Source organism: Macrosteles quadrilineatus, unplaced genomic scaffold (genome assembly GCF_028750875.1).
Source record: "Macrosteles quadrilineatus isolate MER2022 unplaced genomic scaffold, UCM_ALF_1.0 Scaffold_18__1_contigs__length_3160703, whole genome shotgun sequence".
In the NCBI taxonomy this organism is placed as follows: Eukaryota; Metazoa; Arthropoda; class Insecta; order Hemiptera; family Cicadellidae; genus Macrosteles; species Macrosteles quadrilineatus.
This window is the reverse complement of record NW_026542611.1, coordinates 698489-842667: the sequence shown is the minus strand read 5'-3', so window position 1 is coordinate 842667 and position 144179 is coordinate 698489. Positions and strand designations below refer to the sequence as shown.

Genomic DNA, 144179 nt, shown 5'->3' with positions numbered 1-144179 from the left:
AGCAAGCATCTTATTTGTGTGAACCATTGACTTTGGATACTGCAAGTAGACATTTAATATATAAAAACCAGATGAAACATAGACTTTTGGTTCCTGTAAGTAGACAATTCATTTACGTGAACCAGACTTATAATTTACTCTGAATACTGCTAATAAATAGATTATTGACATTGGATACTGCAAGTATTTAATCTCATTTACGAGAAACATATGTACCGTTGACTTTAGAAACGTATTGGATTAATATGGAAGCAGACAGCTGCATTGTACTCCTTGTATTAAAAATTATATACAAGGAAAAAACTATCCTTGCATGATGACAGCTGGCTACCAGCTGGTAACGTTCAAGGTTGTTAGCCGAAAGGGGAATTAATTATTTCAGCAAGTATTTAATCTCATTTACGAGAAAACATATGTACCGTTGACTTTAGAAAAGTATTGGATTAATATGCAAGCAGACAGCTGCATTATACTCCTTGTATTAAAAATTATATACAAGGAAAAACGATCCTTGCATGATGACAGCTGGCTACCAGCTGGTAACGTTCAAGGTTGTTAGCCGAAAGGGGAATTAATTATTTCAGCTAGATAGCTAGATCTTTGTTCGAAAAAGGTTTCTTTTTTCCTTTTTCCGGTTTTAAGTATTCCTTATGTTAGTTGTCCTACGGTCAAACAATTAATTTAGTTGGGTCGGACGTAAGGCGTTAGGTTTGACGCATTTATGTTGGTAAAAACAGATTTTATAACTGTGGTTTAAATCATCAGTTAGTTTTAACCGAAGATAAACTAAACCATCGATAGCATGAATTTGGTCAAATCGGTTCTAAACAGTTACGTAAAATACCACCCAAATGTAGTTAAAAAGGAGGCCATGGAACCAGAAACAACTTTATAATGTATTCACATTTCACCATGTGCTTGCCAAAATCTCCACCTGTTGGCAAAAGTGTTATTCCAGGCCAGTGCTGTCAACTTATCTCGCACGCATAAATCTTAAGTAAACATATTTAAGTGGGTTGCTTACGAAAGTTAATAGGTTATAAGGCTGTGAGACCCTCTCAAATGTCAGGGTTTCCTCATAAGAAATACATAGAAAGAATTTGGCTGTTTATAAAAAGAATCTCATTACTCTTTTGGCTATTTCTGTGTTTAATATTAACATTAAAAGTTGCTTAGAAATAATGGTATTAATGGGAATTACCTTTGATTTTTGTAAGTTAAAAAAATACAAAACCAAGGGAGATTAATAATTTCGGCATTGATACTACATTAAGTGACAGGTTCTTTAAGCAAACCATTATGAGTATTTTTTTTTTTTTTTTAAGCTACATATAAATGTTTTGCACGATTGGGTAACATCGAGTTTCGAAGCATTCGTTTTGGCTTGAACTTGTCAGATACTGTATTGTAATTGCGAAGGTTTATATGTATTCCTATACAGTAATAGTTTTGCCAGCATTTTTTTTACGATAATACCCAGCCAGTCCCTGCCTGCCTGCCAGTAATTAGTGGTGGATATCTTTCCTTTTGTTTGGATCAATTAGCTACAAAAGTATATTTGTTCCGTTCGCTAACGAATAATTGTTACGTACGTTTATTTGAGTTAATTCGTCGTTTTAATACCTCAAATACTTATAATCTGAGTTCTAAACCCAGGTTTTTTTGACGGATGAAAGAACCAAGTCTTGAGAGTAGGCTGATTCAAACAATCAGCTACGAATATTAATATAAAGTTTGTTTTAAACCGTATCGCGATTAATTCTCCGTTCAAGTATATTAATTGGACCCCGACGACTGTAGGGATTTTACTTTAGTTTTTGTTCATTCAATCGTGGCACTTTTATTTATTTTAAGGTTTAATACGGATATCCATATCACATTGGGTTAAGATTGAATACTCGTCGACTCTCCAGAGTCATTCAAAAGTTAGGCAAAATGTTTCAAAACACTTTACTTTAAAACTAAAAACTACAAGTCACACTTCCATAAACCATTGGCTATACTAAATGTTCGTCATGACGAGAAAACTTGCGCATAAACTATCCATTATTATTTATAAAAAAAAAAAAAAAATGCCCTTTAAAGTCGTAATTCCTTTCTAAAGGGAACTTTCCATATAACTAATGTTGGGCTTACTCTACCAACATATAAAAAACAAAACAACATTTGTGGTACAAGCTGTTTGTTTAATTATTACAGGATTGAAATACAATAATGTTACGTCACCGATTAGAAACAGCCTTAGTTACCTTTTATCATTAGAGTATTTGATATATGTTAACTGTACTACCGTCAAGATTGGTGGCCTTTACAAAGGTCATTTTTTATACTCAACTGTAAAGTTCCAATTAAACCTTCTTTCAACTGTTTTTTAACATTCGATACATGAATTATAATTTGTTTTGCATTTGTTATGGAGTACAGCAAGTAGATATGTGTAAAATAAAATTAAAATATAATGTTTTTTGTGATTGGTAGGGATCGAACCCGCAAACCTCTTGGATCAAGAACTCCCACTACGATACGATACTATACCGAAAATCAACATATTACTTCAACTGTAAATTAAGCGTTTGGTGATTGGTAGGGATCGAACCCGCGAACCTCTAGTTCATACATAGCTTCATAAACTACCAACCGCTAGAAACAAACATCATTTAGATTACCCCTCATCCTAAGAGTACATAACACCTACGAAATGTAAATTTAACATCCAACATTGGTGGCCTTTACAAAGGCCATTTTTTATACTCAACTGTAAAGTTCCAATTAAGCCTTCTTTCATCTGTTTTAACATTCGATACATGAATTATAATTTGTTTTGCATTTGTTATGAACTACAGCAAGTAGTTTTATGTATAAAATAAAATAAAAATACAACGTTTTTTTTGTGATTGGTAGGGATCGAACCCGCAAACCTCTTAGATCAAGGACTCACGCTACTCCCACTACGATACAAGGAGGGAGAGAGCTTCTTTGAATGAATATTGTCTCCGTCATTGTATTTCCAGATCTCGGGTATTAAACAACTACCGCTTACAGAGCAGGATTAACCTACAGAATTAAAAGTAATACTAAACTGTGATCAAGGATGTTTAGAGTTGGAAATATTTCTTCATACAGTACTACATTACCGACTTGGATAGTTCAAGTTCCAAGTACAGTACTGCTTTACCAACACCGCCCGCAGGTGTGTGTGTGTCCATCAACAGAACGATTAATGCGGGTTCAAGTTTTTGCACATCCAACATTGGTGGCCTTTACAAAGGCCATTTTTTTATACTCAACTGTAAAGTTCCAATTAAGCCTTCTTTCAACTGTTTTTAACATTCGATATATGAATTATCATTTGTTTTGCATTTGTTATGAACTACAGCAAGTAGATATGTATAAAATAAAATAAAAATATAACGTTTTTTTGTGATTAGTAGGGATCGAACCCGCAAACCTCTTAGATGAAGGACTCACGCTACTCCCACTACGATACAAGGAGGGGGAGAGCTTCTTTGAATGAATATTGTCTCCGTCAGTGTATTTCCAGATCTCGGGTATTAAACAAACCGCTTACAGAGCAGGATTAACCTACAGAATTAAAAGTAATACTAAACTGTGATCAAGGATGTTTAGAGTTGGAAATATTTCTTCATACAGTACTACATTATCGACTTGGATAGTTCAAATACCATGTACTGCTTTACTGACACCGCCCGCAGGTGTGTGTGTGTCCACCAACAGAACTATTAATGCGGGTTCAAGTTTTTGCATTCAACAGTAGTGTACTGCTCTACTGAATACAACCTTTTTGTACATCATACAGGCAGGTGGTCAATTATACTCTGTACGGATCGTAGCAGATAAGCTAATGAGGGTAATTTCAACTGGGAAATTGTTTAAAAGTACCAAATTTTATATATAAACAACAATAAACACCAACGGTGGGGCTTCATAATATCGTAGTAAAAGTCATACATTCGTACTTTGCTCAAATCTAATATGGACATACCAATATAGATTGGTTTGTTTAAAATCAGGGGGGAAGAGGTTCAAACAGGTCTAGACCAAATAACCCTGTGCTATGGAGACCCCCCTTATGCAAATTACTTCAAGCTTAGTCTGTCGAAAGCGAGTGTTCTTCTTCCATCTCGACGAATTCTTCTTGTGGAATTTTTGAGTGTCCCAATGGTAAGGAACTTATCCCATTGGATGAGATGTATCTTTTATCATCATGAGTTGATAATGCAATCTTATTAAGCTCAATGGTTTGTTTAAAATCACTGTGGTTTTACTCATATGAATGCCTACTAAGTTTTCATTGTAAATGGTTCGGTCGATAAAGTTAGGCTTAGCAATAAATTTTGCAGCTATTTCCATTGTCAAAGTCCTAATGCCATCATTACAACTGTAGGCTAGCTTCCTTTTTTTATTTTGCATTCAACAGTAGTTTACTGCTCTACCGACTTGTTGCACAGTCAGTGAGCTCAGGTTTTCTTTCTAATTATCACACAGACTGAATACAACCGTTTGTACATCATACAGACAGATGGTCAAGTACTTCTCTGTACGGTACGTAGACACGTCAGTTAAGGGGGATAGTTTGAATTTGGAAATTGTTTAAAAGTACCAAATTTTAGATATAAACAACAATAAACCCCAACGGTGGGTGAATCAAATAAACTCGATGTAGATTGCTTTGTTGAATAGAAGTTTGGTCTTACTCATATGTACAGCTGCCAGTTGTTCTGTATAAAAAAGAAAAGATGACCTTCCCAAAATCTCATTGTACACTGTTCGATCTATAAAGTTTGGTTTGGCAATCAATTTTTCAGCTATTTCCAATCTTACACTCGAGTCTCTATTTCTGACTTATTCCATTTACACTCGAGTTTAGTCAAACTTAACCTCGATCTCCATATTTTAATTCTCAGGTGTTTTGTAATGCCATCATTACAAACGAATCTTTTGTCGTCATGAGCTGACAACGAAATCTTGTTGACTTCCACACTGTACAACTTACTCTCATTCCTTCTGTTTTCTATAAATAAAGAATAAACAAAAGAAAGAAGCTATCCTACACTATAAGTGTAAAGTAGTTTCCCATTCTTTTAAACACACACAAATTACCTCAACAACCTACGTCACTACCCACATACGTCACAAGTGACGTATCACCGGAAACACCCGCATAAAACCCAACTGCAGTTTTGACTTATAATCCCAATCCTACGTCATACCACATACGTCACCCTCTCATGACGTATTCCATCACCTATGACGTCACAAAGTGACGTAGCACCGGAAGCCACCATGCCCTTTAAACTCAATTAATTCACATCTGCGCTGACAGCTGACAGCTGTTCGCGATAGGTCCACCAGTTCACCACTACTAAGGTGATCCCCTAGTTGGAAGGAAAGCAAATGAGGAGAGTTTCTTAAAGCCGATAATTGAATTCGTTCTGTAAACAAATTTAAATCTTAGGGAAAATGTTCTGTGCGTATATATTTGGACCTACTCAAATCGTTATGTAATTGTTCCAAGCTTCTGTGTAGGATTACGAATAATTTATAAACCCTGGTTCAATTGTCAATATTTTAAACACTCAATTTAAATTTCCCAATACTTAATTTAGCAAATTTAAATGCAACACTAACCTGTTACCTTAAATTACCACTGTTTTCTTTGTATACAACTTGTTACTAAACAGTTATAAATAATGTAAACGGATTATTAGGAACATAATGTAGTACCATTTGAAACCATTGTCCATAGAATCAGCAAACGTCTAACACATAAATAACCTCTATCTTGTAAAAAGAGCTGAGAAGACATGCCAACACTATCTTATATTTACATCAGTTTTAAGGAGGCCAAAAAATGGTAATTTAACGAAGCTATAGTCTACTAAAGTTGTAATCTGAGCTGTACAAGGATAGCCATATTCACTAAACTGTTTTAATTTATTTTAAAGAGACTATACAATTAATTTGATATTGATCAGACAACATATGAATATATTTAAAAATAGTATTAAAAACAAAGAAATTGCTGTCACAAATCATTTTCAAACCAATATAATTTTTAATTGAAACTTCATGAGTCCAACTCTCTCCAACTCACTATAATCTATTTTTATAAAGTTTTAATTAATTATGTTCATGTTTTAGATCATTTCTAGAGCAAAAAAAAAAACTACCTGGCACAACCGAGGAACAAATCAACCCTCCAGCCTTAAATAGGGATTTGCTGAGATCATCTCCAGAGGAAATGGGAATTCCTGGCACGTCCAAGGAACAAGTCCAAGCCTTAATCGGGGATTTGCTGAGATCATCTCCAGAGGAAATGGGAATTCCTGGCACGTCCAAGGAGTTACGCTCGTCACTGTAAGCCTTGAGTTTCCCGCCTGGTAAGATATGACATTTTAATTAAATTATATTTTATATGTAAACAAAATTATTTTGTTTTTGACCACGCAATGGATTAAATTTGTTAACTCTAATTTCGAGACCGATAATCTTTGCTAATGACCACCCTGACCCACGACCTTTGTAGTCATCTTCTTCCTTGATCAGCTTTTGAAAAACATCGCTACAAAATGTCTGTAAGTTTGTAGATTCGTAAATTGGCTCATTTTTAGTTTTAAAACAAAGTTCTTTTCGTTCTTTTTCCGATTCTTCCTTCACTTCTTCCGCACGTTCTTTCACATAAATCGACTTAACAATTACATTACACTTTAACGTCTTGAATTGTGTGATTTTTTCTTGTAGTTTATCGATCATAAAAGGTTTACAATAATCGAAAAAGCTTAAATAATCCAAATGATTCTGTAAATTTTTCATGAAATATGTGTTAAGGCGATTCTTAGCTGCCGATTCAATTTTTTTAACAGTTTAACCACAAACATTTTTTAAATGTTTTGGATTTTTATCATGTCTATCTTGTTCCCTATAACATAATTGACAATGTTTACAAAACTTTAGTTTGATAGTGCTCAAATAATTTTGCATTTTCACGAATAAGTTAGTAACATACACTTCACTGATAATGTTATTTTATTTGAAATTCACTCACTATACTTTCCGCCTATACCCTACATGTTTTCACTAAGTTAACTAGTTCACTGGTTCACTAGTTACCATTTTTAGCCGCCACCTTGCGTTTCGCTCGCTCAGACGACGTGTTTGGTCGAAGCTGAGGTTGGCACCCGCACTTATGATGGTGAGTGCTGACTCGTACTCGCCAAATTTCCCTTTTATCCAGTTGAGCTTTGTGCAGTAAGGCAGCTTCAATCTGAAGGTGAAGTCATCCCTTTTCACTATCTGAACAAATAACAAACTGCATTAAAATTTAAATATACACAGTTAATATTTCATGTTTATTTGGTTTTTATTATACAATATTAAGTTGTCATTATTCTTCTCACCCATATTTAATACTAGCAAAAATATTATTTTGTTGGGCATTTAATAGACAAAAATATTTGTACAAAATGAAACAGGACCTATACACTTTTAACATTTCTAATTTCGTTAAACCATTTCAAATTTAAAAACCATATATAAAAAACTAAAGTTGAAAAATATGATTTTATTATTTTTAAACTACTATATATGATAAAGCAATATAATCCTTCAAATCAGTACCATTTATTAAATGATAATTATTCTGTTAGATATCAAATGGAAAAACACTCATCTATTTAATACACAGTTATAAGTCTGCATAATATAAAACTAGATATTTTGTTGCTTATTAATTTTAATATCCTAAGCCAACATGAATATAGTTAAAGCAAAAGCTAAATACCTTCACCACAGCAAACCTGTAGATTAAGATATAGTTAAAAGTAGTTATTATTTAAATCCCATTATCAGGTGTTAAATTTTTATAGACAAAAGTTACGTTAAAGTATCAAAGCATTCAACACAACATAAAAATAGCTCCAAATTAAATTAATTTAAAACCACTACATAAAATCAAAAAGCTACAAATTTTCAACAATTAAGTAGAGTTGTTAATTAATCAAAATTAAAAAATAAATAAATCTTTAGCAGCAGATTAAGTTAAAAAAAATTAATGTGAGATAAGTTAATTTAGTTTTATATTCAAAGTTAAGTTACTATTTACCTCGATATTCCCCTAAGGGAAGGTGCTCTTGATGACTATGAAGAGGTCCTCCGCAGACTCCAAACCACTATCCTGGATGAAACTGATGTCCCAGGAGCTGGGTGTGGTGAGTGCTGACGAAGACATGGTTGCCAGCCTGGTGGAAATCGGAGGTTGTATAGCCGAGCGAAAAGCGGGTGGGAGTAAGGTAATCGGCACTGTACAAAGTCCCTGCGGTCACAGTATCACCACGTGCGGACATCGACGTCAGCACAGATCTCCGGGTCACTACACTCTCTCCTTCCATTCACTCAATCTTTACTTCGTTAAACATAGATACCGTCAGCTATAGTAAATATGATATATACCTATTTCGTTATCAAGCTATACCATTGGTCTAATAATGAATCTTAGTACAGGTACCGATGCTAGGTAGACTTGTAGTACACACAGATGAATGATGGATCGATTTCATTCGGCCCCCTCCCCTGAGTCACCTCAAGTACGACTCATTCTTCATTGGGGCCCATAAGGTAGTTAGGGGATTCTTCATCCGAACTATCCCAATACTCACTGAGGAATTCCTCACCAATAGCCCTCAACGTACTGCTTGAAACTGACTCCCCAACACTGTCCTCAGTATATTCTTCTCGATCATCCCCAGCTTCGCTCCTTACCTCGGCACTCTCATCAATGCCATCCTGCCCCTGAACCATCAGGTCTGATGAAGTGTTTGGATCCCCATGCCCTCCACTTCTGGCAAGACTGTTCGGCACCTCGTCGTCTGCCTCATCCTCCGTGCCGTCAGGAGAATTTCCTGCCTCCATTTCCTGCCTATATGTGTCAGTTTCTACTACTTCACTAGACATCTTGCTTTATAAGTAATATAAGATTCAAATTTTATACCTATGTCCTCCTTAATCTAACAGTAATATGCCTTGCTTATACGAAACAAACACACAATTATTATTCTACAAAAATCATTTCCTACAATTCTTATCATATAAGTGATAACAATCATTCAAGCTCATCAAAGTTTGTAGTGAGCACGGCAACGGCGACCAGGATGGTGACGATGTTGCCAAAACGCCCCACGATCGTTGGACCCCTGCCTCGTCTCGTTGTTGGTAGAGAGGGTAGATAGATTCCAACTAGGATGTAGCGGCGAACATCTTCTATCTTCTCGCTTCTTTCTTCTCTCTTCTATCTTCTAACGAGCGGGTCGGCACAGATAAAAAATCAGTCTCTAGAGACGATAATGTCCGAACTATCCCGACGCTGCCGCCAATCGTACCGGTCGCGAGTAAAGTCCAAGGGTCTACAGGAGGTATCGCTGCCACCACTACTCTAATTAAGGGAGAGTAGGCCCTAATGACACAACGGAGATAAAAAGAGATGATAAATAATTACTCGGGATGATGAAAATAAAATAATAGTTTTGATGCTGAAAACTTGAACTTAAGGTTTATTCGAATATTATAGAACAATGTGTGTATAAATATATAGAGTGTGAGAAATGATTTGAACATTATGATGGGTGAAGCGCGATTACTACCTCGATGACCAGGTCTGCGTGCCCCCTCGCTATTTCAATACGTGGTCAACAAGTGAAAGTTGCTCGGTGATAAATGCAAGCGGGAGTTACACCGCCGTGTATAACGAGTCAAATTATATTGCATCGCCAGCATTGAATGCAAGCAGAAGAAAAAACACGGTGTACCACGGTGATAAATGCAAGCGAAAGTGACAACACTGACAACTGACATTATGCAACACTGCAACGGTGCAAGACGTCGCATGACAATCTATCTTACACAATACTATGAGTTATTTTTGAGTAGTTTTTTTTATTAGAAATCGCGTCAATCGGGATTGTGGTATTTTATTCAAATAATTGAAACCATGGATTAATTTATGATTCAATTTCGAACACCTTTGATTGAGATTAAAATTAATCCATCTTTGAATATCGAGCATTTTAATTCGTTTTTTTTATTTAAGACCGATTTTACGGTATTATAACCCATTCTACTAATTAACAGCTTTTATTCTATGTCAATTTAATGCCTAGTAATCGTGTAGTAAGTTTTAAAGCTCTCCCTACTAATTTTGAAATATTTAATCTCACGGGGTTTTATTTCAACCATGTATAGTTTAGACCTACTTATATCAGTATAACTAGTAAATCGTAGCTAGTGTCACCAACATGAACTAGACATGAAAGAAAAGAAGCTCCAACATTTTTATATCGGCATATTAAGGAAGTCTAATTTCAACTGCTGCTCAAAGGTATGTGAAATTGCCAAAGTAAATAGCACAAACTAATTCCTTGATACGCACCAGCTCACCTTGATTGCCGGTATTTGCAGTGATTGCCATGTGATGAAACATGTTCTTAAAATCTTTTATGTACTGCGTTATTAGTCGATCAGCAGCTGGTTTACAGACAGAACATTAATTCAAATATTCAATAATACTCTCAGAGTATGTCACCAACTTGTTCCATTCCTCTCGAGCCATTGTAATTTCCGGTCTAGGTTTTTCCTCAATAGAGTTGAATAGAGCATCTAAAACGGGGTCTTCCCAGTCCAATGACTGTGCGAGATGGTTTTTATAGCGTTGGATAGGAAGTGTTGGTTCAGGATTGCATGATAGTAGAATCTTTATGTTTTCTGTGTAGAGCGGGGAGAAACCGGACGGACTCATCAAGTATTTTTCGAAAATACATGATTGAGTTCAAACATTCTCATTCTGGGGCAATTTGTACCTGTATCTACAATTTATTGTCTACAATTTCTTGTCCAAAATGTACATTGTAGGATCAAAAGATTCTCCTTCATTCTCTAGTCTCTAGTTAAGAAAGAACTCGTCACAAAATTGATCCAAATCTGTTGATTCAAACACCGCCTCATTACGGGTTTTAAAAGTTAACTCTTTCCTATCTTTCAGGATACCATCTTTCACATAGACAGATTTTAAAATAAAATTACATTTCACTGCCTTACATGTAGCAAGCTTTTCCTTTAGTTTATCAATGATAAACGGTTTACAATGGTCAAAAAGCCGACATAGTATAAAATATCAAGTCCATTTTTTAGAAAAAATGTCTGTAGTCTGCATTTAGCAGCGCTTTCAGTTTCAACTATTGGGCAAAACCCATATAGCTTAGTAAAATGTTCAAGGCTTTTTAAATGTGCATCACTTTCGCGGTACCACAAATCACAAACCGTGCAACGTTTGCACTTTATAGTTGAAATGTATGACTGCATTTTTGAATTAGTCTTTTTTTCTTCTTACCTAACACTTTCAAGGGTAGAAAATACTAGTCTCATTTTCCACAATTAACTTTTATTAATTTTCACTTTAACTACAGTTCACTACTATTTACTAAGCAGTTTTCTGTGGTTGTAATGATTTAAGCCTTGGGTCTGATGTGTTGTAATGAAGTGCAGTGTTGTGTTTATTATTACAATGCTTACATCCTCTAGAATTGCAATGTTCTATGCGATGGAAACCATCCTGTGTATCAATGCAGCGAACTTATTAAGGCTTCTCATGAAGAACGATTAAGCAAATTGACAGCAGCAAAACTCTGTTTTAATTGCTTAAAACCGGGCCATCGCGTAGAACATTGCAATTCTAGAGGATGTAAGCATTGTAATAAGAAACACAACACTGCACTTCATTACAACACATCAGACCCAAGGCTTAAATCATTACAACCAAAGAAAACTGCTACATTTAACAAGAAGCAGGGAAGTAGTGATGACGCATTAAATACCAGTACTACTACAACAAGTCTAAGTACTAATTTCCAAGGTGGAGAGGTTTTATTATCTACAGCATTGGTGGATGTTATAAGTCCGAGTGGAATTAAATACACGTGCAGGGCATTCTTAGACAATGGCAGCCAATCTAACTTCATGACAGAAAATCTCTGCCAAAGGTTAAAACTAAAGAAAGAAAATTCAAATGTATTAGTAACAGGTATTACCGAAAGAACAACTAAAACTACAAACAAGGTACAAGCAACATTTCAGTCAAGAAATTCTAATTACAAAGCAACTGCAACATTTTTGGTTCTTCCTAAAATAACAGGGTTACTTCCAACACACACTGTTAATACAAGTCAATGGGATATCCCTGGAAATATCACTTTGGCAGATCCCACATTCTGCAAACCATCTAAAGTTGATATTTTGTTAGGACAAGAGTTTTTCTTTGATCTTTTGGAAGATGGAAGGATAAAGAATCAAAATTCACCAGTACTTCAGAACACAAAGCTCGGCTGGATAGTTGGAGGCAAAGTACATCATCAAAAGTCATCAACTAAAACGTCTTGTCATCTAACTACACTGGAAAGCCTTGATAAGAATATTCAAGCATTCTGGAAAATTGAAGAAGAACCTATAAAAAAGGCGACAATGACATCAGAAAATAAACTATGTGAAGAAATGTATGACAATTCAGTTCAAAGAGGCGATGATGGGCGCTACACTGTCAAAATGCCTCTGAAGCAAGATCCAAGTTCCCTAGGAGATTCCAAAGAATTAGCAATCAAACGATTTTATCAAGTTGAAAGACGATTAAAAAATAACAGTGAACTGCAAAAACAATACAAATCCTTCATGCATGAATATGAGGAACTTGGACACATGGAAAAGGTTACTGCAAATGATACTGACAAACCAGTGTATTATTTACCCCACCATCCAGTTATTAAGGAAGCCAGTTCAACAACTAAATTAAGGGGAGTTTTCGATGCTTCAGCAAAAACTACACAGGGATATCTCTGAATGACTCGCTTATGGTTGGTCCGACTCTTCAAGATGATTTATTTTCTATCCTATTGAGATTCAGGATTCACATTTACGTTCTGACAGCAGACATAGAGAAGATGTATCGACAAATCTGGATCCATCCAAGTCAACGAGACATGCTAAGAATCCTTTGGAGAGAAGACAACTCAAAACCTGTCCTCATTTACAGGCTCAATACAGTTACGTATGGAACAGCATGTGCTCCTTACTTAGCAATCAAAACTATTCAACAATTGGCTCAAGATGAAAGATCACAATATCCACAAGCTTCCAATGTAGTGATGAAAGACTTTTATGTGGATGATGTATTGACAGGAACAGACGACATTGATGAAGCAAGGGTATTAAGAGATCAACTGGTCGGTATGTTAAAGTGTGGTGGCTTCAATTTGCGAAAGTTTAACAGCAACAGTAACGCGCTTTTAGCAGATCTTCCAGATGATATGGTGGAAAGAAAAGCACATAAACTTCCCAACTCTAATGATAGCACAATCAAGACCTTAGGCATTTTTTGGGATGCAGAATCTGACAAAATAAAGTACAAGTACATGTTATCAACAGACAATAAGGCAGCTTCTACAAGTGTAACAAAGCGAACTGTGCTCTCAGACATAGCAAAACTGTTTGATCCTTTAGGAATCATTTCTCCAATTATAATAAATGCTAAAATACTCATGCAAGACCTGTGGAAACAAAATATGAAATGGGACGATGTACTCCCAGAACAATTACACAAGAGATGGCTACAATTCAAACAGGATTTAACTTTGCTCAGCAATTTTAATGTATCAAGATGTGTAAGAATGATCCAAACAGAGGGAACTTTTGAACTTCATGGTTTTTCAGATGCTTCTGAAAAGGCATATGGAGCAGCAATTTACTTGAGACACGAACTAAGCGATGGAACTGCTAAAACTACTCTTCTCTGTTCAAAATCTCGTGTAACACCACTGAAAACACAGTCACTTCCAAGATTGGAATTATGTGGAGCTCTACTCCTAACTGAGTTAATGTCAAATGTCAAAACCGCTCTTATCAACAAACATATTGAAAGGGTTACATACTGGACGGACTCTACAATTGTTTTATCCTGGTTAAATGCAGAAGCAGCATGCTGGAAAACATTCATTGCAAATCGTATTGCAAAGATCCAGGATCTAAGTGATTATAAAGATTGGAGACATGTGCCAAGTAAAGACAACCCCGCAGATCTCGTATCCAGAGGTTTAACAGTCGACGAAATCATAAGATCTGATTTGTGGAATTCAGGGCCATATTGGTTATCGTTAGAACCTTGCAACTGGCCAATTACTTCCATAACACCTTCAACTGACATTCCAGAAAGAAGAAAGTCCACAGTTTCTGCTGCAATAGTTCAATCAAATGAAAAACAAACAGATAATGACTATATACTGAAGAAGTTTTCCAAGTTACAGAAACTGATTCGTGTCACCGCATATTGTTTGAGATTTATACAAAATTGTAAAACTCAAGATTCAAAGATTGCAGGACCTCTAACACACGATGGATTGAACCACAGTCTTAAGCATTGGATAAAACATGAACAGAAACGTTTCTTTCCTCAAGAACTACAATCATTGTCAAACTCAAAACAAATTCACAAGAAAAGCAAACTAATAACACTTCATCCATTTAAGGATGATGAAGGAATCATTCGAGTAGGCGGTCGACTAGCCAACGCAAAGTTAGATCAAAGTCAAAAACACCAAATTGTATTGCCTGCTAAATCCTATTTCACTCATTTAATAATTGAAAATGAACATATTCGCAATCTCCATGTGGGTCCTCAAACACTTCTATACATCATAAGACAACAATATTGGCCACTAAATGCCAAGAACATTATAAGGAAAATCATCCATAAGTGCATACCATGTTTTAAAACAAAGCCGAAATGCACACAACCTGAAATGGGAAACTTACCTGCACATTGAACGAATCCATCACAGCCTTTTGAGATTACAGGAGTTGATTATTGCGGACCGATATATTTACGGTCAAACCGCCTTCGAAAGTTTTCATTAATTAAGGGCTACATTGCAGTCTTTGTTTGCTTTACCACAAAGGCTATTCATTTGGAATTAGTATCCAACTTAACAACTGACGGCTTTTTAGCAGCATTCAAGCGCTTTACATCTCGAAGAGGCTTATGTAACCACATATATTCCGATAACGGAACAAACTTTGTTGGAGCCAATAACGAAATAAAGGAACTTTACTCCCTTCTTAAAAGTAATGATCATCAAGAACAAATCATAAATGCTACATCTTTTCAAGGCATCAAATGGCATTTCTCGCCTCCAAATTCACCCCATTTTGGAGGGCTTTGTGAATCCGCAGTTAAGTCCGTAAAGCAGCATTTAAGGAAGGTTGTGGGAAACGCCAATCTCACATTTGAAGACATGTATACTGTGCTTACAATGATAGAGGCGTGCCTGAATTCAAGACCTCTAACTCCTCTGTCATATGATCCTAATGATCCCCTTCCTCTAACACCTGGTCACTTCTTAATTGGGAAAGCACTTACAAGTTTACCAGATCCAGATTATACATTTAAGCCAGAAAATCGTCTATCACAGTGGCAACGATTACAACAGCTTATGCAACACTTCTGGCGCCGTTGGTCCAAGGAATACCTCTCTCAATTACAACAAAGGCAAAAGTGGTTCACGACTGCCAATAATATCAAACCTGGTCAACTAGTCATAATCAAAGATGACAATCTACCACCTTTAAAATGGATTACTGCTATTGTTGAAGATGTTCATCCTGGACTTGATGGAAAAACTAGAGTTGCTACAGTGCGAACCTCTACAGGAACATTAAAGAGATCTGTAAATCGCCTGTGTGTATTACCAATTGAAAATTGAAAAGGCCAAACACAATGGATAAGACATTTTTTGTAAATAGTTTATTTTTTGTATTTTGTTGAAAGTGGTACTTTCAAGGTGGGCGGCATGTTCAATCTCCTAACAGACTGTTTGTAAATTAACATATGATTGAATTTATATTTGTAAAAACACAAACAAAAACAGTAGGAATTGTATTTTTTAAAGTTTTACAAGCAAGTCATAAGTTAAATAAAGTTTCATTTTTTATATGATTTCATGCAGTTTTCTAATACAAACAATGTTGGAACGCCAACCTCCTGGTCTGAGCCATCGTCAAATCCGCCCCGGAACACACCACGGTGACGGCCGCAGCGAACACTCCAAACTTGCAGATTATCGATGCATGTTTTGTACAGTAGGGGAGCTTGACCCGGTAGGTAATTTCATCCCGCTTAGTGATCTAGACAAAACTGAAAAAATAGCTTTATTACATTTAAAAAACAATAAAACAGCTCAATAAATAATATTTTGATCTGTACATAAACTTTTTTCATACAGTAATAAACTTGATCAAATCGTGAAAGCGGTTAGTAAAACAAATCATTCCCCATTTAAATTAATTGAAGTTTTTTTTACTATATTTAAACATAAATAAGTATCAAGTGGGCTATGTGTTTAATTAAACTTTTGAATATGGATAAATATTTGTCAAACATTAAAACAGTTTTAATAAATATTATTGTGATTTATGCATGAAGTAATAATGAACTTTATCAACTCATATTTTATATATATATTAAAAGAAAAGTCATTTTAAAATAGTATGTTTTAAAATATTAATAGTTAATACATTATGAAAACAGCTAGTAAAAGAATTCAATCTCCATTTAAATCAAATTAATTGAGGTTTGTTAACCATACCCGAACAGAAATAAACATCAAGTGGGTTATGTATACATTTTAACTTTTCAATATGGATAAATAAACATATGATTGATGAGTATACTCTCACGATTATATCTATATATAAAGTCAGAAGTATCTATGAACTTTTTGAGAAAACTATAAGTCGCACCCTCATAAACCATATACTTAAAATGTTCGTCATAACAAGAAACCTTACACAAAACTATATTATATCCATTATATCTTAAATTACCTTATAAGGTCGCAATTACTTTCTAAAGATAACTTTCCATATGCCTAGTATTAAAAATACCTCAGCTGTATTCATCTATATGTTTTTCTTTTAATTTATTTATTAAAATCAGGTCAGATTATATTTTGTTTATATTGTTATATTATGTTTTGCTTACTTCAGCTTAAATTAACAAATCAATAGTTTTATTAATACTTATGAAGTTAAATGGGGTAAAGCCCGTGAGTAGCAACTAGTTTATGTTAAAATCCTTTATCAGCTTCAATATGAGCAAACTAAAATCAATATATAATATTATTAGTAAATATTTTTAGTAAATAGAAAATTTAAATTATTAAAATAATATGTTTTAGTTTAATACAAAAAATGGTTTACAATTCATATTAAATGAGATGTAATATTAACTAATCCAAGTATGTACTTACATAATTGAATACCAAATAATATTATTAGGTGTAGAACTACTATTGTTATTTCACAGAGTTGGATTTCTTTCAAAAAAGCATTTACAAGTTAATAAAAAGATAATATAGGTAAAAAACAATTAATTGTTTAGTTTACAGACAAAAATCAGAACAGCTTAATAGTTTAGGGATAAAATCTTCTTATAAAACTCGGATATTAAAAATTTATTAGTTAAAAGTTCGAAACTAGGATATACTACACATACCTCGATATTTCCTTGGGGAAAAATACTCTTTAAGATTATGTAAAGGTCGTCAGCGCACTCGATCCCAGCTCCCTCAACGTAGCTGATGTCCCGGACTGAAGGAGTAGTCAACGCAGTTGAAGCCATCGTGGTGCTGTAGTGGGACTGATGGAGCCCGATAAGAATATCGAAGTATATATACCCGGACGCGGAGGTCGCACGAAGTCGTTGCTCGATGGACTGAACTAGCACATGCGGACGGTAGCTGACACGTGGGTATCAGCATCACCCAGTCACGTGGACGAGTGCGCAGAACAGTATCAGCCAAGATACGAGTGCACGTCCTCACTACATGAAATTTAGCAATCAAAAATTTCCATTAATCTAAATTTAAATGTGGAGTAGGACATTTTAAAAATAACAATACTATATATCTCAAACATATTTAATACGCGTTATTACCTTTAAAACTATCCTCTTAAAGAATAAAACCGGAATATGTATTACCATCTTAGCTCACATATTTAACTATCCTACACTAAATAATTTAATATTGGTATTTAGCAAATAAACTAACTTGTTATAAAACAATGGTTAATTTTATGTTAACCTTTGATTTATGATTTCCCATATAAAACAATAATAAACATTCTACCATAAGAATTAAATTATATTTACTCACAATGGTGTGTTAAAATTATTATGTTTACCTAATATACTTATTAAAAGCAGATGATAATACAACATTTTGTATACACTACTCAACAATAAAAATATATATAGCTATAACATTATATGTAGTTCATTACTTCTGTTTCATACATGATTCAGTTAAATAAAGCCTCTAATTTATAAATTCTTAAGTCAATAGTTTTCACATCAGTTTATAAAAAATAATAGTGAACATTATACTACTTTTTTACACATTACACATATAAAATAGTCCGACTAATAACTAATATGACTTAAACCTTAAACTATTAACAAAACTAGACATTCCATCTCCATGTTACCATAATGTTAAACATCTATCCTTATATTGACAGATCTACACCTAAACATATCGGTTTGCTCCAGTTAAAATATTAAAACGATTTATTTAAATAAAACAACTTATTTGGAAATTATTAAAAAGTCAACAGAAACATCAGCTATATAATATTACATCATGATTCAGGTCCACTATACAAACACACCTCAGTTATAGCATTACACGTGCCGTTCATCATAAAACCCCATTCCCACACTTGGGTCACATAACCATCAACATGTACCACTTCTACTCTATAATTACACACCCATCACAGCACCGTCAAAATGCGCCGCTTCTACTCTATAATCACACGCTCATCACAACATCCCATCCCTAGCTATTATAATAATAACATACTACCTTCTGATTATACCTCGCCCAACCCACACCTACCGTTCCGGACCGCCGCGCCACGCGCCTCTACACTCACCTACACATCTCGACTCCTTGACTCCTCATACTGCCCATCTAACATGCTAAAATAATATATTTGCACGTGCTGTTTTTAAACGCTCAGTTCCCCCCTACTAGAAGTTGATTGTTCTAGAAGTTGATGATATAAATCCACTTTGGACAGTGCGCCGTGCTTTTTCAAAAAAGGCTTGATTCTTTTCAGCAATTCTTTTGATGAAATTCCAGAATCACACATTAAAGGAAGCTTGTCCTGAGATAAATCATTTGGAAAAAAATTGAATACGTTTGCGAATAGGTGGTGCGAGACTTGCGTTAAAAGAAGTTGCAAATCTAATAGCTCAGGTTGAGAAAAAAAAAATTATCCATGGTCTTCAATTTTGGAATTACATTTTGCCAGAGCGTGATAGAATTTAGTCCAAGAAGTATTATGTTTTGTATGATTTGCAATAGACTTATCATCCCCGGTATTCATACATCGTGTTCATTTATGTGCTGGGTAGTGGCTGCGGTGCTCATTACTGTGAAATATAAATTTATATTAGAATCTCCCTATATTTGAATTGTGAAAGAGCATTTAAAAGAATGCTTTATCTGCCTGTGGATCCTATACCACCTACCTTTCTCTGTGTATTTTGGAGGTTGAAAATTTCCACTACACATAAATACATCATAACCTCACATATTAGCTGCGCAATTTTATCTCCTACCCTAACTGTATAATCGAGATCGGAATGGTTATACAAAATAACGCCTACATTCCCGGTATAATCCTGATCTACAACCCCACCCGCTACTTCAATAAAATTGTTATAAGCTAAGCCTGATCTCGATGCTATCCTGCCATAACGAGTTTGTGGCAATTGCACTGCCAAGTCTGTCAATAGTAGAGCTTTGCCATGTTTAGGTATGATGACTTGAGATCACGACCAGCTGAGTAAGGTGATCCCCTAGTTGGAAGGAAAGCAAATGAGGAGAGTTTCTTAAAGCCGATAATTGAATTCATTCTGTAAACAAATTTAAATCTTAGGGAAAATGTTCTGTGCGTATAAATTTGGACCTACTCAAATCGTTATGTAATTGTTCCAAGCTTCTGTGTAGGATTACGAATAATTTATAAACCCTGGTTCAATTGTCAATATTTTAAACACTCAATTTAAATTTCCTAATACTTAATTTAGCAAATTTAAATGCAACACTAACCTGTTACCTTAAATTACCACTGTTTTCTTTGTATACAACTTGTTACTAAACAGTTATAAATAATGTAAACGGATTATTAGGAACATAATGTAGTACCATTTGAAACAATTGTCCATAGAATCAGCAAACGTCTAACACATAAATAACCTCTATCTTGTAAAAAGAGCTGAGAAGACATGCCAACACTATCTTATATTTACATCAGTTTTAAGGAGGCCAAAAAATGGTAATTTAACGAAGCTATAGTCTACTAAAGTTGTAATCTGAGCTGTTCAAGGATAGCCATATTCACTAAACTGTTTTAATTTATTTTCAAGAGACTATACAATTAATTTGATATTGATCAGACAACATATGAATATATTTAAAAATAGTATTAAAAACAAAGAAATTGCTGTCACAAATCATTTTCAAACAAATATAATTTTTTATTGGAACATCATGAGTCCAACTCTCTCCAACTCACTAGTCACTATAATCTATTTTTATAAAGTTTTAATTAATTATGTTCATGTTTTAGATCATCTCCAGAGCAAAAAAAAAACTACCTGGCACAACCGAGGAACAAATCAACCCTCCAGCCTTAAATAGGGATTTGCTGAGATCATCTCCAGAGGAAATGGGAATTCCTGGCACGTCCAAGGAACAAGTCCAAGCCTTAATCGGGAATTTGCTGAGATCATCTCCAGAGGAAATGGGAATTCCTGGCACGTCCAAGGAACAAGTCCAAGCCTTAATCGGGGATTTGCTGAGATCATCTCCAGAGGAAATGGGAATTCCTGGCACGTCCAAGGAACAAGTCCAAGCCTTAATCGGGAATTTGCTGAGATCATCTCCAGAGGAAATGGGAATTCCTGGCAAGTACAAGGAGTTATGCTCTTCACTGTAAGTAGATATATAATCCTCCACCTTAACTACTACTACTATAGTTTGTTGTTGAGCGGTGTTTGGGCGTTGTCCGAGTTGGTGGCTATACTCGCTGTGCCTAGCGGTCTCTTTGGTTAATGTGATATTAGGATATTGCTGTGTGCTGTCGACCTTGTCTGGGTCGCTTGATCTCAGCGCTGTTGGAGATGGAAAGTAAGCGTTGTCAATATTGCCTTGGTATACCTTGAGAGATTTGGTTGGGAGTAAAAAATAAGACTAAAGTAAAAGAAAAAAACTTACTTTATTGTTAGTAGTAGAGTGATCACACAAATTAATGTTTAAAAGTATTTATAAAGCACATAGAATGATCATTGAGAGAACATTGGTTAACATGTTGTATTTTGAGTAAAAGCGATTGGTGTAAAACTGACTCAACTTGAAGAATCCTTTGTCTGAAACGATATCGGTCCAATAAGCTGGTACACCTCCGATCTTCGTAGTTGGAGAAGTAAAACGTAGTGTCAAGGGGATTCGAAAAGGTGAGTTCCTTTTTGTGAGACATGCTGCAAGAGAGCTAGAATAGGTCTGCTAATTGTGAATATGGGGTATTGTATTTAAAGACAAAAATTGAGTAAGAAACATATATTTTGGTCTTAAGCCCTACACATATTTAACAGATCTTGATGAGTTACTTCTGGAGATAAGATGTATCGACCAGTGACGTCTTGGTCTGGTGGAATATCTCCACGTTGTTGTTCGTCCTTTTCTGATCTCTGCTGATCTCTGAAGCGAAGGTATGCGCAAAACGGTGAGTTGTAGTTGTGATCGCCGATGGGATCGTCTCCTTCTTCCCATTTGCTTACTCCGCAATAGACACATTTGGTAGTATCCTTCAAACTGACCATTCTGATGAAGCCTCCTTCGGCAAGATGTTTGGCTGAAGGTGATTTGAGTTTCCAGTCAGTAAATGTTTTCTCCCTCACTGCAGGATCGTCTATGTCTATTAGTTTAGGGTTTTTTGAACACCAATCAGCGAGAATGTGAGCGTTGGACTGTGTGCAGTAGAAACCGGGTGCATACAAATGATGAAACAAACACTGATGTGCTTGTTGTTCATCAACGGGTGGGAGTATTAAAATGTCACTAGAAAGCGGTGGACATCCCAAAGTCTCGAGACTGATCACCGCTCGTTGGTGGTCCAGTATTTCTTCTAAAACTTTTGCCTTCTCATTTGAAGCAGCATAAAGTAGCTGTGTACTACAGCAAATGTCCTGCAGTGCAGGAAGTAGAGATTCATATTCGACACTCCCTGTGTCAAATCCGATGCCGTGATAGTGTTTGCTCAGCCACCTATTATGTCCTTCAAACGCCGAGGCGTACCATTCACCACAGTCAGGTTGAGGTCCAGTATATACTGATGTGCTTGTGTCCTTAGGTAATTTAAATATCCAGTGTTGAGCACATCTAGAAGCCAAGTCCAAAATTGTAAGCTCCTTGATTATAACCTTCTTGTTGTTTCCGACAAAAGCACTGAAATCTATTACTGCCTTAGCAATCATGATTGTGTTGCCCGCACCAACTGTAGGAAAACGTCTGAGTGAACTAACTGGAAGCTGTGGGATATATAGCCTTTCCCCCTCCACACTTACATTATTTTGCGAACCAAATTAGTGGAAGGATCGTATGTGAAAGACTTGTCGTGTATGATTAAACAGTATGCAGTAGTATTGGAGGGAAAAGCTTCACTGGCTTCAAACTCCAAACGAATATCGACCGGAGCAGACCTGAGGGATTCGTTCTGCTTCGAGCAATCAATTACAACTACAGGAGCGTGATTTATGAAACTGCTAACGTTCAAAAGTGGTTGTGAAGGAATATTGTAGTATGATTCCTGGAAACGAGTGTACATATCGTACAAGATTGCGTACCGGTTCTTACCGATATTCAGTTTTAAATCATCATAAGGATAATTTATGGAATTAAGATGAAGCTTAAGATTGGATATCTTACAGTGATCAAAACATGCTGCTGACTTCTTGATGTTGTTTTTGCGCCCTTGCTGGAACGCTACCATAACATGCCTAGGTTTTTCCAGTTGAGAAGCAGTCTTTACTGACCATGACTGTTTATCAGACAAAGGTAGGGAGGGATACTCATAGAGTTCCCAGCTTCTAAATTCTACAGGAATGCTTGTACCCCGTTCCAAATGGCGAAGCAAGGCGATCCTTTGTTTGTCACTCAGTGTAACGTATGGGACTCTCCAACACAGTTTTTCAAGTTTAACCTTAACGTCTTCAGGAGTTGTGTCAGTGGCACTGGCAGCAGTCCACAAAACTGCATTCTTATCGCCTGCGGATCTGATCAGAACCAGTTCATGGCGACAGTTGACAATTACTTTTCTGTAATCTTCTGCAAACCCTAAAAGTTTACTCAGTGGTATGCAAAAACTGAAATTTCCTTCGGAATCTACTACATGTGCTTCTAGTGTTGATGACAATCGGTCAACTGTAGATGGCCAGCCTGAATTCCCTAATCCCTTCAACGAAATCTCGTTTAATGAGGCGTAACCTTTAAGTGTAGATGTTATACCAGGATTTTTTACACGATCGATCTCTACACCATTGATTTCATACCGTATTTCATCGAACAAAAAGGCAAAAGCGTTTGTTGTAAATCCAGTGTTTGCAGGCTTAGCGTTGTCTTTAGTAAGAAGCTTCCCCTCGATGTACAAATAGCTCATTGAAGGGAGAACGCACAGATCTTGTTGTTGTATAGGTATTCTAATTTCATCGTTGTTCTCAAGTGTGCTAGAAGCATATGGGAAATGTGTGTGGTATTCTATGTGTGATATTGTATCATCAAATGGAACACTTCCCAAAATGTTTAATATATCCATTACTGAAGTACTTGAAATCCCAAAGAGCGTAAAAACCGTTGATTAGTACGTGTTAACCGCTTGGGTGGTTGACTAACACTGTTTACCTTTGGCCTGCGGGTGTCCAATAAATAGCCTTTGTTCTCTCTCTGCAGATTAGAAGCATACTTTGAAGGTGTGGGTGGGAAATAAACATAACCCATTGTGATGACTATTTCAATCCTGTGACTCTTCTAATATGTAAACAGGTTGTTATACGTTCACCTCTGAAATCCACCAGTCTTTCGTCCTGATCAACAATCTTAAGCGTAATGTTACTAATGACCTTAGTGGTGATCGGCAGGTAAATGACGGAGTTTGGAACTTCAACCAGCTTATATCCGGGAGGTACAGAGGGAAAAAAACTGATATATAGTGTGTGCCTGTCGATTATTTACGTAGGATCCACTCGATATATTGCACTCCAGTCTTATTGTGTTTATTTTAAAGATATCTACTACGTTCTTCGAGTAAATTTCATTCCCTGGCTCTGCAATTTCCTTTTGGAAACCCAAAAGAGATCCTACAGAGTTTGGTTGAGAGAAATCCACCTGTACAGTGCTCTTCATAGAGGTCTGTAAAGTATTATTGTTAGTCCCTAGGCGTATCCAATACTTCTTCTCAGACGACTGTGGTAATAGCTTAAACTTCTCCCTTATAAAGCTCTCAATATCCTGTACCTCATAAGTACCAGTAGGGATTTTAATCACTTTCCCATTGTCAAAATGAAACATATTATTGGTTTCATCAATATTAGGTATCGAGTTGTAAGTCTCAAAGCTGAGAAGACCAATCTCGTACTCACAATTCGGATCCAACTCAACCGGAGGGAAGTAGTCAACAGAGAGGGTAGAACTCCTACCCGAAAGCACAAACGTCAGAGACATGACTGGACGGGAAGGGACTAAAACATCTTATTTATAACAGATATTTATTAGGTTGCAGACAAAAAATATAAACACAAATGTCCACAGTTTTCACTGTTAATGTCTACATCTTGATAAGCAGTCTTGTTGTAGGACACATAATTCCCCTTCAGATATTCGTGAAGTTCCACTGGTGGTGTAAGATCTCCGTAGCTGTCAAAGTACCTTACAAACCCTCCATTCTTCTTGTAGCAGACCCAATGTGTGCCGTGACCAGTGCTGTCATCCAAGTTCACTATTGCAGACTCATTTTTCCACGGGCTTCGTGGTAGCCTATCCCGCATAAATACCCCTCTAAAGTTTGGAATCTTTAATTTCCTTGCCCAATACACTAAGTCAAAATCGTATAAAGCGCGCTTGGGCAAGAAGTTTACAAGTTTTTTGGTTGCTTCTGGTATGGGGCCATGTAAATTCCAAGTCCCTTTTTGTAAGGTCTAAAAAACAAACCCTTTCCATTGCGTAAAGCTATAGCTTCCATAGTTTCGTTATGCCTCTGTAGCTCTCCCAGGCGTTTCTTTGCATCTTTGGCTTCAGTTATTGCTTTGGCCACACCAGCGGCCCCACCTGCTAAACTTCCCAGTGCACTCAAACCTGCGAAAATTGGCAATAACGGCAACACACCTCCTGACTTGGGTAATGCGAGGATGCGTTCTCTACGACGCAAATGGTCAAACGCAGCACGCTTTCCTCTTCGCATGGACTTGATAGCTTGTAGAGCAGACGTGGCGGCCTTTTTCAAACGACGTCTACCTCCATCTTTACTTTCCTTATAAAATTTCAGTCCTGAGCCTTGTACAGCGTCTCTTGCCCGTCGCAATATGTCGGAAAAGGTAAAAGGTTTAGAGGTTAGTTTCTTAGTAGCACTTCTCTTCTTCTTTCTGCAAACGGTCCTTCTACGTTTAGTGGTTGTACCCATTCCAGACTTGGCTTTGCGAGCTCTTCTCCCTCTCTTCACCGTACCCGCACCGAGCTTCAACTTTGCATTCATTGCACTGGCGACGACCCAGGAGGCGAGCTTCTCACCAAACGGTACACCTTTAGAGCTAAAACGTGTCCAAGCTTTGTCAGCAAGAACTCTGTCTGCAGCTTGACGACTAGGAAGATCTTTGTTCTTGCTATAAGCTATGTCGTGTTCTTTACATGCACGATCCAACAAGTTAATTCCTTGATCCCCACGCTCCAGACGCTTCTTCAAATCTGACCCAGGACCACAGTACTGATAGCCGGGCAAGTGAAGTTCGATAGGCAAAGAGTCTATCCCGCGATTAAGTAGTCCTCGACCTCTCGAGATCCTGATCATACTGAGCTAGTGATATATTACTGAACCCTTTTATATCACAGCTGCACTTTGTATGTGACGCTTGTGGTGTAAGGATGAAATTTCAAAAGCAACGTGACACGTTCACTGTGGACAACTCAGTGGACAAACTGATTACCACTGACAGCGAAGTTGAGAAACATGGCAGCCTCCTTCCTCGGTCCATTAGGTCTATTGTGTGTGGACCGTCAAACTGTGGTAAAACCAACTTAATGTTCAGCCTTCTAACTGAGCCGAATGGACTAAAATATGCCAACATATATGTGTTTAGTAAATCACTAATGCAACCAAAGTACAAGCTGTTAGAGCAAATAATTAGTAATCTTCCATATATTGGGTACTTCACATTTAACAATAGTGAAGAGGTACCGGATCCAGGAGAGGCAAAACAGGACTCGATAATGATCTTTGACGATGTGGCTTGTGACAAGCAAGATAACATGAGGGCATACTTTAGTATGGGTAGACATAGAAATGTAGACACATTCTATCTCATACAAACCTACACCCGCTTGCCAAAACATCTAATTAGAGATAATGCAAATCTCATAATTCTGTTTAAACAGGATGAGCTCAACTTACATCATGTCTACAAAGATCACGTAAACACCGATATGACGTTTGAAAAATTTAAAACGCTTTGTAGAGCTTGTTGGCAAAAGCAAAAGTATGGATTTGTAACCATCAATAAGGACTGTGAAATAAACAAAGGTCGTTATAGGTGTGGTATAGACACGTTCATTACTGATATATAAGGTCAACTGCTTGCCTTCACGTGTTATAACAGTATCAGATTGGCCAAGAGAATGGACGTATACACTAGTGTCCCGGCAAGAAAACGCCCTAGGAAGAAGGTTGGTAAAAAATTCAAGCTTAACTTGAAAACCTACCAACGACCACCGAGTAGAGAACAGGCGATCAAACGAGAGCTGCTGAGGTTGACCGATTCTGTTCGAAAGAAGTACAGACAACTAAGGAACAATGCTGAGCATGTAGAACAATTGTTGGAAGCCCAAGCCAAACCGCTTGTAAAACCCCTACAAGAGACTTTGGAAACACGTCTGAATGACTCTTATAGATACATTAAGAAGGAAGAACCGGAAGATGTAAAAAAAGAAAACATTTTAATAGAAAAGATACAAAACGAAAAATGTGAAGCGGATAAGTCAATGGACATGTCTACACAAACACCTACACCTAGTCAAATACAAAAATACCTTAAACGACTTTCCGGCCCCTCATATAAGGACAAAATAGACTCCACATATGGAGTTAAACTCGATGGGAGAGGTAATATGACCATTGGCAGTTTAAGGATAAAGTTTACTAACTCGCATGTAATTGTAAAAGATCGTAGCTACGAGGCTACACCAGGACTCCTGGAACTTCTTTTCATGCAGGTTCCTGACAAAGCTTCTATTACACAACAAGACCTACAGTCTTATAAGGAGATACTGCAAGCTTCCAACGCCCATCGTCAAATGTATTCCACAGAAAAACCTATAAATAGCAACAGAGGTAAAAAGTACTCGACTGTTATTTCAGTGCTGTTTCCACCAAAGTACAGTGTGGCAACATCGGCATCACCCTCTGGGAGTGGAATAACTGTGGAAAACATTGAACCGTATAAAAGCAACGCCAATCTACTGGTAAAACGACTTAAGACCTTAATTCTCTCGAAAGAAGCAGGTCACACAGCTCACAGTGAAGAAATACAATACATAATAGGATTGTTAAAACTAAACGGAATAATAGCTTGACACAATGAGTGACAGATCAACTAAGGAGTCTTTGTCGGCATCCAAGAGAGGAATTGTCAACGAGCTGCATAGACAAGCCAGAAAGAAATTCGTTAGAAGAAAGGTTTTTGTACGTGGTATAGATGATTTGTGGCAAGCCGACCTGATAGAAATGATTCCTTATGCTAGGATAAATGGAGGGAAAAAGTATGTTTTGATGGTGATAGATGTGTTATCAAAATATGCATGGGCAGTGGCGTTAAATAACAAAGCTGGAAAAACGGTTGCATCAGCATTAGAAAGTGTGATTGAAGGAAGCGGTCGGATACCACGCAACATTCAAAGTGATCTTGGCACAGACTTTTACAATAAAGAGGTTAAAGCACTTATGAAAAAACATGGTATCAACCACTATAGTACGTATAGTCCATTAAAGGCCTCAGTCGTTGAAAGGCTCAACAAAACGATAAAGAACTGGATGTATAAAGAATTTAGCGTACAGGGTAACTACAAGTGGCTAGAATTACTTCCTAAATTGATTAAAAAGTACAATTTTAGGGTGCACAGATCGATAGGTATGAAACCAAAAGACGTCACCAAACAAAATGAACAGTTTTTGGTAAAAAAGCTGAATATGTCTAAGGTTAGTAGTGTCGCTAAGTTTAAAGTAAACGACAAAGTGAGGATTTCAAAATATAAAACGTTGTTTGAAAAAGGCTACACTCCAAATTGGAGTACCGAGCTTTTTAAAGTCGTTCGTGTACGTCAGTCATCTCCCCCTGTATACTACTTACAAGACGAAGAAGGAACTGATATAAAGGGTGCATTTTACGAGCCTGAACTTCAAAAAACTAACTATCCTGACACATTTCTTATTGAAAAAGTACTCGGACGTAAAGGAAACAAAATATACGTAAAATGGTTGGGATTTCCATCTCGGTTCAACTCTTGGGTATAGTAAAAACGAGCTATACAAACTAACTAGAACGTCTGACGGGATCAAGATTTATGTCAAACGCCTTGGTTTTCCCTTAGTGGATTTAAATAGGCTAATATCATGTTCGTTTCACCATTCTGGTTTGGACATTGTTATGATAAACATATATTGTACAAGCTATGATTAGAAGACACGTTATAGACAAGTTTGGACACTCTTTGTATCAAGAACAGAAGCGTCACTTATCTGATGATGAAGACGACGATGCATATGTGTTGAGTGATGATGGAACCAAGAGGTTCAGAGCTGCAGTGGATCCTAATGTATCACGTCAAAAAGTGTCTAAAGGTTATCTAAATCGTTTCTATGTGAACAAAGACGATTTGAAAGAGGTAGAAGGAAAGTTAAAGACATTTGCTGTTAGCCTCGAAGAGCTCCATCAAGCAGTTAAGGATGTAAAAAAATCAATAGTCTCCATAGAGGAATCTATTAAGACCGACCTAAACGACATAAAGGAAAAACAGGTATCCTATCACGATATACTAAACAACTTACAAGAATCGGATAAGAAATTATCTAAATTAATTACAGCGTTGGATGATAAGCTCAAGACGCTACAAGACTCGGATGAAAAAACGTCTACATCTTTAGTATCTTTGGATGATAAGCTCAAGAAGCTGAAAGACTCAGATGAGAAAACATCTACACGTTTGATATCTTTGGATAAAAAAATCAAAAAGCTACATGAATCAGACGAGAAAACTTCTGCATCGTTATTATCTTTGGATAATAAGCTCAAGAAGCTACAAGACTCGGATGAAAAAACGTCTGCATCTTTAGTATCTTTGGATAAAAAAATCAAAAAGCTACATGAATCAGATGGGAAAACATCTGAATCGTTGGTATCTTTAGATGAAGAGATAAAGAAACTGCAAGAATCAGATGAGAAAACATCAAAATTATTAGTAACCTATGATAGAAGGATAAACTTGTTAGATGAATCAGATACCAAAACTTTAAAATTTCTTACATCTATTGATGCAAAGCTTACTGTATTACTAACAACAACAGGATTATCGTCCTCTTAAAATATCCGCGCGCGCGCGCGACCTGTCTAGACTTGTTTTCAGTTCAATGGATTTGTCCTTGACGCTCGCCATCTGCCTCGCCAGGTTGACGACCGTACCTGTCCAGACCTGTATGAGCACTGCGTATAAAACCTAGAACTGGTTTGCTGGTTTAGTCAGTATGGAAGCGTCAGTGAAACGGTCGGCACCAGTTCCGCGTGAAGATCTTTCGCGAGTGAAACGTAAACGCACTAAACCTCCTCCTCCTCCAGCGCATAATGTTATATACTCTGATGTAAATACTATGGACATTGATCAGCTTCTTGCATCTTTAACTGGTGAGACGGGTCATCCGAAGCATTGATTTATATGCAAGACCAGGTGCAGTGTAAACATGACAACAATCGATTTTATATGATTCCAAACATGTTTTTCTGAAGGACGTAAGAATGTCGGCAAGTAGACAAACATCGAGTTTTAAGTAAAAATTGTGGTATTCACCAAACGTTTTCATTTTTAGTTTTTCCCATACGGACCGTGCGAACTCGTAATCTTCTTCTGAACACGGTTCATTGTTCAAGCGGTCAAAAAATGCATCCCGTGACGGTAACTCGGTTTGGTCAAAGACCGCTGTGGTGGTTACAAAATCATATGGGTAAATACCTTTGCGGCGGACAAGGTCTAGGTGTTCGGGTGGGACCAATTTTGACGATTCAACAAGTTCACTCTCAGACAAGATGTTTGCCAGTTTGGCCAAGCTTGACGACATGAGTCTGAAAGAATCCAAATAACGGATCCAAATTCTGCCTACCCGTACCGATATGGCAATGTATTTGTCGTTAGTACATGGAATTACTTTTACTTCACAATCCGGAACTGTAGAAAGACTTTTTATTATAAAGTTTCCGTCATAGTTAGACATACCGTGACAATATACCGGTATAAAATTAACAGTAGAACATCGCAAGTTGCATTTACCACAGAGAATGAGTCGGAGGTTTCCGGTCACGTGACAATGATCAATTACTTTAATACAAGTGCTGTCGTTGAACGGTCTCTCGCATAATTCGCATTCGGTAGTTGTTTCAAATCGTTCGTTTTCTTCCGCTGTTAGTGTTTTTAACGGCTCTTGTCTCGTGTACAGTTGTTCGACACGTGCGGCAAGTTGTTGCATATGGATCATAAAAGATTGAGCGGCATTGGGAGTACGGTGTAGTTCTGGTTCCGTACTAATACCTACTTCGTGCAGCTTTTCAACAGGTAGAGTGGTTTTTACAAGTGTACAGTAAGAGTTGGGTTCGTGACACTGGTACGAACGATCAGACCCCACAATCGGCACTAGCGTAGCTTCAAAATCAGCTACGACAATAATTGGGACCGGAATTTGGTATTCAAATTCCTCAAATTTCAAAAGGTTTTCCCCTTCTTTCGGGAGACGTGTGGTAGCGAGTTTGAATTTTTTACAAAGACGCAAATGATCTTCAAGCCATATTTTGGGACCCATTTTACACTTTCTAACTTCTCGGTGTGTCGAACACCGTTTGCATATGACAATTTGATTGTGGCCAGCCGCCACCTGCGGTCTGATCAACTTTGCAAAATCCGTGATGTATACGTAATGTGCGATGTTAGCACCAGCCCGGTACAACAACAAATCGATATGATCATCTTTTTCGTCAACAACACGTAAAGGGCTTATGTCACAACCCGGAGCTGTTTCGAATACGTTCACTGATGTGTTTGGGTTGTCCCTTTCGAATATGTGAATAGACGATACTGAGACCGGAAATTTAAGATTTTTAAAATCATAGTGATCTTTGATGTTTTCAAAGTGACTCTCATTTAAAACGGAGTTAACGTTTACATCGGGTAGGTGTTTTACAAGAACACTATACATAAAGCATTTTTCGTCCCTATTTTGAATATTTATGGTTGCTTTGCGTTGGCTGATCCTTTTTGGTAGGTAAGTATATGATTTCCCAGTGGGTTTCTTAAATGTAAATCTACTTACTCTTATAGTTAAGCTAGATGGATGATCCAGACCTTTGCCCTCAAACTCGGACTGTTCCGCAAGCAGCTTCGCACCATCCTGCGCCAGCATGTCCTCGAGATCGTCAGAGCCCCCGTAGAGAGCCCTAGTTGTGGTTTTAAAGTTGAATTCCTCTATGATGCCTTCGTGTAGATGGTTGAAGTAGGACAGCAACACCAAATTAAATTTTAGGCTATGCGTTGTCTTTAGCTCCTCACGCAGTAGTTTTTCAACCAGAGGAAGAGCCGATGCTAGGAATTCCTTTGAGTCTTTGTAGTAGTTGTCCGGGTTGTCAATCGTATAATCACGACAGCTTAGAAGACCACGTTTGAGATGCCATTTCAGCTTTGGAGATGGTATACTGCTGCTGCTGCTGCTATGTTGTAAGCGTTGAGCACTGTTGTTGTATTTTGAACTGCTACTGCGTTGAAGACTGCTATTCCGTTGTGAACTGCTGCGTTGTGGACTGCGCTGTGAACTGCTACTGCGTTGAAGACTGCTACTGCGTTGTGGACTGCTACTGCGTTGTAGACTGCTACTGCGCTGTAGACTGCTGCGTTGTAGACTGCTGCGTTGTGGACTGCTGCTGCTGCTGCTGCTACGACTCCTTACTCCTTTTGATTGTTTGGCCGGAGGTGGATTGCCAGGGCTGCGTCGTCGTTGTCGTCGTAATTTTCGGAATCGGCTTGTGTACCCTTTGGTAGCAAGACACATTTGCTGGTGCCTCGCTAAGGATTCCTCTGTTAAGAAGTATGCCTCATGGCATATGGTGCACTCTAAAAAATCCATGTGTCGCTTGACACTCTGCGGATCGTTGTGTGCCGATCCACAGAACTGCTCGGCTCTTTTATGCTCGGTGGTTAGGGTGGACCGACCTTGTGATTAGACATCCATGACATACTTACATCACCTACTGACCTCGTTCTAGATTCTCAATCCTCGACCTACTGACATCAACCAGTCAGTCCTCGACCTACTGGCCGGGATCAGTCCTCGACCTACTGACCACAATCAGTCCTCGACCTACTTACCTCAATCAGTCCTCAACCTACTGACCAAGATCTAGATTTTCAGTCCTCGGCCATGTCCTAAATTTTATTCAGATCAGTGGGTCGCCCCACCCCGGAATAGGGAGGGGGGTCTCAACTGCGGGTTTATAAGACTATCGGTTCAAGCTACGAAAGCACAGTTTGCTTAGCACACACATCCGCTGCACACCTTCTTGGTAAGTGCTACTGATTTATCTTTTTACACCTACTCACAACTTTTTACACTTTGACAATACTTTACACTCTGCTCACAGACGTACACACTTACTTATTGACAGGATAAGAAATAACAAGAGCTATTGGTTTGGGTTTTTTTAATTAAAAAGATCAAATAAAAAATCGTCCTCTAACGACACATAGCCAGATGAACTACTAGCTGAAGCTTCAGCTAATAGTCCATCTAGACTATCTTCGTCAGAGGAAATATTAATAATTTCTGGTGGCGGCGGGGTTTGCCGCGACGGCTGCGGCGTGAGTGGTTGAGGTGTCAGCGGGGTATACCGCGACGGCTGCGGCGTGAGTGGTAGAGGCGGCGGTGGCGGCGGGGTGTACCATGATGTCGACGGCTGTGGCGTGAGTGGTAGAGGCGGCGGTGGCGGCGGGGTGTACCATGTTGTCGACGGCTGCGGCGTGAGTGGTTGAGGTGTCAGCGGGGTATACCGCGACGGCTGCGGCGTGAGTGGTAGAGGCGGCGGTGGCGGCGGGGTGTACCATGATGTCGACGGCTGTGGCGACAGTGGAGCTGGTGGATAGAGCAGCATCGGCGACAGCGGTGGATCTGACCCCAGCGGTGACGGCGCGGTTGCTGCAAGCGGCAGCGGTGCCGGCGGAGACGTAAATCTCCGACGGACAGCTGGAATGCCACTTACAACCGCTGTTTTTCTCTTTTTGCAGAGTTGCACCTCATATCTCTGCGTTGTCTCGCAGCGCATTACTGCCGCCATCAAACCCGCTGAAATATATAAATATGTTTATACAACTGACTGGCTATATAGACACTGTTGCACTTGACTAGTGTATATTTTTAAGTTGTCGTGACACTTGAGAAGTTTAGTAGTTTGTAACCACACTCTCCATAAGCTTTTAGTCACTCACTCATAAACCGTACACTTGAAATTAATTGTTATAACAAGAAACCTTGCACAAAACAGTCCATTGTTTCATACCCTTGTGTTTATGCAAGTGTTGTATTTCTAAGTGTGGTTTTATTTCCTATAATTTCCATACTACAGTACTCGTTTATACATAGAGATTCATATATTTATTGTATTAGCACTATCAACTAATAACGTTCCGTTAAAACCCGTTTTATCGAAAGTTTAGTAAAGATATATTTGTTTTATCGACAACGTGTTATAAACAAATACGTTTCAGATTGCCTTTGTATACGTGAACCATACTCCTAACAAATGGTACTTTAGAGACACTCGTAGATTGATTATATTAGTCAACGTGATCCAATAATTTCATTATTTGCATTCAATACACAAACATATTTTTAGTAATATATTTTGACATACAAAGTGGTGTACGTTTTGGACATTAAACATGTGTACATAAACCTGCTAACAATTATACAAACTTTAAAGGGACTCGTGTATTTATTATCAACATTTGATTTTATAAATCCCTATATTATTCGTTAAAGTGAATACTGACTTTTTAGTTAGGATCAAATTTGTTTAATCAACATAGTATAATACTCTTTAAAATCTATATTTGTTTTACATAAGTCTAACAGTTGTTCGTACAAGTTATACATAATGTATTTTACTACCATATGCTGGCAGACGATTATCTTGACTATACAGTAGTTATGTTCTCTACTTGAACAAGTACAATTTGTAAACACAACTACTTTACTACTTGTGTATAACTTTACAATATATCACATTAGACGATCCAACTGACCATCACAAAGTATTACCCATTACCCTAAATTATATAAACCCAGTCTGTAATCAACTAACTCTATTATGGTTTTTATTTACAGTACAATGTCAGACTTCAAGTCAAAATTGAACAATTTGGAAGTAAGCAGAGGTCCGCCGAGGGCAGCTATATCAGATTTGATCGATCCAGCTGGTTATCCAATCACTGGTGCGAGGCTACATTCTCACCGGGAGTACGGCACGAGTGTGATTCTAGACATAATATTTGACAGGACGCCACACATTGTGTTTCTACCGAAACGCTTCGCTTTGAACCTAACTCAAGCTGAGATAGACACAATAGCAGCTGGCGGGTACAAAGTTAAATGTACCGGTAAGACCGGAAGGTCCCCTAATGTTCAGATTTTTCAATAAATACTCTAAATCATGATTTTGTTTATTTACTAACCTGGAGTATAATTGGAGACCACCTCGGTGATCTCGTACGATCTAGACTCCTTCACCGTGTAGCGGGCTCGTATATATCTCAACGCTGCCATCGCCTCCTCCTCGTTATCAAACTTAAAGAGTGCCGCAAACCTCGACATAATGTGACTGACTGCATATTCTTCTCTACATGCATTTATACCCAATCCACACTAAGGGGTTTACCCTGACTTCGCAATTTGGTCACCTAATTTTACCTGGTTGCATTAAGTGCAGTCGGTCACCTACATATTGCAATATACACCTTGTGGCCCAGTGCACTCGGTCACAGAGACAAGGACGACCACATGTCGCCCAGACACTGCGCCAGACAAGGTCGCCAGCGTACACCGTACAAGTCGCCGTTTCAATCTCAGCCACTGCATGTACAAAAGTAGTGTAAGTAGTAGTTAAGATGGAGGATTATATATCTACTACTGTAAGCCTCGAGTTTGCCGCCTGGTAAGATATGACATTTTAATTAAATTATATTTTATATGTAAACAAAATTATTTTGGAACCACTTTACTTTTTGTATTTTTAAACCAATTTAATTAAAACAATAATTGGTTTTATTCAATATCTCATATAATGTTTTAGGAAGTATAATCACATATAATAGCCTACCTGAAGTAGTAGAGGAAGGCCTAGAAATTCACTCATTGTTTGATGATACACCATCCTCAATCCATTCATCACTAATTTGAAAATAAAATTCATCATTATTACTAGGTCTACTTTCATTGTCTTATATACACCCCCTGAAACTTTATTTGGTTTAGTTGGTAAATTACCAAGTTAAAGAGTAATTTTAGGTTAGTACATTTCTTAAAATGGAGTGACTATAAACTAGATTTTTGAAGTATTTATTGTTAAATTTGTGTTTTGTAATGGTCCAAAGTTGTTGAACTCTTGTATTGTAATGTTCTGAAAGAAAATCTTCTTATATTCAACTGTCTCAATGTTGCTGAGACAGATTACCTCAGCTATGTTTACACAGTCACATACACCGAGCCGTGACTACTTTCCACTAATAAATATCACGACTCATAATCAACTGTCAAATTTTTGGATAGTGGGTTAGTTTGTGTTCCAACGACCCTTAATGAGTTAATGAGGCTGTGTGTCATGTTTTACTTACTCCCACTGCCAATGATTAGAGGTTTTCTTATGTGTGTTGTGGGACTGTTGTAATAAAGTATTGTTTTGGCATAATTTTACATCCTATCTTAATTTTGCAAAATGTTTCTACGTTCTTTGCCGTTTTTATAATCCTTGAGAATATATTACTGACTATGCAATGAGTGTCCAGTGTGCTTGATGGGCAAGTTTGTAAGATTTTGAAACTTAGGTTAGAGTACATGTTTGCACTGGGTTACAAACCTAAGTTGTTGGACAGTTTTAATGGTTTAGTTTCCCAGTTTCTCGGTTGTTTTGTGGAATTTAGGGCTTTCCCCCAGATACTAGGCCTAGAATTAACTGAGAAATGTTTGCTTGAGAACTACTGTTTGAGAGAAGTTGCCAAGTCAGTTTTGTCCTTTTGACTGTTTTGTGGTAAGCCTAGGCCTACAATTTTGCTCATTAAATGTAAATGTCTTAGACTACTACATTGGGTAGTTTTTGTTTTTTGTGTCCTGTTAAAATTTTGTGTTGTTTGTCTTTTAAAAGTTCAGTTTGTGTTACCCAGTCAAGTGTTTTTAAAATCATTTATGTTGCTTTGCCCTTGCCAAACTATTTAAATTAAGTTGTATTTACTGCTCATTAAAGTCCCCAAAAAGTTTTGAGTTAATTTAATCAAGTTTTAAGAAAGTTACAAGTAGTTTGAGTTTGGCAGTTATCCAGTTAGGGGTGAACTAGGTAACCTGAAGGCCAACTGGCTTCAGCCTTTGAGTTAAGGTTTGGAATAGTCTGGAGAAGTTGCTGGAACATTTTCCCCAGCTTTTAAGACCATTCCGAGCAAATTCTGACCACAGATTTTAGAGAAATTAATAATGATACATGAGTCGTTATGTTAGGCATTTTTCTGTGTTTAGGTGTAACTTATTTGTTTTGTGTTTTATCTCGTATTCCTGGTTATTTTGGACCAGGTAATTAATAGCTTCTATGTCAATTAGGCCTAGTAAAATTTGTCACTGTTACATACCCATCTGGCCTGTTAGCAAGTTTTATGTTTGTAGTTTCAAAACTTCAATATGTTGTTAATTTCATCCGGCATTTCTACATAAACTGGACTGTGAGTATTGCAAATTAATTTATGTCTGTCATAAGCAGACTTTCTTGAAAAATGAGTAAGATAACTTTTACATATAAAAATAATACCATGGTGTCTGGCGATTTGGGGTCTCACGAGGCGTTCGAAATCTTTAATATAAGCAAAGTGTGTAGTGGAATCATCTTTCAAAAGTAATAAATCTCTATGATCAGCTTTTTCAAATTTTGAAACTTTTATGGGATAAACATAGTAATTTCTACTTTTTGACTCTTTTTCAAGTCCGAATACGTTAATACCAATGTTGTTTGCTCTTTCAAACTTTGGAATACTTTTTAAAGTTACAGGGTAAGTTACAACATTCCAATTATAGCGTATTTCCATATCTTGGTTATTTAAGTATTTGTTTACTCTATGTGGGTTTCCGTCAGTAATAAATTCAGAATAAACTGCATATTTAAAGCAGTACACATCATTATTTTGTACATTTACAACAGCTCGTTTCAATGCTATATTATCGGACAAAGCAATGTGTTTTTGACCACGCAATGGATTAAATTTGTTAACTCTAATTTCGAGACCGATGATCTTTGCTAATGACCACCCTGACCCACGACCTTTGTAGTCATCTTCTTCCTTGATCAGCTTTTGAAAAACATCGCTACAAAATGTCTGTAAGTTTGTAGATTCGCAAATTGGCTCATTTTTAGTTTTAAAACAGAGTTCTTTTCGTTCTTTTTCCGATTCTTCCTTCAGTTCTTCCGCACGTTCTTTCACATAAATCGACTTAACAATTACATTACACTTTAACGTCTTGAATTGTGTGATTTTTTCTTGTAGTTTATCGATAATAAAAGGTTTACAATAATCGAAAAAGCTTTAATAATCCAAACGATTCTGTCCATTTTTCGTGAAATATGAAATAAGGCGATTCTTAGCTGCCGATTCAATTTTTTAATAACAGTATAACTGTAAACATTTTTTAAATGTTTTGGATTTTTATCATGTCTATCTTGTTCCCTATACCATAATTGACAATGTTTACAAAACTTTAGTTTGATAGTGCTTAAATAATTTTGCATTGTCACGAATAAGTTAGTAACATACACTTCACTGATAATGTTATTTTATTTAAAAGTCACTCACTATACTTTCCCCCTATACCCTACATGTTTTCACTAAGTTAACTAGTTCACTGGTTCACTAGTTACTATTTTTATCCGCCACCTTGCGTTTCAGCTCACTCAGACGGCGGGTTTGGTCGGAGCTGAGGTCGGCGCCCGCACTTATGATGGTGAGTGCTGACTCGTACTCACCAAATTTCCCTTTTATCGAGTTGAGCTTTGTGCAGTAAGGCAGCTTCACCCTGAAGGTGAAGTGATCCTTTTTCACTATCTGAAAAAATAACAAACTGCATTAAAATTTAAATATACTCAGTTAATATTTGTGTATTTCGTTTTTATTTTACAATATTAAGTTGTCATTATTCTTCTCACCCATATTTAATACTAGTAAAAATATTATTTTGTTGGGCATTAAATAGACAAAAATATTTGTAGAAAATGAAACAGGACCTATACACTTTTAACATTTATAATTTCGTTAAACCATTACAAATTTAAAAACCGTATATATAAAACTTAAGTTGAAAAATATGATTTTATTATTTTCAAACTACTATATATGATAAAGCAATATAATCCTTCAAATCAATACCATTTATTAAATGATAATTATTCTGTTAGATATCAAATGGAAAAACACTCATCTATTTAATACACAGTTATAAGTCTGCATAATATGAAAATAGATATTTTGTTGCTTATTAATTTTAATATCCTAAGCCAACATGAATATAGTTAAAGCAAAAGCTAAATACCTTCACCACAGCAAACCTGTAGATTAAGATATAGTTAAAAAAAATTTTATGTGAGATAAGTTAATTTAGTTTCATATTCAAAGTTAAGTTACTATTTACCTCGATATTCCTCTAAGGGAAGGTGCTCTTGATGACTATGAAGAGGTCCTCCGCAGACTCCAAACCACCATCCTGGATGAAACTGATGTCCCAGGAGCTGGGTGTGGTGAGTGCTGACGAAGACATGGTTGCCAGCCTGGTGGAAATCGGAGGTTATATAGCCGAGCGAAAAGCGGGTGGGAGTAAGGTCATCAGTTTTTTAGGTGGGAGTAGTTTTTTTATTAGAAATCGCGTCAATCGGGATTGTGGTATTTTATTCAAATAATTGAAACCATGGATTAATTTATGATTCAATTTCGAACACCTTTGATTGAGATTAAAATTAATCCATCTTTGAATATCGAGCATTTTAATTCGTTTGTTTATTTAAGACCGATTTTACGGTATTATATTCTACTAATTAACAGCTTTTATTCTATGTAAATTTAATGCCTAGTAATCGTGTAGTAAGTTTTAAAGCTCTCCCTACTAATTTTGAAATATTTAATCACACGGGGTTTTATTTCAACCATGTATAGTTTAGACCTACTTACATCAGTATAACTAGTAAATCGTAGCTAGTGTCACCAACATGAACTAGACATGAAAGAAAAGAAGCTCCAACATTTTTATATCGACATATTAAGGAAGTCTAATTTCAACTGCTGCTCAAAGGTATGTGAAATTGCCAAAGTAAATAGCACAAACTAATTCCTTGATACGCACCAGCTCACCTTGATTGTCGGTATTTGCAGTGATTGCCATGTGATGAAATATGTTCTTAAAATCTTTTATGTACTGCGTTATTAGTCGATCAGCAGCTGGTTTACAGACAGAACATTAATTCAAATATTCAATAATACTCTCAGAGTATGTCACTAACTTGTTCCATTCCTCTCGAGCCATTGTAATTTCCGGTCTAGGTTTTTCCTCAATAGAGTTGAATAGAGCATCCAAAACGGGGTCTTCCCAGTCCAATGACTGTGCGAGATGGTTTATATAGCGTTGGATACGAAGTGTTGGTTCACGATTGTATGATGGTAGAATCTTTATGTTTTCTGTGTAGAGCGGGGAGAAACCGGACGGACTCATAAAGTCTTTTTCGAAAATACATCATTGAGTTCAAACATTCTCATTCTGGGGCAATTTGTACCTGTATCTACAATTTATTGCCTACAATTTCTTTGATGTCAGTCACAATGTCACACTTCATCGTTTATATTTCTAAGCTGATGACGAGGGAAGAAGCAAGACAGGAGTATATGCTACTTGATAGCATATTCAACTTCCAGCCCCGACCGACCGACCGACAAACTCCGTTAAAATGTTAGGCGATAGTTCATCTTTGAACTTACCAAGGACCAGTTTATTTTTTAAAGAATGTAAGGGATGGTCAGTGTCGTAATTCCGTGTGTCCAGCTCATTTAAAATTTTGTGGTCGTTAGCTATGTCATTGTATAGGTCTTGAGTGAAAATAGTCATGGCATATGCATCGGTATCTTTGTAGTTGATTTGTATGCTGTCCCCATATTTAGGTATAAGAATATCATAATAAAAATAACTAGACTTAACTCAAGTCAAGGACTGCTGCACCAATAAAGATGGGTTTGTCAAAAACGATTGTCTTTGGGGCCATATTATACATCACAAGAATTTCACCAAAATCATAACTGTCTATAAACTGTGGGCTAAACGATAGTTTGTTAGCTTGATCACAAGTCGTAAGACTACTACTATTCGGATCTGTTTTTCAACTCGTTCACAAGTTTTCCCTGTAAAAGAAAAGTAAACATTTTATTTAATTTTACACTGTAAACTAGGGTGCGAAATAATTTATTGTTGTGTGAAATTAATTTTCATAATTTAAACATTATCTACGAATAGTTGAACAGTGTGTGAAATTTCATCTTAGAATTTTGTTAATTGACATATCTTTTAAAATTACATCTTGGAATTTTTGTTCATTGTCATAACTTGTAAAATGTGTGTGAAAATCTAGAAAACTCATTAGAGTTGACAAAAATGTCCTATTCACCATATAAGGTATTGTTCATCAGCTTCCAAAATTCCTCTTCAAATGGATATCCTGACTTAATCCTCTTTTTAGTGGTCAATTCGACAAAAGGTATTGGAAGTCTGCTACCAAAAAGTACCCGATGTCTAAGTCTGGGGGAAGTTGTAGGACCTTTTTAACTAAATCATCGTCCCCTTCAACCAATATGAAATCACTAATAGGTAGGTGCTTCGAAAACAAAACCCGTATAAATTATTCGTAAACCCTAAATAAGATACCTCTTAATATACCCTAAATAAGAGATGGGTTATGTGGGATCATACAGGTGTTCCATGTAAGGGTTGTTTGCACGGCATTTGGTTGTTCTCCGCGCATTCCTCTCCGTACGAACTTGACCATTTCTAGGTCGGTTAATAGATCAATTGTCACATTTGTATATCGTTACATGGTATCAAACGCCAGTCCTGGAGTACAAACATAAAATATCCACTACGAGTTGGAATTTCCTTATTGATATTGATCTAAAGTCCTCAAACACATCTTCCAATAATAAAACTTCACACATCTGGTAAATCATAACATAGTCCTTTAGGGTTTTGCATTCAAAAACTCGCCTAATGGATATTGCGTGTTCATAATTTTGTGGATTTATGTGGTCATCTGTTAGAATGGAGTAAAATGATTCAATTGGAGGGAGAGATGTTTCTTCAAGTTTAGCTAGTAAAGAGAGATGATCATAGGTAGAAAACCTTTAGTAGTAATAAGGTTAAATGTTTCATCATCAGGAAAGTATCTACGTGATAATGCTTTTTTATCGTCACTAAGAAAGCTACTCAGCTTATCCAAATAGAAAGAGAGCAAGCTGAAACTGTCAATAAATTGAACAGTCATGCCACCCATTTTCTTAGTATATCTTATTAAAGTATCTGTTGTGTGGGGAATGACTGTAATTTTTCCTTCCATCTTGTTTTCCTAGTAATGGTATTATGAAATTGGCATCGTATTGGGACAGAATATGAACGGTCAGCATGTCTTTTTCATCGTCTTTGAGTAAATATCCGAATGAAAAGGGGATATATTTTTGTAGAACAACGGTGTTACTATTTCCAGGTTCCTTAACAGGTGTTGTCAATGATTCAGAATCTAGATGAATTGTGAATCATTTCTTTCTAAGATTTTCAAAATTTCTAAAATAAAGCTTAGTTTTGTTGCCCTTTGGAGTGTCACTAAGCAATGGACTACCAATGCATCCCTGACAAAATTCTGTGTGACGTTTAAGTTGTTCTTCTGCTTTCTTATTAGATGATAAATTGTGAATCATTTCTTTCTAAGGTTTTCAAAATTTCTAAAATAAAGCTTAGTTTTGTTGCCCTTTGGAGTGTCACTAAACAATGGACTACCAATACATCCCTGACAAAATTCTGTGTGACGTTTAAGTTGTTCTTCTGCTTTCTTATTAGATGATAAATTGTGAATCATTTCTTTCTAAGATTTTCAACATTTCTAAAATAAAGCTTAGTTTTGTTGCCCTTTGGAGTGTCACTAAACAATGGACTACCAATGCATCCCTGACAAAATTCTGTGTGTCGTTTAAGTTGTTCTTCTGCTTTCTTATTAGATGTGTTGTAAAAGTAAGCGTGACATCTCCAGCACATTTTTACAAAATGTCGGTGTTTGGATATCCTGTTCCTTAACAATCCTTCGAAGTCTAGGATTCGGTTCACATGATTGTACAAAAATATCCATGCTACGATCTATTCTGGGAATATTCGTTAAAAACGTTAATATCTTTTTGCTAAATTGTAACATAGCATTAACATTAAGTAACATTGTAACATTGTATACATAACATTGTAACATTAAGTAACAAACCAGTGAAAAAGTTACAAAATACAGTACAAAGGAAAATTGCGTTCCTATGAATGCTTCATTTGTGTGTGTATGATGTATTACGACTGTTAAATAAAAAATATAAACATTATACACTAAAAGAGTAAGTATGTTTATATATACCCTATAAACTCCGAAACCACTCGATGGATTGTAATGAAACTATGAATCTCTCCAATGTTTGTTATTTGTATTCAAAACATTCTTTCTATTTTTTTTTAGAGCAGATGGACGACCCACAACCATCTACGTCTAATTTCGGAGATACTGGCTTTGTAAAGAGCATTGACTCTTTACGCCCAAACACATTTGTGACTAAAAATGAACTAGATAATCATACACAAACTATACATAAGAAGTTTATTTGTGACATCTCTTGGCATTTAATAGAAAATTAAATCTAAAGCGCCACAAAGATCAAACACATAATTCTCCATCCTTAACGTATTAAACTGTGACATATGCCACAAATCATTCTATGATAAATTTAACTTGAGACGGCATATTTGTATTAATCATTCGACAAATATTCCTGTATATAACTGTGAGAATTGTGAAGAAGCATTCGCGCTCCAATCTAATTAAACACGACATATTACAAATGTACCGTGCATACAAATAAACTACAAAGATACCGATGCATATGCCATGACTATTTTCACTCAAGACCTATACAATGACATAGCTAACGACCACAAAATTTTAAATGAGCTGGACACACGGAATTACGACACTGACCATCCCTTACATTCTTTAAAAAATAAACTGGTCCTTGGTAAGTTCAAAGATGAACTATCGCCTAACATTTTAACGGAGTTTGTCGGTCGGTCGGTCGGGGCTGGAAGTTGAATATGCTATCAAGTAGCATATACTCCTGGTCTTGCTTCTTCCCTCGTCATCAGCTTAGAAATATAAACGATGAAGTGTGACATTGTGACTGACATCAATCTGAGAGCAGTGTGTTTATATAGGAGGTTTTGAAGGTGCTTTGACCACTTTCTACATGGCAACTGGCCCCCCTCCCCTTTAATTTATTGCTGTGACAAGTAAAATCTGTTACACTACAAATTCAAGCAATTGCTAAGTATTACAGGTGTTATTAAAAAAAGACGAATAACAGTTATAATTCCTGATGACTTTAAAGGGTTCAACTGAAGGATTATGGAAATATTAAAGATGAACATAACAGATCGATATATAATGAACATTTCCTGTAAATATCTTATCATTTTCAAAAGCGGATCATGTTTTCTATAAATAGTCTTACTCATACCTGCTTACTGTTTAACCTGAGTCTAAAATATAAAAGAATACTATAGCTAATCTAATAGCTTAAATGAAAGCTAGTGGTGGTGAACCCACAAAGATACCTCACTTTCGGCGTTTTAGAGGCATTTTTAGGGCACTTTTTATAGGAAAAAAATGAGTGGCTCATTTTTTTGGCCACTTTTTTAAAGACCCAGCTCTCGACCTATACACCCCTATATAAATTTTCTACTTTTTTAATACTGAAAAACACGTCTGGAATATGGCTCATTTTTTTGGCCATTTTTTTAAAGACCCGGCTCTCGGCACGCGAACTCGGGCGCGCTCCTGGTTGCGGGTGTGCTCTAGGCATGCTCTTGACCCATGGCGTGCTCCCGGTCGTGGGCGTGCTCTTGGCATGCTCTTGACCCATGGCGTGCTCCATGCTATGGTCGGGCTCCTGCCCCATGCTCCCGCTCCTGACTCTAATGAATGACTGAGTGTAACCCAATGACCCCAATCACAAAAAAATAAAAAAACAAAAAAACACAGATTAACAATTTTGTCTACATATTGGACACTTGGAGAATTTTTTTTGTTTTTTGTTTTTCATTATTATAACAGTGAATCTGCAACATAAGCAATATTTTATAAAAATTTTAAAAAAATTAGGGAATCATATGTATTTAATTAGTAATTTTGTTTTAGGACTTGTTAAATATACAGAAGTTACATGATAAGTTATATACAGACTGTCCCAAAAGTCCCGGACCAGATTAATATTTTCTAAACGACAACCACTCGTTTACAATGAATGTGTTTACAATGTGTTTACAATGAAGAATCACATGTATAAGCATACTGGAGAGCTACCATTTGAATGCACAAAATGTAAAAAAAGATTTTTGCAAGAAAAACAAGTAAAAACTCATTTGTTAACACACTTTAGAAAGTCTCCCATTCAGCTCAAAAGTCCAACATGTAATAAAAGTAAAATGACAAAACATTTGTGCACTACATGTGGCAAGTTTGTTACCAAAAGTTATTTAAAAACCCATATCTATTTACACCAACAAAAAAAGTCTTTTGAATGCAATTACTGCAAAAAAATTTCACAACCAAAGAATACATCAAGAAACATATTCAATGTGTACACATTAAAGAACAAGTATTTACTTGCGCACATTGCCAAAAAACATTTACAACTAAAGCTACTTTGAAGAGACATATAATTACACATTCAAGAACTAAAAACTTTAAATGTATTGTGTGTAAAAAATGTTTTTCTACTATTAGATCTTTAAAAAGACACACCCTTCTGCACACCAATGAAACTGTTAATACTGTTCTGTAAAATGGCGACCATACAAAGTACAGCTCGTGACATCTAAGCTGGCACTTCGCCGATCACTACTAGTACCTATTTCAAAAACATTATGTCCTGTCATGTGGGTTGCATCAACTGTCCTGTGGTCATGTTTAGATGCGCTGATATAGGTAAAATATCACTTTTATTTCAACTGATTATTTTATAGTTTAAATAAATAAATATGAGGAATTATGATGTACATTGATTCAATAACAGTGGTTTGATTATTAAGGATATTAGAATTGATAACAGTATGGATAATCAACATAAACAGTTATGTCACTAGCTTTACTAGCGTGTTTTCCTTTTAAATTTCTTCAATATGACCAGTTCTTTTTTAAATAAATATTATTTTATTTTTGACTCAGCTGTTTAAAAACAAACTATATTGTTGTTGTTTTTACTTTTCTTTGTTTACACTTATTTATTTAACAATTGATGTAGTGAAATTGATATCAAGGATATGTGTGGACGATTTGTTTAATGATGTAAGGAAAAACCAACGTAATATGTGTACTGTGAATTTTATTGGATATTATCGTTTTATTTTAGGGAGTTTCTATTTAGACTTACTGGAAATTGTGTATATATAATATGAGTAATTATATTGTGGTGATATTGATTATGGAAGAGGCAGGTATGAAATGGAAGGTGATATCGTTGACTAGGCCTATACACTTCTCAATTGATAATACTCTTTCTGCTGTAGGCTGCAAGTGAGGATACGATAGAATCTCCCCCTTTTATACCCAAAAAATTGACAAAAAACCTGCCCCAGACAGACTGGCGCCAGACAGGCAGAGAAAATTAACAATTAGTTTTGATTGGGGTCATTGGGTTACACTCAGTCATTCATTAGAGTCAGGAGCGGGAGCATGGGGCAGGAGCCCGACCATAGCATGGAGCACGCCATGGGTCAAGAGCATGCCAAGAGCACGCCCACGACCGGGAGCACGCCATGGGTCAAGAGCATTCCTAGAGCACACCCGCAACCAGGAGCGCGCCCGAGTTCGCGTGCCGAGAGCCGGGTCTTTAAAAAAGTGGCCAAAAAAATGAGCCATATTCCAGACGTGTTTTTCAGTATTAAAAAAGTAGAAAATTTATGTAGGGGTGTATAGGTCGAGAGCTGGGTCTTTAAAAAAGTGGCCAAAAAAATGAGCCACTCATTTTTCACATTTTTCCCCTATAAAAAGTGCCCTAAAAATGCCTCTAAAACGCCGAAAGTGAGGTATCTTTGTGGGTTCACCACTACTAAAGCTGTTATTTCAATGAAGGTTTTAAGATCAAAATATATCAGATTATATAATTACAGTATGATGAAATACATCTTAAATTGAATCAAAATATGTTTTTTTGTATAGTAATACAATAAGGAAATTTTTACAATAAGGAAACAGTGAAAAATTAAATAAAATGTTTGCTTTTCTTTTACAGGGAAAACTTGTGAACGAGTTGAAAAACGGATCCGAATAGTAGTAGTCTCAACGACTTGTGATGAAGCTAACAAACTATCGCCCACAGTTTATAGACAGTTATGATTTTGGTGAAACTCTTGTGATGAGTGATACCAAAAAAAGAAATAATTAGCAGTTAGTTTAATATGGCCCCAAAGACAATTCTTTTTGACAAACCCATCTTTATTGGTGCAGCAGTCCTTGACTTGAGTAAAGTCCACTTATTTTCTTTTTATTATGATATTCTAAAACCTAAATATGGGAACAGCATACAAATCAAATACAAAGATACCGATGCATATGCTATGACTATTTTCACTCATGACCTACACAATGGCATTGCTAACGACCACAAAATTGTAAATGAGGTGGACACCCGGAATTACGACACTGACCATCCCTTACATTCTTTAAAAAATAAACTTGTCCTTGGTAAGTTCAGAGATGAAATAGCCCCTAACATTTTAACGGAGTTTGTCCGTCTACGCAGTAAGGAGTTCGCCACCAAGAAGTTTTATGTTAAGAAGAAAATCTAAGAAACAAACAAGAAGAAAAGCAAAGGAACTCAGAAGAAAAAAGTAGAGAAGGAGGTGGACTTTGAAGACTACATAGACAGTCTTTTCAACAGACGACCTAAAGAAGAGGAAACTAAAACTATGATGGTGAGATGGTTGGATAATGTACGAATATCATCTTCAAAGGGAGCAGTATCCCTAATTAAACAGAGAGAACTATGGTTAAATCCAGATGATAAGAAACGGTACATTTTACCAAATAAAATAGACACTCTTGCGTTCGGACACTATGCCATCCCAAGACCCGACCTTTAATCAACCAAGATGGGGGGGTCAACAATTAATTATTCTAAATGTTAAATGTTCTGTCTCAATCTTCATATGTTCCAGATATAAAAAAGGGATGGAGCTAGTTCTTGTTTGAAGTGCATTTTAAGGAAAGGTGGAGAGATGAAGTTTCCAAAACATTGGAGAAACCTGTAGAAGTATGAAAGATTTCCTTGAGGATTTGAGGGAGCAGATGCAAGAAGTACTAAATAAGAATGTAGAGAAAAACAAGTTAGTTAGATTTCAATTTTACATAGAATCCAAATACACAAAAGATGGCGATGTTAGTAAATTGAGTTTTAAAACTAAATCAATCATCATAACAAAAGTTAGTATAGCTAATGAAATTGAGAGTGCTTTCAACAAACTTTTATCGGAGCGTAAAGAGTGTGAGACCACTTGGTGCTACTGAGTTCTATCTTGTATCATAGATTATGCTAGCATGTAGTTTATTTAGCCTATGTTAATTATTACTTTCAAGTATGACTGTTTATTTTGAATTTGCCACCGAGGTTTATCTTGTAATAAAGATTATGCATGTTGGTCGTTTATTATTACTTTCAATGATGATTGTTAATTTCGAATTTCCCACATCTAGTGCCACTGGTGTAACACTGGTTAAAAATCCATTGTATTAATAATCATTGTACTAGTGGGGTGTGCTAACTCATGTGATAATGTATGTTTTGCAGGGCTGTAATATACGTATATTCATGTACATGATCTACAGTATTTATTGAAAAACATCATTCCTTTATTTGTTGTATCAATTTATAATAACTTTTGCTTGCCAGATGTTATCAGCTTGCATGATTTAATTAGATAGATTTAATCGAAATCGATCACCACTTACCAACTTTTATATGTATTTACCGTCTTATAAGTCAACAGTATAGGTGTAAATATATTATTATAAGTCCTATTAGACGTATATACTTTTATGTTTTCATCAAATGTAATAATTTAAAAGTAACTAAACTCAAAGAAATGATGTAGTATATTTAATAATTTTGAAACGATGAGAATCAATGGTTTTATTTATTTCTTGACATACCATATTTAATGTTAACGTTTATCTGCATAATGGTGTCAGCATAATTCTAGACTAATCTACCCCTGATAAATTACTGTTCCAATTTAACATTCCAATCTATAAATCATGTAAATGGTTATTTTGAGGACAAATTATAGAATTGTTAGACATTCCATATGCAGTTATTATTAACCCCCCCCCCTCTCGTTTCATGGTCAACCTGGAAGTAATTCTATATTCACCAATAATAATATTCAATTGGTCAACCTAAAACATATTGATATCTTATTTTATCTAACCTTTAGAATAATGGTGTCAATGGAAATAAGGATGCATGAACTGTTCAAGGTCACGAGATTAGAGAAAGATGGCGGGTCTGAACAGTAGGCAAGACCACTCATCCATCATGTGTACTTGTAACTTGTGTTTGAGTGTATGCGCTACTTACGGGGAGATCATGGTGTGAGTTTTGAAACTAGCGTAGTTGTGTTGTGGTGTGAGTTCGATAAGGTCAGTTCCCAAGGTGTGGGTTGGGTAAGGTCAGTTTTAAAACCGTTGCTGATAACTCGTTTTGGAGGAACAAGGTCTCAGAGTGAAAGTCACTGCTCCGTGGTAGTTCATTATACTGCTGTCTTCCTCAACAAGATTTGTAATAGACCTCAGGTATTCTGGCTATTATTATTAAAGTTAATGGATTAAAATATTAAAATCCTTGCCAAGAGAATAATAGGTGTAAAAACAACACATAAGTATGAGGTGACATTGTTGTTTATTCCTCAACAAATCTTATAATGAATTCTCTTGAAGCCCCCACTACCTCAAATATAATTTTCCCATTTGGGTTCTTGTTGTATTTCTCCATGGCCTCCTCTGTTAACACTGCTAAGAATCTTCTTGGAAGGAATAACTGCCCCACCTTTCCTTTTCCTTCCTCTATCCTTCCTCTTTCTTAAAAAAGTCTATTTCAGCTAGTATTGAAGTAGACGCAGCACCCTTGGCTCCAAAAGTGAATTTTTTATTTCTACACGTTTGAAACGTCTAACAGGGTAGTGTTTTGATATGTCCAAGTTCGTTATTTTTAGCCTGGGTAGTAACTCTGTTGTTGACTTTGCATTGAATATGTCCTGAAATTACATCATTCTCAAATGAATCTGTTTGTGTATATACAGGTTTTTTATATGGTACATCCTCAGACCTATCGTCATCATATATTTCTACAATATTGTTATCGGTATCTTCATTAGATGTTGTTGAAGAAAACTGTAGAGATGGACTCATTGATCTATCATCAGCAGGGTCACAGTAGAAGTTGTGATGTGAGTTTTCTGTAATAAAACATATTTTTCACTGATTCATTTTTATCGTAATTACATCATTCTCAAATGAATCTGTTTGTGTATATACAGATTTTTATATAGTACATCCTCAGATCTATCGTCATCATACATTTCTACAATATTGTCATCGGTATCTTCATTAGATGTTGTTGAAGAAAACTGTAGAGATGGACTCATTGATCTATCAGCAGCAGGGTCACAGTAGAAGTTGTGATGTGAGTTTTCTGTAATAAAAATAAAAGAATAATTATACTGTGTTCATTCTAAGATAATAAGTGCAACTTAGATCTATATTACTAAAACACCAGTTAACACTACATAATTTTCCTATCACTCATTTTAACTTGACTATTAGGTCATTGAAATGTCCAAGTTCGTTATTTTTAGCCTGGGTAGGAACTCTGTTGTTGACTTTGCATTGAATATGTCCTGAAGTGAAGCCATCTGAAAAAATAAATAAATATTAATCTTACTGTACGTCTTGTTTTTTTTTGAACACTTGTTGTTAGCATTTAGTACAGGAAAGAAACTTGGGAACAATTAAAACAATTAATTTTCTTACTTCTATTTTATTTTATTAAAAAAATATGTCCTCTGCCTGTCTTTCCAACTCCAGGAAGAGTTCCTGGTGCTGCTATCAGGGTAACATGTCTAGGGGTGGTGGTGGTGATGGCACAGGGCTGGGAGCACGGGGATTTTCAGCTGGGGCAGGTTCATCATCCGTGAGATCAATTATATACAGTATATACAAGTATATACAGATTTTTTATATAGTACATCCTCAGATCTATCGTCATCATACATTTCTACATTTCTCTGTATTAAAAAGTCTATCTAATATTAGACATTTTGAGGGCATAACAGGTTGTGAAATAATTCAAGAGACAGATGGGAAATATAACATATATTGTTAACAAAATAAAATAACATATTTACAACCATCAATTGTACCTTTCATTTAGTATGTTCCACATTTCAGTGTGTGTTCGGTCAGTAGCCTCATTAAGAAGACCATTTGCCCACATCAACAAGAGACCGTGGGCCAGTGGATAGGGCTGCTTTTCCTTGTATTTTTTAAGGCAATTACAAACCTGCCAATCCACTCTTACCACACGGTGGTCAAACCGCGGTTCGAGTGAGAAGGGGTTCGTATTGGCCATAACAAATACAGGATTCCTATACACTGGTTCTGGATTCCTGAATTTAATGTTTGCCAAGAATGGTTTGCCCTGGAGTAAATTGAGTACAGTTTCATCAAAACTACGGTCAAAATTGCACTCATCCCATTTAATGACTCTTCTATTATGGCTATAAACTTGTACTTGGTACCTATTGGAGCTGTGTTATCATAGTATGTTGGTATGGGCATCTCCTTACCGCTATTACAACCAAAGTCATTATACACAGGCATGACACCAGATCGGTTACCCCAGAATATCTTTGGATCACACCCATCATAGGCTGCAACTTCAAACCCGGTTACAATTGTTGGGTAAGTGGCTGATACAGTGGGTATACCGTGTTTGCCACCATACTTATTCTCGAGCCCATGGGCATGCACACAGTGTATGGTCTGGTTTGCGTTAACATATGTAATAGCAGTCTGTTGAGTTTGAAATGGAAGTCTAAAGCCTATTGGCTTAACAGCAACATAAAGTTTCTTCACTTCACTCCCCAAAGGTAGGTTATAAAATTCAGAAGGACTTAAAAAGAACGGTATTCCATTACATGGCACTCTAGCATATGGTGTGAATAAGTGCCAGTGTTTAGTTCCAACGTCATCTACATAGGTACTACTTACGGGTGAATAGTTATATGAAAATGATGACATAAGTCTTGTGTGCTTGTACACAAGGGATATCTTCTTATAATCCCTGCCACCCTGTTGTATAGTAACACCTCTTGATGTTCCCTCACCCCCACCATCTTGATTAGATTCAGTCTTAGTACCATCTACTGGAACACTCCTCTTGCGTTTTGCACTGGGCTCACCTCCTGGTTCCAAATCTGCCCCAGGTCTTGGTCCTCCTCGAAGAATAGAATCCATAACACTTGCCATAGCCGTTTGAATAAATTTGGATTTAGTAACACATATATCAATTTAATTACAAACACTAGTTTAAATATTTCAAAAACACTGATACGATGGAAATTAACAGACTCCCTCGGTGGTGCCACATCCATAACTGGCCCACAACAGAGGTTGTTTCAAGATTAGAAATAGGTATACATGTGGGGGACCCATTCATACCAGGCCTTACACAGACACAGAAAGTCCTGTTCTGGAGGCTTGTCGCAGCTTCGCTGCCAGTCATACATTTCTACAATATTGTCATCGGTATCTTCATTAGATGTTGTTGAAGAAAAACTGTAGAGATGGACTCCCTCGGTGGTGCCACATCCATAACTGGCCCACAACAGAGGTTGTTTCAAGATTAGAAATAGGTATACATGTGGGGGACCCATTCATACCAGGCCTTACACAGACACAGAAAGTCCTGTTCTGGAGGCTTGTCGCAGCTTCGCTGCCAGTCATGCATTTCTACAATATTGTCATCGGTATCTTCATTAGATGTTGTTGAAGAAAAACTGTAGAGATGGACTATTGATCTATCAGCAGCAGGGTCACAGTAGAAGTTGTGATGTGAGTTTTCTGTAATAAAACATATTTTTTCATTAAATCATTTTTATCGTAATTACATCATTCTCAAATGAATCTGTTTGTGTATATACAGATTTTTTATATAGTACATCCTCAGATCTATCGTCATCATACATTTCTACAATATTGTCATCGGTATCTTAATTAGATGTTGTTGAAGAAAACTGTAGAGATGGACTCATTGATCTATCAGCAGCAGGGTCACAGTAGAAGTTGTGATTTAAATCTATAACAGTTGTAATTATATACCCGTAACTAACAACTTTTTTTAATAAATATGCAAATAGTTAGTAAAATAATATGTTATTAGTACTTTTTAGTACGTTAATTAATGAATTGTAAGTTTTCTTTAAGTTGAAAGTTTCGTCAGCTGTCGTCATCGTCAAGACAAGAATGCAGAACAAAAGACCGAGTCAACTGCAATGAATGGAGATCAAGATGACAATTTCCATTATGAATTAAAAAAAATATTTAAATCAGTCTAACATTATTATTTATTTACCATCTTCCTTCCCTTAACCATGATTTATTATTAATTGTTCAAAGTTCAGATTATATTAGTTTCTCTCTGTTAAGAAGTCGCCGAGTTGTTTATTTATTAGCGTCGTCGTCTGTTGTGGCGGCAGGCGGCGAAATGCCGAAGTTGTTCACATGACATGGAGAAAGAAGGTAAGATAGGTATAGGCCACATAATTACTATATAAAAGTGTAATAGTTGAATTACATATGGTATGGTAATTCCATACCATAATTAATAGGGAACGAATGAAAAATAAATCAAAATTCATTTTAACTTTAATCCTCAATGAATTTCCAAGGGTAAATCAAACTTTTAGGAGAATGTTGTATCAAATTATATCGAGTAGTTGGCATACGCGGCTGCATAGTATAAAACCAAAGCCGGCTGTCAGCAGACGAGATACATATTTTCTCTGTGAAAAACATCAGTTCTTCTTTTCTTGGATCGCGCGTGATCGTAGCGTTTGTTGTAGTTGTAGCTGTTTAGTTCGGCTGTTATGCTGTAGGCCTAGTGTAGGTTAGTTTCAGTTTGACAGTGTTTTCTAGCCGATCTGAGAGATTTTTGACTTATTTGATCTAGGTTAATGCCCTGTGACGAACAGTTAAATATAATGGATTAATATTTAAACTATTTTTAAGTGCCAGTGATAAAATGTCTTCACATGTTTGGTCGTATTTTAAGATTGATGAAGCAAACGATAAATTTGCCAAATGCAACTTATGTTGTAAACTTATTTCAAGAGGTGGCGGTGCCTCTAAAAGCACATCCAATGATCTGATTTTCTGTTATTGAGATTAATGATGTTGTCGCAGTCCTTACATTTTCTCACCGATTTACAGAGCTCATTCTTGTGAGCCAGGAAAGAAATCTGAACTTTATATTTTAAATTGCATTCGGGACACACCATACCACCCATCTCTTCAATGCAAGGAGGAGAGCCGGTTTGGCAGGTTGAGCAAATATTATTACACTTGTGATTTCCCTTGTTACTATAAGGAACATGGACAGGCTTCACAGAAGTAGGCGCAGGCGAAAGCAGCTGTCAGTGAAGTTATAACATTGTAGTGGAACATTATGGAAGAGCAAATAAATTTTCAGTGAGGCATCAGGGCTGTTCCCTTCAAAGTAGACCTCTCTGCTCCTCCTGCCATAGTGGTACACAATCTTATATTTTTTTAGATGATCCTGAAACTCTTGCAATTCTGGAATACTTGCACCCTCCTCTGGAATTTCCACCCTAGCCTTTTGCATCAGCTTCCTTGCTCTGTTCAATTGCCTACCCCTACTGTCCTGTCTGATAGGTTTGTATTCATGATTGTTTTTAACTTAGCCTTTGCCACCACAAAAGCCCTAGGCGGACTGAGGTTATCATTATTTATAGTAACGATAATGCCCATCCGTTTGTAACATTCTTCGTTGAAACTGTTATACATGCCTGCTCTTATCCTACCAGTGCCTACAGGGAGATTGACACGCGTGAACTCGACCTGGAAGGTATCTGCCTAAGTGATTGATTCCACATTACTCTGAACTATTCCCCCAAACATTTTCCACAGTACGTCCTCATCCACTTGGGCAGCTGGTTGGAACGCAACATATCCGGGCTCTTTATTTTTTAAAATTTAGATTCGCAATGTTAACCCGAGCTGATCCCCTTCCTCGGCCTCAGCTTTCATTTTTTCCACAAGGCTGGAAAAGCCACGTCTAATTTCGGAAACTCCTTCAGGAGGGGAATTAAATTTAAAGGTGGTCCTAAAACCATGCACTCTAAAGCGCCTAACATACGTTTCATTAGTGTTAACAACATTGACTGGGTCAATAGGCCCAATAAAGGGTTCCACAGGCCTACTTGGAACTGAATCCATACTAAAGACCAAAGATAATATAGTATTTGTAAAGTTATAAACGAACTTTAATTTTAAAATATATAATAAATACAAAAAGTCTAATAGATAATTTTTTAAGGAACAAGTTTTAAAATATTTTTTTTAATGCAATGTGTTACTTTCTTTGAAGCTGGCAGCAGAAAGATGACTGTAAACGATTGTTAGCAATATTTATACTCGTGACCTTATGGCCTCAGCAACGGATAATGCTGACTGTTGTGATAGCAAATTAAATTCAAAAATTCAAACATATTCCAATTGACAATAGTTCAACGGAAAATATGAACTTAGATAGTTAAAATAATTATCATACAAAGCAATCAGCAGGAAGCTGTTCTCTTTACCTTAAAACCCTCACTTGAAGATGTGTGCAAAACTAATGAGTTATGTAACTTGTTTGTTTCAGATATGCTAATGAAGAAAGAAAATTAGTGAATTAGTGTTCAACTTTTGTTTTATCAACGTAATTTAAATGGTTATAATAAAACTTAAGAGCTATTTATTTGTAACCTGAGACACAACGACAAAACACCAAAACAGATCAAAGCAGACAAAGTCGGAGACCAGAATATCCTGCTCAGGTGAATGGTGCGTTTATATACACCATAATGTAAGTCAGGGCCAGACAGGTGGGTCATTGTACAAAAAGGACGGACAACAAGTACTGTATAATTTAGAACCATTAAATCCGGGATTTGATCTATCTTTACTAGTGTAACCCAAATAACCTCCAGATTTGTCAATACTTAACTTCATTGCTACTACAAAGTCTCAAAACACTAACTAAAGTAAAAACACATATCTCATTAACATAAATTAGATTTTCTTATCTTATCATTAACAATAAAATTTGATTTATTCCCTTAACTTAACTGATAAAAAAAAACATTTTTTATTTTTCGTTCTAAGATACTGAATTATTTGATCTAATGACTTTGAAATAAAAGGATTTGATTTTTTCCCTAAATTATTGTTCATTAGTTCTGAATAGTATTTTTTGCTATAGGAATCGAAATGCTTTATGTAATTAGCACTATCAAAAGAATCGAATATAAAATATCTAGGAGTGTCATTTCTCCATTCAGGGAAATCGAAAACTGTATCGATCTACTTCAGGTAAATTAGATTCTACATTTTATTTTATATATTTCATGGGATACAGTTCATCATTAAAATATAGGCGGAGAACAATTGAGTTTAACAACCAAAATTCATAAAGCATTGCTCCTGTTACTTCTTCCCATTCTTTGAGCAGGTTGTAATTCATGATGATGTACCCTTCTTTTTCTTTATCTTCAATTCCAAAATACTTACTATATAAAGATAGAGTTGGCAGTGCAGTTTTAAAAAAATAATCGTATACATACAGTGAAACCTATTATTTACTAACTCGAATGGTCTCTTTCTACCTCTCAATGTTAAAGAATGAGGTGATTTGTATAAAAATTTTACATTATAACTTATATCAAGCACACATTTTGAAAATGAAATTGTTGATTTATAAAGTGTTATGGGCGACCTTATTAGTATTGTTGATTCAGTTATTACGAAACATTTGCTGAATTTTGAATTTCAGTCACATATTTTAACATATCAAAATGTACATTTGCATATGTAATACTAGTATGATTATTTGTCAATGGTAACATATGATATTTTTTACGAATATTTTTGATGGAGGTCGAAATCTTGAGATAAAGTTGTAATTATTTCTAACTGTACCTTGTACATGTACTGATTATAAATCACTAACTCTAAAGGCACATTATGTTTATCACAAGAAATTAAAAAATCAAACCATATATATTTGTTGTATATTTTATCAGAAACTATCATGATAATAACAATTGGAGGTAAAATTTTACTAGTTACTTTTTTATGTCTCCAACATCTTCTGTTGAACAATCGATTTTTATGGCAATAATTCCCACAAAAACGTTTCTTTGATGTAATAATCTTAGTACACAGATTAGAAAGATTTTTCTTTTTATTAATTGTCTTAAAGTTTTTATAGACATCACTATCATCAGACAAATCCATAGTTTTATCAGTAGCACAGTCTTGGTAGACTGTTGTGTTGATACTAAAATAATTTCAATTAAAAACATTCTTAAATATGTTAAGGGTATAAGGTAAATAAAAACATAAAATTTGTGATTGTAATAATATATATTTGTTGTTGTGGACATATAGATATATTGAGAATTAAATATAACACATAATTATTGAGGATTATGAATTTAAAAATAATACATATGTATAACAGTCATAACAGTTAATAAACGATAAATATGTCAAAATACAATTTCAAATTAAATCATAACCAATTGATAGTACATAATTAAGAAACATAAATTTAAAATCAAATCTAGTTGGAGGAACAATTCAATTACATATGTGTAAGTATTTCAATCAATGAATTCAAATTTAAATATATACATCAAGGTCCTTGAATTTGTAATCATTTGTTAACTACAACATCCTCGAGGTCAGATTCCAAGTCGGAATCTAAGTTGACAGTTTCAATAGATTCTACGGGTTTAACCCCTGTTTATACCAACCCTGCACAGTTCCTTTTAGATTTGTTTAGTCGAGAGACCTCCTCCCAAACTACACTATTCATCCTACCAATTACTAGCTGCGCCATCCTCTCGTTAACTACCATTTCATAAACTCGATTCCCAGGATTGATTAGGATGACATAGATTTGACCCCTATAATCACTATCAATGGTCTCCGGTGAGCCAATAACTGTCAAACCGTACAATTCTGCAATGCCGAACCTGGGTCTCACTTGTCCCTCAAAACCGTATGGGATCTCGACAGCGATTCCTGTTGGTACAGTAACCCGGTGGTAAATTCTTAATCGGTTCAGCGGACCGGTGAGGTGAGCGTGTAGGTCTACTCCCAAACTACCGGGTGTTGCATATTTGGGGATTGTGCTATTATTTTCATATATTTCATGTGCTGCAATCCTTTTTACCCTTACGCAAACAGCGTTTTGCAATTTAAGATTTGAAAAAAATAATAATACTTATAAGAAACTAGTTACATCTCTGGTAAAAATGTGATGGGCTTATAAAAGAATCGGTGTCGATGTAAGCTAACTTATCATGTTCACCAAAGTGTAAATCTGAAAAAAATAATGAACACTATAAAGGAACCTTGAGTATATATTCATATTTAAATTATCACATGATTAATTCAATCTTGATCTCTTTACTTTTAACTATACTGATTCATATTAGCAAATAATGCTGCTTCATAATCATGGAAAGTGATTTCATTTTCAACCACATTTCGCTTAATCCCCTTAGCACGTTTTAAGAGGAATTCCTCCAAACTCATCTTTCATCTTACCTACTTGCTTTTTACAAATTTCTGAAAAACATGGGTGTGTTTTATCGTAATTACTAGTATCAAGGGTGTGTTTTATTGTAATTACTAGTATCAAACACATCTAGGTTAAACTCAGTACCTTGTTCTCCGCTAGAACTATCACCACTATCACCTTTCATTCGTGTATAAATTATAATACAGACTCAATCTAAAGATTTGCATACCTGTTGTTGGGTTTTGTTCCTTGGTGGTAAAGATGGTGGCAAAGTTTTTACTCTTTCATAAATTGGCTCTTCTCTGTGTAGAAATATTACCCGCGTTTTTATTATCGGTTGAGACATTCGATCGATAGAAAACACCCACCCGAATAAGGAAAACACAAAAATACTGCTACGGTATAGGTAAGTGGACTGTCGCTGCAACAGCTTGGGCCTCCCCCACCCTCGAGTATTTTTTATAGCAGTGGTCGCCACCTATGAAGGCAGCATTCATTGGTCACCACATGCCTGTGTCACCTATGTAAAGGCTGCAGTTCTGTAACAACCTGAGAGCACTATATTGTATCCTAAAAAAACTTTACCCCTAACTTCCTATCCTCTATAGATGCTCAACCACGCGACGGTCTATCAGGTGATAAGGATTAAATACCATAACAACATGAGAGCACTATAGTGTATCCGAAAACAATTTTACCCCTAACTTCCTATCCTGTATAAATGCTCACCCATGTGACGGCCTGTCAGGTGACACGGATTAAATTCCACAACAACTTGAGAGCACTATAGTGTATCCGAAAAAAACGTTACCCCCAACTTCCTATCCTGTATAGATGTCACCCACTTTATGGTGCAAACAGCTGTTGTAGTTAAAGTCACTTTCTTCAACTTTAAGCAGATTAATCTCTTCAAGCTTAAATTTTGCTACCAACGGTTTTTTTGGAGGTATTTTCATGGAATTTGCGCATGAAATTCCAAAAGAATAAAATTGTTTATCAAGCTGTTCCTTTTTATTAAGTATCGTTAACGATGTTGAAAGCTGTATAAAAAGGGAGGGTGTACAAGGTGACTACTAGTTTCTCTGGACTGGCCATGTAATGCTTAATCTGGGCACACTGTGTGCGAGTATTCTCAAACCATACTCATATAAAGCTTTTACTTAGTATATAGCTTGTTATTAGTATATACTCAGCCCCTCAGCAGAACTTGCTAACTCCCAACCAGAAGCCTTGGGCATCGTCCAATGGGAGCCAAGCATGAAGATTGTTGACCAGTGTTGCCGAAAATGTAGTACCTATGATTATAATTGGTACCATAATGTCGTATCTAATGAATTATTAGGAGTAAGAGCAATACAGTTGATAAAATAAATATAAATATATTTAGAAATATGTTTAATATCATTCCTATGATAATTATTAGGGTAGAAAATACATTATAGTCTTACCATAGACTAACCAACACAAGTAAACTTTACTTCCCATTGTAAATTTTGGAGCTTGTTTTTTGTGTCTAGTTCATTCTGGTAACTCTGATTGATAGTGTCGAAAAAATTGTGCTCCCATTAATTTATTATAAACTTCATAGTTTATTCCCTACTGTTTGGTTAATAGTTGTGATTAGAATATTTTATTTGGTTAAACGAGGTTTTAAATTATTGAAAATAAGAAACAAATTCTAAAGAAGACTAGACAGACAGTACACCAGATAGAAGTAACAATAAAATTTTCTTCAGCTAATCTATAAGGATGAGAAATGTACTGTGTTTTTTAGCTATGGTCTTCTTACTTAAATAGTAGTTTATTGGGATGTAAAAATATAGTACTGTACATTTAATTGTGATCTTTAACAGCTTATGAAATATATATTTTTGTATTCAATAATTTATTTCTGTTATTCAAATTAATACCATTTTGTGAGCTTCTGCAAATAAAATAATTCAGTTTGTATTTTGTATACTAAGCGGTTTATTACCTTGAATCCTTTTCCTTGATAGGTTATTAAATTTCATTTTTAAAGGCCTATTATATCTGGTGGGCAAGTGTTAACAATAAGTAAGTGCTTTTGTAAAAAAATTTTGACAACTGGAAAAAAACAAAAGAAGCAATCAAAAACCATTAATGTACTCAATACCATAGAGGTTCTTTAATGGATATTAAAAGCTTCGAAAAAGTAAAAGAAAAGGAAGTCGAACCTATTAGCAACCAAATTGACCAAACACGCAAAGACGCGGTTGCTAGGAACTTTGCTTATTGTTTACCACTGTGTAAAACTCTACAGAAGGAAGCCATTGATTTGAAACAAATGGTTAATGTATCAAAGACACGTCTGGTAGAGCTGCAAAGTTTAAGGAACAACCATGAAAAAGAATTTGGTTCCATTTTTAGATGTGTAGAAGCAGTAGCAAAGGACCAGGAAGTGGAACTTAAAACACCACGACTCTGCGGAAAACAGAGAAACTGAAGTAACGTAGAAACATCGAGCACAGAAACTTACTACAGAATAAATGTTTTCATCCCATTTTTGGATTTCTTCATTAACCAACTCAACGAGAGATTTGAAAAGCGTCTGTATTTCTGGGATTTCAGTGTTTATTTTAGCCTCAGCCTGTTAACGAAGACCTTAAAGGGAAGTTTTGTAATTTAATCCAGTTCTACTGCGAAGATATACATTCGCCTCCAAGGAGACATAATAATTGAATTGAAGCTACGGCATAGTGAGATTCAAAGGCAAGAATTGGTATTAGCAGATGTTTTCAACTAAGGCACCCGATATTTGCGATGTTACGTTATACCCAAACGTCTATAGATTGCTGAAAATGCTTTGTACTCTCCCTGTGACGACATGCACTGCAGAACGGACGTTTTCGACCCTAAAGAGAGTAAAGACATGACTCCGAAATACTACTGGTCAGGTAAGAATCGATAAATATATATATAGCTTACAAATATATATATATATAGTTTTATAGTTGCTTACTATTTCCTCATTCTGACCGGCCAGAGACAGCCTCAATTGGGTAGATTTTTAGAATTCTTTTGAACGTGATTACACCTCTCGAATGCCTGAAAAAGCGAGTTTGGAGTTGTAATTTTTCAAAATTTTCCGGGGGGAGCCCGGAGCCTAAATTGATTGGTTTCAATAATATGGAGGATGGCTATTCTTTAGCATTTTTATACCACCAACATTTTACTAACCTTATAACATGATTACCTGAATAACTCCTGCATCTAGTTCCATGATAAGTAAAGACAACCAAGATCACTACTATAAAAACGTAAACTTGTATTTTAATTACAAATACATAACATAATTTGCTAAATTCATTGTGATAAACGTAATTGATATTTCAACAACCAAAAACAATAAAAATTGATGTACAAATGTCATTCTTCAACAATAGGCATTCTTCATGTTCTGGCAATTTCGTCAAAAATTCTTCAAAACATTCATATACAATTAATTCAATATCCGAGCCAAACTTTTAAGTTCTGTTTTTTTTTTTATAATCCTCTAGGCGATGTTTCATTTTGCATGTTGGTAAACATAGCATCCAGCAATAGTCCAAACTTTATAAAATTTAATCTATGCAATTCATTTTGCAATGTTTTAATCACTAGTACTTTTGCACTAGACATAAATTCCTCCAGTTTTAATGTGGCATTGTCAATTTTTTTAAATTTGTTACCACTTTACCAGGTAGAACATGAGTGGGTAGTTCCACATTTCTTAGAGATGGTGAAGTTGAAAGTTTAGGTGTGTAATGGATAACAATTGGTCTTTAAGTGGATGATTTTGGGTCTTTTTCTTCTTGGCCTCTTGAAGTGGACGGTTTTCATTCTTCTTCTCCATGATTTCTTGAATTAGATGGTTTGGGTTCTTCTTCTCCTTGTCCTATTTTATACAATTCTTGTATCAAGTCTCGATATCCTTCCAATTCTTCTTAACTTGTAGGTTAGGTTAGGATAATCAACTATTTCATGAAGTAGAGGATCCATTTATTTCATCCACGAATGAGGCTTGACAAATGGCGCATACGCTTCTTCATTCTCCTTCATTGTGTCTAATCAATTCACCATCCATCTTGACCTTACTTGCGTTTGCGAGTTTCAAAAATGAGAATGTTTAATTGAGGCTAACCGTTTAGTTATACATGATACATTAAGGTCGTGCCTCACCATTAAGTAGAACTGTGACAGCTAATTCGCATACATGTCCTTTTCATGAAAGTGGTAAGTAATGTTATTGTAAATGTAAACCCAATTTACTCTTTGGTTTGGGAGTCGACAGGTGATAACTGCGATGAGGGACCAACCGACGGAGGCTAACAGTTTGTTTATGGATGTTACAAGGTACGTGCCTCGACTTTCAGTAGGACTGCTACAGCTATTTAGCATACATATCCTTCTCATGAACGTGGTAAGTAATGTTATTGTAAATGTAAACCCAATTTACTCTTTGGTTTGGGAGTCGACAGGTGATAACTGCAATGAGGGACCAACCGACGGAGGCTAACAGTTTGTTTATGGATGTTACAAGGTACGTGCCTCGACTTTCAGTAGGACTGCTACAGCTATTTAGCATACATATCCTTCTCATGAACGTGGTAAGTAATGTTATTGTAAATGTAAACCTAATTTACTCTTTGGTTTGGGAGTCGACAGGTGATAACTGCGATGAGGGACCAACCGACGGAGGCTAACAGTTTGTTTATGGATGTTACAAGGTACGTGCCTCAACTTTCAGTAGGACTGCTACAGCTATTTAGCATACATATCCTTCTCATGAACGTGGTAAGTAATGTTATTGTAAATGTAAATCCAATTTACTCTTTGGTGTGGGAGTCGACAGGTGATAACTGCGATGAGGGACCAACCGACGGAGGCTAACAGTTTGTTTATGGATGTTACAAGCTACGTGCCTCGACTTTCAGTAGGACTGCTACAGCTATTTAGCACACATATCCTTCTCATGAACGTGGTAAGTATTGTTATTGCAAATTTAATATACTTTAATATAAAATATACTGTAATATGTAATATACCATACCTAAAACGTGTTCTCTCAATAGTTTAAATCAACGCACGCACGAAGAAACACATGTATTATGCCTTCCCAGCGGCTAAGTAAGACTAAGTACTCCAAAACTCAACATCAGTTTCAAACATGATCTTTAACGTCTTGTTTGAGTTCGAGTCCATCTCCGAGGGGAGAGAAGCTATGGCGACGCTTCGACGCCGAGGTTGTACCATCGAAGACGGACGAAGTGGTAGAAGACGTCACCAGCTATTCACCAGGTAAATTAGGTAGTGGAATAGTAACAAATTTCTGTTAATATGTGTCTATATTTTGTCTCATTGAAAAATTATAACATTTGGAGAGCGGTTAGTGACGCCGGTACATTTCACTTTGTACGTCTCGTTAGCCAGCGTATCCACATCCGATTGGGACAGAGTTTGTCCGAACCGTTTTGGTAGACAACCCATCCTTACAATGTTGTCCATTAGTATCTCTAGAATAACGCTAATCTCGTATTGTGCGTGGCTGTGTAACGGTGCCGCCGTGATTATGTAGCCAGCAGGGTTGGTAAGCTCGGTCATTGCGATTCTAGAGGGTCCCTCGACAACCTCATGCTTGTTCAGTTTAGCACGGAGATCAGCAGACATGGTTCTGAAACTTATAAACCTGTTAGAGTGTGTGTCGCGATCGTGTCACCTAACCTAACCTAACCCCCTTTCGTGTCCTCGACCTATTATGTTAGTGGATCAACTTCCTAGATCTCGAGGTTCATGGTGTGCATGTAAACCTGTTGAGGATTACTGGAGTACTCATTCTACTCTTGGTGTTCGTACTCAACGAACCTTCCATACGCTGGTGAGTAGCAGTTGTTTGTCTCTCTAGATTACTAATTACAACTACTTCATTTCAGTTCTACTTTTTAAATAAAAAGTTTTTTGTGAGAATTAACGATAGTTGGTTTTGTGAATTGCCACAGTCTGCTTGGGTATTTTTCTTTTGCAAATTGTGCTGGCGGTTGTTTCTCAAGAGGCTTATATTTTTCAAATTACTGCCATAAGTCTGTAAGTAGTTGTCAACGGTATTCATCATGTTTACTGCGCGGCTCGGTTTTATTTGTAGGTCTCAGCATGGTTTTGTGTATGCATGCGTTATTTTATATACAAAAAGCTGAAGCGTGTTTTTTACGATATGGGTTTTGTGAGTGTTGACCATTGTACTTTTATAATGCATGCTTATCTAAACTTCATTTGTTTTACAGACGTCATATTGTTTTCTGGTTTGGTTGATTTAGTTACACTACACTACCTTTGGGTTCAGAAGTACCAACAACAGTAAACAACAGAAAATTTATCTTTATTGAAATAAATCTATTATTTCATCATCATCCAGTGAGCTGTACCCCGACGATGAAATTGATGTTATCATTTGGTCTAACACACACACACTGCACACACCTTGAACTAATAACCCACTATCCGCATTGCAACTGCACTTGACATTACACAACAGACCCGCTAACCCACTGACTACACAAGGTCGCCACACCGGTTCACTGCAACTGCGACCAACACACGAGATCGCCGTCTCCGCGCCAGATCACTTTTATTGCTAACATACTCTGATGTTACCTCTAGTAGGAGGAAATACTAACTAACATGATATGCAAATAGAATTGGAATTTCCATTATTCGGCAGCACAAATCCTTTTCAAAAACAAATTGTTTCTACATAGCACATATTTTGTTCCGGAATTATTCCACTATGTATAGAGCAACTCAGTTATTTAGTTCCCCTACATTGGGTGTATTCAAAAATTGAGTTAAAGATGGTTATTGGATATCAATGATGAAGAGCCACTGATTACAGGCGACCTGCCACTGTCTGACAACACTGGACGGACAGGACCTCGTCAAACTCTTGCAACCAACATAATTCTTTTCCATTCTATTTATTGGATTCCCCGTAAAACAATTCTGTTGATAAAATTTTAATGACTATTTACTCCCTTTTTGTATATAATCTTTAAATCACGTTCCCATAGCACATAGTAAATTTGTATTTAATTTTAACACTTTTTCTTTGATTGAAAATTAGCTCAAATAATGAAATTTTTTACAACTCGAGTCTACGCACAGACCACTGTAGACTCCTTTCTATTTTTACATTTGTTATTACTCTAGCCGGAAAAACATATTTCAATTAGTATTTAAGTTTATACTATTAATAACTTTGTAAATTTAATTGTACTTTAATTTTAGGTAAACAATGAACTGTATAATGCTTCAAGACTATATATATTCGTATTTTATTTTTTGAAAAATGGTAATTTTTTTATATATTGTGGAATGAAACTGATTTGATTTGATTTTTTATCTGTACCGGGTCCATAAGACTAAACCATTAGCAGTAAGGGAGTGACCCTGAACGCCTAAAATGCATTATGTTCACGGGCACTCCAATTTTGTTAAGTCTATAATCAAGAAAACATTTCGCGGTTGTGCATTAAAGAGAAGAAAAGCAAGAGTTCCGGAAGGATCAAGACAACACTGCAGCATCAAGTTATCCCGGACACTACTACCGAGCATTCCTGTGTAAAGAATGAAGCGGAGCTGGAAGTCAACAGGGCACGGTATAGTAATAATTCTTTACTTAAAATTTTGTTAGCACAAAAAAACAGTTAGCCAAATTTTGTACATATATACAGTATGTGGTTGATACAGTTTGATTAAATAACGATCTGCTATATTGACACATACTGTATCTAAATCAACGTGTACAAATATTCTTGGTTTCTTATATAATGTCTTGGTAATTATATCGATCACGGACGCCACTCTAAAATAATATTTTTTTCACTATTATTATACTAAATAACGTTCTGAATTCAAAAATGATTGTGATTTTCCATGAAAAGAGGATAAACAGAAAAACAACATTTTTGCGGAAAAAGGTCATGAGGGTAGATTAATCTGAATAATAATTTGCAAGAATTTTCAAGATCCGATCGATATTAACGGAGATACGGCTGGAAAAGCGTTGGAAAATGGAGTTAGCACAAAAATTACCAAAACTAAGTTAGGTTAGGTTGGTAGGTTAGGTCTGGTTACATTATTATTCCTGGTTATTCCTGGTTCCTGGAATTAGGTCTGGTTAGGTAACCTCAAACAAATTTTTGAAAATTTTTTTGTAATGTTTTATATATTACATTGAAGCTCATAATTTCCCAAACAAAATGACATATAAAACAGTATACTTAACATGGTTTTTAAGTTTCTAAGATACATTTTGATAAAACCCTGCAATTGCGCAATAAATGGGCGGACATTAGTACTATGGACACTTGGAGGGCTAAAAAACTTTACCACACAATTTAATAAAAGGTGTTCTTATTGTGAAATTTCTGTGAGGAATATTATTTTTTTTAAAGTTTCTAAGGACAGTTAGAGGAGTTTTCCTAAAGGGTAGGAGTTTTATCTATAAGTAGGCCTATAAAAGAGAATGCCTATACATATTTGGCAGTGATAAACTCAGATACTACTGAACGGATGGATATAACACCTGGTACATACGTAGAATTTCATAGAATTATTATTTTGAGATAACTTTCAGTTCTTAACCCACCTGGAACCATTTTAAAAGTAACCATGTCAGTAATTTTGAAAGACTAGGTATAGGCTACCAAATATTGTGACTAGGCTATATCAAATTCCGTGATTCTGGTTTTTTACTTGCCAATACCAAAACTATTGCTGGTCAAAAATGTTTAAACTTCATATGAGAGAGGTAAATATGAAGGACTAACATCTGGTCATGTATTATGTAGTCCCAAACTTGTAAACTGCCCCTAAGTATTAGTTTACAAATACCTACACAGATCATCTCACTCTAATCTGCACTCATCTTTTAATCATATACACACTTAGGTGGCATCCTCATTTTAATAATTGATTTTTGAATTTTTCTCTTTGGCTCTAACTATGTTTATACAGTATATTATACGGTACAAAAATACTCTATACTCAAAAGAAAAAGTAATAGTTACATAAAATAAGATGACAAATCCATTCATGCAATAAAAATAATACCTAGTTGCTAAATCATTTATTTTCTAACGCCCCTGTAAATAATATTATTGTTTTAAAATATTTGGACAGACACTTGTGTTTCATCTTTACTTTTTCTATGCAACATACAGGCTAGACCTATTTGGTTATTCTGTTATTCATTGTTGTCAAAGTGTACACAACTATTAATGTTAGGCCTAAATCTTTTTAAAATATTAGTCAGTTGGTTGAAATATCCAGAAATAGGATTCTAAACAATAAATAATTTCATTAAAAAAATTTGCAAGTAGCTGGTCGTCGGTCTTAAAAATCTGTTTGATGTAAGTTCAAAAGTAAATTAAGGGTGATGTTGTATATAAGAGGTTCCAAGTCTAAGAATTATCTTCCAAAAGAATTATTTTTATTTTCTAAAAAATGACCAATTTTTAAATTCCCTGTGAATGGATTTGAATATATGATGTGATTTTAGAGTTCTACATTAAACTTTGAATACAAATAATAAAAAATAATGAAGGATATCTAAAAGAATTGTTTGATTCCCGGGTACTAGGACCTACTCATTGGTACATAACAAGATAGCTATTATAATCATGAGATGTTAATTATTTTAAACAAGTGGCAGGGAGTTGAGAGTCATTTTCAAATACTATTCAAATTCTGAAAAGTATTCTATTTGGCTAAATGAAGTGCCATATAAATATCTATCTAGTCCTAAAGTGAAATTGTTAAAACTGAGGCTTTCATTCCGTCAAACCAAACTGTAGCTATACGAGAAGCTTGGAGCTCAAGGTAGGATATGTTTCCTGTTCACTTGCCTCCAAAACAGATCAGTCAGTTGCCTAAATGTATTAAGCAAAAGTGGAAATAGCCAAATGGATGTCAAATACTTGTGGTGTATATTGCTGGTAGTTGTTTGGAGGCCAGATAGGCTTATACATGGGAGCGCCACATGAAACAATTTATATACATTTTAAAATACCTATTTATGACAATACAATGTTGATTAACAATCATGTTATTTATGTCTTTTAGATGTGAAAACTTAAATACTTTTGGTTCTGGTAGCAGCTATATAACCTAAATTCTGATTGTAGCTACATAGTTGGTGAGATATGCATTTATAATAACTTTAATAGGCCTACTTTCAGTCTTGTTAGTGAATAAGTCCAACATATTTCTTAGACACAGCTGTTAATTAATAGCCCATACAGCTAATGGCAACTAAGGGACCTACAGTTTATAGTGGAATCCAAACTACGGTATTAATGAATTGGTCTAATTAATTATTATCAGGATAGTCAAAGTATTAGTAACGACTCTACCGACATAAAACTTTTCTCTAATTTTGATGAAATTTGGCTTGAAGGTGTAGGGTAGGGTAAACTAAAATGAGTTTACAAACCAGCACAAGGGGTCTTATGAGGTAAAACTTAGGTTTTCTCATACTTAACCCTCAAAACACAAAATTTCCCAATTTCTAGCTTGAAAAATAATTTACCTATATAAAAATGTTTTTGTATGGTTATTGATACTTTGGAAAATTAAAAGATTGTAAATTTAAAATTCCCATAGTATTTTTATTGAGAATATTGTAAAATGCCTACTCTAGTTTGTTTTTTATAAATATAATTTTAACAAACTTACAAATTTATTTATTTTATTCTTAGCTATTACTATTTTACTAAAAATTTCTTTATTAGTTTCCTTGTAAGAGCAAACCTATATACTTGTTATACCTAATGTTTAAATAGATTTAATTGAATACAAATGAAATTTCACTTAGTTGGCAGATTGCTGTGGTGAGGGTCCTTATGGTTTTTATTCAATTTATATAGGCTTCTCTAAATAATAAGGTCTAGGTTTTGGTCTTAAGATTCTTTGGAATTCTTTACTAACTGATTATTGATATGCATTAGTTAATGTTAACTTTGTAAATGAAAAGACACAATAATTGTTCTCTGGTTTATTAAATTTTTTTACTTTCATCAGTTCACTTTGAGGCCTGACATTTAGACATGAAATGTAGCTAAAATCGCAGTCCAGCATTAGAAACATTTTGTTAAAGTTCAAATAGTTCATGAGTAGTGTTCAAGGGATATTTATCTATACTTAAATCATTTAAGAGCAGATTATACACAATTTTAATCTTTAAAGTTCATATTTACCTATTAATAAGAGTTTATGGAAATTTTTTAGTGCTTGAAAGGCTATTTTTCAACTAAACTCCGATATTAACCTTAAAAGATTTTGTTTTTGCCTTACAAGATCTCAAAAAGTAAAATCTTTATTTTTTTTAATATACACTCCTTCAATTAAACCATCCCAACCCAAAAATGTGGTTAACATTTGAAAACAATCATCAGTTCACTTTAAGGCCTGACATTTAGACATAAAATGTAGCTAAAATTGCAGTCCAGTGTTAGAATTATTTTATTAAAGTTCAAACAGTTTATGAGTGGTGTTCAAGGGATATTTTCCTATACTTTAAATCATTTAAAACAGATTATACACAATTTTAATCTTAAAAGGTCATATTTATCTATTAATAAGAGGTCATAGAATTTTGTTTGTGCTTGAAAGACTTAAAATTAGCCAAATGTTTTTAAATACCATACTATGAAATGAATAAATGAATATGAAATAAGTCACAGAAACTTAAATTTCTTGGCTCTTGACACTTTGAGACTGTTACATGTACTTTCAATTTCAAAATTTTGGGTATTCTTAAAATAGTTAACTGTTTGAAAATATATTCTAATTGTCAAATTTTACTATAATTTTCATTATTTCAATCAACAATTTCTATTGAAATTTTTATATTTTATGACTATTTACATTTAAAAACATATATTATTTGAAGCAAATAAGGGTTACGCTTAACTCACTCATATCATAATATTACAGTTTTAAAGATTACGAGTCTAGATGTTTTCCAACATGGGTAACTCTTAGTATGGAGAATAATTTGGAGATTTTGTAAAAAATATTATTTATTATTCTATTTTCATGTAATTGTTTAGCTTTTAGAGTATAATTTATTAAAATTTGTCAGCAAATAGATTGCATACAGCTAAAACTAAATATGTAAACCAAACTCTGAAAATATCCCTTAAATGTTTGATCTTTATGTCCTTTAGCATTATAACTTGAGCAAAAATTATCAGGTTATGATTAAATTTGGTACAGACGTGAAGACCTACATTTATTCAAACAAGTCCACGAACCAGTGTAATTGGGCCATGGGAACAGGGGGGTTATATGGGGTAGATACAGTATGTTTTTCCCATTTTTAAACCTAAAAATAAAAAAAATTACTATTTCTTTCTAAACCATTTTGCAGAGTTAAAAAAAGAAATAATTAAGTATATTAAAGCATTCTTGTATGCCTAACCACCATGGAGAAAATTAAGAAAAAGTGTGATCTAAAATTTTTATGTTAGTCTTAAGGAGAAAATGAAAACAGTTGTATATTACTTGTTTATAGATATATGTTGATAAAATTTGGCAAATTTATTTTTTTCATCTTATACTATTAATGTAGGCCTATTGTATAAAAAAATTTTTATACACAACTTATAAACTTGATTTGTAGGACAAGAAAAAAGGTCTTTTCAACTAGCCATTACTTTTCGAATAAATTTTATTTGAAAATTTGAAAAACGCAGAACTATAGAATGGTATTTGCACTACTATAAGCCGTTTAGAGTGCGTAGCTATCATTATTGGTTAATATGAAAACAGTAATCTTGTAAACCTCTGCAAGTGTTTCTCGTGGCACTGTCCAATGGTGCAACATAACAACTGAAGCCCGAGCGGAGATTTCCAAGCTGAGGTAGAACGCACCCCTAAGGCTCAATCTCTCGAGCTGTAGGTCAGGCTCGGCTTGGCTCAAAAATCTAGCTGCTCACATACCTCTAGGTTTACCTTTACAATAACAAATTGCCTCCTATTGGTCAGATAAAATTCTATTACTTGAGTTTTTATAAAGTTTGATTATTGTCAGCAAAGTGTCTAATAGAAAGTAATCAAAAGCTTTGTTAAATTAAAAAGAAGCATGGGCATAGTATTTTTTATTACCTCATTTGGTGTAACTGGTGTTAAATGAAATTTAGAAATGTTGTCCAATTGTTTTGTGGATTGCAGTAGCTCACTGGGTGTGGATTGAGTTTGGCCCACTTGATTGACCAATTCCTCAATAGAATCCATAAAATGTTTATCTTTTTAAAACCTATACCTTCCATACACTGCATAATGTATCCTATGCCTAAACCCACTCTCTCAGCCCTACAATCTAATACTTTCAAGTATTTTTCTAAACAAGGCTAGTCTGGAGTGTAAGGTTTAGGTAAAACTTCCTTCTGAAGTCAAAAAGGTTTTGAAATTGGTTTTGAAGTAATTTTACCAATAATAGTTTATTAAACCAAACCTTTAAACTGATTAACAATCAAATATTTTTTAAATCAATAACTGTTGTATGCTTAACACTTCTCACGTTTGAGTAGCTTTTTACTGTAAGACTTTAAAAATTAGATTTTTCTTATTTGCAATCATATTTAATATAGAGTGACCAAATTTATTAATAATATCTTCTTAGAGGTAGGAGGTGGTAAGATGTTTTGGAACCATAATATTAATACCTGACAAATACTAAAGAACCATATTAAATGAAATAATTATAGTTTTATTTTGGTAAGAACTTACTCACATGTAGCTGAAATATTTATAATTTGCAGATAGAGGCAGGTGGTGTGGCAAACATTTGGTCCTGACCTAAAGTTTTACTCCACAGGCTGGGGCTGGCTGAGTTTTGGTTGTTACTGAAAAAGGTAGTATTTCTTTGGTAGATATATTATAAAATAAACTGAGTCAGTCAGTTTATATTGTGTTAGGTTAAACATAAACTTAAGAACATAAAGTCCAAGAAAACTTGAAAATGGGTTCTTTTCAAATTTTAAAATTAACCACTTTGGCCATTACTATTTTCAACTATTTGTTTTGTGTGTTATTTTATTTAATTATCAAGCAGAATAGTGATTTTTTGTTTGAAGGAATTTGTTACACTTTTGTTTTTAAAATATGAAATGTGGAATATAATTTGATTTTTATGATTCTCAAAGTGTTTTTTTATTTCAAACCCTATGTTCAATCAACATCCAACATTTGAAAAAAAATATAAGAGTTGACATATATATTCATTCAAAATGTAAAAATTTATACATATATATATTCATTTTAAATAGTGGCAAGTAGATCTTTTAACCAGAAAAGTATTTAGCTTAAAGTTTTAAAAAGTATCAATTTTAAAGACACTCTACAATAACATTAAAAATTTAAATTTCATTACAAATCAATGCACATATAATAATTAGGAGCAATAATTCATTTCTAAAATCTTATCTTACTAATATTATAAATGAGAAAATTTAGATGTATGTTTGTGACAAGTAAACGTGAAAGATATGGGTCGGTCTCAAAAGTTCTTTCAGGCTCCACCCCAGTGGCTCTGAAGTTGTCCATGTTAACCTTATGAATAATCATATTTGAAAGGAATAAAAGAATTTAGTCAGCTGTTTCAACTACACAAGTTGGTTCTATGATAATAAATAGCGTTCAAATTTATAAGGTTTACCAACAGTGTGCAGCACTATTAGACTTTTTTGAATTTGACCCAACTAGCAACAAAAAGCTGTGATATACAATGAGAACTTTACCTTATCTATTGTTTAGTTGCAGCGGTAAAACATTATGGCTATAGTAGATGTGCTATGTTATACTATATAGCAATCCATAAATTAAAAAAACTAAATTTTCTTAAACCATGTCCCCTCCCATTGTAAACACACAGCCAAGTATAACTGCAAACAACATTTTATACTTATACACCAACGTCGTACAACGAATGCATACTCTGCTAGTGTATTATAAAACTTAAGATTACCTTTTTTGGCTCCATTCTTTTTAACATTACCACAGGGTAAGACTTTGAGACCTGGTAATGAGCTCTCTCAGCCTCCTCTTGTGTGAGGTTCAGCCTCTGGTATTCTTGGACAAGCCTATCGTATACCCTTCTTCTCATCCTATCGGTAGTTTGCCTATCCAACCAGTCATAAAAATCATGATTAAGTAGGATTGTCTTCCCCTCAATAACCCTTTAACTACAACAATGGAACAAGTTTAAACATTTTTTTTAAATGCAATGTGTTGCTTTCTTTGAAGCTGGCAGCAGAAAAATGACTGTAAACGATTGTTAGCAATATTTATACTCGTGACCTTATGGCCTCAGCAACGAATAATGCTGACTGTTGTGATAGCAATTTAAATTCAAAAACGTTATAACGTTATAAACGTTAGTTAATAAATATGTCAAAATACAATTTCAAATTAAATCATAACCAATTGATAGTACATAATTAGGAAACCTAAATTTAAAATCAAATCTAGTTGGAGGTACAATTCAAAACACACAGCCAAGTATAACTGCAAACAACATTTTATACTTATACACCAACGTCGTACAACGAATGCATACTCTGCTAGTGTATTATAAAACTTAAGATTACCTTTTTTGGCTCCATTCTTTTTAACATTACCACAGGGTAAGACTTTGAGACCTGGTAATGAGCTCTCTCAGCCTCCTCTTGTGTGAGGTTCAGCCTCTGGTATTCTTGGACAAGCCTATCGTATACCCTTCTTCTCATCCTATCGGTAGTTTGCCTATCCAACCAGTCATAAAAATCATGATTAAGTAGGATTGTCTTCCCCTCAATAACCCTTTAACTACAACAATGGAACAAGTTTAAACATTTTTTTTAAATGCAATGTGTTGCTTTCTTTGAAGCTGGCAGCAGAAAAATGACTGTAAACGATTGTTAGCAATATTTATACTCGTGACCTTATGGCCTCAGCAACGAATAATGCTGACTGTTGTGATAGCAATTTAAATTCAAAAACGTTATAACGTTATAAACGTTAGTTAATAAATATGTCAAAATACAATTTCAAATTAAATCATAACCAATTGATAGTACATAATTAGGAAACCTAAATTTAAAATCAAATCTAGTTGGAGGTACAATTCAAATACATATGTGTAAGTATTTTAAACAATGAATTCAAATTTAAATATATACATCAAGGTCTTTGAATTTGTAATCATTTGTTAACTACAACATCCTCGAGGTCAGATTCCAAGTCGTAATCTAAGTTGACAGTTGCAATAGATTCTACGGGTTTAACCCCTGTTTATCCCAACCCTGCACAGTGCACAGTTCCTTTTTAGATTTGTTTAGTCGAGAGACCTCCTCCCAAACTACACTATTCAATCTACCAATTACTAGCTGCGCCATCCTCTCATTATCTACCATTTCATAAACTCGATCCCCAGGATTGATTAGGATGACATAGATTTGACCCCTATAATCACTATCAATGGTTCCCGGCGAGTTAATAACTCTGTCAAACCGTACAATTCTGCAATGCCGAACCTGGGTCTCACTTGTCCCTCAAAACCGTATGGGATCTCGACAGCGATTCCTGTTGGTACAGTTACCCGGTGGTGGGGGTAAATTCTTGTGAGCGTGTGGGTTTACTCCCAAACTACCGGGTGTTGCATATTTGGGGATTGTGCTATTATTTTCATATATTTCATGTGCTGCAATCCTTTTTACCCTTACGCAAACAGCATTTTGCAATTTAAGATTTGAAAAAAATAATAATACTTATAAAAAACTAGTTACATCTCTAGTAAAATGTGATGGGCTAATATAAGAATCGGTGTCGATGTAAGCTAACTTATCATGTTCACCAAAGTGTAAATCTGAAAAAAATAAAAATAATGAACACTATAAAGTAACCTTGAGTATATATTCATATTAAAATTATCACATGATTAATTTAATCTTGATCTCTTTACTTTTAACTATACTGATTCATATTAGCAAAAATTGCTCCTTCATAATCATGGAAAGTGATTTTATTTTCAACCACATTTCGCTGAACCCCCTTAGCACGTTTTGTACAAACTGATTCAACAGACATTATGGAGTAAAGCGTGAGTAGTTATGAAAGGAGATGGTTTTATGGAGAATTGAAATGAAATTGAAATTTTTTTTTTTTTCATGTATGTGTGATTGTAGTGGTACATGTGATTGAAAGATGAGGGGTGGGGTTTGTTATTGAAAGAGTAAGAGAGAATGAAAGAGAAAGAGAGAATGAAAGAGTAAATGGATGATGAAGAGGGTAATGAAAGAGAGAGAGATAGAGAATGTTTGGGGTTGTGTGTGAGAGAGAGAGAGAGTGAAAGAGAAAATGGGGGAGGAAGAGGGGTATTGAAAAGAGAGAGAGAGAATGTGAGATGGGAGTGAGAGAGAGAGTGAGAGTGAGAGAGAAAATGGGGGAGGAAGAGGGGTATTGAGAGAGTGAGTGAGAGTGAGAGAGGGGAGATAGAGGAGTGATAGAGAGAGAGAGAGTGAGAGTGAGAGTGAGAGAGAGAGGGTGATGATGGAGGGTGTTCATGATGATGTCATTGTGTTATGTGTGTGTGTGTGTGTGTGTGTGTGTGTGTGTGTGTGTGTGTGTGTGTGTGTATTGGTGTGTGTATTTGGGTGTGTGTGTGTGTGTGTTTATTTTTTATTACTGCTTTATTCTGTATTATTTGGTATAGTTTATTATCAATTACTCTGTTATAGGTGTTGTACATTTTAATGGACAGTAGTATGTTTTTATAGTTTGTAAAATTAAAAGATTTGGGTAAATTCTTTAGTTGTGGTATGGTATCTTTCAATGTCCTGTACCCGTATGTTTTACTTCTTACTGTAACGAATTCTAGAATGGGATTATTAGGAGATGTATCTTTGAATTTACCTAAGAGAGTATTAGAAATGAAATGTTGATCTTTTGTAAATGAAGTAGTATCAGTAGTGAATACTTGTATTGCAAATGAATCGTTGTCTGTGTATATTAAATTGAACGGTGGGAAGTACTTTTTCAAGTTATTGTAATACATGTGGTACATGTATCTCTTACTTAGATCTAGTATTGAAAATCCTACAGGTATGGGTTTCTTGCACTGGACCCTTTTCTTTTTCATGAATATTATATAGTTGTTTTCATTTAGAATTAGTCTGTCTATGAACGTGGGTTGTTTTATTAAGTACATGAGTTTCTTAGTGTTGTTGTACAGGAAGTATTTGTTTAGGTTTTCAGTTACTTTTTCTATTGACTTGCCATAGATTAAGTTCGATTGCAGTTTAAAGAAATTTGAGAGGGTTTTGTCGTGTGAGTAGGTTGTTCGTAATTGGGTGTTTATGTCTATGTAGGGTTTTAACCAACATGATTGGTTAAATGAAATGACTCTATGGACTTTCTCTAGTATCATGCCCATTGACAGAGCTTGTTCTAAGGTCTTGTAATGGATCACGTAATGCTTTCTATCTTTAAAAGAAGATATTAATGTCCTACCTCCTGTACTTTCATCGTGGTAAGGGCATAGTGGATAGTCTATGTGATCGGTATTGAAAGGGTATTTTAAATCTACTTCTAGAATGTAACCTGTACCATTATTATTATTGATATTGTATAGGTCAAATGTTGATGGTGAAATCCATTTGAAATTGTCAAGTGGAAGTGGTTCTGTTGACATTATAGTGGCGTATAGACCTATTATATCGTAAAAGTATATAAATGAATCTGGTTCTGAGGCATTATAGTTTGGAAGAGTGTGGTGGTTTGATTTTGCATAGCTTTTAATTGCAGATGTATATCCACCTCTTATTCCTTTCATTATCATGTTGTACATGTCTATGTCGTTTAAAAGTTCTATTTGGACTTTAGTGACTTTGAGCATGACGTCGAAACAGTAAGAACCTATTGTCAGGTAGTGGAATATGTCGAGGTTATAGTTCTCTATACAGATTGATCGTATAGATTCTAGTTTATGGAATGGTATATCATCGGGGATGAATTGGAAGAAATCTAAAAACTTCATTGTCGTGTTCTTGATTCTTTTTGATATGCACAAGAACTTCTCTATCTGTCCCTTGAATGGGATAAATTTTATGTTTGCATTGACACTGGTGAAGTAGTTTAACAATTCTATTCCGAAATCTTTAATTATTATAGGAACAAAATGTGGTAGACGATAGTTAAAGTTACATGTTGAATGGGTGTAACCTCTTACTTGTCCATTTACGTGATTATGGTCAAGGACGTAGTCATTATCAAGAATATGACCACATATGTGACAGGTGTCATTGATTTGTGGTTTGGGAGGATAACAGTTAGGAGGGATATTTCTTTTATATATCCTTCCTATTGATTCACATTCACTTTCTAATGATATCATAAATGTGGATATGTCTGGAAAGGTAAGTGTACGTATTATTTTACTTGATTCATCTATGATATTGTATGTGAGACTTTCTATTGAGTATGTACCTATACGATGAGTGAATGATATATTTGGATTTGGTTCACAGGTATCCTCTTTGACTAACTTACTTTTTATGTCACAGTAAATGACAAAGGGTATCTTCAACTGTTTGTGGTAATTTTTAAAGAACAGTTTAGTACCAGTTTTTGGTAGTGTGACAATTGGATCTGAGGGAGTTGTTGCACAGACGGTTTCATGATTCAGAAGATGGAGTTTCTTATAGAAATGTTTGAAACACTGTCTACAAATGTACAGTCTAGATGATGTTTTTACTAATTGTTTACCTATGAATGCTTCAAAATTTCTTATCCACATGTAATGGTTACTGTACAATAGTATATCTCGATGATCATGTTTTCTTTGTGGTGTCACTTTAAGGGGAATTATTTTTTTATTCTTACTGTCTAGTGTGTAGACGTTAATTGATATATTGTTTATGGTTTCAAATACTTGTATCTCGTCAAGTTTAACAGGAAAGGAAATACACCAGTTATAACGATTACTTATAGATACATATTTGAAGTAATTTAAAATGTTATGGTAATCTTTTTTAGCATCTGCTAATAGTTTACCCATTATAGCTATTTTGAAACATATGTTGTTATTACTACAACATTTAGTTTTCATACTACTTGTACGAAAGGGGTTTACAAGAGATTTTTTACCATTTATGAAAGAGGGTAGTTTGATTCTTCTGTAACAGTGTGATGATCCCCAAACTGGTTCATATCTGTTTATGCGAAGTTCAAGTTTGACTATCGTGTAAATTGCCCAACCTGATCCACGCATTTCTAAATTAGATTTTTCCAGTAATAACTTTTCTATATTACCTGTATATTGTTGATTTAAATCAGTTAAATTAAAAACTGTTATGTTTTGAGTTTTAAAACTTTTTGTTTGTAACTCATCTTCAGATTTTGAAAACTTACATTCTAACAACATGTTATATTTTATACTTCCATGTATTTGTTGGTAATGTTTTAGTTGATAAATTACATTATCTCTCAACCACTCCATATAAGTTTTGATACAAACGAAACCATTTGGATTACCAGCTTTTAGAGTAACAAGTCTACATTTAGCAGCTGATTCAACTTCTATAAAATGGTTTTCAAATGTAGAGTCGTGTTCATGTTCGTTACCAAGTGTAGGATCATAAAGAATTCCACACACTTCACAGAGTAATATCATGATTAAAAATAAAACCACCAACCACCATGCATTAGTTTAAATATAAAAAATTTGTAAAATATTTTTTAATTACTATATTTTTCATTTGTTATTCGAGTTAATACAAGACGAGTAGTACAATCAGATATTGGTCTATTTAGTTTTAAATAAATATCATACATTTTATTATTTTTTAAATTAAACATATTTTGAATGTTGTCATCTATTCTTAAACAGCCTAAACATTTGAAATCTTTATTATTCAAATGAAATGCAACTACATAGTTTTCTATAGTTTCTTTAACTTTTTCTGATATAAAGTCTTGTATATTTTTACACTCATTATTCTTTGTTTTCTTCATATTACAGTTGATGTGTATCAATAGCATACATATATATACTATCAAATGTATGGTGAATCTTGAAAATTATCAAATGATTCCATTTCTTTTTTAAATTCTTCAAGTAAATCTTTAGCATTAACTTCACTAATTTCTTCAAACTTTCTTTTTTTAGATGTCGTAGGTTGATCAATTCTCCAGTCTTCTATTGTCAAAAGATTATAATGAGTGTCAATTATACTTGGGGCTTTTAATTCAAGTAAATCTTTAGAATGTTCTGTTAGAAACAAATTTATCTCTGCTTGAGGAAATTTATTAAGTAATAATAAAGCGTGTGCATATGTTATTTCATATGCATTTTCAATATTAATATATTTAATGTTTATATTATGTTTAATATAAATTAATTTTCCAAGTACTTCTTCAATATCTGGTTTTTCTAAAATACTTTGAATAACATCATGATCATATTTATCTAAGATATCTTCAATTTTATTAAATTTTATATCACCAGGTAAACTGTCCACATAGAATAAGTTTAACCTCTGTGGAGTATCGACAGAATCTGACATTGTAATGAATGGTTGTAGAAACTGTAGTACTATTTATATGTAGCTTTATTTTAAATTTAAGTATATAAAAATGGAAATTGTTGAAGTCAGTAATGATAAACCAAAATCTAAAATCCAAAATATTTTTTCAGTAAGATTAAAAGAAATTCTTCAAAATATAAGACCTGATAAAATAGAAAATGAATCAAATGGTAAACCATCATTAGTGACTGTAATCTCAATTGTGGTAACATTTACATTATTATTTTCAATATTTACATTGAAGATTGGTATTGTCAATGCACTGTTAATATTATTTGTAATTATATCAATTATCATTTTGATTTTTAAATATTATAAAACAAATAATATAGATTAAGAGTCACTTGAAATACTATCAAAGAATAAATAAGTTAGATATTTTTATATGGTAAAATCTAAAAATAAAAAAAATATAGTTTAAGAGATTAACTAACTTATTTATACCAAATTATACTCAATATAAAATATAATATTTTTAATTTTTAAATTTTTATTGTGTAGTATATATTTAATACATTATAGTCAAAAGATTATAATGAGTGTCAATTATACTTGGGGTTTTTAATTCAAGTAAATCTTTAAAATGTTCTGTTAGAAACAAATTTATCTCTGCTTGAGGAAATTTATTAAGTAGTATTAAAGCATGTGCATACGTTATTTCATATACATTTTCAATATTAATATATTTAATGTTTATATTACGTTTAATATAAATTAATTTTCTAAGAACTTCTTCAATATCTGGTTTTTCTAAAATATTTTGAATAACATCGTGGTCATATTTATCCAAGATATCTTCAATTTTATTAAATTTTATATCACCAGGTAAACTGTCCACATAAAATAAGTTTAATCTCTATAGATTATAAACAGAATCAGACATTGTAATGAATAGTTGTAGAATGTAGAAATTTATATGTAGCTTTATTTAAATTTAAGTATATAAAAATAGAAATTGTTGAAGTCAGTAATGATAAACCAAAATCTAAAATATTTTTTCAGTAAGATTAAAAGAAACTCTTCAAAATATAAAACCTGGTAAAATAGAAAATGAATCAAATGGTAAACCATCATTAGTGACTGTAATATTAATTGTTATAACATTTACATTATTATTTTCAATATTCACACTAAAGATTAGTATTGTCAATACACTGCTAATAATTATTTGTAATTATATCAATTATCATTTTGATTTTTAAATATTATAAAACAAATAATATAGATGAAGAGTCACTTGAAATACTATCAAAGAATAAATAAGTTAAATATTTGTTTATAGTAAAATCTAAAAATAAAAAAAATATATTATTTAATTAAGTTTAAGAGATTTACAAACTTATTTATATTAAACTATACTCAATATAAAATATAACATTTTTCATTTTTAAATTTTTATTATTTCTTGTGTAGTATATATTTAATACACTAATGTCTTTTTGATGTTTATTTTTTAAATACTGCAATATAAGTGTTGGGTATTTTGTTAGGACAATAGCCTTTTCTAAACTCATAACACATTTAAACTCCATTTTCATGTCTATGTATGCCTTGGAAGTATTGTTATATTTGTACCAAGTGATGTGACAAACGGTGATCCAGAATATGAGAGTGGGTTGGCAGAGATTTTTGCACTGGTATTTTTACTTTCTCCTGACTTTTCTTCATCTGCCAATCTTTTATATTCGGGTATTTCCAATTGTTCAATTGAACAATCCCACAAAGATCTTGTATGTGGTCTATGGATCTGGTCTATTTCCAAAGTATTTCCTTCAAATATTAATGGATCACCTTCACAAATTCTCCTGGTTGAAACTACTCCAATTGGTGTAATTTGGCAGTTTGGAGTGAATGATGATACTACTTCTTCTCTAAACTTTAACTCTTTAGGATATGTGTTTCGAATAAGTTTGTACCAATAAGATTTTTGATTATCATCAAAACAGGCTGGAATTTTTAAACTGTCTTCTGGTTTAATATCAGCATATTCTTCTCTGATTTTAGAAATATGAGAATTTTCATATTGTTGAATAAAATTATGAAACCCATCACGATTACTTTTACATACATCTACATTTTCACACTCTGGAAAAACTATAGTATTTCTTGGAACACTTCCAGTATATGTATAGGCTTGACCCACATCTCCTTCAACTTTTGTTGCCCATTTATCAATTTCATCACAAAATGTCTTTGGTACACCAATATTTAAAGTATCTCCTTTACAGCAAATACTTTCTCTTGTACCTGGAGGATATTGAAGTAATCGCTTAGCTTCAACTTGTATGACACTAAGAGCTCCAATTGACTGTGAATATAGAAGATTCATTTTGTGTAGCATAAAGTATTGTTCATCTAAATTTCTTCCCTCTGTGTCTATGCAGCGATAAGCTTTAATCCTTGTATATATATAAGGGTTAAGTTTTACATAGTATAATTGAGGTTTAGCCCCAGTACCTGAGAATTTTTCAATTTTTGTCAGTTTTAAATGATTTTTATGTTCCTTAAATTCATCATTAGTGGTAGATACCATACTGATGGCATCTGTATCATCTACTTTTTTAATACAGATTTTAAAACTATTTGGATCACTATTTATTCCTATTTTGTCACCAGGTATTCCTAAAAGTGACCACATAAGTTCTCCTCTGGGTATTATAAGAGTATGTTTTTCAAATACTATATTATCAGGACAATTATTATTTTCCTGACTATTTTTAAGTTTGTATGGTTTATTAGCTGTTAAAAATGATATTACACTATCTTTACCTTGATAACATGAAATTGTGCTGAATAATGTCTTAATATACTCATCTCTTTGTGATAGACCATATTGAGTAAATAAGTCAGCAATACATATTCCAGAAATAGCAGAGCTTAACTTATTACCATACTTGTTATACATATAAATTTCACGTTCAAAAATTGTATTCATTATAAAATTTTTAAATAATTCTTCTGATTCTCCACCATGTTTTTTGTAGTGTGGAACTACACAATTTTTTATTCGAGTTGTATAAATTCCAGTTGTCATTTTATTATATAAATAAAAAATAAAATTAAATTTGTTATTCTATTTTTTATATTCTTTTATTTGTTTTTATATGCATTAAGTTTTTAGTTTTTTAGCAGGGGGTTCATCATTTTTAAAAAGTGATGCCATATAGGGTGAAAACAATCTTTTTGTAAGAGTAAGACTAATAAGAAGAGATATGTTTTGTAAGCTTGACTTTAATGCCTTCATTGATGGTGAATCATTATCTTGAACAGATTTAAGAATTTCATCTACATCTTTAGCTCCCAATATTTTTGAAATTATATTTGATCCAGAATCATTTAATATGGTAATTTTATCCTTTTGTAATGATGTTGAAAATACATCTATATATTTTTGAATATCTACGGGAGTAAACTTTTTTGCTTCAGCTCATAATACTTCAAAAAATGTAAACACATAATTTGCCATATTTTTATCTGAACTATTTTTACCCAATACTGAATCTATTACAAGCCCAATCTTAAACTTTTTGTAAAGTAATTGATCATTTACACTATCAATATCTTCTAACTTTGAAAAACAACTTTGTAAATAAGCACAAGATCCATTGTTATATAAATATTTTATAATATCTTTCTTTAATGAGTCAGGAGATGATATTGATGATACTGGTGGTATTGAAGGTTGATTAATTTGTTGTGGAGGGGGATTTTCTGGAGGTTGAGTTTGTATTTGAGGCTCCTCATTATTATTATTATTACTTTCCATCCAATTTAAATCAGCAAATATATCTAATGTTTCAGGATTATTAATAAAATCCCGTTGTTGAGGGATAGAAAAATCTTCCGCATTCAAAAAACTTGGAGGGTTATTCAAAATAGTGTTCATTTTTTATAAATAAAAAAATGATTTTTAAACAGTGTTTTGTATTTGATTTAGATGAAACTTTGGTATATGTCCATGGAAAGGACATTTTTGTTAGGCCATATTCAGAAACGGTTTTACAAGTTCTTAACAATAACAAAAGTAATATTGTAATTCTTTGGTCATCAGCTGATTTTACTTATGTACACAATGTACTCATAAGACTTAATTGGTGTCATTATTTTAAAAAGATACTTACAAGAGATGATTGTGAGATGTCTTTTAAACTTTACGGTGAAAACAAATCTTGCTTCTTTATAAAAGATTTACTAAAAAGAGAAAATGAAACTTACAATATAAAATTTATTTTAATTGATGATTTAGCTTTAACAAATGAAATTAAAAAGGAATACGATTTTAAAATTAACATTGTGCCATTTAAAAGTACAAAACCTACACCTGATTTACATTTGTTTAATGCTATTAAAAGTTTTCTATAAATTTAGAAACTAATTCTCTTAACACAGTTGGTTTATAATGTTTGTCTACTATAAGTGTACTTGAAAGATGTTTGATGATAAATAATAACCTACTCTCATTATAAGGTTCAAATAAGATCGGAATAACAATAACAAAAACAACAAATAATAAAAATGAAAATGAATACTTTTTACTACTCATGTTATTATATTTTTATACTTATTCTTTTAATAATAGTTGATAATACTAAAAATAAAAATATATTTAAAATTTTAAAGTACAATGATAAGAATATTTATTTTCAAGAGTTACCAATGGGAGTGAGTGGTGTAATACATAATAATACTGCATATATATATGACAAAGACTCTCTAACAAAATGTGGAGGGATTCATGATTCAGTTTTTGAAGTTAAGGGACCAAATCAGTATTTTTCTAAATGTTTTATCTCAGAAAATATAATTAAACATGTATTTGAAGGTGCTACACCTTATCTAGGCAATATAAATTTCAATTTCCCCATTACCATTTACCATGATTAGTTTTCTATTTGGTATATAGTGATAGTTTGTGTCATGAATATATTTTTTTGGTCTTACATAAAGTAAATCTAAAAACCAAATTAAATTATATGAATTATGTACTAAAAACTCAGAAATGGGAAACAATAAAATATTGAGTTTTTGAACACTCTTATGTTTTTCTAAGTATAAATTTAAATCATTAGTACTAAAGCTTTTGTTTATATGCCTAAGGTTTCCACAATTTTCGACTTCTATTATAGTTTGATATGAATTTTTTACATCACGTAAATCCCAAAAATAAATACTATATTCAGAGAGTTTTTTAAATAAATCATCATAGTAGAATATTATATTTTTTTTATATTTCAACGTCCAGACATTGGCTTTGAAAGGTAACCTAAACTGTTCAATATAGTTTTGCTTGATTGAATATAAGTATTTTATAAAATAATCATTTGTTTTCAAAATATATTTTTCTATAGTTGAAATAAAGCTAAATACTTTTAATATAACTTCAGTTTTATCAACTGGTAATCCAATTTTCATCATTCTTTCATAAAATTCTACAGAATCTCCCCTCTTTCTTTTATTCTCTTTATAAAATTTATTAAAAATAGGTAATACATAAGAAAGTAAAAGTTCACCATTTGAAGAGAAATTTTCATCTTCCCCTAGAACATTTTGTCTATAGCTACAAGTTGCATTAAAAGAACTCAGGTTTTCATATTCATAATATGGTCTAGAATTGCACACAAATGCATAATCTTTTTCAGAAGTATTTTCTAAGATATAACTACAAAACTTTTTTATGAAAATTTTAAATCGTCTATCAAATGATACCTTATCATCATAAAAGTTTTCAATTAACTGTAAAAAATATTTAAAAAACTTTTCAATAAAGATTTTAAATTTTGGATTTATTCTTTTAGCTAACCCTGCCATTTTAATTTGACCATTTCTTAATTTCATTATATAATTCTTCTTTTCTGCTAAAAATATTGTTGTTGTTGCTTCATAATCTAAAGTTAATGATATCATGTCTAAACCCAAACCCTCTTTTATGTATTTATTCAATACACTTGCAACATCAATATCAAAACTGGGTTGTAAAATAAAAAGGGAATCAGTATCTCCATATACAACAGTCATTTTTAAATCATTTTCAATGTAATTTTTTATTTGCGAGTGAATCTTTCTCCCATATGATGTTACTAGTGCTGCACACGAAAGATCACGCATACGCCCCTTTGATGCCAACAGTCCATATATGGAGTTGGCTATAAGTTTATAGGCTTTATTTAAATAAAGATTTTTTGTATTTTTCCTCTGTTCTATTAAATATTCAACTACTACAGCCAATGGAGATTTTATATACTCTCTCTTTATAGTATAAAACTTTTCCATTTTGTTAGTCTTTTTAAAAAAATCATTTATTAAAGGAGAGTTTTTATTGACATTATCAATAACATAATTGGGACTTATATTAAATTCACGAATAATACTAGGATATAAAGATGTAAAATCAACAACTGAAATGTTTTTGTTGTTGTATATAGTTCGTTGAGCTTTTAAAACTGTTGCTCCTCGATATTGTTTATTAACTACTGAATCAAACATATCACCACAAAATACATAATCATTAACACCTCTATTTGATATTAGAGGAACACACATACCTTGTGAAGGGTACATTATTGATGTAAACTTACTTATAATTTTTGAAGTAGCTTTGCACATATAATCAACTGTATCACAAAAACATATACTTACTAGAGGCATAAGATGGTAAAGAATTTCTTTTTTTGCATATATTTCTACTGCTAATTCAGAATCAAGTGTCACATAGTCACATATTTGATACAAGAACTCTAAACCCCACTCAATGTATATATCATTGTATTGATAATATTGATTTAGCTTCTCAAAAGACATGTCTAATTTACTTTTGCCTAATTCTATTTCTGCTATATTGTTTAGTGAAAAGGAACTATATTCGTTTGCATGCATACGCTTTAGATAAACCATTACATCAATTATTTGAAAACGTTCACAACATACTAGAGGTATTTTTATCCCAAGTAACATTTTGTTTACATCTTCTATATTATAATAATCTGTTACTAGTCCTAGAATTATCATTCTATTTAAAAGAACTGGCAAATCAAACTCTAAAATATTGTAACCAACTAAAAATGGTGTCTTTAAGTCATTTTTTAGAAAGTCACACACTGATTTAATAAGATCTCTTTCTTTAAAAAAATTATAATAGACTCGATTTGATCTTTTATTTTCAAAATTTGTAATATTTGGATTAGGTAAGAGTAAAAACACTATCTCCAACTCTTTTTCAAATTTCTTACCAAGAACAGTGCCTATAACAAATGAAACAGAAACTATTCTTTCGTCTAAACTTGCCCCATTAGGAATAATTCCATATTCTCTCTCCTTTACAACCTCTATGTCAAATGAACAAACTTTATGTTTTGGTATTGTGTCAAATCCAACTAGTGTTTGATTGTCATTATCTATATTTTGTAAAATTCCATAATAAAGGAAGTCTTTATTTTCTCGTTTTTTTAGTTCAAAATATCTCTGTAATGGAGAAGAGGTAACATTTATATCAAATATACCAAATAGGGACTTGTTATAAGAAAGAAACTGTTCAAGTCCTGAAAGTATGTTAGCATTAAACACATGAATGAATGTTGATAAACCCCTTAGGAGGTCAACTGAAACAACATCTTCAAATGTTATTTGAGACTGTGTCCTTAAGTTTATTAATTTATTATTGTATGTAATTTTATATATGTGTTTACCAAAAAAATTATAAACATTCTTTTCAAATTGTTCCTTTTTATTTATACATATTAATAATTGTAAATAGTAGCAATTGTCTTTATTTAAGTTTAACTTTCCACTTTTCATGTTTAAATCATTATCAAATCCGATATAGTCCCCCTTATTGTTTGTCCATTTAGTGACAAAACAACTCTCGACTTTATTCATGAGTAAGGATAAAAGCATATGTACAACATATTTATATTTATAAAAATGTTTGAAATAATATTATTATTTATAATTGTTACAATATTTATATTAAAACCAAATTTTATAAATTTTGACTTACCAAAGTCAAATATTAAACATTTTTGTGACAATTTTGTTGGAACTTGGAATGGTGAAAGTTGTATTTGTAAATATCCTAGTTTTTTAACTAATAACCACTATAATGGTAACTGTGATAAGATTATTGATACAAATTGTAAAAGAATACTTACTTCTAATGGTAAATTATTAAACTTTAAAACTCATAATCCCTATACTGAAGGAGTTTGTGATTGTAAAGATGATTACTATTATGATATTATAACTCATAAATGTATTTTAAGTAAGTTGAACACATTAATTTCTTCTTCCTCAAAACCAAATAAATGTGAAGATGGATATTATTATGATGTAAAATATCATATATGTTTAAAAAAATTATGTTCATGGGATATTTTGTTTCCCCTTGAAAGAGTAGATCAAGTGAGTATATCCAAAACCACATGTAAATGTAGTTTTAAAGATGGATTTATACCTATTTCACTTGCAAATGGTACAGTTGGCTGCACAAAACTCCTTAAAAATATAAGTTGGTCAAAAAATCATATAATCCTTTTAGAAAAAGTAAAAGAAAAGAAAAAAGATGATAAAGATTGGAAAATATATCATTTGTACCCTTTAGCAGCACTTAAAAGTTACCTAGGAAATTTTTATAACATTGAGAGTGACACTGGAACCACTATGTTTGCTGTAGAGCAAATTCATGGTAACTGGATGAGTGATTTACTTTCTAAAGGAGTAACTATTAATTCACAAGAAGACTATACTAAATATGATTCAGCTTTAGGATTTTATGATTCATCTTCAAATCAATTAACTATTAAAATTAAAAATGAGTGATATATCAATTATATTTCTTGTTATTATATTTATTGTTATATTTATTATTATTAGATTAATGATTCAAAAATATTTTATATACACTATTAATAAAAAATTAGATATAATCTTTCCTTATAGTGAAAATAATAAAGAAACAATCAAGCTGAAAACATTCAAATCAATATATAATACTGATCAATCCTTTACAGTTGATACTTTTAAATCAGAGTTTAAAGTGAAACAAAAAAAACCAATTTTAAAAATTGTAAAATGGGGTGATGATGGATTTGAAATATATTCAAATGAAAATCTAATAATTAGAAGGAAGTGTTTAGATGGGTTTTATTATACAAGAAATGGGTGTTCAAATACTCAATTATGTTTAAACAAACCCAAGGATGAAATAGTAGGAGATGATTTAAGAAAACATATATTTTACCATTGTGATGGTCATAATGGGGTTAAGAATGTTATTTTGGATTTTAATAAAAACTCTAAAGATATAGAGGTTGTAGATAAGATAAATAATGATGATAAAAATAAGAAGGTTCATGGAAATTGTAATTCACAACTATCCATTCCAGTGAATATTCCCAACACATGGTCTTCTTCTACAATGTACAAGCAATGTATTGATTATTTTTGGAATTTTAAATTTTGCCCCAAAGGAAATAATTTTAACAACTATTCTAAAGTTTTAGAGGAAATTAGAGATTTATTTGACTTAGGTATTTTATATCGCCCTCTTTATGTGGATTCAATGGTATTTGATGAAAATGAACAAAAATGTAATCCTTTTGATTACAAGAAATATTATAGAAATAAGGAGATACTACTAGTGTACAATGATCGTTTCATGTTTGAACAAAGTAATGTTTTACCAACCATAGTGTATAATACAGTGACTAAAAAAATTAATAATAACGGAAAAATCTGATTTTGTAGATACAAATTATAACAATCAAGACAGAAAGGAATGTTTGACTCAATATCAAGAATATATTAAAGATTTTGGTGATTTTTTTGGTATTCTAACAGTAGTATATTCTAATATAATTTTATCATGTAGATGTGGTAAACCTGTTAATAAAATTGCTATTGACAAAAATCAGTATCCAAACTTTTGGAATCGTTCATATTTTGGTGAAGGGTCTTTTACTGATGGTAAACATAATATACATATATGTAAAAATTATTTACACAAGTTTATACCAACATGTGTAACAGATATTGAATGTGTAAATGCAGATAGTCTAATACCATTTAAATCACCAAGTGTAGGTATAACAGAGAATGAAAAAATAAGTTTTTGTTCTAACATGGGTCAATTACAAGAAACTTTACCTGAAAAAATAAAATTAGATAAATTTTGTAAAGATTTAAAAACAATCCATGTCCATCCATATTATAATATTCCAATTGATTGTAAAAATAAAAGGATAAATACAAATATATCTCATAGAGATGTCATTACAAATACTTTAAAAATTAAAAATGATTCTATATTTAAAAATGATTTAAATGCATTAAATCTTCACTTTTTTAGTGGGATAGAGATTTAAATACACATAAAATAGTCTTTCTACTGTTTGGGAAAAATTTATCATGACGAGTTCTAATTATATCCACAATTTGTTGATCCCTGTCAAGGATACATTCATATATAGTATTGTTAATTAAGTCATTATTTTTACATATCAATTTGTAACAAATACCATTCCTATCTATCATTTCATTTGATATATATTTTAAATCTACAGTTGGTAAATATTTTTCTTTGTAAAGTTTATTATTTGTTATATAAATATTACCATCAGTTTTTACATTTAACTTAATATAATCAATATCAAAACTTTGAAAAAGAATACCACTCTCTACTGAAAGTTTTTTACGAATTCTTCGCGCTAAATGTTCTATAAACTCCATTCTAGTATCAGCCTTAAAATATTTTGAAAGAGCAAGATCAATTATTATCAAATATGTTGATGTTTGTTCAGCCACAAGTATTATATTTTTTAAGTAAAAATTATATTCCTTACCCCATTCTTTGTAAAGAGGTGGTTCTATAAGGAAACTATTGGTATTACTTGTAAAAACTTCATAATTATTATAAAATGTAATTAGGCCTCTTTCTCCATCAACTTTTGGATATTTCACTTTATTAACTGATGAACATGATGGATTATGTAAAACATTTTCAACAGAATTTGAGATGTATTTATCATCTATATTTAAATTATAAATAACTGCAATTTGTAAATATAACTCTTTAATATAATCTTTTGCACTATTTGGGTTTTCAAGTTCTATTACACATTTATTTTGAAGCCTAGACAGATTGACTTCTAAATTCTCTAACATATATAAAACTAGACCCTCTGTTTTTATAACTATTGTTTTTTTCATTAAGTATCCATTTTTTATTATATCATATAACAATGAAATTGATACAGGCTCCTCTATTGATTCATAACAAATTTCTAGAGTAATCCAATTAAATAATATTGGTTGTGTGTTTAAAAGGGTTTTTCTTTCTATATGAGGATTGTTGTTAATATAAACTCTAAAATTATTCCAATATATTATAAAATGTGTTTCTACTGGTTGGAGAGTTTGAAGTCTTTGTAACAATTCAATTGTTAGAGAACCACTGCGACGAATTTCATATTCATTTTGCATAATTTTTCAAAGGTCAATATCATATATGTATATATATATATATACATTTAAATTATTATAAATTATATTTTACAAACTTATTATAAAAAAAACTTTAATTAATTTTTTCATCATCTGGAACAATGAAAACATCCTCAATGTTTGATATAAATAAAACCTAAAATTCCTGTCTGAATAAACTTTTCATAAGTATTTTAATACTACCACTAATAAAACTTACTATTATTAAATCCCATTTATAATAAAAAATGGTAAAATTATTTTGTTTAAAATGTAAAGCATTTACTAAATCAAAAAATATTAAAAAAGTAACTATAAATGTCAGAGGAAATAAAAGGTTACAGTTGAAAGCTTTATGTTCTCTGTGTAACTGTAAAAAGTGTATGTTTATATCACACAGGAAAAATGAGTGAAAGTGAAGACTTTAACGACTGTTGTAGTCTTAATTCTTTTTCAAGTGAGAGTGACGAGTGTGATGAGTGTGATGATAATTATTATGAAGAATATGTTTTAAAACATTTACACTCTACATTTATTAAATTTAAAAATATTCCAAACATTTTCCTTAAACATTTAATCATAATTTGGTACTTGATTGATATAGTTTCTATAAGACCAAGCTACTTAACTGATGTGTTTACATATTCAGACTTTTTTATTCGACTGATTGAAGAGTATGATAATATAAATCATAAAAATGAAAGGTGTTGTTTTGATTATAAACTACATTGTATTAAATCAAACCTAATAAAAACCTTAGAAATTGAAAAACAATTATCAAACCATCTCAAAAAACCACTGGACAGTTCCTTTTTACCCAGATTAAAGGAAATCATTTATTACTATATCAATCATAAGAAGATTTGTAAAAAATCTATTGATTCTTTATTTAAGTGTTTATTACATTGTATCAAATTAGATTAAATACTAGGGGTTAAAAAATATTTAAAGAGAGGTCATGGAACTGTACCCTCAACAGTTTTATAATAATTATGATCTTCATGATTCATGTAAGAATTATTGAATATGACACTGCAGTATAAGTGTAACATTGCATGCAAGACAGAATATATCATATGAGTGATGAAAAAATCAAATTCTACAGATTTATTTGGTGATGTTGTTATATAATCATTATTATAAAGTATTTCTGATCTATATCTGTTGTCAATTAAATTGAGTAGTTCTTTAGAATTGTAAAAAAAAACTACTGCATTCTTTATAATTATTGGTATTATAAATTCATTAGAAAACCTTTTACGTTTTGATTCAAAGAGTAATTTAATCTTAAGATCACTTTCATGTGTAACATTAATAAATGATACTTGTCCTATTTTTTCTATTTTAGGCACTGAAAATATGTGTTCATATAATAAAGAATAGATTTGTTTTAAATCTATAATAAAATTATTATTACTATACTCTTCAGAATGTTTTAATTTATTCATAATCATAGTCATACCATCAGTCCACCTTTTTAAAATATTGACATCAGTTTTTTCTTCAAGCTCAATAAAAGACTTTACATGCCTACTTGGCTCTGATATTAGAAATATTAAAAATGATTTTATTTCTGTAAGGGTGTCATAAACATCTTTAATAATTTGTTCATGAGCATCTTTATTAATATTTAATTGCATGTTATTATCACTTTTTAATATATCTGGTGTTGCTTCTGTTATATTTTCATCATCTTCATCTCTTTCTTTAAATGTACTTTTATTTAAATAATTAAACCACAATGTAGGATTTGATGTCCTTATTTCACTTTTATGAGTATCATATAATCTTTTTACTTCATCTTTTGGTACATTTGAGGCTGCACAAAACCTTTGCCATTGGTTATACAAATTCTTACTACTCATTTTTTTAATTATATATAAAAAGGATGGAGAATACAAATCTTCCTGAAGTACTTGATACTCCTATTTATTGTATAAAATGTACAAACTTTACAGCTAATAAAGATCCAGTTGTAGTGAAGCGTGAAACACATCATTTAAATGCCATGTGTATAAAATGTAATTCTAAGAAAAATAAATTTCTGAAGAAAAAACAAAGTCTAAACCCCAAAAAAAAGAAAATACAAGTTCAAGAAGAGGATAATGTGTCTAATTTAGAATCTAATATCAATAACCTTGACTCCTCGGAATAGTTGTATAAGTTTTCTTAAGAAAGATTTCCATATAGGTGGAGTGTGTAGATATATTTGGTTTGAAATATAAATTGAGGCAAAAGATGATATAATATTTAAAATAGTTGAATTATTATTATCAATCCAAAATGATTCACATGGATGTTCAGAGTATTTTTTTGAAGAGGGGTGAATAATATTTATTTGTTTAATATTTTTTAAACATTTATTTTTTTCTCTTATTTCAAAAATATATTTAAAATCAATATACCTGTAAAATACAAAACCAATTTGACTTGATTGATTTGTTGCAAGAATAATTTTACAAGTCTTTGCACATATTTCATATTCTGTTTTTAAATCATTGTACAGTAGAATCTCTCTATTATCCATTGGTTGTAAGAATGCTCTTTGTTTTGTTTTTATTTATTCAGTTTAAAAACTATTTTTATATTTTGATAAATCAAATTGTATTTCTTTTAACTTTTCATTGCTACACATCCATCTATTATTTATTTTTTTACAATCTAATATTTTTTTATAATTTTTTAAAATGTGTCGTTTTATAGATGAATCATGGACTGTAGTTTCAGGACATTGGTCTCGAAAAATGTTAACAGCATTACTAATTGGTTGGTAAATTTCCGTTTGAATTGATTCAAGATTCTTATAATGATCCATTAATGTACGTTTGTATAGTTTTATTTTTTCTTTGTTTTTTCTATTAGATACTCTTTTTGGTTTCTTTTGCGGGGTTTCATTTGTATCACTTAACTCTAAGGAGTGTTCAGAATCATTGTCACTAGATGAATCTTCTAATGTTTCTTGTGGGTTCAATTCTAATAGATTATCTGAAGTATCATCATGTTTGATTTTAGGAGAGTTATCTAAAGGGCAAGTATTTTCTTGATCTTGAAAGTCAAAGGAACTCGATGTAATGTTGTCGCTGTTGGATGTCATTGCGGTTGTATGAGCTAATACTGCATTTGAACCAGTATTTATTAAGGCGAGATGAAATTAAATTTTGAAAATATTTATTGCTATAGTATTTATTAAAAAATAAATATATAATTTCAATACTTTTGTGTTTACAAATATTAAATTTAAATATATCACGATTAATTATTTTTAAATTTTGAAAATGAAATGGTCCTTGTAGTTCAAAGGCTAATTTTAATTTTGGTATATAAATGTCCAACTCAAATTTATAACTTTTAATTTTCTTATTGACCTTTATTGGATGAAATTCAATTGGAAGAATTTTACATATCTTTTTGAATATTTTATATTCCCACTGTGAATTAAACTTATGAATTCCTACAGTAAATTTTTTTGATTGTATTATTTTTAACATTTTTATTTCATTAAATAATAATTAAAAGTAAATATATTATGTATATAATATTACATTTCTTGAAATTCGGGTGATTTTGATAGGTAATACAACATGTTCTTTTTCAAACCAGCCCTATAGGGATCACATTTTTTTAATATCAGTGGAAGAAAGTCTACCTCAAGTGTTGGATATTTTAAGTTATTAAAATACTCCTTTATCTCAACAAGGTTAGTAAATGGCCTTTCTAATATACTATATTCTAATACATCATTAATATCACCAATATCAATTTCTTTAATAAATAATTTTAAATTACAGTTGAACACTAATTTTTGTCGATTTAACCATATTCGTTTTTCTAAAGTGGAAGAGCAAACATCTTCTAAAAATGTTTTTTTTGTAATATTTGGCCAAGCACATTTTAAAATTTGTAACTGTTCATTTAAAACTTCATCATTTCCAACAATTGCAAAAAAATCTAAAGGACCTCTATCATACATACACTTTACTACATTATCATTTGTATAACCTTTCAAATCTAAAATTAAATTCATTTTTATTCAAACTATAAATAAAAAGATGATTATAATATATATTAGTATAATATTTCTCATTTGTATTATTACATATTTAGTATATTATACCAAAAATAAATATATTAATGTTGAACAACCCCCATTAAATCAATTGTCTTCTATTGAATGTAGTAATGGATTTAATCAATTTGAAAAATACATGAAAACACCTATAGCAAATATTCAGAAAACAATTAGTTTACTTGAAAGATTACTACAGTTATACGACGATTTAAATACATCAGTAAATGATTTACCAAAATTAAAAATACAGTTGGAAACTATTGAAAGCTTTGTAAATCAGCAAAGCAATAGTGAATTAAATGATAATTTAAGAGATATTAAAACAAGTTTAGAAAATAATAATGTTTTTACAAAATTGTCTGAATTGGATATAAAATTTAACGATTTCAATTCAAAGATTTCTAATATAAAAATACCTGATGATATTAAGACTTTACTAGGGAAAGTAGAACAATCGATTGATAAATTTAGCAATGAAATAAAACAGTGTCAAAAAGTAGCTGGTAATATCCAACAAGTTGATCTAACTACAGATATTCAAAATATAGGGGTAGACTTAAAAAAACTGTCAGAAATCATTGATCTTAATCACGAAATTAAACAGTTAATTAATTCCCTACCAAACAATGTAGACACTGGTGTAAAAACTGAATTGACAAATTTTCATACCAAATATTCAGATGATGTTACTAAAACATTTATCAATATGAATTCAATTTTAAATCAAATAAATACAATAAAAGGAATAATTGAAAACATTAAACTACATGATATTGGTCAAATTATAAATGATATATCTGAAAATAAAGTTTTACTGACAGGATTGAAAACTATTTTAGATGATGTTAAAATTAAAATTGAATCAATCGATATAAAAGTATTAAATAAAATCCAAAAGAATGTTGAAGAAATAATAACTCAATTTAAAAGGGTTTTAGATGTCCTAAAACCTGGGGCTAGAAACTTATTACAGGATGGTGCAATAATTATTAAAAATGAAAATGATGAAGAATCATTAATAATAAACCTTAATAATGGATTATATCGTTTAGAAGATTTGCAAAATATTATAAGGTCAAAATTAAAATATGATCCTAATAGTTTTAAAATATCCTATGAAAATAACCTGTGTGTAGTAGAGTATTCTAGACCATTTCATATTGACAATCACTTACGTGATTTAATAGGATTACCAAGAGTTGAACCTCAAGTATTTTTAAAAAAGTATAATGCTTCAATGCCACATAAATTTGATTATGTTATACTAGAAACTTTAGTTCATAAATTAAGTGTTGATGCAATTGTAAAAAAGATAAAGAATCAAATGAATACTCAAATAAAGATAGTTAATAAACTTCCTACTGATGTAAGAGCTATTACAAATAAATTAGAAACATTGCCAGATTATGAAAAAATAAAAACAGAACTTAATAAAATACCTTCTTTCCCTAAAGAGTTATCAGATGCAATACATTATATTCGTGAACATTATACAAAATCAGATATGACAAATACAATTGATATGTTATTTAATCTAACAAGTTTAAATGAAGAATTTAAAAAGTATTTTAGATTAAATCAGAATGAAAAGTTAACTGTTAACAAATTTTTTGACACCTTAGACTTAAAATTATCTACAGAAATGATAAATATGTTCATTAAAATAAATAGGGAAATAGAGGTAAAATTTCAATCATTAAATGCTCAAACAAAAGATAAGTTTGACAATTTTCAAACTGATATTAACAATATGAAAACTGATATTTTATTTAGTATTGGTAGAACACTTCAACCATTTCAAAATGATTTAAATGAAATAAAAAGAATAGTGGTTCCTAGCTCTTAAAAATGTTTGTACCAGAAAGAGCAGGTAAATTAAACATATTTCTACTACGGGAATAGGTCAATCCATCTTCTTTGTTGTTGGTTCGTAATAGTTTCCTTTGAACATCTTCATACATAATTGATTTAAGAATTTCATTTTTTTCCAATGTTGCATTTCTAGTTATTGGAGAAATGTCACTTTCAGGAAATATTGTCAACGCCAGTAGTATTAAGGTGTAATTCAATTCATTAGATTCAATTCTATTTATAAGGTTTGAAATATTAATCATAGAACATAAGGGTCCCATTACACGGAGATAATTATGAACATCTGTACAGTATTCAATTCCACATTCAGGGTAATCATTATACCACATAGTTAACCAGGGAATATGATGTGTTTGGGTTTTTTTATAAGAACAAAATATTGGATTTGGTTCTCCATGAAATTTAATAACAACAATATTTTTCGGTTTTAAAAGGTCAATAAAATCACTTAATTGTTGATACAAGTTAATATCACGTTGATCCTGTTCATTATAACAATTCACTCTTTCAGTTTTTAGGATATGTACAGAATCTAATTTTTCTTGTGTGGGTATATTTTGATATTTTTTAATCATATTAATTGTTATATTAGTTCTTCCACTTGGAAAACCACACATTTTAGTGATAACATTTTTTATTTCATTGTTTATCATTTCATTGAAAACCTTTTGACCAAACAGTTTCACTCCTATTAAATACAATTCATCTGATAGTTTTTTAATAAGTTTTTCTCTCTTCCACACAATTTCCATGTTTTAAAAGAAAAGTTCTTATTGCTAATGACCTCTTAACTAGTTTGAATATATATTCTTCCTTAGATTTATATTTCTTTCTTAAAATACAATGTTGATTGATTAATTGATTTGGAAATTTTATAATTTTACTATGGTTTATAGCCCACATTGGACATGTTGTCATATAATGTCTAATAATATTTGATTTGATTTTTTTAAATGATGAATTTACATTTTTATCTTTTTCATAATAGTCTTCATACTCATCAACTAATATAAAGTCTAAATTCATTGATCTAACTTGTCTGATTAATAAATCAAATAAATCTTCAACACTCCACAAGTGACATTTTTCAAAGTCAATATTTGCAATAATGTTTTCATCATCAAAGTTTACAACTCTATTGTAATGAAATATAATAAAATCATAGGGAATAAGGGGTGGTAATATCTCTAGATTATAATGTAAAATATACATTGTGGCTCTCTTATATATTATTATTTTTTCCATCTACTAAAAAAAATGATAGATAGTAATATTCAGGCTTGTTATATTAGGTGTCTAGTTGATCAAATTAATCCAGAATGGATTGGAAAATGTAATTTTGTAAATTTGTATAGCAATAAAAGTAAAAATAGTATTACAACTTTATATATTACAGATGATAATAAAATGGTTTTATATGTCACAAATAAAATAAATGTTTTAAATGATAGAGATGGAAAACCTTGGGGTGAAAAATATGAAAAGTACCTGGCAAATCTTTTTCCTAAAGAATTTACTAATTCAGTATTTTCTTATAGTGGTTTATATTTTAATGAGTTTAAACATAATAATTGTTTATTAACTCTATATGAGTATATTAGAATTGAACCCTACAATCCAAATATAATTTGTAGTTACTTAGATAAGTTAACAAATATATTGAAGTATCATTTAAGTGTATTTTGTTTTTCAGAAAATCTTTTTCTAGTTGACAAGAACAGTGAAGATATATTATTACCTTCTTATAACTATATAGTGTCAATTGCTCATCCAATTCCAGAAGAGTTATTTGCTGTTTTTAAAAATAAACTCCACCCAATTGTCTCAAAACATATTAAACATAGTAAAAATAATAATAATAACACCATTGCCAATACTGGATTATATAACCCAACAAAAATGAAACAAATATGTATTCGTATAATAGAAAGAAATGCTATTATTGATAGGGTTTATTTTTTAAGTTCCATTATATATTATTTTGCAACCATAGGTACTCTATGGAAATTACAAAAACAGTGGCCCCCAAAAGTAAAAAAAAACCAAAAATGTGCTGGCACTTGTTTACTTTCTAAAAATCATACAAATATTAATTTAAAAAATACCATTCATAATTTTATATGTGTAGATGTCTTAAATAATATGCCAAATATTTTGAAAAAGACTAACACCCTTTACACTGATTTTACCAAATATATTTCCGATTTACAATCTTATTTAATGAATTTAAATTAACTGAGAAGTTACCAGTGGTAAAATTGTTTTTAATATGTAGTTTATAAGCTCTGAAAATGAGTTATCAGTTTTCATAAAATAAAATAATACTTCATCTGTAAGATTATTAATCTTAAAGGATGAGTTTATCTCTTGTAAATTTAAAATGTATCTTTTGTAAGGATCTATAAAATCAAAAATAACAGATATATCTTTTTTCATTTGTTTGTAAAGATTTTGTTTCAATTCAGCAGTTACATTTCGAATTTCAATATTTTTTATATCAAAATTAGCCAAGTTATGAATACCAGTAATATTTTTTAATGGTTTTGCAACGCGTAAACTAGATAGACTCATTCCAAAAACAATAACATAAATATAAAGTTCTGGTTTTTCAAAGAAATTGAATACTTTTCTCATGTATGCTAAAACAACATCAAATTCCTGATCTTTAAAAATATTAAATTGAAAGAAAAGGTATTGTAAAATATCAAAACAATTCTCACGACTACAAATAGCATTAGCATTTTTTACTTTCATTTGAAATCTGTACCAACCATAATTGTCATCTCTATTAAATTTAGCCCTATTGAACAAAAGATTTGCTTTTTTATCTAAGTCTCGTGGAAGATTTGGTGAGGTAGTGGGTGTTAGGGCCATGACAGCCAATGCACACATACTAGGTAATAGTGCTGAATATTGGTTGGTAGAAGAACCTGTATCTTGTAAAAATTGAATAAATATTATATTACTTGCTATAACACAGTCAATGCTTTTGTTAGCTGCTTCCCAAACACATATATATCTCATTAAGTTATTTGCTAATATGAATATTTCACGTGGATGTACTGAAGAGAGTGTATCAATTGATGGGATAACAATTTCATATTTTTCTAAAACTTTATCAAACCAAAATATCTTTTCTAAATTACTATTAAAATCAAATAAATTTACAGAGTCTGTAAAGCATTTTTTATTTTCTTCAGATATTTCATTTATATTTAAATTAGCAAATATTTGTTCAATTTGTAATTGATTAAAGGGTCTAAATCCTTCAGGATGTAATGAATTGATTTTTTCTATTATAAACCTCATCCAAGCATATAGATATTTTAATGATGTAAAATTAGTTTTAATATTTGAATGAACAAATAAGTCTATATTTTTTGGCATTAAAAGTATTGATGGTACCATTTGTTTTCCATTTGACAAAATAGCTATTTTTATTATATCTTCTTCACTAACTCTATATAACAATTGGTTATAGTCAACAAAAAATACCATTTCATCAGTATCATAGTTTTTAAAAATATAAGATGTATCACTCTCAGTTATTTTAACAGGGTGGTTGTTAAATCTATAAATATTATTACTTTGGTCAAATTTTAAACCATAAGACGGATTCATATTAAATGATAGATGGCCACTGTGTTCTATTATTTATATAAAAAATATGTTACATTATAGGGCAAAGAATTCAAAAAATATAGATTTTAAAGCTGTTTTAAGAAAAAAGTTTATTTATAAATTATTATCAAAACTACTTATGTATATTAGTTTTATAATGATTTCATGTTATTGCTTTTTAGATTATTCTGAATCAGATTTTCATACTATAAAATATTTACTTCTATATTCATCAGTAGTTTCTTAAATATCAAGTCTTGCAATGATGTATTTGTCGTAATTGTTCACTTATTATTTTAGGATTTATATTTTTAATTAAAATTTTCCATTTGTCAAATATAGGAAGTAAAGTAATGTGGTTATTGGGTAAATTATATCCAAAACTATAATACTTCATGGATTGTTTAGTAGAATCAATTTTAAACTGTACAATTTTACATAAAACATTAAGTGATAAACCTTTAATAACAACTGACTTTATGGGTTTTATATTTAACATTGACCAAAGAGAAAGTAAATTAAAAATGGTTACTTTAAACCCACACTTTTTTCCATACTCATAAATATGGAGAATTTGTTTTTTTGTTCCAGAAATTATAGGACATTCATAATCATTCCCACAAAAAAATATAAAATAAAACAATAGTTTTTTGTAACTAATTGCATTAGAATTCAACCAGTTATTTAAAGATTGAGTTGTGAGACATTGTAAACCAATATGTGGTAGTTTAACTATTACAAAGACATTTCTTTTTCTAAGTGAGTTCATTGAAATAAATATATCTGTGTCAGCTGTTACTATTACCTCTAAAATTGACTCATTTGGTTCAAGGTTTAAAATAGTTTCTATAATTTTTATGTCTGCCTCACCTATTAAATCAGTAGAAGATAGAAAAATATCTTTACAATTTAAATAGCATAATTTACTTGAAATATTATTTGCAATATGAGAAATTATTAAATTTCTTTTATTACGATCTGTTATTAAACTAAGCCCAAATTGTTTTTTATTATTAATAATTATTTTTTTATTTTTTTCATCTCTTTTCTTTTGTAAATGCAGCTTATGTTTTGGAGATTTCCCGTCAAAAAATAAATACACTGAAATTGAATTTGACGTTAACTGTCTTACAATGTTAATAAAATAAAATAAATTTTCTGCCATTGTATCTAATAGAATATTTACATCATTTTCTATGACACTGGTAGGTACAGAGTAAGAAATCTGATATAATAGTCCTGTACAATCAATGTATATTCTGCTAGTTTTATTACTATCTTTTATATGGTTTTGTATTGGATAAATTACCTGGTCGTTAAAAATGTATCTATGCAAGAATGAGAATCCCATGTTAAAAAAAAAATGACGACAAAAACTAACTCAAACTTTCTTGGATTGGATTTTACAACACCTTTAAAGAGCACTTCACCACTCACTAATATAATACTACTACTTTTATGGATTATATTTTCTTATATTGCAACAATAATTGTAAAATATTTAGATAATAAATTTTAAATTATTAAAGAAAATGTCTATAAGTATTGAGGACATTGAACATTTGCTATACTTTGATGAAATAAATGAGTTTTTAGAGTATATATCAAATGTTGATATTGATAAAAAATTTATTGTAAATTTAATTTTACTAGTATTTACAAAACCAAATTTAAGTTCACCAGACTGGGTAAAGGAAATTATTTCTATTATAGAAAAAGACCAGTTTAATACTTCAATGTTAGCACCTAATTTAAGAAATATTAGAGAAATAGAAATAATTTGCAATGAATTTACTCAAAAGATACATTATTTAAATGACAACAAAGAAATGTATTTCAACGATTACTGTATTACATATGACATGTTTAATGAATATTTAAATGTATTATATTTATGGTTTAGAGATAATTTTGATATATATTAATCAGAATCAATATTGTCAATAGAAAATTTAATATCCACTCCAATTAAAGACAACATATCTAAAACTCTTGCTGCTGATGTAGAAAATGGAATACACATTGTATCACCTATATTATTTTCTAGAGTTATATTTGTTGAGTCACTCAAATCATACATCTCTTCAATAAAACTATTCAACCCTAGAGCAACCAAAACTTCTCTTTCACTTTCAGACAATCCAAATGCATGATTATTTTTATTACTATATTTTTGATAACTAACCTCTGGTTGTCCAGTCAAAATTGATATTGGTGTTGACTCTGCTTCTGCACTATGTATTAATGCATGTGGGTTTTGTTTACCCATTATGACTACAAAACCCTCATAGAGTATGGCCTTAATTGGATTTCCATCAGTATCTACATAAAAACTCTTTAATATAGGGTCACTAACAAAATAATCTTTTTTACTTTCCAACACCTTCAACTTATCATATGGGGTGTAATTGAAACACTCATTATAGAGAGCAGATATTTCAGGAGTAAAGAGAAAATTAAAAGCTAATCTCTTTAGTGAAAATGGATGTTGAATAATATCAATGTCATGATGTACTATGTCGTTCATTGACAGACTATTATGTAATATTGGCATATGATCTTCATCAAGAATATGCCCAATAACAGATTTTTGTGCTCCATTAAGTATAAAGATTTTAGTTCCCAAGCAACCATATTGGTTGTAGGAAATTGTAATATCACAATATAAATTATCAAATGAATCATAATTAAGTTGAATTTCATTTAAATATACATTTTTAGTTTTTATTAAATCAGGATTTGGAGTCCAAATCAAATTAGTTATTTCTTTATTTAAAGGATCAGATACTGTAGACAAATATTTACCTAAATGAGATATTTGATCACTTTTAAATTTTAACAGAACCATATTAGGTTTAATTAAAGTGGGAAATTTTTGAATTAAAATTTTTACTATTGAAACTTTTTGCAAGTGTAAAGTTACAGTCACTTTGTTATTTGTTGTGAAGAGATTTTTTTTATATATAGTGTTTGCACTAACAACACAGGAATCTTCTATGTTATGTTCTAGGGGTAGTATTAAAATATTTGCCTTTAGACAATAAAAAGGAACTCCTTTAATAAGTTGATATGCATTTTTCTTCAATAACAGTCTTTCATTTTTTATAAATGGCCATGCTGATAAACCACTGACACATTGTTTGATTGCATGCGCTATCATTGTGTTTCTAACTAAATTATTACAATTAATATTGAATATTAAAAGTGATGTTGGTCCATGTAAATTACAATCTTCCGAAATTATATCCATAAATAATTTTTCTGATTGAGCAACTTCCATTGCTGAATATGCAAATCCATCAGGTAATATCTTATACATAGTTAATGGGAGAGAATATATTGTATATAGCCTATTGCTGATGTGATAAACTTCAACACAAGGATAAATAGATTTTAATATTTTTCTTAAATTATCAGACCATTCTTTGATTGAATTACATTTTGGTAAATGTGTATATATATTTTGATTAATTATCACATACCACCAACTAGAAGAATTATTTAAACACCAACCAGAATAGTTATCAAAAGATAATAATTTTAAATCTACATATCTACTTAAACATGTTTTGATTTCATCATGAGGCATACAATCTTTTTTAGAAGAAATAAATGTCCCCAAAACTGATTCTAGTCCACTTATTCCAGGAGAATTCTCACTGGAAGATGTTATATCAATGAATCCTAAATCTTCAATTTTAAAATCAATTGAAATTTTTTTAGAATACATTGTTGTTAATATGTCCAGCTGCAAGGTTTTAGAATATGTTGTTATGTCTAATTTTGAGAGGGTTTTATATCGGCCTATATTACTATTATAGAATTTTGAATTCGTACCCATTGTTGAGTCTTGTAAAGAATCTTGCATATTGAAAACAGTGTTTCTTCCAATAACTGCATCAATAGTTCCAGTATTAATACGTTTTGTTTGTGTTTTATTTATTTGATTTATAAATAATTTGTTTTTAGGTAACTGAAAAATACTCTGCACAACACTTAACGTTTGTTTTAGCATTTCAGTAAATATAAAACCACCATGAAATATTTTACGATTTCCAATGCTAGATGCTAATAGATGTCTTATATTATTAAAATCATTTAAAATTGGACAACTTTTAACCGAAACTATAAGATTTGGTTTTTTTTTAAATAGTGTAATTCCACCTCTTTTTTTGAGACAGACAATTTTTTCATAGTTGGTCCATGCCAACTGTCCTAATGTATAACATTTACCTTTAATGAAAAATGTTGTTGGTTTTGCTTTATTGTTGTATCCACACAGTAAACATTTCAATGAATCTTCCCACTTGTAATCATTCCATAACTTAGAATCAATGTAATCATTTTGTATGAGTAAGAAAAACATTTTACCACCCACTAAAACAGGACAGTTAAACAATTGATGATCAAAATATTTTGCAATTACACCCATTGTTTCACGTTTATTAATTGAACAGTCAATACTTTTACACCCACGAATAAATACAACACTAGGAAAACTTTTAAAAATATTATCAAATTGCTCACGTTCTACTCGTAGAATTCTTAATAACGATTCACGAATATTCCATTCAAAATTTGATACAGTTTCATTACAAGAACAGTTACATGGTTTCTCTACTAACCTCCATTTAAATAGTTTCAAACCACTAATGTCTACCATTTTAAAACCTGTCAAATTTAAACTTCCATATATATATATATATATATCATTTGGAAAAGAAGATTTATTTTTTACTTTTGTAAGGTTTTTAGTTATATATATATATATACACCTTTGTTTGAACAATATTATTATTTTATATTATGAAACATGGTATTATAAGGTCTTGTGTCATATCAAACTCTAACTCATATCAATTAAAAAATAATTTATATGGATTACCACCTATAAGGGTTACAAGAGAAATATTAGCCTCTTATGCAAAATTTAAAAAACTTAAACTTTCAAATTATAAAAAACTTCCAAAATCATTATTATTTCGTCTAAATCAAATATGTCCAAATTGTTTCTATTTACAATGTAGTTGTACCAAAATACATAATTATTGTAATAGTTGTCAAATCTATTTTAAACCTCAAACTGATCAATTTTTTAAAATTTTACAAAAAGTTTTAAAAGTAAAAATAATTTCTCAGTGTAAAATTTGTAAAAACAAAATGGAGCGTATTTTAATAAATTTTAAAAATTCTTACAAAGGTAAACTAAGATTATTCAAAAATCATCTTAATAATATTCTTGATAATTTCAGATTTCGCATTCAAGTAAACCAACATACTTATCCTCCATCATTTCTATGGAATACTAACACTATACTTTGTGAACTAATACAAAAACTCTTACATAATAATAAACCATATGATTATAAACAAAAATTACAAGTAAATATTAAACCAGACCCTTCATCATTTATTGGACAAGGTAAAAATAATTGCTTTAGAAAAATACTTTTGAGTAAAAAATCACATTTTTCTGCACGCAGTGTTGTTATACCAGCACCAAATTGTAAAACAAATGAAATAATTCTCAATAAAAAAATATGGGCTTGTATGAATTATCCCAAATATGTATTGGCAATAAGATATCCTGTTTTGGATACTAGAGCCTTTACTTTTCATAAAGTAAAAAATTTTTGGGATGCACCAGTAGTTGGGCTTCCTACATCAATAACAGAGAAAAATAATGTAGATTTTGATGGAGATACTTTAAATATTTATGCAATTAATAGTTGTATGTCAATTTCTGAATGTTTTTTTTTAATTAATCCTGAATTTTCTTTTGTGGCTATGGGGGAGATAAGACCTAATCTAACCCATGAACAATTAGAAATGATGTATAATCTTTTTAAAATAAAAAAACAAAATTTATATAATTGGTTATATATAAAATATTTATTAAACAATTCTTATACAGCTTTAACAGATTTTGAAAATCTAAGACATGGGTTAGTGAAATTGAGCTCTGTTGTCAAACCAACATTTACATATTTAGAGTTTTACAATATCTTAAAAATATTTTTATTACAAAGCTATGATGAAGAAAATTTTATTATTGAATGGGAAAAAAATAAAACTACATACAACTCTTTATTTAATCACTACATGATTTCAAATAGCAATCGTTTTAACAAAAGACACTTACACTTAACTGTAAAATGTTTACGAGGATTAAATAAAATTGAATACCTTCAAGAATCTTTTAGTAGCCGATCAATTCTTTCAAAATCTGGAGTTGAAATAATGGGATATTCTACACATAAACTAAGTTATGTATTGCCTGAATTATTTTATAATAATGGTAATGTATATTATGAATTAGATATAATAGCATATGAAAATTTTAGAAGATTATATACATCCATATATTCATTTGATACATTAAGACGGTTCGCTATCTACAATCTTATTAGAAGCTATTTTTGATTGGTCTAAAACAGTTTGTAATGATTTGAGAAATTCATTGTAATCCAAATTCTTTTTTAAAGGTTGTTCAAAATCTTTTGGTAGCTTACATCTAGAATCTAACGTCTCATTTTGAATATTTAATTTACTTTTGTTAATAATATTTGTAAGAAAATTTTCCATAGATGTTCCAATATCTATAGCAGGTGGTGGTCGTGGACTAATGGGCCAATTCAAACTTAATAAATATTCAATTGTAGTGAGAAGGATGGAATCATTTATTTGATTAATTTTTTTAGTTGTAGTTACAAATTCAACAGGATAAATACTTTCAGATAATTCTTCTTCATCCATTTTCTTTAACTAAAAATTGAACATTACTATATTAATTCAAATGCTTCTTCATATAATACTTTGTAACGATCTATAGATATACCAATTATTACCTTTTCATATATTTTTTTAGATTTATTAAGACATGTTCCAACTGAATATCTATGTTTTAATAGGTTCACTATAGTCTCTATATCTTCATTATAAAGACTCATCTGAAGTTTAGGACATTTATTAGAACTTCGTATTGCATTGATTTCTGAATATAAATAATTTATTCTAATAAATAAATTAGGAGATTCAATTAAATTGAAAGCATTTAAAATTCCACTTGTTAAATCATTTTTCCAAATCAGCTCATGTGAATACCATTTTATTGACTTAGGAGGATTAACAATGTCATATTTATCATTAAAGAAAATATTTGTTTCTGAAGCATATTTCTCTAACCAAAATATAGTAGCTAATATGTCACTTGCAATTATTTGAAATGTATTTTGATTACAATAATAATCAGAGTTATCAGGAAAAAAGTTTAAAAATGGAATCATTAAAATTCGTTTCATTGTAGCAAAATCAGCATTCAATCTTAGAGAGTTACAACTTCCAGTAAATAACCATTTCATTTGAATATCAGTTCCACTGTTATATAAAGTTCTCAAATACATATGAGCTCCTGATACTATTTGTTTTAGAGTTGTTGGATTTATTTTTTGTAAATCATCAGCATATACAATTTTTGCATCTTTTGCATTATATAAATCTGGTGCTAGTGTTGAAATTTTGCCACGGATTGTATCCGTACCAATAAAACTCATTGCTTTTCCAAATAAAGCATACATTACACAACTTAAAGAGCTTTTACCATTTTGACCCTGTCCATAAAATATGAATGCTCTTTTTATACTAATTCCTAAAAGTACTAATCTAAGTGTCCACAACATAAAAAATACTAATTCTAAATCTTTTGAAAATAGTGTCAGGAAATATTTTAAACAATTGTTTACTGGACAGTCACCCTCATTTTCACATTTCTCTAAATCATTTACTGAAAATTCTGGACTGTTTTCTTTAATATAACTATAACGAAAATAATCAATTACACCATCAGGACAGAGTGAACTCTCATTTTTGAAATCAGAATTTTCATTTAAAATATTCAATATTTCTTTGTAAGTACAAAGTGGATTACTAATATGTTGAATTCTTTCCCTCATGCCATTCCAGCTAAGTTTACATGGATAGCCTTTAAATAGAGGTGTATGTGTAAAATGAAAATATTCATTGCTAATTAATACAAAACAGTCATTAAATGATACAACATTTGTTGGAAAATCAATAGTATTTACTCTTCCCCAAAACTGTATTAAATAATTGTAGATTTTTGGAAGATTATCTTCTGGTTTATTCAATTTTCGTTTCTTTTTTAAATTTAAGTTTTCGGTTTCAAGTTCTATTTCATTACAACCATATTTTTTAATATTTTTAAAGGTAAAAACACATGTTCTAATCTGTTTAGTGATAAAGACCATGAATTCTTTTCATAATAGAATATAGATCCATCCCTTTGAGTAGCATATATTGGATACATTAATTTTACTAATTCTAAAATAGATAATTTATTTTCATTTACTAGTGTTAAGACCTTTGGTGATACATAAACACTTTCATCTGTAGAATCATCAAAAATTAATTCAACTTTATCAATTTCATTATAAGACTGAACAAATAAACATTTTAAAAATAATAAGGGATTGAGTTTTCTGTAAGGTTTTTCAGAGTTTTCACTCAATTTAACAGTTTCTTCTACTAACCTGGATATTTTACTAGAAATATTTTTAAAATATTTTATAAAATTATTATTATATATTTCACTTAATATTTCCTCAACAAGTGAGATGTTAGATTTACAAATTTTATCATATAACAGTATTATAAAAATATATGTATTAAATATTGCTTGTGATTTTCCTACTACATCACTTGTTGATATATCTGTATAAAAACATAATAACTCCTCTCTTAAATAAGGTAAACTAAATGGAGAAAGAGATTTTTCTAACTGAGACTCACCTATTATAAACATACAATTATTTTTATAAAATCGTGAAACTGCATAATCAACAAATGGAATAGTACTTTTATTAATTGTTATTACACCCTCAATATCATTTCCCACTTTAAAAAGTATTGAATGTTTATAGATTTTATTATGATTACATTGACCAAAATAATAACCATGAGAAGGTTTTAATAAGTTTAAAGGGAAAAATACCTGAACACTATCTTGTTTATAGTTTTTGATTATTGAAAATTCTTTTATAAATGATTGGTCAAATTCATCATTCAATATATATTCCCTACCCGACTGCCAAAATTGAATTTCACCAGCAAGATTATATGTACCCACAGGAATGTAAACTTGTTTATTAGGTTTTTTTGAAAAGGGTAAGTTCCAATTAGTAGGTTGGTCTATAATATTATTATTAATTAGTTCAGAGTATTTAGGTTTTAAAAACTTTTTTAAAACCTCTATAAACCATATATTATCTCCCCTGTATAAAACTAAATCTTTAATCTCAAAATGTACACCACCTTTTGCAGTTTTAAAAATACTATCATCATCAGAAGTACCTAGATTCTTTTTTACAAATAAAGTTAGCTCAAACTCTTTACTTTCAGTTAATCTTCCTAAAATATTCTTACATACTTTTGAAATATCATCACATATTTCCTTTACAAAATTAATATCGATATTTTGAAGCTTTTTAAAATCTACATCTATTACAACATGATGAAATTCCAAATGATTTAAATTTATGCATACACAATAATCTATATTTCTATTTAACAGAGATAAAATATAATTTATCACTTCGCTATTATATTGTTTTAAAATACAAGCATTACATTTAAAAATATATGATTGAATTTTTAAAACTACATCTGATTTTGTTATGTTATTGTAATCATCATCTGATTTTGTAAGAAAACCGGGTAAATTATTTAGTTGATAGTATTTATATATAAGTGTAATCAGATCATTCATAATAAAAATGACTTTCTTTACACCTGATACTTATATTTATCATCTTCCCTCTATATTTTCATATGAAAATATTTATAAATTTGGAATATTTACAACTAAAAAGTTACTTTTAGAAAATAAAACTATATTTAAACCACACAAAAACAACCACTATTCACTATTAACTTGTAACCATGGCACAACAACACATTTTAGACTACGACGACAACGATATGATAAATCTATGGACAGATGAAGAAGAGATAGACCAGGAGAGTAATATGAGTATAATATCGCACTTACGATCGAAAAGTTTTGAATCAGTACAAAAAACATTATTTTTCAGATTATGTGGATTATTAATTTCTGAGATGGAAGGAATAATTACTGAACAAAACTTTCAAACAATTTTAAAGGATTACTTATTAGACTTTACATCAAATATTGACTTGATTACCAAGTTGTCAGGTCAAATAAGTTTCCTTAAAAAAGAAATAAAAAATATTGCAACAAATGACAATTATTATGGAAATGGGTGTTTAAAAGTTATTCCAGAGGAAAGTGAAGATTTTAAAAGAAGAATTATATATATTGACCCAATAAAATCAACTTATTTTACAAATCTTCTTCAATATTCTGATTTTAGTTTAATAAACAGAATTGAACTTGGACTATATGCAGTTATGTTAGAGATGGGGTTTAATCAATTCAATCAACATATAAGAAAGGAAATTGAAAATATCCGCTTAGAGACACATGGTGATTTATTACCAGTATATAGAAAGGGGATTGACCTTGTTATTAATCATACAATATACTTGACAAATCGAACATATGGTATTTTATTTAACAAGTTTTATAATTATATCCTTAAACAATTTGTAGATAAAATTTAAAATAAAATAAATGATGAAAACAAATGAGAATGAAATTTTATTTTACATTAAGTCCTATAGTTATTCAAATGCTAAAAAAAAACTTTTGATCCTTTTAAAACAAATTTTACAGACTTTACAATCATAATATGATGATACTATTGTTTTTTCAATGGATGATAGTTGTATAACATCAGTAATATTTAGCTTACTTTCTAATCAAACTACTCAACCTCATACAGGACAATATAAAAATTGGAATCGGTTAGAAAATAATATTGTACAATATAAAGATATGTTACACTTTTTAAGTGAGAATGTATTTAAGATTTTAAATTGTAAAGAATTAATATTTGAAAACTATATAGAACTGGATAATTTTATTGAAAGTGGAAATGATGTTATTGATATCTTAGTAAAATGTAATATTGATGAAAAAGTAAAAACATTAGTAGAAATTAATTCACAAATAAAAAAATTTAGTAGGAATAGGGATATTTCTCCTTTACAGTCAATAGAAATAATTAATGATTTATTATTAAAGACCAAATCTTCTTCATTATATGAACTAAAAAATGGAATTATTCGAGTAGTTGAATCATTTGGTGGGCTAGATTTTAATTGGTCTCATATAAAACAAGAGAATCAAATAGAAGAAATGGATACAACTTTAGTTACACATGATAAAGAAACTTCAACAGATAGTAGTAGTCATGTGGCATTTGATAAAGCTACCCAAACTAGTAATTTAACTATAGATGGTAGTAAAATATTTTTTGCTGATACAGTTGTTAATATTTTAGATTTAAAAAATGTTGAGTTTGAAACATTAACTTATAATATGATACAATCATTTTTAAATGAATATGCCCGTTCCTTTTTGAAAAAGAATTTGTCTCTTGAAAAAGAAAAAAATATTCCTAATGTTGGTATTACAGGTAAATTGTTGGAGTATGATGAAATGTGTAAACAATTTTCAACCATTCAAGAAGAATTGAAAATAGTAGACTTTAAAAATGTAATTAATAAAATCAAATCCAACAATGATCTCGTTGAACAACTTTTTACACTATTTAATGTTAATGAAGAAGAAACATTATTTAACTTAATTGATCAACAAAATAAATTAATTAAAACATTAAATTTAAACTATTCAAACCATAAACTTATACAAGAACAAATTAATACTTTATTATCTCTTAACAATGAGACTAGTTTGGTGAAATTGGTCAAGGATTTTAAAATATTATTTAATACATTTTTACAATGTGATTTCAAACTGGTATTTTCATTAGAAAATATAAACCACATATTGAAAAAATGTAAACAGGATACAGATCAAGTTGAGTTTTTAACACATAAACTTACTACTAAAACATCAGCATATGAGCAACTGTCGATGAAATGTAAACCAGTTTTATCATTAGAAAATGAAATGAATATTGACTTGATAGAAATAGTGGACTTTCTAAATAGTATTTATAAACATAAACCATTAAATATAGACGTGAAAGAGTTTTTGAATGCCTGTCAAAAAAGAATATCTATGTTTGAAGAGACTAGAAAAGAATATATTAAATTAAAATCTGATAATTTGCAATATGTAACTGACATTGCAAATTTAGAAAAAGAATTATTGGAAATTAATAAATTAAAATTTGACATTATACACTGCAATCAAAAGATTAAAGAGCAGGAAAAGATAATAGAAGAATTAATATTAGAAAAAGAACATATTTATGATGAATTGTCAGATAGTCAAAGAGAAAATGAAGAATTTAAAAATGCTTTAATTGTAGGTGAACAACATAATAAATCAATGCATGATTATATTGCAGACTTAGAGAGTCAACTGCAGTCGTAATCATGATGTTCTACTGTGATGAGTCACGATCAAAGATTTCAGTGGTATTGAAAAAACATAAAAAAATGGATAGATGTGGAATAGAAAAATTTCAATATATTTTTTTTGTATCAACAAAAAGTATGTTTTTAGATGTCATAAACTGGCCTAAAGATTTTTCATATTTTATATTTAGTGAAATAGCAGCTAACAAATATTCTGATGATTTTATACAATTAGAGATACATCATTTAGAAAGTGGTGTTAAAGGTTTTTTTGACTATGAGCAGATGATTGATTGTGATGAGTTTGATTCATCTTTTCGTGATGTTTTTTATAAAACAAATAATCTTAAGGGAAGTTTTAAAGTTAAAGTATTTAAATTTAGAGATGAGTGTAAATATTGTAATGTATTGAATAAATAAAATACATGAGTTTTACAATTATTGTTATCATTTTAATATGTGTTTACCTGATACTAGTCATAGATAAGAAAATATACTTAAATCTTTCAAATTTTCCTGGTAAAATGTCTCCACTTGTGAAATCAAATTGTCAGTTTCAACCAAAGAGGTGCCCTCATGAAGGAGCTCAGTGTGACTGTCAAGAGTATTGTAATAATAAAGATGCAAAGATTTATAAAAATGATATAAATTATTTTTGTTATATTCCACACTATTACTGGGGCTGCAATCAAGAATTTGGGACTTATGTATTTGATAAGCATTGGAAATGTCTTCCTAAGTATAATGGGATTTTTACAACATCTGGTGAACAAATAGCAGGAAAATATCCACATACCAATGCCAATGTTATACTTGTAAACCATGTTGATTACAATGACCCATCTCAATATGAAATTAATTGTAATGGGTTGTATGATGAGTATAACAACAAACTCATAAAAATCACTTTAAATGGGGGAATCTCATTTTGTATTAAGGATTATTGCTTAAACAACATTACAAACAATCCTGCTAAGGGATATAATCTTGATACTGGTCTTTGTGACTGCATGGAAAATACTCAAAACCTTATTGCTGAAGATAAAACCAGTCCTTGTGTTGTTGTCAATACTGACATTGATAAAAATATTCCAATAAAAATAAACTGTTATAAAGAAAACCTGCTTATGAAAGATGTGAAAAATTATCTAATACCTTGTAATGGAGAAAAAGATTACTATACACTAAAAGATTTTAACTTTAAACTTGTTAAAATACACTCGTAAAAATATTGTAATAAAAATGACAATATACTACTGTAAAAATTGTAATTTATATTATAATTTTAAGTATTTTAAAGACATTAAAATTAATAATAGATTGTGTTTAATATGTTTGTTAGAAACAATGGAGAGGATTTACTGTAATAATGAAGTGTTTTTAGATTCAGATAAAGGAAATATAATTAAAAAACCCTTAATATGTGATTATGGTTTTATGGATTTAATTTATTATGTATAATAAAAGAAATGGGATCATCTGTAAAAAATGATTTGATTGATATTTATTTTGCTGATGTAAGGAAGAGGTTTCCAAGGCGTCGTTATGTATTAAAGGGAATAAATGATTTAATTCAATGTGATTTAATGGACTTGCAAAAGTATAAGGAATTCAATGATGGGTATATATATATATTAACTGCAATTAATTGTTTTAGTAAATTTGCATATGCTGTTCCTCTAAAAACAAAAACAAGTAAAGAGGTAACAGATGCAATGAGTAAAATATTATTAAAAGTATTTCCAATGATTCGAAACATTCAAGTTGATCAAGGTAAGGAATTTTACAATGAAAAGTTTAAAGCTCTGATGAAAAAATATCATATTAACATGTATTCAGTTTATTCAGAAATAAAAGCTTCATTTGTAGAAAGATTCCATAGGACTTTGAGAAAAATGATCGTAAAAGAAACATATTATAGAAACTCTCCAAAGTGGATTGATTTTTTACAGGATATAATAGATAAATATAATAATACAATTCATAGTGTAACTAAAATTGAGCCTTCAAAAGTGTCATTTACAAATGAAAAAATTATTCTAAGACGTCTGTCTTCAAAAAAGAAGGTGAAAAAAAAGAAACCCAAATTTAAAGTGGGTGATTATGTACATATATCTAAAAAGAAACATGTTTTTGAAAAGGGTACTTTTAATTTTACACCACTCGTATTTCAAATAAGAGAGGTGGTATTAGAAGATGATCCTATAACTTATAGATTAAAGGACACAGAAGATAAATGTGAGCCTATTAAAGGAACCTTCTATGAACAAGAACTAAAATTGGCTAAACATGGCTTAACCTATGTTGTGGAAAAAGTAATAAAAGAAAAAAAAGTTCGCAAAAAACCATTTTTATTTGTAAAGTGGTTAGGGTTTGATGATCAAAAGTGGAATTCTTGGATACCAAAAGAAAATGTTGTACAATGATTCATTTGTGAATTTTATTTAAAAGTTTTGTAATAGAACCTCCTTCTTTGCAACTAAAACAATGAAATACGCCTAATTTTAAATTCACACTCATACTAGGATTTTTATCCACATGAAAAATGCAACAAGTTTTAAAAATATCTTCATATGTTTTAAAATATTTTTTTATAAAAATGCTTCTAGGAGTATCACTGATTTTTGAGACATTTACAATCTTATTTTCTTTTATTAAAGGACATTTTTTAACATGTTGAAGTAAATTGAATTGCTGTTTATAATTTTCTGGAAATCTTATACACTTACCAATATACAAGACACATTTGGATTTTTCAATATCAATTTTATTTAAGTAAAATCCATAATACATATTATCTAGATATATAGTTGTAATTAAATGATGTTTGGGTAAATTGTCTTTTTCAGGATCACATTTTATAATAATGGAGTTGTTGTTGTTCATGAATATCATAATAAATGAAAAATATCTTGTTCTCATGAACAAATAAATGCAATATATTTGTCAAATAAATAGAAATTTTGATTATATATTATTAAACATAGTGCATAAAAATAGTAAAAGTATAAATAAGAAGTAGTAAAAAATAATTTTGTTGTTCCTGATTTTGTATTAGATACAATATCACTTTCACTTTCATTACAAAATTGTATAAATGTCATATAGTTGCTATGTTTTCTTATAAATTTTCCACTCATATGTTGATAATCAAATAACACTTTCCAATCTAGTTTGTCTTTAAATTGTTCAATATAGTCTTCAGAGAGTTTCTGTGATTCACTTATGACATCCCAACATTTATTAAAATCAAAAGTGCTTGTCATTTCAGTCAGGAAATATTCTGGAAATTGTTGTCTTCGAAGAATATAAACCCAATTGACACGATGAAAATATATTCATAACATCTCAATCGTAAAAAAATAATGCATTGAAAGAATTTCCCAATCTATTTGTTTTTCAAATTTTTGAACAAATTCATCTGTTAAAACTCCTTGAGGGACTCTAGGCTCTTGTGAAATTAAACCCCATGCTGTAACATTTGATGATTGTGCCATGGTTGAGTATATGTATGTGTGAATAATTAGGTTATTTCCTCAATTCTTTATGTAAACCAATCATCTAATTATATTATTGTCTTTTATAAAAACCATTTATTATTTTAAATCAATTTGTACAAAATAAATATTCAAATTATCATTTGTTATTGGTAAATTATATTTGTATTCAATCATTGGCAAATGGAAGTAGTATATCAATCACATAATTAATACATTTATTATACTTAAAATTTCAGTCAGGAAATATTCTGGGAATTGTTGTCTTTGAAGAATATAAATAAAATTGACATGATGAAAATATATTCGTAAAATCTCAATTGTAAAAAAGTAATGCAAAGAAAGAATTTTCCAATCTTTATGTCTTTCAAACTTTTGAACAAATTCATCTGTTAAAACTCCTTGAGGGACTCTAGGCTCTTGAAAAATTAAGTCCCATGTTGTAACATTTGAGGATTGTAACATGGTTATTTATATGTGTGTTTGAATAACAAGGTTATAACTTTATGTAAAAATGTTGTCTAATTTTAACACTAATTCATTTAGTTGTCTTTTTAGAAAAAAATTTCTTATTTTAAACCAATTTGTACAAAGTAAAATATTAAAATTATCACTTAACACTGGTAAATTATATAGTTTTAATATTTGTGTTGAATCATTGGCAAATGGAAGTGGTATATCAATTACATAATAAATGCATTTGTACCATTTATTATTACCAGAAATATATTTGTAAGTAATTTGGTCTATAACATTGATTAAATTTAAATCCAAATTAAATCCAGTTTCTTCAGCAAATTCTCTCAAAGCACAGTTCAAAGGAGTTTCATTTCTTTCTCTTACACCTTTGGGAAATTCTAAAATATTATTATAACCAATATACATACTGAAAGTCAGATCCATTTTAGAATTGTCATATGGTAAATTATTATTATTCAATCGATTATAGAGTGCATAATTAATCCTACTCAAGACAATAGTCTTTTTCACATATCTATCTATAAGAATTATTCCATATCTTTTTGATATCATTGGGGTTTAAAATGGTCTTGTTTTAAAAATATCAAGTAGTGTTTCTGGGGAATACAAACTTCAAATTGATCATAATATTTAAATAACATACTATCCTGTTTACAAGAACATTTATCATTTACAACATAATCACAAAATTTTATATGTTTTGAACAATCTTCTCCATAATATAATGAATTACAAACACATTTGTATTTAAATCTTCTTTTATTATCATCATATATTGCTCTTAGATTACCAAACATTCATTTAGATTTTGATATGTTTGATATATTTTCAGTACAAATTCCCTTAGAACAAGTCCAGGATAATATTTTATTATTACAAACCTGTAAGCACTCTTTATTTGAATGACAATGAAACTTTTTTATTAGACAGTCAGATATTTCATACTGATGATCACTTAATAATATATCATCAAAAATTGATAAATTATTTTTATCACCTTCATATTCAAGAGATTTTTTTATAATTGTAGGCTTTTCAGTATTTTGAAATAATAATATTAAAACTAACCCAATAGATGTAAAAAGAATTGTTTTTCCAAAGATCATATTTTTATTATAATAAAAATAACCAATGATTAATTATATGACATTATATGTAATTATTTTCTTAGTTATAGTACTTGGTATTGGTATATATTTAGTATATAAAAAATATAAATCTAAAAATGATGTAAGTAAAGAAAACAAACAAGATGATAAGAAACAAGATCCTCCCCCAGATGGTACCAATCCTCCAGGAGGTGGAGATGGTAATACAAATTCCCTAGGAGGTGCAGCTGGTGGTAACACCAATTCCCCAGGAGGTGCAGCTGGTGGTAACAAAAAGGTTACCCCACCACCAGCAAGATAGAAGATAAAATAAATAAATCCAAATTATTTAAAAAATATAATATAATTTTAGTTAGGAACTTCAATATCTAAAATGTTTTTTTATTTATAAAAAAAATAGAAACATGTTTGATATTATGTCTCTTGGACTTGGTGCAGCTGTTGGAATAGTAATTGGAGTTTTACTTTATATTGCATATAAAAAATTTATGAGTTAGTAAAATATTACCAGTGAAACATTCTTTTGAATTTTAAACAATAAAGTAAATATTTTAAATCCTCTACTTCATTAAATAAAATATTTTTTTGAAATAATTTAAATCTATCAGTAATAGAGTGATTTTTTGTTATTCTTTTTTCTTGTAAAAGTTCTATTCCAGTAATAATTTTCATTATTTTTTTATTTATAAAAATTTTCCAATACATTCATAGCTTTACAAAAATATGTTTTTTATTATGAAATTTAATATTTTTAATTATATACTCACTCTCTCCAGTTTCTATAATCAAAACACAGACAACATGTTGAAGATTACTATCACAAAGGATCATGGTTACGTCAAAGGCTTATTTTGTAAAAATGTCATCCAATTATTGATTTTTTTAAATTTATTTTAACAAAATGATAGTTGGATTCATAAAACTGATTAAGTAACCACAATGTTTTATTATTTTTAGTTACTAGTTTATATTCTCAAAATATATATATAGAGGGTAACACTTTTTCAAATATCCACTCTTGGAAATTCTATTCTTGGTAATAGGGAGTTTTGATTTCAAAATCAAAGAATACAAACCTGGTTCATTAATATAAATTGTATGCGGTTAAATTTTGTACAGGGGATGATATTTTACTTCCCCCTATAATATATTCATAGCTTTAAAAAAATATTCCTTATTTATATGTTTTTTATTATGATATTTAATATTTTTAATAATCTTATACAATTCTAAAAATTTTAATAACTTTGAGTTCTCATGTTTATCGTCAGGTAGTGATGATATTCCAAATAATTGCCAAAGTATATCTTGGTTATTATATAAATAAATAGAACGTTTTTCATTTTCTTTGTATTTTTTTATTTTATTCATAAGGACTTTAGTAATAACTCCGTTGTATGCTTCAATTTTGTTTTTTCTAAATCTTTCTTTATCAACTTTTTTTTGTAGTAAAGTTCTACAATTATTATTATTATTATTATTATTTTGGATTGAACATAGTTCTGAAAATATTTTACTCTTACCATCTAATACAATTATCCAGTCATAAAAACCAACACTCATTTATTTTAAAAAAAAAATTAAAAAATAATGGTTACCAAACGTTTTCATGGTTCTAGTGCAGTCACTGAAGGTGAAAGATTTGGACTTAATATTGTATTAAAATATCCCCATCTTATTTATTGGATTCCTACTTGTTATAATATAGCAAATCATGAGTTTTCTAATCCAAATCGAGCAATTTTTGAATATAACTTTGAACTAAAAAATGTAACACGACATACAATGTTTTCAAATTGTATAGGAGATTTTTTACATTATACCAATATTAAAAATATTCCTTTTGGTTCAAGTATGATTTTTAAGTCAAATATTATATCATTTCTAATAACAATTTTACTTTGGTATATTATTTATTTCTAAATTTGTAAAACTTTTCATACTGCTCCTTATATTGGTCCATGCTTAATTCCTCACGTTGGTTCATAGGTTTGCAGTTATTATGAAGTAAACTATAAAATTCAAAAAGATTATTATTTTTTGCATATACTAATGATTCAATTGGAAGAATCAATTGAAATGGTCGGTTAAAATCTTCTTCTTCATTAAATTTAAATAAACTTGAATAATGATATCGACATATTGAACAAGGTAATAATAAATCCAAAAACCCAGTTAAAATACATAAGGATTCCTGATAATTTTCTTTTAATTTTGATTTAGACATCTTATCTACAACTAATGTGGTATAATGTAATACCACCCAATATGAGCTCCCCCAAATAGCTGTTCCACTTACTTTATTACTAATAGTTTTATATAGTTCATAGCTTGGAATTGCATCTGTTGATTGTTTTAGTGAACCAATTGGAAAATATTTGGAAACACTATCAAGAAATAAATTAGAGTGTTCATTAGACATATATTTTTCAATTGTTACAAAGGGATATAACTCACTAATTGAAAATTGTTTAATTTTCTTTAACTTTTCTATATTTTGTTTGTATAAATCATAATTTAGTTCAATTTTTATATCTAAAACACAATTAATAATTAAAGTCAAAACCTCAAACAGATAAGTCTCATTTTGCAAGAGTTCTATTCTACTAGCTTCAATACTATTTCCTTCATTAATGTAAAGATTTGGTAAAATACTCAAAGTTAACCAATTATAGATAACAAATGGTAAATATATAGCAGGGTCATTCATATAAAAATTTTCAAATTTTATTTGATCTCTATATTTTACAAATACACATTCAGATGAATCAGACATTTTTTATATATTATTTTATTAAATTACCATTTTATTTACTTCTAGAACGAGATCGACTACGTGACCTCGACCTACTTCGTTTTTTTCTTGGGCATCTTTTTTTTCTAAGTTTAGTAAATGACTTTGGTAGTTTGTCATCAGTATATTTTAGATATCCAACAGTGGTAGGTTTTCTCCTCTTGACTTTTATGCATGTACATAATGCAGTCTTAGATTTTTTTGATCTTCTCATAATTTTATTTATACATTAAAAAACTATTTTATTCAAATACTTGCTTATATTTTTTTGTCATTGTAAATTATTTTTAATAAATAAACAATTGTGTGTAGTATTAAATGAAAGAGTTTTTCCAAATACCTAACCCTATTTACCAATTTTATTGTATTTTATTTAATTTCATTGTAAAAAGGAATATTAATTATATATATGTATATATATATTCTATATTATAAAATACAAGTAATAAGGAAAAATAAAACAAATTTAATTTAAAAATTAAAAAATAAAGTTTAATTGCAATTGTATACTTTGGATTGATTTTTGTACAATATAGCTTACATCTAACCTTAAACATATTTAACTAACTATGCTATGTCAATAAATATAAAAAAACTATAACATAATTTTAAAAATAGAACCAATATTAAAGATATCAGCTATATTCTTGGGTATGTGTTAGTTTATTTCGAATAACTTAGCACCAGTTTTAATAGTAAAATAAAAATTGCCCATATTCATAGGTAATAACAATTGTCAACTACCTAATCTCGATTTCTTATGATGCCACCATAGGAATGCAGGGGTTGGACATAGCCCATCATCACAGGCCGAAAAAGGGGAGTTGTGTTCAGTATGATGGATTGTAGGACACTATTAGAGTCCACCAGTCATACATCATTACACGTCTGTGTTGGATTGTAGCCGCCAACACAGTATAAGGGAGATATTCTAAAGTTGTTTGCAAAAGTAGATAGTAAAAAATGCCCATTATCACGGGCTATATTTTGGGGAACTATCTACCTTTCATTCCAAAAGATGACACCATAGGATTTCTAAAATTAGGATAGACAACTGGAAATAACCTATTACCATGGACAGAAATAAGTTTACTGGTGATAAAATTTTAAAAAGAGATTATTATGACTGGATTGAAAAAGAGTTTATAATTTTAGTGTGATATGGTTTGAATCGTATTTGTGTTGTTCTATTTTTAAAATTACCCCATAGTTATACAATTAATAATAACTAATACTTATGTTAATTTACAATAATAAACCTATTACAATATATCTTACATCAAACCTTACTTTTAAATCTAAATACATCCTTATCTCTAAATACAATAATAATATACTATAAGGAAATTTTAAAAATAGAACTAACACTATAAATACTACCTAATTTTTGATTATGTGTGTGTGAGTTTAGTTAGAATAACTTAGCACCAGTTTTAATAGTAAAATAAAAATTGCCCATATTCATAAGTAATAACAATTGTCAACTACCTAATCTCGATTTCTTATGATGCCACCATAGGAATGCAGGGGTTGGACATAGCCCATCATCACAGGCCAAAAAAGGGGAGTTGTGTTCAGTATGATGGATTGTAGGACACTTTTAGAGTCCACCAGTCATACATCATTACACGTCTGTGTTGGATTGTAGCCGCCAACACAGTATAAGGGAGATATTCTAAAGTTGTTTGCAAAAGTAGATAGTAAAAAATGCCCATTATCACGGGCTATATTTTGGGGAACTATCTACCTTTCATTCCAAAAGATGACACCATAGGATTTCTAAAATTAGGATAGACAACTGGAAATAACCTATTACCATGGACAGAAATAAGTTTACTGGTGAAAAAATTTTAAAAAGAGATTATTATGACTGGATTGAAAAAGAGTTTATAATTTTAGTGTGATATGGTTTGAATCGTATTTGTGTTGTTCTATTTTTAAAATTACCCCATAGTTATACAATTAATAATAACTAATACTTATGTTAATTTACAATAATAAACCTATTACAATATATCTTACATCAAACCTTACTTTTAAATCTAAATACATCCTTATCTCTAAATACAATAATAATATACTATAAGGAAATTTTAAAAATAGAACTAACACTATAAATACTACCTAATTTTTGATTATGTGTGTGTGAGTTTAGTTAGAATAACTTAGCACCAGTTTTAATAGTAAAATAAAAATTGCCCATATTCATAAGTAATAACAATTGTCAACTACCTAATCTCGATTTCTTATGATGCCACCATAGGAATGCAGGGGTTGGACATAGCCCATCATCACAGGCCAAAAAAGGGGAGTTGTGTTCAGTATGATGGATTGTAGGACACTTTTAGAGTCCACCAGTCATACATCATTACACGTCTGTGTTGGATTGTAGCCGCCAACACAGTATAAGGGAGATATTCTAAAGTTGTTTGCAAAAGTAGATAGTAAAAAATGCCCATTATCACGGGCTATATTTTGGGGAACTATCTACCTTTCATTCCAAAAGATGACACCATAGGATTTCTAAAATTAGGATAGACAACTGGAAATAACCTATTACCATGGACAGAAATAAGTTTACTGGTGAAAAAATTTTAAAAAGAGATTATTATGACTGGATTGTAGTTACAATAAAATGGTTTAAATAAATTTTAAGTTGTATTAATGTTGTTCTATTTTTACCATTACCCAATAGTTTTACAATTAGAATAACTTATATTAAACAGTTATCTTGTACAAGATATCATAATATATTAAGTGTCAGTAAGAGTGTGAATATGTATTGATAGGTGGAATGTAAGTGTGAGTGTGATTAAGAGGTTACATGTTGCTCTTTAAATAGTACAAAAATTTGCATTTAAAAATATAAAAATATATTTAAAATTGTTATTTTAATCTTTTTAGTTCAAAAATACAGTTTGATTTGTAGAAAAATTTTAAAATTAAAAATGTGTTTTTAAAATTTATTTTCAAAATATTTTTAAATACTAAAAAGGCCAATTTCATTTTTAACAAAGGCTAACAAATTTTTATTTTTGTTGTAAATGTCTTACATTAATCCTTTGAAATGTACCATCTGGGTAGAAAAGTTTAAATCTTCGTGGTTTATTTTTCTTATATTTTTTAAAAGTTATTAGTGATTTTGATTTTTGGTTTTTAAAATTATGCATCTCATTTCCTTTTATATTATAAAATGAGTTTACTTCATATTTTTGATCTTTGTTATTTAATATTAATTCAGTTTGAACTGCAACCTCACTCTTATCAATTACCTTATTAAAAAGATGTATTGTATCATCATTAATTACTTCATTTAAAGCCTCATTTAATATTAATTCAGTTTGTACAGCAGTATCATTTTTAACTACAGTTTTATTGATTATTTCTTTTGGAGGAGGTATTGATATAAATGTGATTGGTGAATCAACATTGCTATAGTCATTATCAATTACTTCATTTGAAGCCTCTAAGAGGGGATCCCAGGAGGAAAAAAATGTTGTTGTTTCACCATTATAGTTATACTTCATATCAACTGATTTACATTTAGTATTATTTTTTAGTTCCTGATCAATGGGAAGTAAATTCAAATTATCTTCATCCATAACCATTTGCTTTACACATTCTCCATTTTTGAAATATGTTTTTTTCAATGTTCTACAATAACGTAGTGTTGAAGCAATATATTTTCTATAAGAATTCGATTCAAAAGTAATGTTTATAATTGGTTTATTTGTTGCTAATTGGTCTCCATACCAACAGACATAGACCCCACATTCTACACTTCCTGGTAATTGACGAATAGCAGGTGTAGATCCTGTTACAATCCAAACATCTTTATTGAATAATACATTTAATTCATTAGCTAAACACATTAAATACTCTTCAAGTTTTAAAACAATTTCTAGTCTCTGTTTACCTATAGAATCCACACAATGAATGATTTGTTTTTTAGGCCAAGCTACTGCAAGAATCCAGTGGCTTTCGTTTGTTATAAATATTGGAAAAAATATAATATCTTTCAAGAAGAGGTTTATTCCTTGATTCCACTTTTTCACACGTTGAAATCCACCTTGACAATAAGCCTCAAAGAAAAAAGAATCAAATGACCAAACTCTGAAAGGGTTGGGAAATATCATACTACGTCGCTCAATTACTCTAAAATATGATAATATTATTTTATCATCAATTTTTGAGTTTTTCCTAAGTAATGAGGTCATATTTGACTCTGGAATATCGACAATTGATCGCAGGTTTTCCATTTTCTTTCAACAGTGTTATTATAAATAATTTCTATGTATTTTACAAATTCTTAATCTTTACTCTATAGATATTTAAAATACTTTGATTAACAGGACAATTTCTTCTTGCATATGTTATATATATTATGTATATATATATTTATTTATAAAAATGATAAATGGAACTATAAATGAAATACTACAAAACCTAATTTACTTGACATGTTTATGGTGCCAGTACCATAAACGCTTAATAGAAACTTATATGAATGTGTTGGAAAATGTTTTAAAATTAAAAGAATATATTCAAATACATATAACAGAAAAAAATGTGTATACATATGAAGAAAATCAAAGTTTAGAGTATATTCTATTAATTGTATCTTTGATATACAATGGTACTGAGTGTATGATTAAATATGAAAAAAGGGTTTTTAATTATATTTCAATTATAACAAATAATATCAATCAAATTCCACCTAATATAACTGGTGTAACATTTGTATGGAAACCAGAAAAAAATAATTTTCTATATAAAATATTAGAGGAATGTCATGAAATTAACAAATCAATATTGAATCTTTCAAATATTTGTACATACATATTATAATAACAAAGAAGTAAAACATATTTATAATTGTAGTTATTTATTTTTTATTAAATTCTTAAAGTTTTAACTTATTAATATATTTAAAAATATAATGATAAAATCAAATTTAGAAAAATTAATTAGTCAAAATCTTCAATATATAACTCTACAGTCAATTAAAGATGAATTCATCCAAGTAAACCAATTCTATAAATTATATATTAGAGATATTGACTTTTATATAGATTCAATCAATATAATTATTCAAGAAATTGATAGTTTTTATAAATATATTTACAGTTTATGTCTTCAAAGAATAGATGGTTTAATATGTTTATCTGATGTAGGACCTATATTTATATTTACATTAAGATATTTAGAACATGTGAGAAACCAATGGAATTATTATAAATTGAGATTTAAAACCTTTTTTAATACATTTAATAAATTCATCTCACATTTTTACTTGAAAATAAAATTAAATGTATAATTGATAAAATTTTTAAAATTAAAAATTTATTTTAAAATTTAAAGTATAATTGACATAATTTTTAAAATTTTAAATTTATTTTCTAAGGTTCTAATGTATCATTTAGGTAATAATAATACCAAATAACCTAAATAAGAGCCTTTAACACCTAAATATGGTACTTTAAGAGCCTGTTGAGGTACCTAATTTAGGTACCTAATTTAGGTACCTAAAAATCTAAAATATTTTATTTTTTTTTTAAATTTTCCACTTGAACCAAAACCTTTTTCATTTCTTCCTGTTGTATCCAGATGTGTAACTTGTTTAATTTGAGGAAATTCTGCTTTTTCACAAACAAGTTGAACAAATCTTTGTCCTTTAGTTATAATTATATTATCTTGTCCACAGTTTCTCAATATAACAGAAACATTACCTCTAAAATCAGGATCAATTACCCCTCCAAATATTTCCAAACCACACTTTGCAAGACTAGAACTTACTGCTAATCTTCCATATGTTGATGGGGGGAATTTAAAAGCTAAATCCAAAGGAATAGTAACTATAGAGTTTGGTAGTAACTTGTAAAAAGTTGGGCTATATAAATCAAACCCTACACTGTTTTTAGTAGCTTTATAAGGGCTTTGGGCTAACTCACTAAGTTTCACATACAATAAGACATTTTCATCTGACATAGTCATATAATTTGAATAAGATTCTGATCAAACATATATATATAGTACCTATGGAGTCACTTTATGAATTATGTAAACTTAAATTATTAAAAATATACAAAAATGGAAAATGTTTAACAAGTTTACACTTACCTAATTGTATTATGGATGACTTAATTGAAGATCATATATGTCACATTACTTGTAATAAATATAAAACTAGAGGGTATTTTATAAACTATATGGAGGAATGTGTTAATTTGTCATATGTTTTATATTGTAGTACTATAGTGTGTTGGAAATGTAATCAATCCTATCAATTAAAAGGCGAATATTTTGAAAGAGTTTCTGATAAGTTAGAGTATTGCAATCTTTGTAAATCAAAAATATCTATTCTTTACTGTAACTGTTTTTAAAACAATTTTATTACAAGAGTTAGAAAAACTAAAAATGAAACTATAACTCTATAATAAAGGTGGAAGTTATTTAATATTGAGAAAGTACAGAACACAACCAAAAATATAACTACATATTTTAAAATATTAACTAAAAAGTTACTTAGAGATGATGATAGTTGTTTAGTAACAACACTAAGAACATCATACCAATGCAATTCAACACATATATATTTAAAAGCATCATCTGTTCTTTGTTTACAATTCTTCTCAGTACATAAACCTTTTAAACAGTCTTCATTACAAAATATTCCATTTATAGAAGATTGATATTCATTGTTTTCATCACAATTTTTGATTTTACATAGTAATTTATATTCTCCAGATGGTGTAAGTTTATAACGATAACAACCAGAAAGGTTGTGTGCTGCTTGGAATAAGTAATTTCCTACAGTAGCTAGAGTTAAAGTTATCACAGATAATTTTAATTTATGTCTGTTGACTAATTTAATAAAGGTTTTTACTTTATTTTGTAATGCTTCATTTGTAATTATTAATGAATTTAATTCATCAGCATTCTTTGGTAAAGCGTGTAAATTTAAATTTTCCAATATGTGAGATTTTTTTTAAAAATCATGAACTACCATTGCAGAAGCTATACCTTTAGAGTTTTCAAGTTCAGTTTGAAATAATTTAATTTCATTTTTAGGAATATTTTCATTTAATAAAAATTTTTTTAAAGCAATATCAAAATTATTATTGTTTTCAATTTCTTTTATAAAGTTTTTGATATTGACTTCATTAATAGTATTTTTTGATAGAATTTTATGTAAATTTGGACTATATATTCTTAATTCAGGAGAGGTAGATCCTTTAAGATATTTTACAAAAGCTTTTAACATTGTTTACTTTTTATAAAGTAAATAATATTTAAATTTTATCTGGTGGTATAAAAATAATAACTCTAATCCCATCAGACCATAAAGTATAAATAGTTTTACATCACAAGATTGAAATAAAACTAAAATTATTGAGTTCAATATAAAATATAAACACAATATTGTGGCTAAGTACATTTTTAATATGTTAATTTTAATAATTGAAACATATGATTCCCAAATAAAAAATCCTTCTATTGCTTTAGATAATTATTTTGGTTTTAATCAATGTAAATTAAAAAATTGGCTTAAAACACTCAATTATTCTAAATATTTTTCTCTAAAAGATTTTAAGAAAAATAGTTGTAAGATAGTAGATATTATAAATTCACAATATTCTATTGAGTTAAGACAAAATCACCTAATTTTTGTAGGATCTTCTTTATTTGAAAACAGAGAAAATTTAAATATAATTGAAAATTTTATTATTTATCCTTTTGATAAATCTAATATTTTAAAAAATGAGTTTATAAAGGAGATTTTAGTTAATCAATTATCAATTGAAAACATATAAATGGCCAATAATACTAATGAAAACAAAAGTAATAAAACTAATGAAATATTAAGTGATTATATAGAGAAATATAGTACTAGTCTGCTTCAACAAATTGAGAGAGTAGTTGATAATATTAAATATCAAAATAATTTTGATAATTTGTCCTATAAAGTAGATACATTTATAATAATTTCTAACAATTTAAATAATATTAATATCGTAATTGATAGTAAATTAGATACTAAACAAGTTGAAGATAATATGATATATATAAACATAAATCCATTGATACTGATTGGAGCTGATGGTTCATGTAATATTAATATGATAAATAAAAATATTTCATCTTTATTTTTTAAAGATTTTGAAAAGTTATTATTAAATATATTACAAATTGTAAATAATGTACAAAATATTACCATACAAAACAACTATATATGTAACAAATTTTACAGGCAAATACAAAAGTTACCAATATCATGTAGAATTATAATAAGGTAAAATAAAACAAACCAATTAAATTATAAAATATTTATTTATAATTTTGTTAATTGTAAATATGTTTGAATTTTTAAAACATTTTCAAGAGCACAAGAAAAAAGGGGTACATGACATTGATGAAAGGGACAACTGTTATAAAAATATTTAGATTTTAATTTCTTGAGTGATGGAATGTAATCTAAATCTTCTACATATGCCTTCTTGAAAAGATGTTGTATAAATATTTGTTTTTCTTTTCCCTTGATCAACACATAATTATATGCCAATATTTTATTCAATTCCTTTTTTACATGTTTGAATGAAGTGTTGCCATAGTTCCATGGAATACCATGATAAAACTTGGAATTATAGTTTGCTTGTCTCATGTAAGCTGGTGATAACTTTGAAATCGAGTATGGTTGTTGAATGAACCAATGCAAAAGTAAACTGTTGTTAATATCAGTCACTGCAATTTCCTTGATGATAAAATTGTTGTTGTTGTCTTTAAAACCTTGAAAATCTAGTACATAAGTATGACTCATTTTGATCAGTTAACTTTTTAGACTGGTACTAGTATGTATTTGTTCATATAATATGTCCTTTTTATAATATTATATCCTAGAAAATTTTAAATTTGAATTTACAAATTAATTTTTTAAAATCTAAACTAATTTAAATATATATAAATGAATATTTCAGTTTACATTTAAAAAAATAATTTTTATATAATTATTAGTAAGATATTTAAAAATAATTTTAAATATTCAAAATACCATCAATTTCATCATCATATTCACTTGATGTTGTAATATCAGAGACATTTGATATCATATGAGATGACTGTATTAAACACCATAGTTTCATTGTATCACTCAAAACATTATCATCTTTAATGTAAACTCCAGTTATAAGAATATTTATTAGTCCAGATAATTTATTGGAATATGATAAATAAATATTTTCATCGGGATGTATCTTTGGGTGTGATATTGTAAATTTTCGTTCATTTTGTTCTTCTTGATTAAACATAATAAATTTACCTGTATTTTCATCAACATAAAACCGTAGCTTATTAAAGTCTTTATGATTATAAACAAAATTATTGTAAAGACAAGGAACTAAATTTGTATTTGGCCTATTGTAACACAATTGTGTAGAATAGACGTCTTCAAATTGTTTTTTAGCTTGTGAACATTTAAAATGTATACTTTGATATCTAGAATCCTCTTGATTTCCTGAACAAGTACTTATTCCACCAAATCGAAGTACTAATCTACAATCATCTGTAAAAAGAGGTTTTTTCAAAACTTCATAAAGATTTGTTTTGATTTTTTGAGTCAACATATTTCTTAAGGTTTCATTTTGAATATCAGCATGTCCTCTAAAATTACATTTTACAATATTAGAGTTATCAGTTCCATATGATTTTTCAAAAAAAGACATATTTTCTACGTATATTCCAGTTATAATATTACTATTAAATCTCTGAAATCCATAAATTATTCCATTTTTTACATTTGCAGATGGACGATTATTAAATTTAAATAATCGACCACTTATTTCATTGGCTAATATATTTTGGTATTCAAGATAAGAGTAGGTGGAAGTCATTTTACTATATGAGAAATATTTAGTAGTTGTCACCTTAAATAGGAAGTTTATATTTAGATTTAAAACTTTTGAAACTATAATTAGCATTTGGTTTCAAAAAATTATAAGCTAAATTGTCACTAATATTATTAAAATTATTAGTCAACCTAAATGAAAAGTAAATATTAAGTTGAGATATTTAATTTAAAAAAAATATTGAATAATTATGAATAAGTGTATTAAATATTCACAGAGGGCTGCAATAAGTAATCAAATTATCAAACTGAAAATGTCAAATCATTTTTATTTTAAAAATGTAATAATATTAAAAATACCATGGGATTATAAGAAATACAATGGACCACCAACAAATAGTTTTCTTAAGACCTATCCACATGATTATATATTTTCATTTGATGAAGCTGGGTGTAACAACATTGCTGCATTTTGTATTGAAGGTGTAGTGTATCCCCACTGTCAATTTCCATTACTTCAAAGAAATATGATTTGTAAATCAAACTATAATAGTAATAATAAAGTACAATTTTGTCAAGATAACTGTTTTAGAGCAAGTGAGCCGTTGGATGTGTATTTTGATAAAAAAATTAAATCGTGTAGATTAGTTAATTTACCAAAAAAGATATTTTGTTTAAAGCCTAGTAATGATAAATCAATTCCACCACTGATTTGGAAACAACATCTAAATGAATGTTTTATGTCTCCTGAATATTGTCAATATTTTGGTTTATCTTTCAATTCAAATAATAATGAGTGTTATCTTCCAGGAGTTCAGAATTTTTTTGAAAAATATATATTTGGGAAAACATTGATTCGATCAATACTACATCCCACATTAATTTTTTATCATAAAACAACAGATTTAATTTCCCCATATCAATGCAATCAGAATAAATCAGAGATAATTTTGAGTGATGTGATGAATGAGTTCACAAACATGACTAAAGATTTTATAATTGGTTCTGTACCAGAAATATCACTTCACATTAGTAATTTATCCCTTCAATACCTTTACAAATTTACTAATAGTATAACAGATCTTATGTCAAAACATATAATTCTTGCTGAGATGAACAATATAGTGACAGACACATTATTGTTGAATACATTAAAAGTTTTAGGTGTTTGTACTGAAGTAGTTAGCAATTGGGAGCTGTTTATATTATATTTTATAGGATTTGCATTAGATGTATTAGATACTCTTAAATTAAATAAAGCCTTAACTTCTTCAGATTTTAAAACTTTAATGGATAGTTTAGATACAAGTTTCAATAATAAGTTCAAAATTCAAAACATTACTCCAGAAATTTTATTAGACTTTGAAGTGGTTAAACTAAAATTAAAAAAACAAATTTCAAAAGCTTATGACCTAAAATATGGCGGAATGACTAAGTTTATTGACATAGTAAAGTTGTATATGCAAGATGATCAAATTGTTGATATTTCACAAAATGAAAGTTTAAAAAATATTAAATTAGATCATACAAAACCAAATATTTTATCATACACAATTGTTGCTTTAATTATAGTTTTTCCACTGGGGACAATTTCATTGAGTTTGTCAATAATAATGTTTATTGTAATAATAGTTTTATTATTAGTAAGAGGTACATATACTACTTATAAGATTGAATAAAAGCCAAAATTACATTGACAACATTTTGATTTTTAGACAAAATCTTACTATCTTCAATCGAATTTTTATCATAAGATATCCCATCTACAGTAATATAGGGAACACAAAGTTTTTCTAAACTTTCCTCATATAATTCTTCAAGAGCTTTTAAATATAATTTATCTACTTTTCCTCTTTCTTCGGGTCTAGCTCGTTTATTCAATCTTTCATAACAAATATTATAATCAGTTTTTATGTAGATAAATAGTATTTTTTTATAATTGTCCATTATACTAGAATATATTTTCTTAAAATCTTGTAATATGAGGGACTCAGCATAATTAAAGATATTTTTACTTAAATATTTACAAAATATTTCAAATATACTAAATGAACTTCGTTCCATAATGACGATAGAATTATTTAATGATTGTATAAGGGCATTTCTCTCAATGTCAGCAAAATGCCCATTTCTTTGTATTTTTATAATATACCTCTAGTAAATTTATTCCTCCAACTCTTTTCCACTTTTCAACTGGTTCTGTATATAACACTACATTGAACCCCTTTGCCTTTAATAAACTGTAAAGATTTTTACAAAATGTGGACTTGCCACTAGCAATGTTACCATCTACACATAAAATCATTAATAAAAATGCAGGAAGTTGTTATAGAGTCTCTTATATTAAGGTCTATAATTGAAAATGAAAATAAAAAAGCAAAAAAATTACTTTCCAAATTCTTAAAGGATATTTTTAATCATCTCTCTATAATTAAAAATATAAATTTAAATCATATCAAATCATTTACACTTTTAACTGATGCTATATTTTACTTATTGACAAAAGATGAAACTCAATATTTGTCATGGCACTCATACTATAAGGATTTAGAAGATTGTCTAGAAGATATTAAATTTCCTAACCGTCTAAAATCGACTATAATGATTTTAAGTGAATACCATCAAATGTCACCATTATTGACTAAATATTCTAATGAGAAATTACTATTTAAAATTATCTATAAATTATTAAATTGATTTAAAACACAATCAATGGATGTTGAATATTTACAAGATCAAGACTGTATAGATAAATTAAATGCTCTAAAAACATTTACTAATTTATCTGCTGATTCAAATCTTGATGATTTTAAACAATTTGTTACATCATTTAATGATAGTTTAAATATTTTAAAAAATATTGGCTCACGGTATCCAATAGTTTATGATAATTTTTCACAGTTTTTAAATCATTTAAATACACATACTGAAGATTTATTACATATTATACAAGTGGATTCATTTACAAATCTCAAAGAATTAATAGAAAAAATAAATATAACTTTTAATATAAGTAAACTTGAAGAATTATTTGCCTTTGAAAATGATATAAAATTTTCAAGTACATTTAACAAATTACTTTTAGATTACAACATTAAAGTAGAAGATGTTAAAAATTTATCCTTTAAGGAGTGCATAAACTTATATTCAAGAAAATATTTTGTTTCTAATTTGAGAAATATTGAAGAAATAGATGTCAAAACTGATTGGATATGTTTTAAAAAAATTCAAACTTTTATTGACTCTCAAGATGACAATAGCGAGTTAACTGAATTCAAAATAGATGTTTTAACATTGATTGGATCACAGGATTTTAATGTATTAGAGGAGTTTCTTAAACAATTTGGAGTATTAAATATTGTAACAGCAATTAAAGAACTTAACATTTTATATAGTATTATTGGAGAAGGAGATGTAACTTTATTTAATAGAAATATGAAAGGTTATGTTGATTCTTTTAATAACACAATAAATAATATAATGCAAGATGCCCTAAATGTAGTTACAATATTGAAATGTAATTCTCTTTCTCAAGTTGTAACAATGATACAAGATGTAATAAGTATAACTGGTGTTGATAATAATTGGCAATTGTTTTATGATCAGTTAGTTGAATTAAAAGATCGATTTAAAGATATGTATGATGAACAATTTTCCTTGACTGAAGTTACAACATTAATTGTTTCTATAAAAGCATGTCAAGTTAGTACTGACATAATTCAGGGAGATACTTTAAATGAGAAATTAGAATATCTTAATAAACACTTACTTGCTAAACTGAATGTTATATGTCCAAATATATCATTTGATGAACTAGTAAATTTCTTAACAAAACTTATAGAATTGTCCAAAATTAAAAATGAATTAGATAAAAACTCATTGAAAGAAATTTTAGATAGAATTAAGAAATACAGTAAACTTTCAACTGAGCTTGAAGAAATTAAAAAAGAAAATTTCAAATTAATTGAAACCATAAATGAAAATGAAAAACAGTTGTCTATTGAATCACAAGAAACTAAAAGGATTCAAGAGATAAATAAAAATCTGATGGATGAAATTGAAATTCTTAAAAATGAAAAATATGATCTTGAAATATTTCAAGAAAATCAATCTTCAGAGATACAAAAGAAAACACAACAATTTGAAGAACTTAAGAAAGACTTTGATGAATTAAAGGTTGATTATGATATATTAAAAAATGACTATAGTGAAATAACTTCTAAGAAAAAAATTGGTATCAGTCTTCCTCTTAAACGAGATATACAATCACCAACTGAATTTGAGAGTACAGGTACTGAAGGTATAAGTATACCTCGTAAACGAGCTCGAGAGTCACCAAATGGATCACCAGATAGAGATAGTAAGCGAAAAGGAAATGATAATACAAGTTAATTTTACATGAGCAATTTATTGATTAAACATGTGGTTGAAAATATACAATACTTTTTAATATTACTCTACAATACATATCAATATATTGAACTTATAATCTAACAACAAATACAACATATTATACAAAACTATAATATGTGACACCTTCTGTGTTTCTTTTTTTGTTTTGTAAATGACTTGCACTTGCAAATGCAATATGAAAAATGCTTACATTGGCTACAACTTCGACCATCAACTTGATCATCAGGAACCAAGAAACACTTCTTCTCACAACAGTACAGATCTATTGTATCCATTGTATATACTGTAATAACTGTGAACAAATTAAAATTAATATATAAATGGATTTTACAACAGTCTCTTATACAATATTAATATTTAAAATTTAGTAATAGTAAACCAATCCTGTATCTCTACAAATTCCACATTTAGTATTTATTTGTTTTGAACATTCTTGACAAATTACATGACCACACTGAATATGACATAATTGTTTACATTCTAAACATATAGGACAATTCCCTCTAATATGATTTGAGAAAGTAATTTGTAACATTTCATTAATACGGTAGTTTTTAAAAACTAACAAACCAAATATTTTATTTTTCATAGTTTTTTTGTTAACTTAATATCTAAGTTAATAAAGAGTGGTGCAGAAGAAATGCATATTTTTAATATTGAACTACTGGGATACAATGGGTTGAAAAAACATTATTAAATGATAGGTTTTTGAAATTACATACTATATTTAGATTCTGAAAATAATGTCTTTGAGATGATGCCCTGCTTGCTGGATATAAATTTAGATCCTCTTCTGAAAATTATGGACAACTCTCTCAAAAATTTCATTTGGCATAGCTTCAATTTCCTGACGATTGGAGTTCTTGAGGTTTTGATTTCAAATATCCACACAAAATAGTGTCACATGTCAACAGGTTGAGTGAGTGAACATCACCAAATATCAAAATCATATGTCCTGGGAACATTTGTTAAATTACTTCAATGGATGCTCTTGCCATGTGAGCTGTGGCATTGTCCTGCTGAAAACAAATGTCTTTCATATTCACTCGACAACTGTCAAGTTCTGGATGATGAAAGTAGTTTAACATTTCAATGTAGTGAGGCTGTATAACAGTAACTGCAATCCCTTCTTCTTTAAAAGAAATAGGGTCAACAATGCAGCACAATACTGTTACCTTTAAACTGTGTAGAGGTTTTTGGTGTTGTTCTTGTGGGTTCTCCGATGCTACCACTTTTAAACATTAGCATAACCATCAGGATGAAAATGTGGTTCATCACTCATGAAGACCGTTTCATTGGGTTTTTCCTCAAACATTTTATCCATTATGGGACAAAACTCTTTACACTGTCAAAATCCTCTTCTTATAGCTGGTGGATAAAATTTGAGATCATCATGTAAGATGTGGTGAAACAAACGATCCAACATACCCAGCACTACTGCATATCATCTAGATCTAGTAACTGTAGCTGTTTGATTGACTTGGTCTGTATTTTCTTGAGTACAAACTGAATAAGGAAGACTAGATGGTTTCTTTTTCATCACATAACCAATATTATTAAACGTTGCAATTCATTGGAGTATAGTATTGTGATCAGTTTCTAAAGCTTGATGTCCAACTCTAAAATGTTGATGGAGAAAAGATGTTACACTGGGACTACAGAATCATAGTTTCTAAAAAGCTGCTTGACAACAAACATATGATGTTGTAAACTCCAACATACCATAGTAACTGAAATGGTAATGTATGGGCTATCTGCTTACATTTGTCCAAGGTTAATACCCTATCCCATTGCCACATACTAACAGTTCAAAAAACATGTGTTTTTTCTGCACCACCCTATATTAATTAATTTAAATTAAACATTGTATAATAATACATATTCATGATCAAATAAGATTACAGAATACATCAAATACTTGTGAAAAACAGTCTACGAAATAACATGCGTCCCTGCAAAGAGATAATCCTACTCTTTTCTCTCCACTTCCTCATCACCATCCCCTCTTCCTTGCCATCCTCTAAATACATACTATATCCAGGTTTTCTAAGTTTAACAATTAAGAAATCTACATCTTTGATTTTAATCTCTTCTAATTCATTTAATTTAATATATAGGCTATCTAAATTGTTACAATCATTAAATGGCTCCACCCAAAATGACTTTCGTTCATAACAACCAATTTTGCTGTAAATTAGTATATCTAATATTTTACATTTAGAAAAGGTATTGGTCTTTTCCAAAACTTCAGACATTGAAATCCCATTATTAACCATTGTACCACCATCTAAAAACTGTAAAGAGATTTTATCAAAATAAACACCCAATCTCAATGGTTTTCCATCAAAATCAATTCTATGTATTATTTCCCCCTTCGTGATTAAATTTAAAATGATGCAACCAGTTTTCTCTTTCCATATATTTTCAATATTAACAGAGGAAATATCAGTATCAATTAAATCCATAACTGAGACTGACCAATATATTGTGACTAATAGTTTTAGTAGCGGTTTTTACACTTTCTTAAAAATGAAATTGTAAAATATAGGTTAAATTGGTAACATTGTGTCTCCTTACTTATTAAAAATTAAAATTAAATATTTAATTAAATATTATTTAATTTGAATGATTGAACAATCTAAAATTATAAATACATTTTTAATTAATAAGATTACAAAACATATAAAATACTTGAAAAAAATAATCTACTCTGTATAATTTCTTCCTTAATAGTTGTAGTTTTTCTCTTTTGCAACTTGTCAGATTTATTTTTATGTCCAACTCTTTTAAATTGTTAGGGTGGACACTGCTTAAAATTATAAACTTGGGTCTATGAAGTTGTTTCAAACAGTTTGCAACACAATCATATGAGTTCCGTCCAAGGCAAAATATAGGAATTGGTGATTCAAAGCTATTTGAATGACTTTGAAGAATGAGTTTCAGAATATGTAATAACACTGGATTAAATGCATTGATCAAACATCTTTTTTGAGTTTGGTTATACTTTGTAAAAATCATTGGTGTTCTTAGAAATAAAATGTTTTCATTTTTCTGGATTGATGTAACTTTATCAAGCATCTCAAGTTTGCTCATAGATCTATCATTTTTTTCTCTATTTCCTGTAGAAAGGAGAAGATTTTTATCAATTATTATAGAGTTCCTTATAACACCAACAACAATTCCTTGCACTTTTCTTGGAGATGTTTTAAAAAGTTCATATTCAAACTCTCTTCTCACATCTTCATAAAAATAACTGGAATCACCACTAGATTTGGTGTTAGTTATTTGTTTAACCTGTTCAAGATATTTGTCAAATGCTTCCATGATTAAAGTCACAATGTTATTCACACACTACTTTCCAGTAAACTAATCTACTGAATAAACCAACCCTACTTTTATAGTACATTTTAAATAAATAAATAGAATATACTCAATAAAATATTTCACTTTAGTATTTTAACAATTACACCCTTATTTTATATTTCACAAAATTATTATTTATACTCATTTTAAAATTTGATTAATTGTAATTTTTCATAAAAGTTTATTTCAGTAGTATTAAATAATCACTTTCAATGTTCAAAGAATATTTTTATTTGTTCACTGAAACTAAAATCATATTAAGCAAAATTATTAACAAATTTCATATAAGATGTCTTAATTTTATTTTTCTACTATATTGTAACAATAATCAAATGATGTTAAAATATTAAAACTTATATACAATTTTTAAAATATTTATAAACAAAATTTCTAAGTTTGTAATGTTATGAAAAAAACACACGGATGGTTGCATTGATATCTTGGCGACAAACTGCACATTTAGTTAGTGACAAAGCACATTTTACACAGGCCACAGCATGAGCACAGGGTAAGAACACAATAGCCACTTCTTCCATATAGCATATTTTGCATTCATTGTTTCCTGGATTATTTTTTTGTAATTTTTTACTTAATATGTCTTGATTATCCTCCTCTTGTTTTAATTTATATTCATTTAAACCCTCTTGTTTTGATTCTTTTGTTGGGGATTTTGCACATACATTACTAACAAAGCTTTTTCCCTTGGTTGTTAGCAAAAAATAACATTTTGAGAAGTGTCTAGCGTGTTCAACCCAAGGTTCATCCGATTCCTTACTCCAATTATTCAACCCCCCACCACAGTAATAACATATAATGCCATCTTCTTTCCCTGTATAAAAAAATCCAGCCTCACTGAACATTTCAGGTGTAAATTTTGGTGTTTTTGGCCATTTTTGATAAGATTTAAGTCTTGACTCTAATAATTTAAACTGGGGAAAGGATGGAAATTTGATTTGATTTATCCCTAAGTTTTGTAGTGATGGTTGTTGATCTTCAGAGATATTTTTTACGGGAACATTTCCGCATGGCATGTTTTGGACAAATTTACATGAAGGTGACCATCTTTTATGATCTAGTGTGGGATCATCTCCCTCAACCCAAGATCCAATTTCAACACCACAAAATGCACACCGAACAACATCTTCTCTTTGAAAATAATAGAATCCAGAAGTAGCCATTGAACTTGGATTTAAAAATGAAACTGGCCAATTGACAAAACTGTTGAGTCTTTCTGTTTCATATCGAAATCTTAGAGTATCAGACATATTCAAATTTACCAATACTAACCAAAATCCAAAGAGTAGAGATAGTCCGTATAACACTGAACCAAAGTCCAAACAGCAAGGATAGTCCATGCAATACTGACTGGTCTCCTGGTAGGATGTTGGTTTTATAACCCACATAGCAACCCCCCACATTACATAGTGGGGGTCTTAAACTCCACTTTATTAGAGTGTGGGGGTTTTATAGCCTTACTTGAAGGTAGGGGGGGTTTATGTTTTGAAAGGGGAGGGGACATCAATCTAAATATTCATTAAAGACCAAATTAGTAAATATTTTTTAATTTTAACTTTTAAATCAAACCTGTAGCCACAATTACCATATTAATAAAAAATGCATAAGCTATGTATCTTCAATATATACTGTTTCAAACTCTTTTAAATATTCCATTTCCTCTTCAGTTAGTTGGAGTTCTTGTTTAATTTGATCACAGTTAACAATTATTTGTTCTTGAAAACTATTATTTCGTATTTCTATTTTGTTTAGGAATTCGGTCTCATCTTCTGTCAGTTCTGGTGTTTCTATGTTATTTTTAGAGGGATTGTTAATTGTCTGTCCTTGAAAACCATCATCATATACATCCATTGTATCTAAAAATTCTATCTCTTCTTCTGTCAGTAGGGGTGTTTTAATTTTAAATGTTTTAATTTCTGAGGCATTATTTATTATTTCTTTTTCATTCTGCAACGGTTCATCAGGAGTTATAATTCTATGTTCTGTTTGATGATGTCCTTCGTCTCCAATAGTTAAATTTAAATTTATAACTTGTTTTAAATATTCTTCAGAGTTTCCTCCATATTGTGATTCTGTTTGTAAGGATGGTTCATCTGGATTTACATCTACATTTTCTGGTTTATAATATATTTCATTTTCCATAGTTATTTTTTCATTTATGTCTTGATTCAAATATTCCTCAGAGTTTTCTCCATGTTGTAATGTAAATTCTATTTTAGTACTATTAGATTCAATTTTTTCTGAGATTCTTGAAAATACTAAATTCTTTTCTCTTTTAGTTAAATCTGAACTGGGGCTTTGCTCAAAATCTTCTTCAAAGTTATTATATTGTTGTGGTGTAACATTGGCATTATTAATATTAATTGTACATACTTTATTCTTGTTCTTTTTAGTATATTTTCTTGTTTTTGTTACTCTTTTCCAAACTAGTTGTTGTTCTTCTTTTGGAAATATATGAATTAAGAATAAAATTAAGTTTTCAATTTGTAAACGATAAATTGGGTTCAAATCGTAAAAGTTTGACTTAACAAATAAAAATTTTAAAATACCTTCAACAATTCTCTTTTCCTTTTTGTATTTCAATGTTGGTTCCATGTTTCCACTAAGGCTTTCAAATACTTACTAGTTGAATTCCAATACTGAGGCTATCTTTTACCCGGGTTTTCAATTGGGGGTTGTAGTGGTGGTGGGGGGTTAAAAATATTGGTGGGGGGTTGAAAATATTGGTGGGGGAATGGCATTTGTTAATTATAGCACTTAAACTATAATTATTATTTTCAAATTAATTTATAATATAATTGTATTTTCATTTTATCTTTTGATAATTTAAAATATTTGTTCTTCATAGCTGGCAATCAGTATTTGAGATTAATCTTCTGGAGGGTACACATCAGGAATTATATATATTCTGGTTCATCATCTTCTTGGAATTTTGCAATTATACATAGATTTGTTGTTTGTTCCAAGGATACTTCAAGGTTATCATCGTGTTGTAATGGATCAATAATTGTATCATTATTATTTGTCAAACTTACTTTGTTTTTCCTAATGTATTTTCTTTTTGTTGATACCTTTTTCCAAACTGAGTGTTGTTCTTGTAATGGAAAGTTACTAATTAAAAATGATATCAAGTTTTCAATTGGTAACTTGTACTTTGTATTTAATTTATGAAATTTCGATTGTACAACTAATAATTTTAAAATGTTTTCAATAATCTTCTTTTCTTCTTTAGATAATAATGTAGCTTCCATGATATAATCAAGAATTCAAAACACTTTATAGTGTAATTCTCATCTTGGGGTAACTTTATATAACTGTAAATTGGTGGGGTGGGGATATTTAGACATTTAGAAATGAAATATAATATATACAGGTGATTTTGGTAGGATGTGAATATTTACAGAATTGAAAGGATTATATTGATTCAAAAGGAGGGGGATGACTTTTCTTTGGAAGGGTGGGGATATTTACAGAATCATTGGAAACTCAATCTGATTTCTACAGAGGGGGCAAGTACTATGGCCTTCCAACCATGCTTTCATACATGTTTTACAGAATATGTGGTTACATTGTAAGACCACATTTTCTTCTGTTGTTGCCAAACAGACAGGACAATCTATACATGTGTTTGCTTCTGTATATGATTTTGGGATATTGTGTCTGACAAAATCACTTATTGGAATCCCCCTTGCCAGATATGTTTTAAAATCGATCCATTTGCAATACCTAATCAAATCCAAGTCAATTATATTTTGATACAACGAAATTGTAGGCCAGTGCAATATGTGTTTAAATATATCCAGAAGAAAAGAGTCCAATTTTTGATACCTGCTTATAAGATTTCCAAATTGGTGTAGAAAATATTCATCTCCTGAGTTCAATCTTGAATGTATTAACATCATTTGCTCTTTTGATAAATCTTGATATTGTACTAAATTTAGCCATATTTGATGTTGACTTGCCTGATCATTCATTAGAATCCAAGTTATACAATTTTTTGATATCTTCTTGTTTCTCAACAACACATTAATGTTTATTTTGTTGTAGTGTTTGTATAAATAGCGTTCAGGCACATCTTGATGATAGATTAGAACATCCCAATCAATTTGATCTTGAAGATGAGTTAGAAGTGCATCAGATAGATTTTGGTTTTTAACCAAAAGACGAAAATCAAACTTGTTGAAAAACTCAATAATTATAGTAGAACTTAGGTTTTGGTGTTTCACCACTTCATTGAAGTTGATTTTATTTTTAAACGTTTTCAGAAATGTTTCAGAAAAACATTCATTTTTATAGAGTTTTTTCCAATCTTGCTGTGACATTTCCAATAGTTTTTGTTTAACAATA

General features: G+C 30.9%; 1 protein-coding gene across 1 annotated transcript; it reads right to left on the bottom strand.

Annotated features, from left to right (window-relative positions):
- Positions 1-140221: 140221 nt before the first annotated feature.
- On the bottom strand, positions 140222-141082 carry LOC129005239 (death-associated inhibitor of apoptosis 1-like). The gene has a single exon (XM_054434077.1). It carries the CDS (start codon positions 141080-141082, stop codon positions 140222-140224), a length of 861 nt encoding a protein of 286 aa, XP_054290052.1.
- Between the last annotated feature and the right edge of the window lie 3097 nt (positions 141083-144179).

Coding starts and splice junctions, on each gene's coding strand:
- LOC129005239 (XM_054434077.1), bottom strand. CDS start 141,082: ATGTCTGATACTCTAAGATTTCGATATGAAACAGAAAGACTCAACAGT.